The following is a 144,179-nucleotide window of genomic DNA, read 5'->3' on the forward strand; positions in this document are numbered from 1 at the left end:
CCCCATTTTGGTTGTGCTTTCCAGTCAACATATCAGTCTCTCGAGAACAACTGTAAACATCATCTTGCAGAGTTCTATCATGCTCAGGAGCTATTCTTACATTATGGGATCAGCTTGGTTGCTTTCCAGCACTTTATATATTCTTACGTTAATGGACTAGGGTGGGATGGAGCCACTGGGGAGTGGCAACTCTACCACTTCTCAAATGTAAGAATCAGCACTCAGTCACTAGAACTTGGCCTCTGCAGTCTCATGGCCTAGGCTTTTACTTGTTTTGCTAGCTGGATAATAGTAGTTGCTAACTAGGATATTTTTTGCCCTCCATCATTTTGGTTTTGTTTGGAATTCTGACTTTTGCCTCCCTGCTTTGACATCCCTTCATATCAGTCTTGTGTCCCTAACCTGCGGAGTCCCACCTCCTGTTGAAGCACCCAGTTTGCTTTTGCTGGTGTTTCTCTAGCCAAGAAGGCTTCACAACCTAATGAGCCATTTATGTCTCTCCAACACCTTCTTCAGGCCCTCTGTCCTTCTAGGCCTCCTAGAAATCAGCTCCTTCCCATTTTCTTCACAATCATATGCACTACACTCCATTTATTTCCTACCCAAATCAACTGTTAGGCCAAGTATGCTATAGGGTGGGGCTTTAACTAGTTTGGCCCCTGGTACAGTGAAACCTCCTTGGTGTGGAGAGAATAACTCTCTTTAAGGATACATTATTTGGGCTCTAACTTAGGTGATCACATGCGGCATATGAGCATGCCTGATCACTACAGTACACATGGGCAGAGTGTTGCACTCTGCCCTGGCTCCCAGCTGCCCCTGATGTCTGATTATGGCCGGCAAGGACTAGGCAGTGCTCAGAGGTGCTTTCCTCCTTGTTTCACAAGACTGTTTCACGGGGAAAAGATAGTTGCCATTTTACAATCAAATGCACACCTGGGACTGACATGCCCCATCTGCAGAGGATTCAACTAATGTAGTCGAGTTCTTCTTTGTGGTCTCTGTGCATCACACATATGGGGCTCTGCACCTGCAGAGCCTGAATTTGGCAAACTTCTATAGCTGAGGAGTTTGGGGCAGGAACCTTCCCCTCACCATCTTGGTGTTCATGTCCCCAGTGGGTTCACACCTATTCTGTTCTTTTGAGATGTAGAAATTGTTTTAACAAAAGGAGTTGCTAAACATAAACCAGCCCTTGTAGTTGGTGCTTTTGTAGGAATTCACAGCATGGCCTTGCAAGTCTGTGCTCCAAGGCTTCTGAAGAAGTTTGGGCGATTTTTAATGGAGGTTACAGGTTGTACAGAGATTAGTTTCCAGAAAGTTCCAAATTTTCTGCTTCCTCCAGCTGTTTCACCCTCCCCATAGGGAGACCCATGGACAAGGCTACACCTCGCTATTGGATAGGATGAACAAAAATCCCTCACAGCTGTAGCAGGTGAAGCTCAGTTCTCTCTGCTGTTTATGTGAGGCTTTTAAGGGGCAGAACATCTGTGCTAAATTCACACCCAGCTCACAGAAAAGCAGGGCTGTAGCAGGATCTCGCCTTTATTTGCCTATCAAAGCTCAGTGCCAGTTCATAGGTTACCAAATTCCATTATGCGGTTCCTGTGTCAATTCTGCATGTGTAAATGATTGCACGTGCATTCGGCAGTACATTCATCCTACTCGTATAGGATCTCCACCAAAAACAAATATGGCCGGGTCCTGTGTCTGAAGCAGTGAAAAAATTATAGTGCATTCCTATGCGTGTTTATGCAGAACCGCCAAGCCCTATTGAGTTCAGTGGGGTGTACTCCCGGGTATATAGGATTGCAGACTGAGTTTATTTTTTCCATGCCCCTTTTTCTAAATTGTAGAAACCTTTTCTTCCTTCTGAAGGGGTGAGGATAATTGTCCATGCATGAACTTTGGACAGATAAGCAAGGAGCATGATATAGAAAGAATCAATATTTTATATAGACAGCATTTCCCTGTAGTAATTGTGTTTTGTATACACAATATGCATCTTACAGCCTATGTTTTGAAAGGGCAGTTGTGTTAGCACATCTTTAAATATCTACATGGCACCCTGCCTTTAAAGCACACCTTTGTTTTGATATATAGCCAGGCCTTGACTGGGCATTTTCTGTATCCAGTAATGCATACAAATGATCTGCATATGAAGAGTTAATTTGTTCTGTTTCGTTTGAAATGCAAATCATTGATTCAAATTCACAGTAGACACGAAATTAATGAATAGGTAAGCAAATTCACAACTCCCCCTTCCTTTTATTACCACACTTTCTATCCAATAGAGAAGGTCAGTGTCCATTATTCACAACAGGGAAATTACACATTTATTTCCCTCTGTCTTGGATCAATACTGGTCAATGTTTTACAGTAACACAGCTGGTAAAAGAACATTAGTAAGTCCACTGACACCCAGAACGGAGTGCAAGAGCCAGTCTCTGGATGTTAGCCGGGTGAAAGAGGATGGGCTGAATCCAGATTTAAGCTGGATCAGCTGTGTTGGTGGAAGCAGACTTCCCTGCCACCTACTTCCCATTGCAGCCCCTCCAGCCCCCTGAAAATGCTACACAGAGAGTAAGGGGACCCTGCTGAATGGGGTGAGCCTTGGTATATGGGATGGAGGGGATCTCCCCCCCAATCAATCAGAGGGGCCTACTGCAAGCAAAGCCCTTCCTCTTGTGAAATGTCCCTTCTGGAAGACAAGTCCTGGATCCAACCTTTTATGACCAGGGTGCTAAGACTATTTACATGGCACATTGGCTCCTGTTGTAGAAGGTGTTGCAGCAGCTGATATAATTAGTCTTTGTCCTTTGCACCGATGGCCATTCAACGACCCCGTGCCCTTGAGAACAGGCTGGCCGCCTCCATCTTTTCAGATTTCAGCTTCCCTCATTTCACTTGCATTTGCTCCTTGCGCACCAAAAAAATGGGGAGCCAGTCCACTCCGATAGATGTGACAGAACAGCATGCAGTCAGTCTATCGGACAGCTTATGCGTATCTGTCGGCATACCTGTAGGATCACCATTCCTATTCTGCACACAGAAGCATGATGATTGTGTAAACAGGCTTAGATTGAACTGGCTCAGGGGTAAGAAAAAAGGGGAAAGCGAAAACCTAAATGGCTTCAGCATGCTGATTTTTGCCCACTGGCTTTGTTAAACACGTTGAACCTGAAGGGAGGCTGAGATGTAACCTCAAGGACATCCCCAAGGAAGATTCCTAGCAGGGGAGTAATCGTTCATTGCTGCCCTCCAAAAGCTTTGTTGCAACATAGACACACCTGATAGACACATCTATAAGAAGCATGTGTAAATGGTACATCACCCACCTGAACCGCCACCACCAAAAGAGAGAGCTGCAACACCACGCCTGGGGTCAGGATGACAAAACTGGTACTTGAACACGGACCGGGCCAACTATAGATTGAGCACCATCAGGCTTTCCCCAAGGTGGACACTGGTAGGGTTCGAATGATCATGGCGGTCAAAGAAGTGATTGTGGCTTCTCCCCCGAATGTGCTGCATGCAGTGCTGCCATTTGCATAGCTACCCGCAATGCAGCATGAGTTGCCGTATTGTCCAAACCTGGAGCACAGCATGGTGGCTGTGGCTTCTTGCCCACCCTGCAACCCACGACTTGCAGTAGGGGTTGTAGGGTGGGTATGAAGCCAGCCCAGCCATGCTATGCGTTAGGTTCATATGATAGGGCAACCCACACTGCATCACAGGTAACTATGCAAATAGTAGCCATGCACTCGTCACATGCATGGGGGGGGGGAGCCACGATGGCTTCTTTTACTCCCCTGATTGTTTGAACCCCTTCACTGACAGGCTCAACTAGCAAGAGTCGTGGCATTTTCCAGTTGGTCTTCCAGCACTGGGGGAAGATCCAACTTACAGTCAGGGCCAGAAATATTGGAACAAGGATAACTGTTTTGGCAGTTGGCCTCTGTACACCATCACATTGAAGTTGAAAGGAAACACACCCAGATGGGAGCAAAGTCAGACTTTCAGCTGTAATTCAAGGCATGTGACAAAAGTGGGGCACTAACCATTCAGGAAGTACAGCCAGTGGCATACACACACACCCATCGTTGGGGGCTCATAAGTAATGGAACAAACCGACATCATTTCAAATTTAAGGGTCGCCTTTAATACCTGGATGAAAATCCTTTGCAGAAAATGACTGCCTGAAGTCTGGAACCCATGGACATGACCAAATGCTGAGTTTCCTCCCTCGAGATGCTTTGCCAGGCCTTCACTGCAGCTGCCTTCAGCTGCTGCTTGTTTGTGGGCCTTTCTGCCTTCAGTCTTGTCTTCAGTAAGTGAAATGCATGCTCTATTGGGTTGAGACCAGGTGACTGGCTTGGCCATTGAAGAACATCCCACTTCTTTGCCTTGAGAAACTCTGGGGTAGCTTTTGCTGTATGTTTTGGGTCATTATCCATCTGCCATATGAAGCGGTGTCCTATCAGTTTGGCAGCATTTGGCTGAATCTGAGCAGAAAGTATAGCCCTATACACTTCAGAATTCATCCTGCTGCTTTTATCAGCAGTCAAGTCATCAATAAACACCAGTAACCCAGTTCCATTGGCAGCCATACATGCCCATGCCATAACACTGCCTCCACCATGTTTGACAGATGATGTGGTATGCTTTGGATCATGAGCTGTTCCTTTCCTTCTCCATACTTTTCTCTTCCCATCATTCTGGTACAAGTTAATCTTGGTTTCATCAGTCCAAAGAATCTTATTCCAGAACTGGGCAGGCTTTTTTAGGTGTTTGCTGACAAAGGCTAATCTGGCCTTTCTGTTCTTGAGCGTTACCAGTGGTTTGCACCTTGTTGTGAAGCCTGTGTATTTACATTCATAAAGCCGTCTCTTGACTGTAGATGTTGACAATGACATGCCTACCTCCGCAAGAGCGTTCTTGACCTGGCTATATGTTGTGAAAGGGTTCCTCTTCACCATAAGCAGAATTCTGCCGTCATCCTCTTTAGTTGTCTTTCATGGTCTGCCAGGCCTTTTGCTGTTGCTGAGCTTGCCAGTTAATTCCTTCTTTTTCAGGATGTTCCAAACTGTTGTATTGGCCACTCCCACTGTTTTTGCTATCTCTCTGATGGGTTTATTTTGTTTCCTCAGCCCTAAGGATGGCCTCCTTCACTCGCATGGACACCTCTTTGGACCTTATGTTGGGAGTTCCAGTGAACAGCTACCAAATGCAAATGTAACACTCAGAACCACCTCCAGGCCTTTCATCTGCTTGATTGGTCATGGGGCACCCAGGAAACAGGCCACATCTGGCCATGCAGCTGCTTGTCAGCCATTCGTGCCATTACTTATGAGCCCCCAATGATGGGGGTGTGTGTATGCCACTGGCTGTCCTTCCTGAATGGTTAGTGCCCCACTTTTCTCAAACCCCTTGAATTACAGCTGACAGTCCTGACCTCGCTCCCATCTGAGTGTGTTTCCTTTCAACTTCAATGTGGTGTACAGAGGCCAACTGCCAAAACAGTTATCCTTGTTCCAGTATTTCTGGCCCTGACTATATAACTGATTGGATGCAAGCCTTCCCCATTCCATGTCGGATGTAATGGTGGATAGCAGATGGAACTGATGATCATAGCAAGGCAAGGCTGAACCTTCCTTATCCCAACAAGGTCTCTCCAGCTACGCTACTGGTTTTATGGGGCAAACCTATCACAACAGCTGGAGTAAAGATAAACTCAAGACCCTTCATTCATATACTTAATGAAATTTGAAGCAACTTGCTTACAGTAGAACTCGCCAAGCATCACCACTGTGTCCCCTCCGTTAATTTAAGTAGCTTGTTATATGTGTTCCTGTGCAGATGCTACTGAAATGAATGCAAATTGCATAATAGCAATGTGCTGGCAATTGGACTACTTAACATTCAGGATGTTATGCAAAATACAGGTTTCTTCACTGCTGAAGCAAGAATATAAATGTTCAGCTGAGCCCAGTTCATCAATAGCCCAGATTGGTCGGAATAACATTATTTCACTGAAAATGTAAAATTCTGCTCAGAAATTCAGACTCAAAAGGTTAAGAGAATTATTAATAATAATAATAATAATAATAATAATAATAATAATAATAATATAGTGCAGAATTTATACCAGCTGCATGTTTACATCCCATTACTGGGATGAAATATAATGTCTGCAAAAGCTGCAACCAAATGTATGAATGTGTCCCACAGGCTGAATCCAGCACCACATTACCACAAGCAGAGGCCACTGCTTGCAGAATGGGGCTTCCATGTCCTCTCCTCCTTCCTGCACTCTCCAAATCTCCCCTGGAGGATCTCCCAGAGGTCCCCGGCCCTTTGGAGTAGACTTGGAGGGTGCACAGAGGGGCTGCAGTGAGAATACACTGAAGCCCCATTGTTCAAGCAGCCTCCTCCACGTCCAAGACTGTGATACTGGATCCAAGCCTTGCTGCATGTTTTCCTGTGTAACAAAGCAGCTAGGATGCAGGTGCAGATTTAGATGATGCAGGGCTCCCAGTGCTACAGCCCTGATTGGTCACACACACACCCAGTCTGCTTTCAGAAATCTAGTTATGTCCTCAGGTGATAGTTAAACTAGGTGAAAGAAACATCTACCTGATGTCCATGTTTTACATTTTCAAATTCAGCATCAGGTGCAGGGGCATTGTTATAGAAGGGCCTACCTGGGTACAGGCCCTGGATCTTTTGAGCTGTTCCCCAGATTTTTGAGCTGTCCTAATTGCCATTTTTTTTTTAACTTTTCCCCATTTACTTGCATTGTAAAACAGAAATGGCCATAACTTTTTTCCTTTATAAGATGAATGCATGACATTTGGAGACCTGGTAGCCCCTATGGAGCTGATTGAAGCTGCCCATTTTCAGGCTGTTAGGTCCAGTGGCTTTTGTGCTAGTCACAGGTAAAATTTGCTATTTTCAAGAAAATCTGTCAAAGCAAAGAGCTATATTTTTTTGTCTGCTTCCACATAAGTGCATAAAGTTTGGGGAGCTGGCAGACCCCATATAGATGACTGAACCTGCCAAATTTCAGGCAGTTGGGTCCAGTGGCTTTTGTTCTAGCCACAGGTAAAATTTGATTTTTTCAAGGAAATATCTCAAAGCAAAGAGCTATAATTTTTTTTGTTCTTCCACATAAGTGCATGGAATTTGAGAATCTGACAGCTCCCATGGAGCTGATTGAACCTGCCCATTTTCAGGAAGTTAGGTGAAGTGGCTTTTATGCTAGTCTCTCAGGTAAAATTTGCTATTTTCAAGAAAATCTGTCAAAGTAAAGAGCTATTTTTGTGTGTGTGCTTCTACATACATGCATGGAATTTGAGGACCTGGCAGCCCCTATGGAGCTGACTGAACCTGCCAAATTTCAGACAGTTAGGTCCAGTGGCTTTTGTGCTAGCCATGTGTAAAGTTTCCTTTTCTCAAAGACTAAAAAAATAAAAACTGCCAAGCTACACAGGGAATTAGAAATCCTAATCAGAAGGAATTTAAGGTGACCACTAGCAGGCCACTATCCCTAATCTCTGGTGTAGGTTTTTTTGACGTGCAAAAAACCGCTCTCCCCCTACTTTTCTGCTCTTACATGCCCACTGTTGGGAGCTTGCTTGCAATTAAATTTTGAAGAGGGAGAAGGAAGGGAAGAAAGAGCTTCATGTGAAATACTGGTATTTCGCACAGCACCTGATTTTACTGCCCCAAAGTGGAAACTTTGGATTCTGCAGAAGTTTAGTAGCTTCAGTACAGCAAAGGATCCAATCAGCCTCCACAAACTTGTTTCTTCCCCTCCACTTTAATTTCTCCTAAATAGCTGTAGGACTCAAATAATCCCAAAGGGAGGGTTAGGACTACGTGGCATCATGATCAAGGAACTGCTAAGGCTTTTAAACAGGTTCTACAGTTTAAAAAAAGCTAGAAAATGCCCTCAGCCACCTCACCTCATAAAGTTAAGTATGTGCAATCCTTACAAATCCTGCACAGCCTCCAGAATTCCTCTGAAGTACTACCTCTCTGGAAGGAGCCACTTGGTTTAGGGAATTCTCTCTACCCCCCCCCTTGCATTTCGAGTCACCATTCTTCTTTTATTCTTCCCTCCCCTCCCCTATCCTGTTCTTTGTCTTCTTTATTCCACCCAGAACGTATCTTGGGGAATTCTTAGAGAGTTTCCTTCGGTGGGCAAGAGAAGTTCTGAACTGTATTTGACTTTATACAAACAGACAAGAGGGTTGGTCTTTCTCCTTCTCACTCAAGCTTTGAAAAAAGTGGGTTCACATGGTTGCAGAGAAACAAAACTGGGGCTGTTCTGTTTGTCAGTTGCCATTATCCAGCAATAGGAAGGGCTGTAGCTCAGTGTCAGAGCTCGTGCTTAGCATGCAGAAGGTCCCAGGTTCAATCCCCAGCATCTCCAGGTAGGGCTAGGAAAGAATCCTGCCTGAAATACTGGAGAGCAGCTCCTGCCAGTCAGTGTCAACGATGCTACGCTAGATGGACTCTTACTCAGTATAAGTCAGCTTCCTATGAACAGAAAGCTTTAATAAAAATAGGAGTTTTTGGTTTGTTTTTTAAGTGGAGAGATAAATACTGCTAATTTATACAAGCCTATGTATGCCTACTCAGAAGCCCTATTATGTTTAATGAGGCTTACCTTCAGGAAAGTGTGCAAAGGATTCCAGCATGAGTTACTTTTGCAGGGACGTTTGCACTTTGATGTTCTGGGTGTTTACTCAGAAATGAATCCTGAGTTGTGAGCATGGTATTACAGGCTTAATACAGTGCCTACCCAATTCCACCTAATGAATTGACTAACCTTTCAGCTCAGTCCTATACATTTTTTCTCATTTGTGAGTTTTGTTTTTGCATGAACTCTTAACTTCAGTGGTGACGGAAAGGCACTTAGTACATGCTCAGAATTTCTCCATAACTTAGCCCTAGTTTTGAAAACAGATTCATTGGCTGAATCCTGGTGAAGTCTTGGCACAAGTGAAGTTATGGGGAGGAAGATACAATGAGAGCTTGTGCATAACAACGAGGACGTAGAGAGGAGTTGCACAAAAGAAGACATCTGTTTTTATGAAGATTTGCTGGAAGATGGTAGGATGAGGAGGGATGGCTGCATGGAGGGGAATAGAACTGGTAGGAGAATGCAAGTGCTTAGTGGTGAAAGAAAAGCATTCTGCACATGCTCAGAGGCACTCTCTATTTAAGAACATAAGAGCCATGCTGCATCAGACCAAGGTCCATCTAGTCCAGCATTCTGTTCACACAGTGGCCAATCGGATGCCCATTGGAAACCCACAAGCAGGACATGAGTGCAATAGCACCTCCCCACCCATGTTCCCCTGCTGCTAACATTGGTGAAATGTAAATAAATTCTAGTCATTCTAAATTTGCATGTATGTATATCCTTCAGAAACTTTGCAGGTTTCTTGCCTAGGAGACACCTCTAACGACCTATGCATTTTCATACAAATTTACCCAAAAAACTATTGGAGAAGGGGTGAAGGGAAAGCAAATCACTTCCTCCCCCAAACTGGAGAATTCCCCTTCTACATGAACTGCTGCACTTATCCTTCTGAAGCTTTGCTGGTTTCTTAGGGACAACTGTAGGCTGTCTGTAATTTTCAGAACAATGGTCCACAAGGAAAATAAGATTAGTATGTCCTCTTTTGGAGATCTCAAAATGTCAAGGCCACTCTTGCACAAAAATCCTTGTGGCTTATCATTCTGAAATTTGGAGACATGACCTCCTCCGATGGGACAATGAATCCTGAAATGTGTATCCAATTCTTCCAAGTAATAAAAATTTTATTGGCAGTTCCCTTTAAAAGAAAATCAAAATATAAACCCTGCACCTATTTTTCTGACATTAGGCAGGTGTAATTCCCTTCTAGGGGGCTACTATTCCTGAAATTATCATCTAGTTCTGACCAAGAGAAAAAAGATAGTTTTTTTTTTTTTTTTAATCCAATGGTGTTCAACAGGAAGCATAAAGACTCATTTTTCCAAACCTTGACTCAGGTTTGGTGCTGAGCTGAAATGATCAGACTACAAATTGGTCTGAGCAGAAGCAGGATGTTTTCCAAAATGCTGAATTGGGTCTGAGTTGAAGTGGGGTGGGGGGTCACTGCACACTTATGTATGTAATCTATACACACACCCAAGCACACCACATGCACACACCACACACACACACACATATATTAGAGGTGCACTTAGACTTGGCTATATTATAAAGATAGAGAGAGAGAGAGAGAGAGAGAGAGAGAGATGCAAATTTGTGTTAAGGGCCTGTGCCCCATATCTTTTAAGAACCTAGCAACACCCCGATCAGGTGTTTTGTCTTATTTGTAATAATCATGCCCTTATGGCATATTCAGAAGTGAGAGCAACAACAAGTTAGGAAAGCTTACAAACCTTCCAGCTTTGCAAAGCACTCCAGCTGGAGAGCGTGTATATGCATGAAACTTTGGCCATGTTAGATGTATCACCTTAATGGCTTTAGCTGAAATCCACAACAGACACTCATTCTAGAGCAGTTCCATTAACATGACATTATCTAGAATAAACTGGGAAATCGCAGTGTTTGCACACATACCACACAAAAAGCAAAGCCTTTGTTTCCTTTTTCATGAGACCAAAGGTCCGTTTAACCCGGTACACCAACATGGCTGGCCAGATGCCCCCAAGAGATTCACAGATAGCTTATGATGGTGATGACCACTCTAGGCTCCCACCCCATTTGATTCCAGGAGCTGGTAATGAGGCCTACAGGATCATTCTACCTTGCAACCCTTTCCAATGGATGGGATTTGAAGAGAGAGCTAAAAGTTAACTTCCATATATTACATGGCATAGAAAGACAAAAATCATACCACACCACTTCAACTATTTTTGTATTTTATTGTGGAATTGAGCTTGTTTCCTTTACATCAAATATCCTCAACGGAAGAGGGGATATTGCACACAAATATCATAAAAGCACTACATATTACTTTCACTGGAAACTAATTTTCTACGTTAGGTATGACTGGATAGAATAGAGGTGATGAAGGATTATAAGACATAAAACCATACACAGCTGCAGACCGACACAAACAAGACCATTCAGAACAAGAGAGAGGAGTGTGAGGTGCTTCTCAGCCAGCAACAAGACTTTCTCTCCATGGCTTGGAAGAATAAATGGCTGCATGCAAACATGTGAAAAGCATCCTGGAACTTCAGAATTGCGCTTTTACTGGTATGATTACAGCCCAGTCTTGTATGAATATAATGGTAGCTCTGGGCATCTGGAGCTCCTAAGCTAATTTAGTGCAGAGAAGCATTTTCCCCCCTTAAATGTTCAAGGTTTTGATGCTGCATTTTTGTTTTATTATTTTGTAAGATCACAACAAACAGATTTTTTTTAAAATAGCAAACATCTTTTAACAAGGCAAGCAATGCAATTGCAAATGCATTAAAGAACTGCTTGTACCTAGACTGATTTTCGTGGTTTGTTCAACTATTAAGTGAAATGATGAGCATTACAGTAATCTCTTTATTTTTTTTTAAGTGTAAACATAATATTTTCCCATTGCTAATAATGCCAGACCACAAAAATTACTATTTTCCTCTGAGCAAGAACTTCTGGTTACATATGGACAAAAGAAAGGCCTATGACATAGAACTTGAAAATGCAAATAACTCCTTGGAGCGGGAGTTCTTGGGGCAGTTTCCCTAAGCAAATTGGTCTTCTCAATTCCATGGCGCAAGGTTCCTAAACTGCTTAAGCTACTGAAGACAGCTAAACACATTCATATACACATTTGGATCCATTCACCACAGTATGTAAAAAAAAAATCATGAGAGAAAGAATGGAAGATGGGATTAAAAGGTAGGAATATTTGTAATTAGACCCACCATAGGTAAATGAAAAGGCATGCAAAAGAAGGTCAGTTTTAAGTTTGAAAATGGACTGTGTCTCGACTAAACCATCACTGAATTTCAATCAGTGGTATAGTACTATCATAAAGGCCATGATTAGGGGAATGTTACCAATGGGTAATACCATTTTCTAGAGTGCTCTTAACACCCAAATATTATACATTAAAATTAGACTAATCCGTATTGAACCATGCTTCTAGTAATCTGTGCTGAGCAACAGAGCTCAATATCAGTATCCATGGTACTTTCTGATTGACTGTCGCTAAGCTAATTGTGTATGGCTGTGACTAACACAATTCGGTTAGTTGCACAGGCAAGAAAGGCATTAATTTGGTCAAGAGGAGCTTCTTTTAAAAAAGAACACCAGAACTGACTGCCAGTCTAAACTCTCTCTATGTGTGTGTATGTGTGTCTCTATGTGTAAAATAAAAAGATGTTTGCAAATGTATACCCCACTTTTCCAGTCTTATTCAGAAATCTGAAGCAGATAACATAGGCTTGGAGCCAAAGATACTGCTGCACCAAGGGAGGGCACTCCACTCATGTGCAGGCCAGGTGTCAATTTCACCAGCACTGCATCTCCCTGTATCCTCAGAGAGTCATTCTGGAAAGTTCTCTGCTCCTCAGGAGCCAGTTTGCAGGAAATGCAGGAGGCTGCAGACAAGGGAGGGGAAAATCAGCCACGCTGCTTCTGCACAATGGGAACTTTGTGTCCACACCGTAGAGCAGCCTTCCCCAACCTGGTGCCCTCTAGATGCGTTGGAATGCAACTCCTATAATTCCCCAGCCAGCATGGCTATTGCTGGCTGGGAATTTATGGGAGTTGCATTCCAACGCATCTGGAGGGCACCAGGTTGGGGAAGGTTGTCACAGAGAATGCCACATTTTCATACAGGAAAAAGTTAGCTGGCATCCAAGAGCTGAATGGGGCTTTAAAGAAATCTGAAGAATTGGGGAAAAAAGTGCAGCTGACACAAGAACTTGATTACATTTTTGCTTCTACAATTAAATACATGTGAAGTGATAACAAATGTGCATAAAGTGAAGGAGTGTTAAGGCCAAATTTGAACCCCATTAAGGCTGCAATCCTACTCACATTTACTTGGGAATAAGTCCCATTGAACTCAATGGGGCTTGCTTCTGAGCAGATGTATACAAAATTGCACTGTTATGCTGATTTGAAATAATCTGGTTCAACAGGACTGCTGATATACTTGTGACTGGGGGGTGGGGTTCCACCTCTTACAGGGAGGACAGAGATGGCAATTTCTTTTTTGCACATATAAATGCATATACATTTAATATTGCTATTTAAGGCTGAACACTGCCCCCACTTTTTTTTTAAAGAAGCAGCTCGGTTGAAAACAGACTAGGTGGCAACCTCCACAATGCCCTTGCTCACTTTTAACTACATTCTCCATTTTTGGCAAAAGGTTTGTGACATATATTCCCACACTACAAAATGCTTTGGGTTGGATACAGACTTAGTCATACTTAGAGTAGACCCACTGAAATCAATGGGATTTAAGTCAGCCATGACTAAATTCCCAGTAGTTTCAACAACTATAGTCTGCCTAAGTAGGCCTAAATCTGGATCAAATCCTTTAAACTCTGCTTAATTACAAAGTACGGGGTGGTGGGAATACTAACACAAATCAATTCTGTAAAATTGGTTAATCAATGGAGTATTGCATTAGTAATTTGGTAGACTAAACAGCAATCCCCTGGACACCAACTTGGACACCTCAAACTCAGTAAGACTTGCTTCTAAGCAAGCATCCATAGTAGGAGATTATAAAAGACTCGTGGCAACTGTGTTAACAAAGCAAGCTCAGGATGAGATACAGTAACAAAAGGGCCCAGCACACCACCATAACAACATAATGCATTGTTGACAGCATTGTGCTGGCACATCCAGTGTGGATGAATGTGCTGTCAAGGTTGCACCACATCAGCAGATGCTGTGCTACAAAATGGCTACAGTTGAGCTAAGGATGTGGGCAGGCAGGAGTAATATCCACTTATGTAGCAGCATGTGGGCATTTCAGCTTCATGGTGCCAACAGCTTCAACATACAGGTAACAGAACAGTACAAACTTCCCCCACTTGCTTTGCCCAGGATTCTGTTATAGTTATACTGGGACAAACCACTCTCTGCTGTGGTGCAAACCCATCTTTAGTATCAAGATGTGAGCATTAGAAAAGAAATGCAGTATAGATTATTGTGAACTCAGCAATTTGCATTTTTCCACAAGATATTTCCCTTTGTCTTTCGTACCACTATCATATGGAATTTTTCAAGATTGTTTAAGACTATTAGTCTTCCACAAATATTGTTCCAATAAAATCAAAGGGACCGCAAGAACACAAGTGTTTGAAGGGCCAGGGTAAAATAATAAATAAAGCAGCACTGCTAGAGATGTTAAACAAAAATAAAATATTAGAATTTTTAAATGCACAAAACATTTAACAAACAATATTTCACAGCATTAACTGGGCTACACAGCCCAAATTAAAAGGGGTTGGAAGTAGTGTTAAAAATATAAAAAATTAGCAGTGCAAATGCACATCTATCAAATAAAACAAAAATAAACAATGTTAACAACTGAAATAAATTATACAACAAATAGAAAATGAAATGCTGCAATTGTCCACTGCTTAATGGAATCAAAGCCTTCTGCAAAAATGATTGGCATAGAACAATGCAAGTTCCTATTATAGAGGAAACGAGCTTATGTAAATTCTGTACAAAGCTGCAAAGTAAAACATAATGGATATCATTATATGTAGTGATAACATGCTGCCTGGTCCTCAAAGTATTCCACCAGTACCAGTAATATCTCTATGAGATCACAGGTTCTATAATTTTCCACCTCTTTGAGCCCATCTGTCTTAATATAGAAGGCTTTACTCAGGCTGTGTGTACTCTGTGGTCGTTGTTTAAAAAAAAAAAAAATCAAAATTCTGCTCCAGGGTAATCCAAATTTCATAACTTTAGCTGAATTCTGCAACTTACATAAATTATGCATATTTGCATGATTTCTCATTCTGCTTAATTTATTCTTCTACTGCTAGACTTGGAGCAGGCAAAAGGCTCTCCAAGGTACTTAAGTGCTACTCTCTGACTGCCAGAAATCCTGATGAGCAACTCCTCTGGTTTCTCTCTGTAACCTTATGAGTAAGAAACTTTTTTTTAAAAGAGAGTTGATATTCTCGGAATGCTGAATTCTGTGGCCAAGGCCACCTTCTACAGTTTCTCTGTGCTCTTGCAGAATTACAACTTATACACAGCCCTGGATTTACTTTTGGGAGGAATCTGTATGTACTGGGAAGACAAACTGCTTGACTTCCTTGAGCTAATGTTACTCAAGACAATACTAGGAGAAAGGAAACCTAGGTAGGGCTAGCCCAAGGCACTGGGTTGCCCCAACCTGCAGTGCTGGACAGTTTGAGAGGAGCATGGCAGGATTGCTTGCAATGTCACAGAAGATGCTGCGGTGCAACTCCCAATCGTAAGCTGCTTTCATTGGTACCATGAAAAATATTGCTGCCACAAGTGACTCATTGGGTTGCATGTGCCTTTGGGCCTGCCTAGAACCTAGGCTGCCTTCTGGTTAAAAAGGAAGCCAACTAGCCTTTCAGTCCTCAGTTCTTTGATCACTAACATATAACTATATTTGTTAGTGTGCTCCCTGCAAAAGAATTCTTGGCAGCTAACTGTGTTCAATAAATATGTTACTGCAATATCATACTTCATTCTTACCAGAACCTCAAAACAACATTATGCATTTGTCTTACAAAACTACTAAAAAATTTGCCTTCACCTGAATTTTTTTTCTTTGCAATTTCCTGTAAACGAAACTTCTGTTTAAAAATTCATCTATTAAAAGTTCACGCAGAGCTAAAAAAATTCTTCTGTACATTTGTTCCCATATTCACTCTTAAATTAAACAGTCAAAAGAATGTAAGACAAAGGAAGGCTCCAAAAGACTGTACAGACGTGCAGAGAACCTTTTTGCAGCATTCTGTATGTTTGCTAAGTTTTGCATTTCTGGTACTGGGCACCCTTTCTTTCATGCTTCCATAACGCAGAAAAAAGGAGAAAAAACAAACTTTCAAAAACGGCTTGCTGTTCAAGTGCCCCCAATTAAGTGTTCCACTTACATACATAATTCATAGCACCAAGCTGTTTGACCAATCAGAGAGGTTTCCAGTAGCACACATGCACACGCATACTTCTGTACTGGTGTAACTATAATCCTACACAGATGTTTATAAACTTGCAATCTTGCATTAAAAAATAAGTGCATCAAGTATCTTTGTACATTCAAGTCACTTTCTAAGGCAAATTGTCTACCATAGGTACTCCCAACTGCTTTGGTATTTTGCTTCAGTAAACTTGACTGTGACTTGAGTGTTTCAGCATGCAAGTTTGTCAAATTTGAGAGGACTAGGTGGATTTTCACTGGGAGCATGCCTTAGACCAACATGCTTGTATGTTAAACTGAATGAGGTTCAAACTACTAGCATATATTGCCTAAGAGAATTATGTTAAGTGAGTATGAAGCATTTAAAAGTGAAGTTGCTAACAGCAAGTGAGTGTTTTGGATCTCATGTCCCTTCAAAGCCACGCTCAGTTTTGCTTATTTTTCTAGCTAATTTGTCACTAAATTAAAAATGCCCGCTCTTGCAATAACTCAGACTGATGCAAACGTACGTCTTTCTTTTTATGTGATGGCAGACTGCAGGAAGCAATACACTGATTGCTTTGAGAGTAATGCAAAACTATTTATTTTATTCTCCTCTACCTCTCTCTCTCTCTCTCTCTTTCTCCCTGTGTTTCTCTCAAGGGAAAATACCCCATAACCTGGCAGAAGTCAGCAGTGTTTGCTAGTGCATGGTTTCCAAATGTTCAGCGGAGATGAACCTGGATCTGCAGTTTTTGCAGTAATTTGAACCCTGTGGTGGGAATACTGTTATTTCCCATAGCAATCAGCAAAGACTGGAAAAAAAAAAAAGATTAGTGACTTGCATCACTGTGATACAGTATAGCATTTGGCAGGTATATATAGTTCAGCAGCTGAATTAGATGGATTACATTTTTTAAAAAGGTGTTTTCAAATTGAAGAATTTCTGGAAACAAAGTTTAAAGTTGTGAAGCATTGCTTTTTTTTTTTTTTTTTACAGTTCAATCTTGCATGCAGGGAAAGATTCATCTTGCATAACAACAGTGCTGCTGCTTGCCAAAACCATGATGTTAAGGTCCTGTTGTTTCTCATGGGTCTCTTGATACCATTCCCTCATCACCTCTGAATCATGGGTTGGGATTAAGGTCACCTGCAATACAAGAACAGAGGGCACATTAAGATTAGACAGAACAAATTATCAAGTCTCATATATAACATGGACCCCCTTTTTTAAAAAACATGTCTTACATATCTGTGGGGAACAACCAAGTGCAAGAGGCAAGGCCAGCCTAGGAGATCTTCCTGTCTGACGCAAAGGAAGAGATGGCACCCTCCTCCATTCCATGCACAAAAGCCAAATGGACTGGCAGATGAATCTTGTTTCAACAGTTGTGATGAGACAGCATCCTCCACTGTAGGTTTAGGGGCTGCTGGCCTAGAGGGTGCTGATCACAGGACAGTATCTTCCAGACTAGCTTAGGCGGTGCACAGCAGGCTGCATGACATGCACAGCTTCGCCGTTCAACACATTGCCATCGCTCAACCCCAGCCCAGCCCTTGCTGCATCTGCTGCCCAGGGCAGCTGCCTCACTCTGCCTAGTAGGGCCAGCCCCGCCAAGAAAACACCTTATCAGAAGAAGCCATGGATCCTGAGAAGCTGAGAAATCTCTCAAGGCAGATAGTCCTTCCCTCAACCAGAGATGACTGAGAATACACTGCAAATCTGCAGCCTCCAGAAACCTACAGCTGCAATAAGGGATTCTCTGCTGTCTGATGCGACAAGCTTTCCATGTTGGAATTCTTCAAAATTCTAAATGTACATTTGTAACTACTGCTACATTTTTGTATAACTGAAGGGCTCTCTAAAGATTACCCTAGCTATGTCAGACCTGTTTTGCCATGACCGAACTCTGCCCATGCGGTTGAGGTTTTAAACCTCACCCCAAAGTGGCTTACAGTAAAGCGACACCCAAGCGTATAGGATAAAGAGCTTTTTATATAATATTCGAGACCTTGGATTTTAATCATGATATCATGAATGTGAATGACAGAATGGACACATAGAAGCAAAGAGTTGGCTGGATCTGAATCGGTTTCATCTCTCATGTCCTCTGGTTCTGAGGCACGGCGTTACTCTGAAGAGAACTTGGCTTCAGACGGGTCCCAGGTCATCCTGCTTCACCGTATTCTCTAACTTCCTGGCCAGAGGATGTTGCTCTCCCATCACCTGACTCTGAGGATGAATCCCCCCCCCGCCCCCGCTACAGCTTCTCCTGCCCCTCAGCCACACAGGTCCATGAGATTGTAGAAACAGAAACTGACTGCAGTCCTTTGCTACCAGTAGGTAGTGGACATAGGTTCCTTTTTTTGGTCTTGCTATGCCATTAATCCATAGCAGAAGTAGTAATAGTCCTTTTCTGGAACAACACCTCTCTATAGGGGAATACGCCAGCCAGCACTTCCAGCAGTGTGTTCCTAAATTGCCTGATGTGACCCACTGTGAACTCTGTGTTGTGTCCACTTCCCTCAGGCCTAGTCAGAACATCATCCATGTGAGGAAAAATTAACATGTAGGCTGTGCTAAGTCCTGGGGATCTGTTTAACTTATTTATTAAAAAAATATTATTTCCATGGCTGAAAACTTGCATTGGCTTAATCAACAGACCAATCCAAGGGCAGATCAATCCAAAGGTGGCAGAGGAAGGAGAACCCAGGGCAGAGGAACCATCAAATCAAAATCCTGCTGCGCTGGTGTCCTCTTCGCGCTCGCCCCCCACCATTTCTGGGGGAATGTCAAGGAAATGGGAAGACTTTGGATCTGGTGATTCCAAAGCCTTTCCTGATCCATGTCCAACAAACACCCTTTTTGCTCTTACTGTCATCAGAGTGGCAAGTGAAGTGGAGGTTTATTTTATTTATATAAATATTTTTATTTATACTAAAACCCATGGACCTCCCTCTCTGTGATTGGAGAGGGGGATCTGCTAAATCCTATGCCCTTGGGACACCCGTTCACCTAAAGCAAAGGTAGGCAACCTTTTTGGGACCATGGGTGTATTTGGCAATTTGAAACACTGCCCTGGGCACCACCACAAAATGGATGCGCTGCAAATGAAAGCACTAGCCTGCAGCCACCTACCATCTTCATTTCCTAAGAATGTCTCTGAGCTCCAAGTGTGGTCCAGAGGCATTCATGGGGAAAGAAGATGAGAGCCACTAGAGGCCCTTGCTTCGCCTTGAAGCAATCCCAGCTGCCTGTAAAAAACAAATTAAAAGTGGAAGTAGTAGGGCACTTCGGTGGGGGCCCAGAAAAGTGAGGGCACACTAGGGTTCACAGGCCCCATGTTGCCTGCATCTGACCTCAATTAATTATGGGAGGTTAATTTTTAATTAGCAAGGGCAAATTTTAATCAATGGAGCAGTAACAGTTGTTTCTTTTTTGAGGCTATTTTTGTATTTGCGTTAGTATAATGACAATATTAAAGACAGACTTCTTTTTAACAACAAATGGTACTTTTTAAAAATTAAGTCTGCAATCCTATACCTATTTTCCTGAACTCAATGGGTCTTACTTCTGAGCAGGCATGCATAGGAGGGCCCTGTAAGAGAGCAAGATAGAAACTGGGGTGCTATAGGAAGCTGTGGATCACCTCCTCTGTGCCCACAGACATGAGCTATGAGCACGGAATAGGAGATCTCTTCACGGATCTTCTCTCCTCCACCCTCTCACAGCCACTGCAAAAAGTTTTTCTTACAAGGTCACAACTCGGGAGAGAAAATGGAGAGAGAGAAAAGGGGGTGTGCTGGTGGAGAGGACATGATTCGCAATATCCTATGGGCTCTCCAGTTATCTTCCTACCGACCAAAAGGTAAGTCAGCTAGATGGGCTCAGAGACCCATCTAGCTGCTTTTTGCATTTTAAACAAAGGCGAAATCGCCTCTGTCCTCCTCTCGCCCTGCCTGGCTCTTGCTGGCAGGGCTTAGGATAGGTGGAGGGCTCTGAACTTGCAGCCTTCTGTCTACTAGGAGTTCAATCCATCGGATGGCACCCTAAGTTGTTAAAAGGTATCTTAGGGTGGAATGAGACCTGCAAAATGGAGGCATCCAGTAACAAGTGGGACAGGGGTTACTTCAAGTGGGAAAGCAACAAGTGGGAGGGATTTTTGAACTTGGGTTTATAATACATTTTGGAAGCCACCTTGACAGGGATTTTCCCCTCAAGGCAGCATATAAATATTTTAAATAATAATAAATAATAACCCTTCCTCCATCAATCATTCCCCCCACAACCACTTCACTAAAACATTTTTCCCTTGCCAGACTTATTTCCGGTCTCAGAGCCAACACAACATCAACCCCCCCCCCCCCGCCCCCGGTAGGGGCAGGGTTATTAAAGAAAAGGAATGGGTGGAGGAAGGGTTTAGCAAACCCTCCCACGGACTGACTCTCATCTTGAAATCATCCACTTGCCCTCCACTTTACAGCTGTTTGGTGGTGACTAGCAACAGAACAAAAGGGTCTGCCCCTTCAGGTCTAGTTCTCCTCTTACACTTCCTTCAATAACTCAAGAATCCTTGTAAATCCTCTTACAAGGATTTGGTAATACGCAAAACTACTTACATTTTAAATACTTAATCAGTTAAACATACATTTCATAAACTAAAAATTATGCAATCAGTCCTCCTTAATAAATAAACATCTGTGGGAAATTTAAGGAACTGTTCTCATCTGTTGCTTTTGAACAGATTAACCCATTAAGGCTACAATCCCATTTTCCTGGGAGTAAGCCCCATTAAACTCAAAGGGGCTTACTTTTGAGTAGATGTATATAGCAGTGTTTCCCAACCTGGTTCCATCCAGATGTTTTGGACTACAACTCCCAGAATTCCTGACCACTGGCCATGCAGATTGGGGCTGGTATGAGTTGAAATCCACAACAACTGGAGAAAACCAGGTTGGGGAAGGCTGATATATAGGATTGCACTGTAAATGCAGGGTAAAATCCAACCTAAGTCCTACTTAGAGTAGACCCATTGAAAGGAATGAGCCTTAAGTTATTCATGACTAATTTAAGTCATTTCAATGGGTCTACTCTAAGTAGGACTTAGGTTGGATTTTCCTCAGGAGTTTTTATTGATGTGGAGCAAAGATCATCAGCATATGATGAAACACTTTTTTTACTTTGCCTAAACAAAGGTTGAAGACAGACTGCTGTCAAATACCAGGCACCTCTTGAAATCTTAGTTTAATGGTTTTCCCCCAATTCCTTTCACCTATTTTACTTTCAGATCTTAATTCACAAATAACTGGGGAGCCTACCTGCATGTTGCTTCCCCACTGAGCCTTGCCCTCCAGCAGGGAGTCCAGGACAGCCCTGCTCGGTTCTTCAGCAGCAGGATCATTCCCACTCACCACGTAGTAGGATGACCTCACTCTCTTGAAAAACTCTACATCAACATTCTTGCTATTGCTGTGGTTGGGAATGTAGACCAGATCTAAATACACAGGAGGTCCCGGAGGGACAGCTATAGACTTTGTTGTTTTGACATTTCCAGGTCCTTAAAAAAAATTAAAGACAAGGGTTATTGATGATAAAATGTTAATGCATACTGCCTACTACTGTGACCTTAGAAGTGACAGACCTGTCTCATCACACTCTGGTTGTGATACGTAAACGCATTCCCTGATGAATTTGTGTTGTCATCCTACTGAGTCACTAAATGAGTCGCTAAAATATGATAACTGTATCTCCAAAGATGGCTTAGTGAGGAGAGCAAGAGAGAAATATAAACTTGATGGGTATTTCAATGCTATTAAAATATTATACCTGTGTGCGCACGCATGTGTGTATTACACACACCAGACTTGTTATTTAACATGATCTACCAGATGATGATGTTTATATATATATATATATATATATATATATATATATATATATATATAATTTTATATATATAATTAAATTCATGTTGAATAACAAGATTAGTTAATTCAAGAATTAAAATGCAGAAATTGTGATGATTGAGTTGCCATTCAATTTTTTTAAAGGATTCTTCAATAGAATTTACCATACAATCCTTAAGGAGGCCCTTCTATGCATGATTTGATATGCAGTTGCCAAACTGGAAGAAACAGGAAGAACAACTATCCCAAATGCCAGTTCAAAGGCAGACCCAGGGTTAGGAACAGGAGAAGACTGACAAAGGCCATTAGGAAGAGGACACCAAGCTAAACCATGTACAACAGCAGCATCTAACAGGACATATAACGTCAGTAATACAGCTGCTGTGGGGCAGTGAGAACAGCAGTCTCCAAAGGTAACAAAAAACATCTGGAAAAGCTGGCAGGGTCTTCCCAGGGCATCAGGGAGCAGTATCCAGTGCTGTTCTTGCACATGTTGCCAGTACCACCACTTCTGTTCTGCAAACGGCTTCCAGCACTTGCAGAACAGCGCTTCCAGAACAACCTGAAGCAAGCAGAAATGCTAGTTTCTGGAAAGGGTCATGTTGGCAGAACTCTCATAAGGGAGCATAAGGGAGCTCCGCCTCCTTCCAGAAACAAGCATTTCCACTCATTTGGGCTTGCCCCTGGAAGTGCTATACCATAGTTCTGCAAGCAGTAGGGTCCACTTGCGGAATGGAATTGGTGAGGCTGGCCCTGCGTGGACCAGGAATGGTGGTCAGCTCCACCAGCAAATGGGCAGCACTGGATTCTGCCCAGGAGATCAATTGCTTAGGTTCAAAAGATTGAGGGTGTGTTTACACCATCACCTTCTGGGTTTCAGTATCCACTCTCATCAACCTCAATGCAACATTATTTCATTGTTTATATGATTTCACTTTTGCTGCTGCTTAATGCTCCTTTGCACAAAGATGTCCTCAATTTTGTTTTAAAAAGAGGGTAATTGGTGATCAGTATATGGACATTCCACATATGAGGAAAGTGAAACATAAGGAGGTTCAGTAGCACAATAATGGATGCATGCTAAACAGAGACAAAATAGGGGAAGAGCAAAGAACAAGTAAAATGGGCCTTGCACTGGGTGGGATACTGTACTATACCACCATTGTACTTCTTCAAAGGAGGACCACAGATCTTGAAAAATGATCTGGAAATATAGAAGTAATAGAGACAGGATATGCAGTATGCTTACCTCAAGCTAACTGTCAAAGTACTGAATAAAGATAGGATTCTGCAAGCAATATGGGAATCTCATGAAGGTAGAAACTGCTTATAAAATTAGCAGCATCTGATGCCTATCTTTCTTTCAGACATCATGGCCTCAGACACCAGCGGAGGCCACAACGAACATTGATTGCATCTATTTGTAGTTTGTTATGCACCCAGCTCTTTGTTACTTCCATTATACTAGGGATTCATGAAAATTCTGAAAGACTTTCCCATAGATTTTCCCTGTAACAAGAGATGGCTCTTTCCCCACTTTGCACTATAGTTCCTCCAGCAACCAATAAAATATAGGACTCTTTGATGAACATTTCTGCACTTTTTGTCTCCAGTAGATGTGCTGCCTGGCTAAAGACTTGGAAATCCTTTTTTCCTGCTATGTGTAAACTGAGAAAAAATACTGATTGTTAAGCAAAAGGAACGCTGCTTGTGGCCAACATGACAGTCTCTTCTTAACTATTGGGTGGCTTATCATCTGCATGTGATTAGGGTTGTGGTCATCCAGTTTTTTCTTCCCAAAATAGCAACAATGTACATGAGAAACATGGCAGCTATGTCTCTTCCACTACTCTGAAACAAATTCCATGGCACATCATGAAACATAACAACAGCATATTTACTGCACCGAAAGTGTGGTCTTTAAACACAGATCTCTGGAAGTACTAAATTAGGCTTGAGATACCCAATATATATTCATAGAAGTTTAGAGATACTGGTATGTTGCCCACACTCTACATGTTTGCTGTGGGAAACAGTAGTGTAAGTTTGGTATATCCACAGCAATCATGTCTGCCATGTAAAGTGCAGAACCATCCTGAGTCATTGTTTGGAAATGTTCACATTCTTAATATTTGAATGAATGAATGAATGAATGGCCTAAATAAATCTTTAATCAAAATGCTGTTGAACTGATGGGTGACATCAAAATTATGAAAAGCAGAAGACTCTGGTATACTTGATTTAAGGTTGCATTAATGGTCCTCATGTACAATGATTGCTTTGATCAACCAGTTATAAGCAGAGGGTTAAATCCAACATCACGTAAGCCACAACATTTCCTTTTCCTCTCCTCCACACTGCAGCCCTCCCCCCCATCTGCTCTGGAGGGTTGGGGGTGCATGAGGTGCTGCAGGGGGAGGGGAAAGCCATTCCGCTAGTGGTTTCCATTCCACTGGCTGATGAGTGGGATTCCATTCTGCTTGGCGGACGGGTTGGATACAATGCATAGTACAAAAAGACAATAGAATTCATTATCATTGTTAATTCCCTTTAGGTTATTACTTCATATCATAGGCTGAATTTGCAGTTGAAGCAAACACCTCTATGGGGTTGACCTTGCAATTTCTTCTTACCTGCAGTTGCAGTCTTTGCTGACTTTGATGTTGTAGAATTGGCTGCATTTTTGGTTTCCTTATCTTTCTCCTCATTACGGGAAGATTTTATCTCTGGAGTAGAGACATTTTTGGCAGCTTTCTCCACAGATTCCTTCTTCTTTGGAGAAGCTGTTCTTGAAACTTTATCCAATGATTCCTTCAAGCCAGCAGGCTTTGGTGAAGCCACCTGTTTTGATTTGCTGTCACTCTTCTTGGCAGGAGAAGAAGACTTGGTCTTGGTGCCCTGCTTTTTTGTTTTTGTCTTTTCTTTCAGATCTTTCCTCAAAGGTTTGCCTAAATTCTGATCAATAGGCAGGGCTTCTGGGTCTACCATTGAGACATCAGGGTGCCTAGGCGAAGGGCTACGATCTTGCATTGGGACTGGCAGAGGGTCAATGTGTTCATATGTGATGGTTTTATCTGTTGGAATAGTTTCAGATTCATCTTCTGAATCAATGTTAGCATCTGCTGTAATAGAAGGGCACTCTTCTGTTTCAGGGGGCACATCTGAGTCGGTCTGTGATGGAGCAGATTCGCTTACGGAGGTTGGAGGAGTTTCACCACATAGGCGGGTTTGCTGTTTGCCTCCTGAAGGTGGTGGTGCTCCTCCAGAATGAGTTAACGGCTTCTCTTGTTCCCGAGATGTTTCTTCACTCGCAAACCATTCTAAGGGGTTAGGATTGATAAAGGAAGGTGAAAGTTCTGTTTTGGGATGCTTGTATTCACAGGAAGTAACAAGGCATAAATCAACATCCTGACGGGTCTCTGGTTTTTCTGATGCAAAGTATTTATCAGCCTCATAATGGTAGCTAGCAGTGTCAGGTGATCTGATGGCTTTTCCAGTCACCTCAAAAGAGTAACTGACAGTCTCAGGAGATTTGCTAGTTTTTCCAGTGGTCTCATAAGAGTAGCTAATAGTTTCAGGTGATCTGTTAGTTTTTCCAGTGGTCTCATAAGAGTAGCTAATAGTTTCAGGTGATCTGCTAGTTTTTTCAGTGGTCTCGTAAGAGTAGCTAATAGTCTCAGGTGATGTTTTTCCAGTGGTCTCATAAGAGTAGCTAATAGTCTCAGGTGACTTGGTAGTTTTTCCAGTAGTCTCATAAGAGTAGCTGGCAGACTCAGATGACCTGGTAGTTTTTTCACAGGAATAATCAAAGGCTTCTGGTGACTTGGTGGCTTTTTCTGTTGTTTCATAGGAATATCTTTCAGCCTCAGGTGATCTGGTGGTTTTCCCTGTTGCTACATAGGAATAATCAAGAGCTTCAGGGGATCCAGTGACTTTCTCTGTTGTTTCATAGGAATAGCTAACAACCCCAGGTGATCTGGTGGTTTTTCCAGTTCCATTATAAGAGTAATTAAGAGCTTCAGGTGATCTGGTTGTTTCCTCAATGAGTTCCTGTTCTGTACAGGCTGGGAGCTCTTGACTATGTTTTGTTAGAGCATCTTGAACTACTGAGGTATGATAGCCAAATGATTTCTCCGGAGACATGTGCAATGATAATGGAGGTGAGTGGCAAGCACCAGTTGTTTCTTTCATCACAGGAGGTGAATCTGAAAAACTAGGTGAGTATAAAGGAGAGGATTCCCGTGGTGTTAATGGAGATAAGTCAGATTTTGGTGAAAGTTTTTCTCCCAGGCTGTGCATTTTTTCTGATGGAAATACAGAATGTAATGGCATATCATTAGGCTGTGTAACACCTGATACAGTTTCTTCATGCAGTGGAGAACTTGCCTGTGATGGTGTGTGAGCAGAGGAGGAAGATGGTGAAGCTTCTATCTGAGATACTGAAATAACCTCTGAAATATCCTTTTCATGGCCATAACATGTTTGCTCCACTGGTGATATTTTATGTGGAAAAGAGTGTTCCTGCATGTCTGAAGGGCTATAATCAACTTCAGTTGGACCATTTTCAGATATATGATGCACAGCGGCACCTACAATGGGATGTTCAGGAGACTGTCTACTAAAGTCCATTGCCAAAGACTGCTCAGGTGAATCTTGTCCAAATTCTACTGACATAGTTGATTGTTCAGGAGACCTATGATCTTGAACAGGTGTCCTTGATTTTGCTGTTTTAGGGGAGAAATCTGGGGGAGAAATGGACATAGGTCTTGGGCACTCTTCTTTAGATGGAGACATTTCTGTTTCCTGAAATGTTGTTGGTGTTTGTACAACAGATACAGAAAGAGAATCGTCTACTTCAGTAGAGTGAGGAGATCCAACCTCAGCATGCAGTGAAGGAGATACATCATCAGTGGTTGGTTCTGGGAATGAACTAGTAGCAACAGATGCTGTGGAAACAGAAGCAACTCCTTCAATATGCGAGTAAGTGTCTTCTGCTACAACTTCATCAACAGGTGTTGCAGATTTATCAGAGACCGTGCCTTCAGAAATTGACATTTTAGTGTCTTCTTTGAAACAGCTAAAATGACTAATATCTACCTGTGTAGGAGAAACCTCTCCTAGCTTCCTTTCACCCAAAACCAATGCAGGCTGAGTTTCTGAAGTTTCTAAGTCATCCTTTTTCTTTTCCAAGACAAATTCTGATTTTGGTGATGTAAGCTGCATGTCTTTTTCAACTTGTTCTTGGAAAACGCTTGTAGAAGTCTCTTCAGAAACTGGGCTCTTCTGCAAGGGAGACCCATCTTTTTCACTTTTCTCTTCAAAGGGACTCTCAGCTTCTCTGACAAGAGACTTTACATCAGCACTCAAAAATGCATCATAGGAAGGCTCTGAACCTATCAATGGTGGGCTTCGTAAAGGTGAGAGCACTTTTTCAAAAGGTGATTCAGAGTCAGGCACTGGCTCATCCATTGGGCTTATTCTATGTTTTGCAATATTATCTTTGGCATCACTAACTTCAAAGCTGATTGGTGCTTCTGTTGCTTTTCCAGAAATCTCAGATGGAAGTTGACTTGATTTTTCATCTGTGGGAGACTGATAATAAGGTGTGTGCCCAGCACTACCAGCAGCTGATTGTGAAGGGGACACCACTTCTAATGTTTTATCGTCGGGGCTGGGACAGTGCTCTTCGTGAGCTTCATGATGTTTTTCGGACAGTGCTGTGAGAGCTGCAGGTTCGGATGTCGCTTTAATCTCATTGGGAGTCAGGGAAAAGTTCACACTACGTTCACTAAGAGGTGTTCTAGCAACTGGTGATAGAGGGGCTGGGCTTTCATCTGGACTCTTAGTTGGACTATGTTTCTCATCAAGAGCTTCTGAAATTTCTAATTTACTAGTACTTTTGACTTCATTTTCTCGTTGGCGGTACAGATCTTGGAAGGAAGATTTGCTGAATCTGTCTTCCTCTAAGGAAGAAGGTGGTGAAATGGTAGAAGCTGAAACATTATAGTCTTTGCCTTCAGTAGCATCTGTCTTGGATCCTTCAGATAACCCATTGAAAGCATCAGGAAGCGGTGCAATTTTAGGCTTAGTAAAATCTTGACAGTACAGTGCTGACTCATACTTAGTAATGTTAACATATTCTTGGGAAGGGGATTCACTTTCCTCATTATTAGTTTCATCACTCATCACATCTCTTGGAGTTGACATTTCATCCATTGGAGTTGGCTCACTGGATATTTCAATAGTAGACTGGGTGTAACCTGAAGTAGCAGTGAAGTCCTCAGGCTGGTCTTCTCTGTTTTCTTCATCTGAAACAGTTGCTTCACTTTCCGAACCACCAGGTAAAGTTTCATCATGGATTGAAGATGCTGGTTCCTTAGCTGGAGATTGAGATTCTGAGTGCTTTGTTGGAGTGGTTATATGCAAGCCATATTTATGATCAATCTCATCGGCTTCTGCTGCTTTGTCCACAACAGCCATAACATAGTCCTCTTCAACTTCTATTTTTTCAGTTTCCTCTTCTTCATCTTTGACATCCTCAGTTTTGTCTTCTTCCTCAGTCTCTTCTATTTCTGCCTTTTCAACTGTTTCATCTACATTTTCTTCATCTCGCTCTTCACCCTCTACTTTAAATTCTGCTTTTTCATCATACTTTAAACCTTTCATTTTCTCATACTCTGATATTGCAGTCATTTCTTTTTCAGTCTCCCCTGTTTCTACTGTATCCTTCATATCTTGCTTTTTGAGGCCTAGTGGTACCTCTTCTTCATCATTGTCACCTTGTTCTTCAGCTTCTTCTGTCTCAGCCTTTTCTTCATAATCACCTGCCTCAGAAGATTCTTCAAAACCTGTTCCTTCATCTTCAAACTTTTCATTGTCATCAACCCTGTCCTTTTCTACAGGCTCCAGCTCTTCAGGAGTTTGTTCACATTCTCCCTCAGGTTCAGTGGTGGTTATGCCTTCATCAGGAGAATCAGCAGGACCTTCCGTTTTTTCTTTCTGAACTTCAAAATCCTCCTTTTGTTCTATATCCGTTACCTTGCCTTCATTTTCTATTATATCTACCTGAGGCTTTCTTTCCTTTACCACTTCAACTTCTTCAGCTTTTAATTCTTCAAAGTCTTTTGTTAAGTCCTCTGGTGAAGACATGAGCGATCTCTCCACTTCAAGTTCTTTTCCAGTAGCCGCTATACCTGCAGCTGCTACCGTTGCTACCGTTGTAACAGCTCCCAAAGCAGTCGCTCCGGCTGGTGTTTCGGTGACCTTGATGTCTTTCTTCAGTGGCTTGCTTTTAACTTTTTCCTTTGGTTTCCCAAGAAGCCCACTTTCTTTTTTGACAGACTCTTCCTTCTTTTGTGGCTTAGGCTTTGTTGCAGTCTTTTTTGACTCAGGCAAAGAAGCAGATGTTTTCTTTGTTTCTTTAAGAAGCTTCTTGGGCTCTTTCTTTTCTTCCTTTTTAACTTCTTTTTTCTCTTCTTTTTTAGATTCTTTTAGAGGAGCATCTTTCTTTGATTCTTTTTTCACATCTTTCTTGGTATCTTCCTTTTTAGGCTTTTCCTCTTTCTTAGCTAGGATTTTTTCTTCTCTCTTAGGCACCTCTTTCTTTGGCTTTTCTTTCTCCTCTTGCTTTTCCTCAGATTTTACTTTCACTTCCTTTCTCACATGCTTCTCCTTTATTACTTTTGGTTTGACATCTGCTGCTTGTTTTTCAGTTGTTTCAGATTTCACAAGCTGCTGTTCCTTGGCTGTCAAATCTTTTTCTGTCACAGAAAGCCTAGTCTCAGCTTTTGCTGGTTTATCTTTTTTTACTGTGGGTTTTTCCTTACTTTCTACTTTTTGAGTCTTTTCAGGTGGACTAGATTTCCCTATGTCAGGTGCCTCCTCTTTTGATTCTTTTCTGACAGTCTTGCTAGATAGTGTTTTTGTGGCAGGTTTGAGACTTTCCTTACTGTCTGTTCGCTGTTTAAGTTTTGCTTGTTTTACTGCTGGACTCGCCATATTACCAGTTAGATCTTTCTGTGTAACTGTTGGTTGCTTAAGAAAGTCTAAATGTTTGAGTTTTTCTAGTCCATCTAGAATGCTATATTGGGAGCTGTTTCCTGGAAAAAGAACTCTGATTATTTTTTCAGCAGGGTTCGCAGGATGCCATACAATCAAAGATGAGATTGAAGTCAAGTAGGAAACTGGGATGTCCACCTCTTGACCATTTGGTAGTACCAGTTCAGCTTTATCTTTGTTTGTACCCGTCCACTGATGCATGAAATATTGCATCTCTTTGCTGTTTTTGACTGGGTTGAGCACATACATTTCAAGCTTTCCTACTCCCATTTTTTGAAAAAGGATAATGGGTTCAGCATTGTTTCCCACATTTCTAAAAAGTGGTTCTGGTTTCATAGACAGCTTATTTAAGTACTGCAGTGTAAAACAAGCCTCTTCTACACTTCTTTTTAACTGAAAATTGGGATCAGGGTTTCCTAGGCTTTCAGGGACATTAAGAAATACAACTCCTAAATCAGGTGATATTAGATTTTTCATCCAGTCACTGTTTGTAGTAGAGCCTTGAGATTGCTCCTCTTCTAATTCAGCTATTTTCCGCTGCAGCATGCTATTAATTCCTGGCAGGTTATCATCTCCAATGTGGGTGAGCAGAATTGAATCCACTCTGTCCAAATGTCGGATGAGTTTCCAGAAGCAAGATTTTCTCTCTGACCCTCCATTGATAAGCATGTTGAATCCATTAACGGCAAACAATGCAGAATCTCCTCTTCCACCTGGGAAAATGTAACAGCAAGGTTTAGAAAGCTTCAGAAAGCCTCCTGATGTTGGTGGCTCCAAGATATCAAAAGGTGATGGAACCTCCACTGATTCTGACAGGTACTCTGTGAATTCAGAGAGTCCTTCCATTTCAGGCAAGATAGAGGCAGAGTTGAGTTTAATGTTGATAAAATCTTGAAGGTTATGTCTTTCAAGGTTCGAATTCTTCCAGTCTCCTTCCTCAGGACAGAAAAGTGTCAAGCTGGCTTTATTGGCAGGGTGAGTAGTGCTCAATAATTCTCCAATCTGGAGTTGGAAAACACAAGGGGAAATATTATGTAGTAATTCACACTGAATCGAATTCACTTCCCATAAAATTAAAAGGCTGTTTTCAGGATCCCTGTAAGCCTGAAAGTCAAAAGGGTTCCTTCTTGTACTCTGTGACAGCAATAGAAAGAAATCCAATGTTCTGAGTTTTTTATGTACTGGCAAGTCTAGAAGAGGCCTGCACAACCTTTAACACACAAACCAAACACAACCCATTAGCCATGTGACAACCCCCCATCTCTGTTTTTGCAGTCCCAGGCAGACAGCAAAACACAGGGGAGTTACTGAGCCACTGATGAGCTGCCATAGGTTTGGTTTGGAGAGTCATAAGCTGCGAAGGCCTGTTTTTAAACTATAGTAGTCCTGGTACAAACACCTTCCCATATATCCTCCTGATCATCAAATATTCCTCCAGCTGGCGGACAAGCTGCTACCACAGGGGACATGAGTATGCTGTGTACTGTGATCCTAGGCAGGAATGAATGATTAGTTACCTATATGTAAGGCTTAGACCCCATGTTAGCAGTTATGGCCAGGTATGTTGCCCCACTCACAGTTAGGAAGACCAGCTAGGAAAAAGGGATGTAGGCATTTTCCCCAAATTATAATTGATTGATTGTATTTTTATCCTTCCTTTCTGAAGCCAACCAAGGTGGTTAACTAAATATTCAGATAAACAACTATAATCAGATAAAAACATAGTAAAACAGGGATCTGTGGGCACATTTGGAAATTGGAGAAACTGCTGTGAGCACCACCACAAAATGGCTCCCATTAAGGATGTGGCTAGTCACATAATGACTGACATGGGAGCCTGGCTAGACAAAAGTGAGCTAAAAGGGGCACGGGAGAGCAGCAGTGAAGCTAGAGGCTGGGAGGAGGAAATAGCAAGGCAAAAGGGTAAAGGGGAAAGAAAGTGCAACGCTAGGGGCTGGGAGAGGAGAAACAGCAAAGCAAAGAGGTGGGGAGAGAAACAGCGAGGCTAGAGGCTGGGTGGGAGGGGAAAACAGCAAGGCTACAAGGTAGAGAAAGAGCAAGGCTAGAGGCTAGGAGGGGGAGAAACAGCGAGTGAAAGAGGAGGGGAGAATAGCAAGGGTAGAGGCTGGGAGGGGGAAATAGCAAGGCTAAGAGGTAGAGGGGAGAGAAAGAGCAAGACTAGAGGCTGGTGGGAGGGGGAAACAGCAAGGCAAAGGGGTAGAGGAAGAGCAAGGCTAGAGGCTAGGAGGGGGACAAACAGTGAGCTAAAGAGGTGCAGAGAATAGCAAGGCTAGAGGCTGGGAGGGAGGGGAAAATAGCAAGGCTAAGGGATAGAGGGGAGAGAAAGAGCAAGGCTAGAGACTAGAAAGGGAGATAAAGATGACTGCCCAAACATTTTCCAAGGGTTTTCTTAAAACATTTTTTAAAGGGGACAGGGATGGGAGAGCTTGGTGGGTGTCCTGTGGGCACCATGAAGCCTGATGGCACCACACTGGGGGCCCCTGTAGTAAAACATTAAAAACAACCTTAAAAACCATAACAATAATTTAAAAAGCCAAATCAAGAAGATGTATCTTGACCTCCTTCCTGAAGAGAGAGTGGGGACCAGTCACAGCTCTGAAAGGGGTATGTTCCATAGTAGAATGCCTATGAGGATTTCCTCAACAAATGCATAGCTGTGCTGGGAGAGGCAGGATCATGCGAGGTGTTTTTTTAGTCATTTCTATCCATAGGCCGGGGGACCCCAATGTATACATGGAATTCTCCCCCAATGTATTCTCTGTTTATTTCAATGAAGGAGGCACTTGCACATGAATAGATATGCATACATAGCTGTTCTCTCCAATGAAATGAATGAGAAAACTTGCATACAGAGAGGTTGTGTATGCACACTGTAGTGCACATAGGACTCAGGATCCAAGTGACAGTTTAGAGAGGGCTACAGTTCATATGACTAGCAGGTAGGCATGAGAGATAGGGCCTTTTCCATGGCGTCACCCAGAATTTAGGAGGTTAGCCTGGCCCCATCACTGCTCACTTTTAGAGCTAACCTACTCTGAGGCTGTTCACACAACAAACTAACCCACACTCAGTGGCTGAGTGTGAGTTGTTACTGAACCGTGGTTTGTTTGTTGAACCATGGATTGGCATGTTGTCTGAGCCCAGGACGTTTTCCACAGGGTGGCTTGTTTATCATGCAGTGTGGCTTGTCAACCACCCTGAACAACCCAGTTCTCAAGGTAGCATATTCAAGAAAAATAAGCCACACTGCATGGTTAACAAGCCACCCTACAGAAAACACACTGCGTTCGGACAACACATTAACCCACAGCTCAACAAACAACCCACAGTTCAACAACTGACACTCAACCACTGAATGTGGGTTAGCGTGTTGTGCAAACTCAATCTCTGTGACCCAATTTTCATGATCGCAGAGAGGGAAATAAGCCATGGTGACTTATTTTCCCCAACAATTGTGGCAGTCAGACTTCCTTAATTACCCTCACTGGCCTGGCTTGCTATGTTGTCTAAACCCAGGTGGCGTGGCTTGTTTGAGGGGGCAAGCAACCCTCAAATAGTCCATGGGCTGTTGTTGGGTTATTTGAAGGTTGCTGCCCCACTAGCACCCAAACAAGCCAGCCACCCAGGTTTAGACAACACAGCAAGCCACACCAGCAAGTGTAATTAGGGAAATCCCACTGGCACACACGATGGGGGAAATAAGCTACTGTGGCCTATTCCCCTTGCTGCAGTTGTACCAACTGGCCCAATCACCTTAGCTGCACAGCTGTGGCCTGGAGTGCGGGATGTTCCATCCCACGCTACAAAGTAAAACAGAAACAAATGGGACATTTTTTGGCAATACAAATTGTAGGCACATGGGGGGGGATTTGGATCAAGACCATAGTAGGGGAGAAACTGGGGAACCTCATACTCGCAATTTGTGTGTGTAAACCCCCACAATCAAGACCCAAATTACACAGTTAATGTACAATTCAGCCCTTAGATGAACAGTGAAACTGGTATTGCTCCTGTCCAGTGGGTGCTTTCAGGATATTTCTCAATTAGCTTTTATTGTTGGTTGCCGTTTTTAATATTTTGTCATAAAACTGTGTTTTGCTCATTGTAATTGTTATTCCATTGCTGTTTGATTTTTGTTTTATGATTTGTAAGCCCCCACTGGTTATACTGTGTATAGAAAGGCAGGATAGAAATGCCATAAATAAATAAAAATAAAATAAAAATTCAGTACACTAAAACAGGGGTGGGCACAAGAAAGATCAGGATCTACTGGTAGACCTCCTGTTTTGCAATAGATTGGCAAGCAGGTCCAACTCCCAATTGTTAAACAATAGCAATCTTTAGGTCGAAACTACATTGTTAGAATCCCTGATCTGTAGTAACTCAGATGTGGATTTGTATTTGCAGATCATCCAGTGTGTGGCTCATGGGATGCAATAGAAAACTGGTTCTGTCCCCCAAGCCACCTTTTTTGCATTTGGCTCAAGTTGGTGGATCTTGGTGTTTCAGTGAAGGAGAAGGAGAAGAAGATCCTCTTAGCCTAAAGTCTGTCCTTCCCTGCACTAAAGAGATGGTTTAGGTCAGACTGCTAGTTGGTTAGACTGAGAAGCTTGATCCACAAACTTAATTAGCCAGAGAAATGGGAAAGGATGATAAACAAACATAAAATATACTCATTTGCTTCAGAGATCAAAGCACTTGTTTTTTTTCTTAAATATAGAACATGTTTACTTCCTTTGGAGATCCAAGTGCTTGCTGTTTCTTATGCATTTTAATATATAATATTTTTCATTATTTGTTTTGAAAGTAACAGTTAACAAAGTCACAGAAAACAACTGCAGATGTTTTGCCCCTGAGAAATAATCTACCCTGTGTGCATGTGTGTGTGTGTATAATGAGATAGTAAAAAAAAGAGAAAAAGTACTACAATAAAGATGACTGAAGAGCTGCACTGCGTTCATATGTCACTAAAACAGAGTAGATAACCCATCTTACAGACACATAAATAGATCCTGTCTAAATGTCAAGCAGAGCTTTAGCAGAGAAACCAAACCACTATTATTAAAAACAAATAAGAAAGGTAGTGAACAGGAAGAGTAAACACTCCAAGATATGAGAAAAATGCCAAGACAAGGTACCTGGTTTTCAAAAAGATTGTCAAATAGATACATTTATCAGAGATCGTGTACATTAAAAAAAATGTTTCTTTATGAAATGACTGGATGTGTCAGCTCTCGAATAACTCTGGCAATACTGCTGCCTTTCTCCTGTGAAGGCTGAATCCTGTGAAGGAGGCAAACAGCCATAATTGAAGCCAGCGGCCATTTTTTAGTGTGCAAGAATTGCGGTACCTCTAGACAACTTCTAGAATAACATTTCATTTTCAGTGTTGTCCCTCATGTTCCTAGAACAAATCTGTACATGTCTCCCACACATACACATGTTTCTTCTTTTTAGAATCGCAGTGCCAAGTGCGCCTCCCCACAGCCACACACTGTTAATAAAATACTACACTTGCTCAGTTGCATCTAAAATAAGGATGGACGGATCAGACTGTTTTTGGTCTGTTTTGCTTGTATTTATTCATAAGTCTGTCCCATCTTATTTCTGCATTAATATGCAGTGTTGGGGGGGGGGTGTCTGAAAGAAATCTGCACAGATTCCCCCACCCACTCTCGGTACTAAAATAAACATTTTTACATCCATTTTGGTATATTCAGCTTTTTAGCCAAAAACTGCATCACAGAATTTGGAGAAACGTGGAATCAGAAGGATAACTGCATTCTGAGCTGCACATGAGTTCAGGTTGTGCAGATCAGGTGAATTCGCTTCCAAATGTGGTCCAAACAAAATCCTTGAGCTTCTAAAGACCAATATAGGTTGCGCATCTAAACACCAATATAAATCTAAACACCAATACAGCTTCAGGTAACACTGTCAGCTGAAAAAGGGTAGCATGAACATCTTGAGACAGAATCATGATGTGGCCTAGCCCTAGGATTGTGAAATAGCCAGGTAAACTTAACATCTGATACAAGAAGTTGGCAGATTAAGGGCGCAATCCCATCAAGATAGCCACCAGCCTCCAAACTTGGAGGGTGGAGACTATCCAACGCAGGGCAGCTGGAGCACGGAGGGGGTCCTCTCCTCTGTGCTCCAGCCACCCTGAAGTTTTGGTTAGAGGTGCAATTTCACATGTCTAGAGGGGTCTTCAGAGCGGGAAGGGGGGAGGGTGTGCAGTGTATAGGAAACCTCATAAAGCAACTTCCACACAGTCTCCTCCCCTCACTTGGGACTGTGCTCTTTTTCGCCTTCTCCATGCTCTGTTTCCAAGCATGGAGAAGTAGCTGGCACAGAGAGAATCGCACTGGCTACAAGGTGGGGAGGGAAGGGAATGCAATTTCTGGGACTGAGCTCAGAGCCAAGGCTCCAACCTCAGTTCCCATAAACTGAAAAACCCTAAGGCCTTCTAGACAGTGTCTAGTGGCCATAGGATTGCTCCCTAAGTTAAGAATGCTCAGAAAATGGAGGAACAAGTCATAGCTAAGAAGAGGGATACTTTGGTCAACCCAATCACCAAAAGGCTTGTGCAACTTTAATAAGATACATGGGGGGGGGGCAGTAGAGTAAAATTCTAGTTAAGGGTGCAACCCCAACTATGCTGGCTGGGGAATGCTGGGAGCTGTAAGACTTTTTTCTGTATAAACATGGATAGGATTGTGCCCTAAATGGCAGCAGATTGCCCACAATGTTGACTGCATGAAAAAAGGCTAGTCTGAATGCACATGTACAGTTTGCAGAAAGCTGGGAGAGGAGGCAATCCCCAAGTTCACTGATTAGTTACAAACACTCTGGGAACCATTAGTAATGGAGAAACATAGCATGACTGTTCTTTGGAAAACTAAGTTTGCAATATACCTTACATAGAAATCAAGTAACAGTTACAAAGATATGTCTTCTGCAACCATACCAGAAAACTTAAGAGGATGCCTTACTTGGAGTGGCACAAGCATTTGCAAAATATCCCATAGAACTAGGCTTCCCACCCTATGGATTTAAATGGGGCTTAGGTCTGTTAAACTTTAACTGGAGCCACTCTATGTCTATCTATCTGTGTTATAAAAATACATGATTCAGCTTGACAGTCTGTTTACCATAGGTTTCTTGCCTTACAGGAATTTGCAGACACTATGCATTAATTTCAAGACAACATAATGTGTAGAGAAACTAACAAATGAAAAACTGTAGGCATAGATACTACTTAACAGGCAATCATTCTTTTTAGATAGTTGATATGCATGTTGCCATTTTGGGAATGTGGTTGATTTAAATGCTATGTAGCAAAAACGATGAGGTATTTAGTAAATGTGCCAACAGCAAATAATATATACTATTGTTTGTGGAACAAGATTAACAGTGATGTACAGTGGGCCAAAGCCCAGGCCATCACCCTATTGGTAGAAGCTGCTTTCATTTTAGAAGTATTTGCATCCCTCCTGGCTGTAGAGAAAAACTCTGGAAATGTCTGAGCTATGTCTGTTGAAATTCTGGAAACTTTGAGCCAATTCCACTTTATTTTTTAGACATGGGTACAGAACATACCTGGGTTTAAAGGGCAAAATAAACTTGCAATATAATTAGCTGTGAATGGTGCATATTAAGTGTTAAAAACTGTTTTCTTCACTACATATATAGAAGTGACAAGTGGGAAAGGAACCTGTTTCCATATCCCTTTCTTTAGTTTTGTTTCGAATTGCTTCCTTGAATGCAGAAAGAAAATAGCTTAAGGAAGGACCATTCTTTGTGGGTCTTAGGATCTGGTTTGAATGTATATTTGTAATATAACGGACTGAAATATAACCATGCTTTAGGAAAAACCCTAAAGTAGTGCAACCTGAGGCCCTGCACCAATCTTAATGCATCTGGGTCCTCCCTAGCTTGTTTGTTGCTCTGTATTTGCTACTATCAGGGAAAAATATGTGTTAGCAATTGCTAAATAGTATCATTTTAAATATAAACTATACCACTTATATGCATTGATTATACACATGGATTAAGTATATATTTGGTGGAGAATACAGCAGCCAGGGTCCTTACAGATCCTGGCCCTAGGAATAATATACCTATCCATTTAAAGTTGCATTGGTTTCCAGGTTGCTTTCAGACACAATTCAAGGTACTTGTTTTAACCTTTAAAACCACACAAAGTATGGCCACTGCTTACTGTGACGGAATGCATCTTCCTACATCTTCTTACTTGTATACTGATATCTTGTGAAGAGGCCTTTTCACAAATGTCCTTGCTTTCTGATGTGCAGCTGGTGCTATACAATCCAAGGCCTTCTTAGTGCTGGCACGCCACCTACAAATTTCCCTTGCCCAGAGAGAATGTACCTGATTATGTACTTCCCTTTCTACCCTCAACAACCTGGTGAAAACAATTCTGTCTTGCTGGAGCTTAATTAATTCACGATTAGGCAAATGTTTTCACCTGGAAAAAATACATTTTTTGGACTTAGTGACTGATTTATTATGCATTTTATAATATGATCTTAGTATCTTTGTTATTTTGTTGCCGACCTGTTTTTATTAAGTATATAAATCTACAAAATACATACGCAAATATCTAATGCTGATGAAGACAAAGACACTTAATGGAGCTTTGTCACATTAGGTGAGAGTAGCAAATGCTTAAAAGACAAACCTCTTGGTCTGTGAAGATCTCAATAAAATTCTGAAATGAGAAAGAGCCAGACTGAAGAATGAGTTCGCCTGTATTTTCAAAGCTCTGCCCAGTCAGTACCAGAAGCTTGTGTCTTGCAGCGTCTGTGATCATTAAACGCACCTGTGGTAAAAGGTAAAAACAATGCCTTTGAAACATTTCCTATACCTGATCCTTTCTGTACAGATAACTTCTACAAGACTCAAATCATCATGGATTCAAAGAATTTATACATGATTTGCTTTGCATTTTGTTTTTCCAATAACACTGAAACACTCGAGGAGCAGAGGCAGAGGGGGAAGGTTTGTAAATAAATAAATAAATATAAAGTATAAGCAAAGAGAGGGAGGTAATTATCTGTCTCTAACGAAAATGCATACCCTACCCCATCAGCTTACTTCTCAGGTCAGCTTCCACTCAAATACAAACCTTGATAACAAACGCAAAATAAACTATAACCCCAAACAGCGGAAGTAGCATAGTGGAGACAATGATGTTAAACCAATCGGGTTAGAAACTGCAAAAAAATAAACACAGCCAATAAAACCAAGTCAGTTAACATTTAAAAGACTTGGGAACACAAAAATCTTTGCTGGACAACTGAAAAGGCACAATAGTGGGCACAAGATGAGCTTCCCTGGGGGGAGAATTCCACAGGCGAGGTGATGTGACTAAGAAGGGCAAATTATCAAATCTGCACATTTGGTCATGATCCCAGTATATGTATTAATCATTACGGCCCTTACCACTGGAGTTGTACCTAGCATCTTAAAGCTAAGATAAACAGGGAAGAGTCAAAAAGCTTTGCTATCTGTGTTCTGCAATCCTAAACACACTTATTAGGGACACGGTAAGGTCGCATACAGTGGGACTAACTTGGGCATAAACATGCGTAATAGTGTTCTGTAAAAAAACTGATCTGGATACTATATAAACTGTGCATGATGTTTAGGACTGATATGTCAATCCAGACCTCTACCTACAAGAGTAATTTTTATCAGAGGCAGGTTTCCACATCACAGTGCTGCAATGGCAGGAGAAGCCTTTTTAATCAACTTTCCTGTTCATGCAACTTTTACAGCTACAGAGTTCAGAATTTGAACCTAGAAACCATAGAAATGCTGAAGGTATATAATTTGGCCGGTGATGAGAGTGGTAACTTCTTCAAACCAGTCACCAAAATAAACTTCCGTATATATCTAGAATTTAGGTGGATGTTCAAAGCAGAATGTTTAGCAACAGAATGGGTTTCTTGAGATTAAAAATGAACATGGACTATCAAAATTATGTTTTCTCAGTTGCTGCTTTTGCTACTTTCACAAGTCTCTATTCTCTGCCACCGCTTTTCAAATGCATCCAGCAGCAGACTTACTTGTCATAGGTGAATTATTGCTGTGGGATATATCAACTGAATTCGCTCAAAATAGTTTCTCAACAAGTCATGCCATGAAAAAGCAGTGCTCTGAATTCAAGGACACACCTTTTATAGTGAGTTCAAGGATATTCACTAAAAAGCTTGGAACAGCAGTAAACCACATAATCATAAGCAAATCCCATGCTAGTTTGACACTAATTGTGTTGGGATATAAAAATGTAGCATTATTCTTAATGGGTCAAGTCCATTTATTGTGTGTCTTTTTCAGAAAACACTGAGGACAGCATTCAACGGTCTGATGAATGTCACTTAAAACTCATGTAATTGCATCAAATCCATTAAAAACTGAATTCTCTTGCTTTATTGTTTCTTGTGTTTGGTGACAACACTCTGGGAAAGTTGCCAGCTTTTAGTACAAAGCCATTAGCTTTTCCAGCAAAAAAAATACTCCACCTTGTTGATATATTTAACACGATTGCTGCATTATATTCCTGAACCTAGTTTATTGATGGTTATAGAAGTCATGCAGACATAGACAATAGGTTAGAAGCAAAAACCCCCAAAAAACATATTGCTAAATGCTTACTCTGAGAATTGTATCTATTTATAAAGTCAACTGTTTATGTATGTTGCTATTAAAGCAAGAAGTCTTCTTTCAGAAGACAGAAATCTTGCCAAATGAGAACAAAAACAAGCAAACAAACTTTGGAAAAAGAAATTGATGCAGACAATAAGAGATAAAAAACAACAACAACTGAGAAGCATATTGCCAAAACCTTAAGACCAACAATTCCTTGGAGGGGAGGGGGTTGGATCCAGACTAAATTAGTCATACTTTAGTCCCATAAGAATTAATGTTAGTCATGACTATCATGTTTCAGTGATATCAAATGGGCCTTAAGAATGACTTACATCTGGATCCAGCCCTTTAAAAATCAGTGAGTTAAAAGTTCTGAAAGAGGATAAGCATAACGTAGAGAAGTTAAATGAATTATCTGCATCTGTCTTCATCTTGGAAGTTCTAGGGCAGATACCTATACCTGAACTGATTGTTCCCTAGGCTAAAGAACAGAGGCAAACTGTGGTGACAGGAGAGGCCTTATTGACAAATTAGAAATTGACAAATTCTTCTGGATAGTATCAAAGACTTCTAGGCTAGCAGGGGAATGCTGGGGGTTGTAGGCCTTTTCTCTGTCTAAACAAGCATAGGATTGTGCCCTTAAAGAACTAAAATGTAAAGTTGATGATTCTTCTAACAAAAATATCTAACGTAAGAGATGCTGGATCAGACCAAAGGTCTATCAAGTCCAGCATTCTGTTTGTACAATGGCCAATCAGATGTCCACAACACAACATGAATGCAGTAGCACCCTGCAGGTTTCTCCTGTTCCTCAGCAACTGGTATACAGCGGAATACTGCCTCTGTTACTGGACGTAATATATAGCTATCATGACTGGCAGCCACTTCTTTATTCTCCATGACTTTGTTCCCAAGACCAGTCTTCACACCAGAGGACTGGAAGCAGCCAATATAATGCCAATTTTTAAAATGGGATCCAGAGGGATTCCAGGAAATTACAAGCTAGTTGTTCTGGGTAAATTAGTGGAAAGCAAGATTTAAGATAAAAGTATTAAGCATATAGAAGAGCACGTCTTACTGAAGAATAACCAACATGTCTTCTGCAAAGTTAAGCCCCCTCTTACTAACATTTTAGACTTGAGAGTGTCAACCAGCATGTGGATAGGAGTGATCTGGCAGACATGTTGTACTTGAACCTATAAAACATTTTTGTCTAAATTCTTCACCAAAGGCTCTTGAGTAAATTTAACACTCATGGTATAAGAAGAAAGGTCATCTTATAGATACATTAACTGGTTAAAGAACAGAAAGCAAAGAGTAGGAATAAATGGACAGTTCTCACAATGGAGGGATATAAGAAGTGGTTTCCCCCATGGATCTGTATTGGGACTGGGGCTTTTTAACTTGTTCATAAACCATCTGGAGTTAGGGCTGAGCAGTGAGGTAGGCAAGTCTGCTGACAAATTATTTAGGGTGGTTAATACAAAAAGGGACAGTGAAGAGATCCAAAAAAGGTTTCTCCAAACTAGGGGAATAAGCATTAAAATGGCAAATGTAAGCAAGTGTAAAATGATACACACTGGGATGAAAGAAAAACGTCAGATATACTGATGGGATCTGACCTGTCAGTGACTGACCAGGAAAGAGATCTTGGGGTGATGGTGGACAGTTTAATAAAGAACAGTCATGGTGATGATCACCAACATATAGCTTTATAATGGGATTATACAAATTCATAGAAGATGAAGATATCAATGTCTCCTAGTCATGATGGCTAGATCCTACCTCCAGGACCAGAGCCAGAATGCCTCTGAATACCAGTTAATTAAGAACATGAGTGGGAAAAGGCTATTCCCCATCTGTACTGCTTGTGAGCTTCCCATAGGCTTCTGCTTGGCCTCTGTAATACCGCCTTTTGATCTAGCAGGGGTCTTAGGTTCAGATCACCTACTTTCTCTTCATAAATTAAAAGGGAGATGCAGATTGCCACCTAAGAAAGCACAGGGAATAGGAAACAAAGGACCACTCACTCACAGATTCTTATATTTATTTTTCAGGTTAAGCTTAAAAAAAAGACTTCACTGGGCCATTAAAAATCTAGGACAATTAATAAAATATGGATATTGCTGTCCTAGCTCCTTTGAAGTGAAGTTATTGTATGGCTATTGTATACAATACTTGCAATATATTATACAATGTTGATGACTTTACCTCAGTGCTGACTGCTTCATCTGAAGGGTTAATCAGGACTACAGTTTCTAAGACATCACTTCTGTGGTGAAGGATTTTCTGACCTGCAATTATGGAAGGAACAAAAAATGAATTGTTTGGCTTGCAATTCAGTGAATTTATTTACTGCTTTAAGACAGTCTCACCAGGAAGAGTAGTTTCTGCAACCAGTTCACATGGCTTTTCTCTCATTAAAAAAAATCCATTATTTTAGTGTTTTCAAGTAAGAGTGAAAAGATGATAACATGAAGTCCCTGAAAATCCTGTGTGATTGTGTTCCACATCAGAGACAGTTGGTGTAAATACTCAATCGTTAGCATGTATCTGTTTTTCAATGTAATGTTCATCAGCCTTGAAACCACTGCCCACCACTAGCTTCTGATTCCCCCCTCCCCTTCTTTTTCTGGCATTTGGCATAATTCTTTTTGAGCTCCTCTCTCTGAGAACAGCAGTGAGATTAATTAGCACTTGTATTGTGGTTGTGAAGGGAATGTCATCCAGACACCCTGACTGGCAATTAGTCCAACACCCAGAAAAGAAGCTTGGCACATTTTTTTTAAAGGAATTAATGAATTAATTAACCTTGACAAAAACGGGGGCAGAGAGCAAACAGCTCATTTGCCAAGTCTGAAATACTACTGTTTTGAAAACAATATACATACTTTAAAAAACCCTCTTGAAATGGAAATACTGATCCATTTTAGGTGTTTTAGGAATTCTTCCTTTCCTCCAAGGTTTTTTTTAAATGCAGCACAACAATATTGCAAACGTTTTTCTTGCTGATGTTCAGATTGATTGGTGTAACAATTCTAGTATTTTCAGGGCAGCTATGACCTTGGGGGGAGGGGGAATCCAAGCAGGGACTTTCCCCCCTCCACCCCCAACCTCTTCCAGCCACTGCGCTGCAGCTTCCTCACCTGAGCGCCGACCACAGGTAATGATGTAAATGAGGAAGAAGAGCATGTGCCACTGGATGGGGGGAGGGAGGCACCATGGGTCTGCAGGATCCACCCACCTCCCAGCTCCCATCCCAGCCCTGGCAGTGGAACTCAACTTAAAAGGCTGTCTAGCGGAAAATCATCTGAAAGAAGAACGGAGATGCAAAATTCACCCCCGGCACTCCTGCCACTCTACAGGCAGAGCATAGGATACTGGGAACCCGCTAATCTCAGAGGCTTCTGTCTCTTAGCTTTCTGAAAGGTAGGATTGCTCTCTTAATTGATGAATTGACTGACAGTGTAATCATATGCATGCCTACTCTGAAGCAAGCCCTGTTAAATTCAGTGGGACTTACATCCAGGTAAGCATGCATAGATTTGCAGCATAAGATTAGTTTTATAGGGTGACATTCATAAAAATGTATCTTACATAGACCTTCAGACCGGATTTCTAATACATCAGACTGCTCCAGTGCTGTGCGATTCCAGCAAAAAGAAACTAGACTGGATAGTTTTATGAAAATACATTTTGCTTACTTACAATTGCTTACCAGAGACAAGGGTGGGTTCACAAAAAAACTGTAGAGCAATTGTTTCCTATATGATATTTATAGGGCCCCTCCTTTTTTTTAGCCCAGTGTCATTTTGAAAGGTGATACAATATGCTATATCCAACTATTCCAACTCTGGAGCAGTGGTAAAATGCAAAACCTGATGTGACCAAATATTTCTACCAACACATTATTCTGCTGACACGTAGCCCCCAGTTAAAGATGCCAAGGATCAGCTGAACTAGCCCTTCTGCTTAGAGAGTTAATTTCCACTGGTCTGATTTTGACACATTAGTTAGGCAGCCAAGTGACCCTATTGATTTTATGTTGTCTATGCTCTATGGATCATTTATTTTGTAGACAAGGTCATCCATTTTGTGTAAAGTTTACATACTGGAATCATAAATAAAAGGCATTGGTAAGGGAACAAAGTATAGTTCTGACCCTTTTTCCACACTGATAGTTTCTGATATCTAAATTGCTGCATCTTCCATCACAGATCACTGACATATTCAACAGACTAATCAAATGAGGTGTCACTTTTAGCTTTCAGGGACACTAATTCTCTCAGATCTCCTTCCTAATTAAAGTGTTTAAGAAGCATCTATGGAATTTTTTGTAGAAAGCAAACAAAACACACACAGCTGGTGTCAAAGGTAGGCATCACAGAGCATCTGCCAAGGCCCTCACCCCTGCAGGGGGCCGACTGCCAACCCTCAGAGCCTCCTCCTCCTCCCTGTCTGTGCTTGTTCACCTGCCCTCTACAAGCATGCAAGCAATGACCAGCATGAGAAGACAGAACAGTATCCTTCATTTGCTTTGTTCTCTCCCTCCAGGCAGTTGTACAAATTGGATCCAGAAGGAGAAGAGAAGCAAATAAGCAGTGAAGATGGACCTGCTCAGGTAGGGGGCCCATTAAGGGCACCTTGCCCATGGGTCCCCCAAAGTGAATGGTGCAAATTATATGTTCACTGCAGTCATTTCTGATGGCACAAATTATATGTTTACTGCAGACACTGCACCACAAAGGGCTTAACAGATGTCAGAGTCGGCAAAGCTCTCTAATGAATCTTCTGCTCAAAACAAGTGAATAATAAAATGAATTGTCAGCAGATTGGAAGTCCTCTATGTACTTTCAAATTATCTTTGATGCATATAGACCCCTATGTCTTCTTGCCTTCTGGAAATGTTTATCTAATGTTGTACAGAGGCAAAAACGCTTTGAAAATATGCAAGAGTCTCACTTTCAAGGTTGCAGTCCATTCTCAGATGTTTTAAAAAGGTGAAAATAATAATGTAGGAGGAGTGTAAGGGGGAGAAGGAAGAGAATACACTTTGAAATAAATACTTTGTACAACAAAGAGCAGTTTGAATTTCTAGTTTTAACGTTTTTAGGCATACAGGAAAAGTGGCCTTGAATAGGTGTTGGTGTTACTGAGGGCTAACAAAAGTCCTATTTATGGATTATATACAACACCAGATGGATCTGGTATTTATTTTTCAGACTGTATTAATGAAAGCTTTGATCACTTCTACATTTTCACAGGACTTGGAAAGCCTTAGATCCACTGTATGAAATTGAAATTGCAGAGCTCAATTTGCAGCAGGAAAAAAAGAAGTTCTAACTCTGATGTCAGTAGAATCAGAATGCTTATGGAATATTACTTGTCATTTAAACTGGTTATGGATGGCTGATCTGTGGACAACCACAGAGTGGTTTTAGACAGTGAACAAAGCATTTTTTCCTGGTGTCCCCATGGTGCAGCTTCACAGCCTTCAGCTAAAGAATTAACTGGGGAAATCACTTATAAGTGACAGGAAGCACTCCCACCCTCTTAACCTCCCCCCACCTGCCACCACCTGGGTCCAAACTAACAGGCTTTTCAATACTTCAGTCCTCCAATGAATAAGAACGGAAAGTATCTATCTCACAGAAAGCCCAGTTCTTAATGCAGGCCAAAACAAGACAACCCAAGGAAAGCACTTAGGGAGCATATGAAAGGAAAAATAATACAATGCATTGATAAGCATAATGAGAACTAACTACCGTACTGCACCAATGAGCCATGCAGAACAGTTGCCTGTTTCCAATAGCAGCCACCATTATTCAGGATACATAACAGAATAGCCTGATTTATGAAGGGCGTACAATTTACAAGGTGAGCAGTGACTGAAGTGCTACTTCCAGGGCAATGGTTCATATTGGTTCACTACTTTTTTCCATTAGTAAATACATACATACGTACATGTTGGCCAAGGGAAAGCAATGAATCATTAAATTTCAGCCCAAACCACAAGCCAAGTAAAATAAAATATCTGAGATTTATGGAAGAGAAAATACTTGGGCTTAGTTCCAGAACTGACATTCCACCAGCAGAATGACACAACCAGTGGAATGGGACTTCCACATCCTCTCCTCCCTGCTGCAGCCCCCACATGCTCTTCAAATCTGCTCCAGAGGGTTGGGGGACCCGCCAGAGGAGAGGGCATGGAAGACCCATTTTGCCAGTGGTATCCTTCCACTGGCAGAACAACAATTACGGATTCAACCCTTGAAATGTAATTGGTGTGCAGCCTAATCTTATGCATAGTTTCTCAGAAGTAAGTTCAATATGGTTTATTATTCCCAAGTAAGTGTACATAGCAGTACAACTTTCATGCCCCTGAACCATGTGGGGATCTTTACATTATCCTAGTTGCAAGGGAGCCATGTGTCTCCAACGCAGTTGGGGTAATATTTAAAGGACTCAACTACTTGAGCAGTAACCAAATCTATGCGTCCTGATCACTGAATTGGCACCTTATCAGAGGGAAAGTTCTGATTCCATGGGAAAGATCCACATGACTGGCATTACATGCATAGTTGGGTCACTTAAATGCTGCACAGCCGCATGGGAACCAGTCACGGAAAAGCCACTCCCAGTTCAATAGGGTAATATTTACAAGATCCTCAAATTAGCCAAAATCCATTTGCCCAGACCCAACGTCATCGACAATTGAGCTACTTCCATCAGAAACCATTGTCTGTTTTCCTGTAAGTCTTTATAGTTTAACTTGTGCATAATCTGGAATAGTTTATTATGATTTTCATCATTGAGCTGTTTCTGTTTGTCCCTGTTTTATAGATAAGTAGTGGCATGTTAACTTCTGTACAAATATGGTAGTAACAAGGCTATTGTTCTTTATTTATTTACATTATTTCTATCCTGCCTTTCTATATTGTGTATTCAGGGCAACTTTCAAGTTACACAATATTGTGATATGTCGTATGCTATTCCATCACTTCACTGATGTAATATTTTCCTCTAATACTGCTCTGGCCTAGTATATATCAATATTGCCTTACATCAATAGCTATAAAAACAATCCTCTGGCATCATGGTTTTTCTTGGAGCATAATTAGAAAATAAAGTAGAAAGCATGGGTTAAATCCAATGTACTGCTAGTGGAAGTCTCCTAGTGCAATGGGACTTTCTCTCTCCCACCTCCCTTTTGCAGCCCCCTGCACCACCTGCAAATCTGCTCTGGAGGGCTAGGAAGCAGAATTTGAGGGCGTGGGGGCTGTGGGGGGATTGCCCTCTCCCAGTTCTGTTGATGGAAGCAGTTCATCAGCAGAATGGCACTATTTTAGCAATATGCCAGTAAAGGAAGAGTCCTTGCTGAATTGTTGAACTGGAAGGCATAAGGGCACAAAAAAATGAATCAAGATAAAGGAAAAGTATCAGCAAAAAACCCCAAAACAACTTATTGGACTATGTACGGCCTAATTAATTTGCAAAAGGCATTTACCCATCTGTATGGAAAAACATCTACCTACATAGAATCACTTTGAGCTTTAAGGAAAAACGTAATAAAAGACAGGGAAGAAAATAACAGATAAACCTCCCCTAGGCTAGGCTGGCAAAATGCCAGGTGTATACTTCCTAAAGTTCCTTAACAAATGTAATACTGGCTAGCAACTAAATATGTGTTTCTAGCATCTTTGAATTTGAAATATGTTTCCAGCTCAGCCTTTATTTTATTTATTTAATGTCTTAATCGCCAATCTGGCTGGTCACCCAGCCACTCAGCCACTCTGGGAGATGTACAACAGTACAATTTAAAACAGTAAAATTACACATTAAAACATTGTTTAAAAATACTGTAACCCACCCCAAATGCCTGCCTGAACAACCAAGTTTTCAATGCATGGCGGAAGCTCATTAAAGAGGGAGCATGGTGGAGTTCCCTAGGGAGGGAATTCTACAGAGTGGGGGCCACCACAGAGAAGGCCCTCTCCCTCGTCCCCACCAGTCTAGCTGTCCTGGCTGATAGGACAGAGAGAAGGCCATTCGAGGCCAATTTTGTTGAGCGGCCTGTCTGGTGTTGCCGGAGGCACTCCTTGAGATAGGATGGGCCAGAACCATATAGGGTTTTAAAGGTCAAAACCAACACCTTGAATTTGGCCCAGAAAACAACTGGTAACCAGTGCAACTCCTTCAGCACTGGAGTGATGTGATCACACCGGTGGCTGCCTTTAATCAGGCGAGCTGCCACATTTTGCACCAGCTGCAGCTTCCGAACTGTCTTCAGGGGTAACCCCACATAGAGCGCATTACAGTAGTACCTGAATGAAGCACTAAATGAAACAATGTTGTGCAGTGCGCTCCCAAGCACCTTTACTCAGAAATAAGACCCTCAATGGAGCTTACTCTCTAGTCTACCTTCCCCAACCTGGTGCCCTCCAGATAATGTGGACTTCAATTCCCATCATCCCCATCCAGGAATCCCAGAAATTGTAGTCCAAAACATCTGGAGGTTACTAGTTTGGGGAAGGCTGCTCTAGTAAGTGTGTTTAGGATTGCAGGCTACAAGATTGTTTCTTTGTAAAATCCAGAAATGAAAACTGTGACCATTTTTTTCAGGATAGTTTATTCCATTGAACTAAGGCCAAACTTAGGAATAATTTGAGAAGTTGTTTTCCCCTTCAAGTACTTTGCAGCGTAATTTAAAAACAAAACAAAACAAACATTGATTGTGCTTTGCACCTCTGCGCTGGCACCTTATTAGTACAATTCGAGATTTGGTTTCTCACTTATTACAGATGGTGAATAAAAGGCTTGGGAACATCTATCTGGAATGAAGACACCGATGAACTGTGAACAATGACTATGACGGCCAGTCCTGTATAGGATGACTGTGTGTCATGCTAAATTAAACTGGCCTTTATCTGAACTTTAAGAAAGAGGCGAGAGTACTGCTAAATTTGCTGCTAAATTTTAATATGTGGACGGCTGCCATCTACTCTCAACTTTCAACAGGGGCATCTGCTGGGGATTGTTTTAATTATTGCCTATCCACTTGAATACTTTGGGGTATCTTTTGAACATTCAAAGCATTTTCCGCAAAAAGCTCTGTAGCAAACTACATGCCTTAAATCAAGTTGTGTGCACCTAATGGTGTCGATTGCCAGAATAATTGTATCAGCTTTTCTCACTAACTATTGATTTGTTGTACCATTTGCCAACTTTATGTGACATTTAATTTGCTGTCAAACTACTGCCATTAATCAACTACAGACAAACAGCTGACCTTTTACCCCCATTAGTTACCATAGGGGACAAACTTTTCCCGACAACTGTCATATATATCACAGCCTGAAACTTTCCTCCTGTTTCATTTTTAATAATGGTGGAAGACCAAGACTAAAACAGCACCCACTTCAACAAAAGCCTCAGAACAAAATCAAAAGAAAAAAGAAATCAAGATATCCAGTACACTGCTTTTCCACGGATGCTTAAAGAAAGCATGGATACAATCTAGATGACATTAAGCACTTGATTTCAATGGGGACTTAAAAGTACTTAATTTTTGCTGGATTGTGCCCACCCTGAGAACAGTAATATATAATTAGCTACTTGGCTTAGTTTCACAATCACAGATACACGGTAAGGCAATATCTTTATTAGTATGAATATCTTTAATACAATTTAATACAACTTTGTTCCTAAGGAAGATTTGTCTTAATATCATGACTAGATAAACCATTGGACTAAGGGGGCTGCTAATGTCCCCAACCTGGTGACCTCCAGGTGTTCTGGACTTCAGCTCCCATAGGGGAACTAACTGGGATGGTCACTGAGCAGACACTTCTGGGCCAGGAGGGCCCAAAATGGAAACTGGTCCCAGTTCAACTGATACAGATGGCTTTGCTATCTTCTCCTGAGATGTGGTGTTAATGGCTGGTAATTAATGGATTATCAATTCCTTATTAGAAACTATTGTTTAACATAGCCTCAATAATTGCCAATCGATATAGATTTAAGGTCTGCTCTAAGATACAATTAAAGGTGTAATGCAGTTAATGCTTCTTTTATTCATATGTTTTGGAAATGCGCAATAGTTGCCTCCTTTTGGGAGGAAGTTATCATGTGGATAAACTTTGTATTGGAAAGCTCTTTAATATTTACTGATGTACATGTTCTCCTAAACTATTTACCTGCTTTTGGGAATGTAACACAAAGTCAGCGTAAATAGGTTTTTCATGCCCTCCTGGCTGCTAAAAGATTGATACTACAATACTGGAAGTATAAAAGCTCACCGCCCATAGTGCAATGGACTGAAGACTTAACAACACTAACAATATTTGAAAGAGTGGTATATAGGCGTCAACACTAACAATATTTGAAAGAGTGGTATATAGGCGTCACTTGCGAATGGACTTAAATTTGGGTATTTGGTCTGCATTTACTGAAGCTTATGCGCAATCTATTCTTTTTTTCCTTTTGTCTAGAATGTTGTAATATTTGAAACTGAGGACTTTAAATCATGTTGTTATAACTTCACTTTTTTGTTTTGTTTTTGTTTGTTTTGTTGAAACTAACAATAAAAAATTGATTAAAAATATACAATTATAGGCAGGCCAAGATAGCAGTTTCTTGTTTAATCCATTACAGCAAATTGTGTGAAAACGTGGCACATTATGTGTTCTCTCAGCATTTCTATTCCATCTCTTTAAATACATATGATTAGTAAGGACAGAAATCTTGTGCTACACTTTCCCTAAGGGGTTTCTCCATGATAATAGAAGGAGAAGCGAATGGAGGGTTACCCAGATTTTTTCAAGGGATCGGTTTTGGTGCGCTTCTTTCTGTGCAGAGCTCAACAAGTGAGGGCATCGCACCAGTATAAATCTCTTCACAGAAGATACTTCCGGGTTGGGGCAGGCGGGTTGGAGTGAACGTCATCTGACTGACAGGGGCTGCTCAACCAATAAGAAAGGCTTCCCCCCTTCTAGGCTCTCACCCCTTTCTCCTTTGATAAAACCCTGGGAGGTTTCCTCCAGTGTCTTGCTAAAAATCTCTCTCTCCCTCTCTCTCTCTCTCTCTCCCCCTCCCCCACATTAAGTACTTACTTAAACCAACAACCATCACAGGAACACAGCATTCTGAAGCTGCCAAGCTGTGAACAATCTCCTTCTCTCTTTCTCTCTCCCCACCCACTGCATTATTTACTTCCTTAAATAAACAATCATTATAGGAACACAGTGTTCTCGCTGAACACAGTGTTCTCACTGCCCTACTGCGATCAATCAAAGCTTTGAAGCTTTGACATTAAGGTTCTCTAAACATGTTATTTTGATTCATGGGAATCAACTGCATTAGCCTTTTTTAAGCTGCATCACACTGCTGATTCACGTTCAGCTTGTGATCAACAATCCCAAGATCCTTTTCACATGTACTGCTGCCAAGCCGAGTATTGCCCATCCTATACTAGTAGATTTGATTCCCCCCTCAAATACAGAACATTGGATTACAGCCAGTGGTGTAATGTTGTTCTGCCAGTGGAAGGGAACAGCTTTCCTTCCTGCAGCCCTACATATGACCCCCAAATCTGCTCGAGGTTTGAGGGACCCTCCGGAGCAGATTTGAGGCACACATGGCTGGAGCGGGAGGAGAAGATGGGGGAAGTCCTATTGTGCAAGTGGAAGTCCTGCTCACGCAAGGACTGGATCCAATCCTTTACATGTATTTCTGTTGAATTTCATTTCAGCCCAGTCTTCCATTCTGTCAAGACCATTATGATTTGTATTCCTGTCTTCTGAGGCATTTACTATCCCTCCCATGTTTCCACAAATAACGATTCCTATGTTCCTTTATTTAAATCAGTGATTAAAATGTTGAAGAGTACTGGGCCCAGGTCAGAGCCCTGAGAAAACCCATTTGAAATCTCTCTCCATTTTGATAAAGAACCACTGGTGAGCACTCTTTGACTAAGGTTTTCCAACCAGTTCTGAATCCACCAGACTGTATTATCATCTCGCTCACATTTCACTAGGTTCCTAACCAAAATATCATGGAGAGCTTTGTCAAATACTTGGCTGAAATCAGGACGCATGAGGTCTACAGAATTCCCACAATCTACTAAGCTATTAACTGGATACCAAAAGAGAGAGAGAGATAAGATTAGCCTGGCAGGATTTATACTTGACAGTTCAAATCTGGCTTCTACTAATGAATGCGGCTATCAAGATGCTTACAAATCAAATTCTTTATTATCTATTCTAGCATCTTCCCTAGTACTGAAGTTAGACTGACCAGTCTGTAGCTTCCTGGGCCCTCCTTTCTCCCTTTTTTGAAGACTGGGATATTTTCCTGTCTCCAGACTTGTAAGACCTCACCCATCCTCTAGGATTTCATCCAACAGAGGTTCTGGGAGTGCATCAGCAAGTTCCTTTAGTGCCCTGGGGTGCAATTCATTTGGCCCTGAAGACTCCAATTTGCTTAATGTAACTTGGTATTTCCTGAACAACACCTTTTCATTCTTAACAGCATGCAATCCTGACCTCTCATACAACTTAAGTGAGGTTGCACACAGTTCTTTTGGGAGAAGACAGAAGCAAAATAGGAGTTGAGCAGTTCTGCCTTCTCTTTGTTACTATGAACATTTCACCACCTTACAAGCACCAGGCTTACAATTTCCTCCCTTTTCCTCCTGCTTTGAACATATCTGAAAAAATGTCTTTTTGTTGCTCTTAATATCCCTTGCCAGTCTCAGCTCATTTAGCTGGGTTTAGCTTTCCGGACACTGTCCCTACAAAGCTAGGCTACTTATCTGTACTCGTCCTTGGTGACTTGTGCCTTCCATTTCTTGTACATGTCCTGTATTATTTTCAGCTTATCACTAAGCTTTTTGTGCAGCAACTTTAGTTTTTTAAAACATCTCCCATTTTTCTTTACCATTGGAATTGGTTGTGATTACACCTTTAGTAACTCCTTCAGGGACTCCTACCATCTCGGACTGCTTTTCCCTTTAGTATATCTTGTTATGGAATCCTACCTACCATTTCTCTGAGTTTATTAAAATAAACTTTCCTGAAATCCAAGGTACATGTTGGACCACACTCACCATTAGTGTTGCATAATATCAAGAATTCCAGTATTACATCGTCACTTTTCATCAAGGCTCCCACTATTTAATCTCATTGACCAACTCCTCCCTATTAGTTAGGATCACATTGAGGATAGTCAATCCCCTTGTTCCTTCCTCCACCTTTCGAAAGAGGAAGTTGTCAGCATATCATATCAGGAATTTGTTGGGAGATTCCATGTTTAGCGGAATTTACCTCTAAGCAGGTATCAGAGCAATTGAAGTCCCCCATAGAAGTAATGGGGGACTTCAATTGCTCTGATACCTGCTTAGAGGCAAATTCTGCTAAACATGGAATCTCCCAACAAATTCCTGATATGATATGCCGACAACTTCCTCTTTCAAAAGGTGGAGGAAGGAACAAGGGGATTGACTATTCCTGGCATATGGAAGGGGAAGAAATGGAAGCAGTGACAGATTTTATTTTCTTGGGCTCCAAGATCACCACAGATGGTGACTGTAGCCATGAAATTAAAAGACGCTTGCTCCTTGGGAGGAAAGCTATGGCAAACCTAGATAGCATAGTAAGAAGTAGAGACATCACCTTGCCGACAAAGGTCCGTCTAATCAAAGCTATGGTTTTCCCAGTAGTAACGTATGGCTGTGAGAGCTGGACTATAAGGAAGGCTGAGCGCTGAAGAATTGATGCTTTCAAACTGTGGTGCTGGAGAAGACTCTTTACAAGTCTCCTGGACTGCAAGGAGGTCAAATCCGTCAATCCTAAAGGAAATCAACCCTGAGTGCTCATTGGAAGGACAGATACTGAAGCTGAAGCTCAAATATTTTGGCCACCTAATGTGAAGAGAAAACTCTCTGGGAAAGACCCTGATGCTGGGAAAGACTGAAGGCAAAAGGAGAAGGGGATGGCAGAGGATGAGATGGCTAGATAGCATCACTGATGCAATGAATATGGACTTGAGCACACTCTGGGAGAGAGCGCAGGACAGGAAGGCCTGGCGTGCTATGGTCCATGGGGTCACGAAGAGTCAGACACGACTGAACGACAACAACCATTACTTCTATGAAACATCAGTGAAACCACGAAAGCATCATCCATGTCCTCTCCTTGGGATGGTGATTTGTAGTAGACTCTGACCACATTGCTGCTTTTATTTCTGTCTCCGTTCATTTTACCCAGATGCTCTCTACTCTGTTTTCTTACTTGAATTTCTGTTTAGGTATACACATTTTTGACATATAATGCTACTCTCCCTTCCTTTCTGTTGCATCTTTCCATTTAGAACAAGTCATATCCTTCAGTTCCTATATTCCAATCATGGGAGTAATTCCATCAAGTCTCAGTTATATCTACTGAGTCATATTTACCTTCCTGTACTAGGAGTTCAAACTCACCTTGTTTAAGTCACATACTCTGCATGTTAGTGTATATAGACATTGAAAGCTTTGGATATTCTGCTCCAATGTCTCTCCTGCTGTTTTAGTGTCTGCCTTGAAGAGTTTATAGAAACTGTGGTATTGGGGGAGGAATGTGAAGAAAAAGAGAGTGGGGATGAAATCATGCAAGTGTTCTTGGAGGGGTGTGTAAGATATGCAAGGAAGAGTGAGCAGAGTTGTTTAATAAAATAGGAAACTATTGAGGGTGGTAGACATTTTTGGAAATAATAGGTACATGTCACCATGCTAATTAAAGAGAATAAGGATAATAAATTGGTATCCTATATTGGGCAAAGTCCCATTAGTGTAGGAGAATGACAGCTTTTGAGTTAAACTAAAACTAAATGTTGTTAAGCTTTCCATTCTGATGATGAAGAGCTTGCACAGTGCAACCACTTGAAAAATCATATGCTTAAAAACAATGGAGCAATCAAATATATCGTCTTATTTAGGGAGAAAAGCTATGGCCAGTAGACAGTGGCTAGACAGCCACAGGATATCTGGTTTTCTGGGAACCAACCTTCACCCGCTTCTGTGCTGCCTCGGAGGCGGTGCGGAACAGCCCCATCCTCCACGCTCGCGAGAGGAGTGTGGAGCGGCCGAAAAGGGGCATTCCAGGGCGGGGAGGGTGGAAATGCCTGTACATCCAATGTGTCATACAGCAGCCTCCTCCCCCACTCAGCCCTCCCACTGCTAGACAGCCGCAATCGGCTGTCTAGCTGAAAATGCAGGGCAGGAGGAGCATGGAGGGAATGATCCCCTCCATGCTTCTCCTGTCCTGCATTGGATAGGTGGCCGCCTCCGAGTTCGGAGGCGGCCGCCTATCTGAATAGGGATGCGCCCTTAGTTTATGTAAATAAGTAAAGTTACACAGTATGTGTCAATGCAAGCATATTACAGATGTCTGGTGGACAACAGACTAGCAGTACTTGAAATCACCACTTGCAGCCACCAACAAATATCAGACAAGGTTGCAGTGTTAGGAAATCTTGATTTTTATAAATTCACATACAAAGTTAATAAACTTTATTATCTGTATAATAAATCTGTATCTCTCTGAAGTGGGGAAAATATTATCCTAAAGTTTGCAAAATCAAAACCTGATTTCCTTGGATCTTCTTCTGAACAAATACTGTATTTAAAATTCCTTAGTTTTTCATATCAATGGCAATCCTATCTTTAAAATTCAGTTTCATATACCTCTTTGTTGCTGTCTCTTATTGAACCACTTGGTTTTAATGCAGTATAAATAATATATTATACAGCTCTAGAAGGTTTCCCGTCATTTTAATATATTTATAAAGGTTCCCCCTGTCAGTCTTCACAGAGTATTATAAATTGATTTTCTGAGGTGCTTGTGGGTACCAAGGATCACTTATTTGCATTTTGCAGTATTTGGTTTCAGCCAAACAGCTCACAGAAGCAATTTATAATACTAAAAAAAAAAAGAGAGAGGCTATCAATGGAGGCTTTTAAAAAATTAGAAGCCCCAGTAATCTTTGTCTGTTTAAGTTGTACATGTAGCCAGTATCTGAAAAAATACGTTCCAGAATCTAATACTGTAATATTATAGATAGGCTTTAAAGCATTAACTTAAAACAGTCCTGGAGAAATCACAAGGTGTTTTTCTACACCAGATTTTGCATTAGCTAGAGGCTTTTCAGCATTTGAATCATTCAGAAAATCCACATTTGAGTTTTGAACACAGCTCTTACTATCTGCGTTAATCACCTTCTAGACTTTGAATTTCATATTTAACCCTTCTTTCACTGTCCACAAGGATATTTACCCATTGACACATCTTTTGTAAAATCCTGAAATATCTGTTAATTATGACAAGTATCCAATAGTGTCCCAGTGCTAGCCCAAATGGCATTCCACTAGCATAAACCAACACTTGCACAACTTAACACAATGGGGAAAAGCTGCCCCTAATTTCTCAGACTTCTGCGAAGCTGGGAAGATGCAGGTTCTGTTGCCCTGAGAAAGTAGCCTGTGCCAAGTCCTCATCAGAATCCTCTACTACACACAGGAAGGTCTGAGGGTCATGACATTTACATTTTACCCAGTTAGGTTCCTTGCATGACTATATGGCTCCTATCACCCTCCTATCTCATTATTAGATATCAGTCCCCCTCCTTCACCGTCCTTCCAAAACATCCACCCATTGTTCCTCTCTCCCTCTCTCTCATTCTCCCTCCCCTTCTCTCCCTCCCTCTTGTCCCCAACCTTCTCTATAGATTTAGCCAAAAAAATGCTGGTCGCATCTGAATGCTGTTCATGTTAAAGGCATTAAACTTGGCAAACTTCTTCATTGCCAAGTTTTTGATGTGGATTCGAATAAACAGTGCATCCTGGGGTGGAGGATAGTGAAAAATGTATACTACTGTCTTAATGTTCTTGTACTTAAATCTAACAATATCCCGTAAGTGAAAAAGGTTTCAGTGCTGTAGCTACAACTATGTGAGCTGTCAGAAGCATGATTGATGTGAGGGTACCATGAGGTGGAGTCCTAACCCAAGCCCAAACTGTGCATATTAATATGTGGCTTTGATTATAGATTTTATGGTTCAGAGAGCCTGCAGTGACACCTCCTGGCCTGCAGGGACTTCTGCCATCCTCACAATGCCTATTAAGGATCACCTGCCTGCTCCTTTCAACAATGTTTCGCTTGGCATCCCCTCCTTGCGAGGGTGGACAAAAATCGAGGCCTTTTTTAAAAATCAGATTTTAAAATTTAAATCAGTTTTTTTTTTTTTTTAAGAATGTAATTGAACATTCTGGGCTTTCAGTTTCTCCGACTAAAATCACATGTACAAAGACACTGGCTAGATAGGTTTGTTGTTCTGTCCTGTGGTGGAGTTGGGCTAAGGAAAGCTTAGTTCTTCCTGTTGCACATCCCAGCTCTATTCACTCTTATATTCCAAAACTTTCCTCAGAGGTGTTGTTTTTATGCATGGAAGGTATATATGCCACCGCATAATTTACTACTCCCAGAAAGTGCTGAACATCTTTCTTTGGCTGGGGCCATCATTTCAATAGCCTGCACTTTCTTTTCCTCAACCTTAACTCTTCCAGTGAAGATTATAACCTCCCAGAAACAATTCAGCCTAGTAAACTCAAATACATATACTGTCTGTTCAGTTTTATATTTCCCTGATGTCTGTGCTCATGCCATTCTTTGGTACAGTCTCACATAATAAATTACAGAAGGATAACCAGGTTAGGCAGCTGTAGCAAAAACAACAAAAACAACAAAGAGTCTTTCGGTATCTTAAAAATTAAGTTATAGCGGAAGAAGCTTTAGAGAACCACAGTCCATCTTCTCACATCCATACAGTGATCATCTAAGTAGGTTGGTATATATTCTCAAAAGTGGTTTTCAATAATTAGAAATTAATACAACCAATAGCCTTAAAACAAAAATACCACAATAAAAAATTTCAACAGCATAAAAAATAACTCAGCAATATAAACTAAAACAGGAAAGAGCTAATCCATACTAAAAAGCAAAAGCTGAACAGCATAGGTTTTACAACAAATTGATTGGGTTCGCTCAACAAGCTAACCCACACTGAGGCTGGGATCACCCAACATGCTAACACACACTCAGTAGTTGAGTGTGGGTTGTTTTGAACCTTGGGTTGTTTGTTGAACAGTGAGTTAGCGTGTTGCCTGAAGGACATTTTCCACAGGGTGGCTTATTAACCATGCAGTGTGGCTTGTTAACAACCATGGATTTTCAAGGTGGCTTGTTCGAGAAAAATAAGCCACACTACATGGTTAACAAGCCACCCTGCAGAAAACGTCCTGGGATCAGAGTGTGGGTTAGCTTGTTGGATGAACCCAGCCACAGTGGTTGAGTATGGGTTGTTGTTGAACCATGGGGTTGTTTGTTGAACTATGGGTTACCATGTTGTCTAACTCAGGGCATTTTCAACAGGGTGGATTGTTAATCATGTAGTGTGGTTTATTTTTCTTGAACAAGCCACTTTGAAAACCCATGGTTTGTTGGTGGGTTGTTCAGGATTGTTAACAAGCCACCATGCAGAAAATGTCCTAGGTTCAGACAATACCCACAGTTCAACAAACAAGCAAGCCATGGTTCAACAACGACCCACATTCAACTACTGAGTGTGGGTTAGCGTGCTGTGTGAACAGCCCCACTGAAATGCTTGGGGGTGGGGGGAATTGCAGGAAATTCCATTATCTGGGTGCTGCAGCCAATAAGGTAAGACCTTGCCATAGCTAGCCATCACCTGTACCTCTGACATGTAGCAGAACCATCACTCAGTGGTCAGGCAGATCATGTGGAAGGAGACAGTCCTTTAAAAATTCTGGCTCCAAACCATTTAGGGCTTTAAAGTGAATAACCAACATTTTTAATTGGCTTGGGAAACAAACCAGGACCCTGTGCAAATTTGAAGTCACATGCACTGAATAAGCCTCTGTCAGCATTCTGACTACAGCTGTATCAGCTGCAGTTTCAGACCAGTATAAACTGGAACAAGCATCAGACCTACACACTTCTCACTCAGCCCTAATTTCGTCCACTCACTTTAGCTCAGAGATCCTGGTTTGCTTAAACCAGAGTTCTCTATTACTTGCAAAAGCTGGTGCTTGAAAAGAAGAGGGGAGAGGAAGAAGCACATGGACCCAAAGCTTGTTCTTGACTCCATGAACTGTGGTTTGTTGTTGTTCAGTTGTGTCCAACTCTTCGTGACCCCATGGACCATAGCACGCCAGGCCTTCCTGTCCTGCGCTCTCTCCCGGAGCGTGCTCAAGTTCATATTCATTGCATCCGTGATGCTATCTAGCCATCTCATCCTCTCTGCCGTCCCCTTCAGTCTTTCCCAGCATCGGGGTCTTTTCCAGAGAGTTTTCTCATCACATTAGGTGGCCAAAATATTTGAGTTTCAGCTTCAGTATCTGTCCTTCCAATGAGCACTCAGGGTTGATTTCCTTTAGGATGGACTGATTTTACCTCCTTGCAGTCCAGAGGACTTGTAAGAGTCTTCTCCAGCACCACAGTTCGAAAGCATCAGTTCTTCGGCGCTCAGCCTTCCTTATAGTCCAGCTCTCACAGCCATACATTACTACTGGGAAAGAACTGTGGTTTAGGAAGCCAGAAATGTTATATCCAAACCAGTCCTGTAAGTACTGGCCACTGCCAAATTGGGCCATGATTTCTTCTCTGGCTGGTGATTTGAAATGTGTGTTGTTGTTGTTTACAGCTCTGTTGACATCCTTTGGATCTAAACATATATTAAATTGACCTTTAATTTTATCCACAATGACCAGAGAGTGCACCCACTGTTGGTATTTTAATTATCTGTGTAACTTGTAAAGCTTTCATCTTTGCAAGCTCTGCCTTGAAATTGTCAGGGAGGGCAAATAGCACATTTCTACAGAGATGAATAACTAGCAGTACTTGCTAATTTATCTAGATTGTATGTTCACCTGAAAAACTGGGTTCCTTTAACAAATCCTGATATTCCATAGTGCAAGAACTTGTCTGACAGGAATAAGGTTTTACAAATGCCCAGACACAAACTTGGCGTTACTTTCTTCAGCACAATTATGAATGGAAATTTGCATAACTTGTCATTATACTCTGTGATGCAATTTTCCATTAACTGGTATATTTGCTCTTGAATAACCCTTTTGTTGCCTGGTAACAGTTTTCGGCTCTAGTTTCCAATTTGCATGCAAATATTGATCCATCCATTTACTCCCAATTCTACTTGATTTCACTGAGCGTTTACATTTTTAATCATTTTCACTGCAGATGTATATTTGAATAGCTAAGGAGGCTGTTCCCAAGAACAAGCTATGGCTTAGATCCTGAGATCACGTGAATAGATGGCAATTTTTGCTGATTCTCCCTTTCCCCTGTAGTGCTCTATGCCTCCCAATACTTTGCTCAAAGAGAGGTCTTAAAATATTATAAGTTACATAAAACAAGAACAACCTATTTTAAAATTCAATATACTTAAAAGAACAGAGTATCCTGATGCTCTAATAATGAGATATTTTCTGCTCCTGAAATTAATCTTTATCTTTATTGTGCTACAAAATACATGTCCTCGTTGAGTATAGCATGAGTAATACATCTTCTTCTTTGCAACCTACAATTTTTTTTCAGATGACCATGAGTTAATTTTAGCTTTCTTATTTCAGTAAAGAGCGGACAAGCCAGTAAGCAGCGATCCAGTGATCAAGGTCTCCAATGAATTACACTATAAGTTGACTTTGTGTGTTTTTTTTATTATATTATTACTTTTTTTTTTTACTGCCTAAAAGGATCTAGATGCTATTTAAAATTTCACAAGCTTACAGTATTATTTTAATAACCAATCTGCCATTCAGAAACACCATCTTTAGGGTATAAATCATACAAATATGGGCTCTAGACCAAAAAACAGTTTACCTATACTGAAAAGGGAAGCTGTTGTAATAGCTATTGTAACATTAATGGTGCCCACGTCACCAAATCTTTCATTTATTTCAGTCATAAAATGATGGGGGGGGAAAATAACATCAAAACTAACAATTAAAACCAGATAACACCATATACACAACATTAGCAAATAAAGTTCTGACCTGATTATATGCCAAGGTAAACAAAGAAATCTTTAGGGCCCACTTGAAGGCCTGTAATGATGACCAAGTAATGATTCAGCATGACCAAGAGACTGAAGTGGAAAACTGTGATCAGTACAGTCGTAAGATATGATCGCTCCCAACCGTCCTTGACCCGGTCGTAGAACCATGTCAGCTCCTTGGTATTCTGAGGAGCTGAGGGCGATGAAATGACTGTGTCAATGATTAGAGTGCAAATGGCAGAGGACTCAGAATAAATACGACTGAACACAGATAAGAATCCACGTGTGATCTTATTCTGTGGCGGTGATGGTGGCAAATAAATCCTACTTCTCTGTCACCATTGCATCTGCTCAGTGTCGTCCAGCTGAGCTCTTTCATGTGATTAAAAGCCTCTTGGGTGTAGGCCTTGGAACATAAGAACTCGACCCCTCAAAGGCCTGCTGTGAACAATTTGCCAGACACTTTGCAGATGAAATTGTTCATATTTATGCTGACTTGGATGCCATTGTTTTGACAGAGTCTGATATGGATGGGGCTGGTGCACCATCTAGTCATGTTATGGATATCTTTTGGCTTGTGCAACCTGAGGATGTGGATAAACTGCTTGGAGGTCTAAGGCCTACTACTTGACCTTTAGATTCTTGCCTATCCTGGTTTGTGAAATCTGCCAGAGCTGGGCGGGATATCTGGACCTCTGAGATGGTAAATGCCTCCTTGAGGGATGGTGAGGTCCCCACAGCTTTGAACGCTTGCTGAAGAAACCAAGTGTAGTTTTTATGGTTCCAGATAATTACCATCCTGTGTCAAATTTGCCATTCTTGGGCAAGGTGCTGGAGTGTGTGGTGGTCTCACAACTCCAAGCCGTTTTGGATTAAACTGATTATTTAGATCCATTCCAATCAGGTTTCAGGCCTGGTTATGGGATGGAAACAGCCTTGGTCACCCTGGTTGATGACTTACACCAGGGAATGGACAGGGGAGTGGAACCCTGTTGGTTCTTCTAGACCTCTCAGCGGCTTTTGATACTATCAACCATGGTATCCTTCTGGATCGTTTATCTGGATTGGGCTTGGGAGGCACAGTTTTAAAGTGGTTCTGGTCCTTTCTGGAGGAGCACTCTCAGAATGTCCTGCTGGGGGATTTTGGTTCCACCCCATGGCCATTAGCCTGTGGGGTGCCACAAGGTTCTAACATGAAACCGCTGGGGGACGTCATCTGGGGATTTGGGCTGAAATGTTATCGGTATGCAGATGATACTCAGCTCTACCTCTCGTTTCCAGCTGCACATCCCAGGGAGGCTGTGGAACTCCTGAACCAGTGTCTGTAGGCTGTATTGGGATGGATGAGGGTGAACAAGCTGAAACTTAATCAAGAGAAGACAGAGGTACCATGGGATGGGAAACTAACTACTTTGGATGGAAGTTTACAACTGGTTTTAGATGGGATTGCAATCCCCCTGAAAGACCAAGTGCACAGTCTGGGAGTCCTCCTGGACTCTGAGGTAACTGGGGAAGCCCAGGTGGCTGCAGTGTCTAGGAGTGCTTTTTACGAGCTTAGGCTGGTACGCCAACTGCAGCCCTATCTGGAGAGGACGGACCTTGCCTCAGTTATCCATGCACTAGTCACGTCCAGGCTGGACTACTGTAATGCGCTATACATGGGGCTGCCTTTGAAGATGGTTCAGAAACTCCAGCTTATGCAGAATGCAGCCACCCAAGTACTGGCGGGGGCAAAGCGCTTCGATCACATGACACCTACACTGAGCCAGGTGCACTGGTTACCGGTGCATTTCCAAGCCCAATTCAAAGTGCTGGTTTTGACCTTTAAAACCTTAAATGGTTTGGGACCAAGTTCCTTGAAGGACTGCCTTCACCCATATCAGCCTGCCCACACTTTAAGATCAGAAAGAGAGGCCCTTCTCATTTGCCCACCCATGAAAGCAGCCAGGTGGGTGACCACAAGTGAGAGGGCCTTCTCTGCAGTGACCACACACCTTTGGAACAAGCTGCCATCAGAGGTCCACCATGCTCCTTCATTGCAGACTTTTAAGAAGGCCTTGAAAACGTATTATTTTACCTTGGCCTTCACGTGATATGACTGCTGTTATTGCTAGTACTGCTGTTAACATTGTTTGCTGGTTTTATTGTTGGCTTTTATTATTTTTATGTTTTTATCACTTTTAATATTTTAACTGTTTTTATGTATTTTATTGTTGTAAGCCACATTGGTAGGGCTTCTGCTCTGAAAGGCAGCAAAAAATGTTTTAAATAAATAATAATAAAAATAAGAGTATTCAAGAGCAATCCTATGGCCATTAGACACTGTCTAGATGGCCATAGGATTTTTCATTTCTGGGAACCAAGGTTGTCCAACCTTGGTTCCCAGAAACTGCACTCCCCTCCCTATCACAGCTGGCATGGTTCTTTCCACACTGCCACTGTCTCCGCACTCATAAACGGAGTGTGGAAAGAGTGAAAACATGGTGTTTCCAGGGGTGGGGAGGGGAGGAGGCCATGGAAGCTGTTTTAGCTTCCTATCTGATCTCGAAGTCCCTTCCCTCCCTTTCCCCAATGCCACAGGTAGATGCGTATTCACAAATGCAGGGCAGGCGAGGCGCAGAGGAGAGGATCTCCTCTGTCCTCTGTGCACTGGATAGTCAGTAGCCTCCGATTTCGGAGGCTACCGATTATCTCAGTAGGATTACACCCTTAAGTATCAGTGTGATTAGTACAGTCTTAAGACTGTCAAGGTTATTGTCAAGGATGGTCTTTGAGTTCTTTTAAAGAAATCTAATATAATCCAGCTTGGTTTGCCTTTTCTTACCCTTAGAAAGTAAAACATGACAGTATTTAAAGGAAGATTTCAGCTCCAAATTGTATAAACCAGTCTTTTATTTAACTACTCACTATGTCGCCATTGACAGGTGAGTTCAGGGAATTCCGTCCATGCAAGTGAGCAGACTGGTTGAATGGGAGCCCGGGCAATCTGTTGCTTGGATGCCATGCCGGCTTCAAAGTGAAGTGAAGCCCCTTCCTCTGCAGCCAGTATGGAAATGCAGTGGGCTGGTGAACACAACTAGGACATAATTTTATTAATGTTTAGACAGAAAAAAGTCCTACAACTTCCATGCTGGCTGGGGAATGCTAAGAGTTGTAGTGCTTTTTTCTGTCTAAACATGCATTGGATTGCACCCCTAGTATCTAAAAAGTGGTGTCAGAGCTTTTGTATGTTGCAGGAGGAACACTTGCCACATTTTTCCCTGCTACAACCCGCTGGTTCTTTCCAAACTGTAGTTACAATCAGTGTTCAGTCATGCAGATTGGAAAGCCTTTCTAGTACAACTTAATCTTATTTGTTCTACTCTGCCACACAGAGATTCTACCCTCTGTGCTTTGCTACCCTTAAGGAAATCACCCTCCTTGAATACTGGGGGGAAGGAATGCAATTCTAGCAAGTTATTCTGTAGAACTATGTTGCACTAACTACAGGCCAAGTAAAATTTGAAGTAACTGTATTTGGTCTACCCACTGCAACCTCATTACATGCACAATGTAAAGTAGCAATAAATAGATAAAAATGAGCAAGCAAATAAGAAAACAAGTACTTTGTTAATCAAAGGGAAAATTAAGATAGATAGTACAGATAGGAAGAGACTTACCCACACAACAGATCAATGGCAAGCCCATAATACAATGTCAAGATTAACTGGATCCAAATATTGTGCTCATTCTGCTACATAATATGATACAATAGGAAAGAACTGAAACTCTTTCTTATGCAAAAAGAAATACAGAGCTCTTCAATTTATCTCTCATAAGAAACATATTGGCTAAATGGTGAAATGTATACTATAGCATGCTAATCTCTGAGAATTTGAACAAAATTCATTATGGGTAACTATCTTCTGAGCTACTGTATATGCATCCATGGCAGCCTAGGCAAATACATGTTAAAGTAAGATTGTAATCCTAAAACCTTTTAAATTATATACCATGCAGTTTTTCACAAGACATGTACATTAGCTTTATACAAATATGCGGCTGGCATGCAAGACAACTCCTGGCTCTGAGATGGGGATGAGCCCAAAGACCTAAATGGTAGACCAATTATCATTCTCCGTATCAGGGGTAGGCAATCACAAAACCAACCAAATTCTTCCAGGAAATCCAGATGCAATAAAACATCATTTTGTTTGTCTTTTCTGCAGGTTCCTGCTTTATAATATCTTTTTTGAGATGGGGTAACCAGAAACATACACTGTATTCCAAATGCGGCCACACCACAGATTTATCTAAAAGCATTACAATACTGACAGTTTTATTTTCAATCCCTTTTGTAATAATCCTCAGCATGGGATTTGCTTTTTGCACCAGCCCTGAACACTGATTTGGCATTTGCGATGATTATCTACCATGACCCAAAGATCTCTTTCCAAGTTAGTCATCATCATTTCAGACTCTATCAATGTAGATGTGAGGTTAGGATTCCTTTTTGCCCCAGTGTACAATCATTTACACCTCATTTGCCATTTTCTACCCTATTCACTCAGTTTGGGAAGATCCTATTGGTGCTCTTTGCAGTTGTCCTGGGGCAGGTATTTCTGCCACATCTCTACATCAGCTGTGATTGGATTATTCAGTCAATTTTACCACAGAACTAGCAACCCACATAAGAAGCTAGGCTTCCTTCCTTCCACTTAGATATCATTGCCGGAACAGTGGCTCATTCAGAAACATAGTTTGGAGCTCTTCTGAAGGTGGGTAATTCTTACTTATGAATCACGGTTGTATGCATGTTTACCCAGATGTAAGTCTCAGAGTATTCAGCAGAATGTTCATAGGACTACAGCCTTCTTCATTTGAGCAGCACAATCCTATGCATGTTTACTCATAAGTAAGTCCAACTGTACTCAGAGGGACCCACACCCTAGTAAATATGTTTAGGACTGCAGCCTAAAATTAAGTTGTAAGTGGAATGCATCTCCAATTTAATTGAGAAAAAAGTGTTTTGTAGCTGATTAAAGGCAGCCACCAGCAAGATCATATCACTCCAGTGCTGAAGGAGTTGCACTGGTTACCAGTTGTTTCTCAGGCCAAATTCAAGGTGTTGGTTTTGACCTTTAAAACCCTATATGGTTCCAGCCCAGCTTAAGGAGAACCTCCAGCAACACCAGACAGGCCGCTTAACAAGATCAGCCTCGGATGGCCTTCTCTCTGTCCCATCAGCCAGGTCAGCTAGACTGGTGGGGACGAAGGAGAGGGCCTTCTCTGTGGTGGCCCCCACTCTGTGGAGCTCCCTCCCTAGGGAACTCCACCATGCCCCCTCTTTAATGAGCTTCCGCCACGGATTAAAAATGTGGTCCTTCAGGCAGGCATTTGGAGTGGGTTAGGGTATTTTAGGAAATGTTTTTACTGTAGAATTTTATTGTTTTAAACTAGGCCCTCTCTGGCTGCCTACACTGAGGGAAGCTCGGAAGACAGCGACAAGGAAGAGGGCCTTTTTGGTGGTAGCCCCCAAATTATGGAATGATCTCCCCAATGAGGTCTGCCTGGTGCCAACATTGTTATCCTTTTGGTGCCAGGTTATCAAACACTTATCATATGCTGCCAAATGCCTGGGAGAAGAGAACATTTCTCTTCTCCCAGGCATTTGGCAGCATATGATAAGTGTTTAATCGATCCTAGAATGTCTTATGGTTATGGTTGTTTGTTTTTGAGATTGTTTGTTTGAAGTTGTTTTAGATATATGTTTCTTCTGTGTATATTGTGTTCATGTGTTTTTTATGTAAATGGTTTTTAATCTCTGTATATTGTATTCTAATGTTTTTAATCTTTGTAAACCGCCCAGAGAGCTCCAGCTCTTGGGCGGTATAGAAATGCTAATGATGATGATGCAATTTCTTTGATGAGCTGTCATGTGAAAAACTCTGTATATTTCAAGCTAGCATATTAGGGACACAGCAAGGTTAGCACCTTCTTTGTAACATGTTAATTTTGTATATTAATGGAGTTTGGGGGCTTGCTTTTTACTTAGTTTTTTACATGAAAGAGCATGATCTATCACTTTCCCTCTGAAGTGGTACAGTCCAGTCAACATCTCTGGTCATGCAGATCTCATTCTCTGGGGGCAGTGTGTCATTTCTGGTGCAACTGTTCACGTGGGCAGGTGCTGAGCCAATTTCTGGCCTGGATCAGATCTGGCCACCATCAATTTATGGTTTGGGGCTAGCAGGAGAAATTATACACAAAATCCAATGACCCACTATGCCAGAAGAGTGGTATACAGCTGTGGGTCTCTAAAATATGTGCATATATAATCACACATCATACGCACGCTGTATATTAAAGGGGTATGGGAGTGCCCCTTTAGTTAAGGTGAGTCACAAAAAACACAAGTTCCATCACTGTAAGCATCAAATTTCTACTGCTTATAAAAATGACATCTGTTGAGCTAATAAGCTGAAACTTGGCGTACATAATCCACCTTACAGGTTCTACAATTGTGCCAAATTTCAAACCAATGCAGTATGTATTCTCACAGATACAGCAAGTTAAAAAGTGGTGAAATTAACACATTTATACTTTTTACTTCCAAGCTGCGGCTCAGCATATCATATATTTCTTTAAAATTCTGGGGGAACCTACTGGTGTACCTTAGTCAGGGTTGTCAAGGAGGTGTGCCTTTCATGAGTCCAGTGCAATTTTGAGAAGTGGTTTAAAAATTATCAAGGTTTTTCTGCCCCATGAAAGCCTACGGCAGCAACTGCTGGCAAAGTTATGTTGGGCAGGCTCAGTTTCACTCTGAAGCTAGAATGCTGCCAGTACTCCAGCGTTTTGAAAGTAATTCCAATGTTCCTGTCAACATTCTGTCATTAGGGCAGGGATAGCAGGAAACTGTCAACTGAGATAAGTGAGCTAATTTTGAAGGTTGAGGGAATCACTTTCACAGACTGATAGATCACTGTTGAAGAAGGGGAGGAAAAGGAACAAGTTATACTGGAATCCTGTGAAGACGTACTCAGAAGTAAGCTGTTCTGAACATATCTATTCATCTGTACACATCTACTCAATTAATGATTTTTTGTGTTTTAGTTTTTTTCAGTACACTGTAATAATAAATTTCCTTTTAAAAACCAGGCAAGTCCAATGATTTAAAAAATCTGCCAGTTTAAGACAAGAGCTAAGGCTATCATATTGGCTCAAGCTTCACAAGGCCAGAAAATTGTAAGTTCAGGCCGATGCCTTAATTCATGTGCCCCATGATCAGTAATAATGTTGTGCAATGTCACAAATTCTGCTTGCTTTCAAGCAACAAGCAGGCATGGGTCAACTCACAGGAGGGTTCCTCTAGCAATATAGTAAGGCTCAGTTGCTTCATAAAGCAATACAGGACCAAAAAAATGTGGGGCATCTTTGCTGGTCCCAGGCACTCCAACCTCCCCATCTGGATTTGGCTCTGAAAGGCCTAGGAAAATGTAGGTGCATGGAGGATAAGTTGTAAGCAAGCACAATTTATGGCACTGCACAACATTATTACTGATCATGGGGCACATGTATTAAAGCATCAGTCTGAGCTACCAATTCCCTGGCTTTTTGCAGAGCTTGAGCCAACATCTTGTCTTAAACGGGCAGATTTTTTTAGAATTGAATATATAGATACACACACATATACAGGCACACACACACAATGTGAATGCACACATGTCCTTTATGCTTGCAGAGTAAAACTAGGCTTCCTGCTACCACATATCTCATAAGCAGTCTCAGTTCTCAGGATGCAATCCACAAATCAGTTAAATTATCATGCTTGGATTTTAACTGCATTTTATGTATGTTGTGATAAAGTCTGCTCCCATCCATTTCAAGGAAGCATTTTGGGTTGCAATAGCATTGTCTATTCGGTGCACAGCACTTTTTTACTATCATCCCACATCCTTTTGACAGTTCTGTGAGCTGTGGCTGAGTACAATACCTTCTTTAACAGAAGCACTACATGTTATAAACACTGAATTCTCAGCCTCCCTTTCTGCCTCATAATGCTAATACAGTGTTCTGCCTCTGTCACAGTGAGAGCTCAGCATCGTTGGGCATTGATGAGACCCAGGTTACAGAGTGTCCACCGTAGATTGGGTTTTCACCAAGGTCTTGGACAAGTCAGGTTTCCCAGGGAAGAAGGAATGAGAGTAGGAGAGCACCACAGAAAACTCCAAATGGTGCTGGGCCTGGAAGCCACACAAGCTTGTCTGTTGGTTGCTGCAAAAAAAGCAGCAGATATTTACTGAGCCTTAAGTAGGGGTGGGGTTTCTTTAGGCTGTTTAGCCACACCTCCACACTGACTAAGGCCTTTTTTCTTAAAGGGGTGTAGTCTGTTTAGCAGCCTCAGGCTGTGACAACACCGGTGGCTGTGGCATGCTGGTGTATTCATGGCTGGAGTTCTCAGGAGTCTAAGGATGGCAATGTGACCTCCTCTGGACTCAGGGGGGCAGATCCCGGGGGTCATCCTGGGCCACTGGGTGCTGAAGAGGTGGAAGCATCATGACACCTTGCTGCAACAGAGTCCTCTCCCTGAACTGTTAACTCAGGAGCCTCCCCTGAAGAGGAGGGGTCAGGATCCTGGCCCATGATATACAGTGGCAAACATTATTGAGGGAGAATGGACGGGCAGGAGGGAGTGCTTAGCCCTTTCCCAGTCCATTCGCCCCTGAAAGTGTCCCCTGTCCTATTTTAGGTTAATTTCTTCCCTACTAGGTTCTGAGATGAGAAATAAGCCCAGCTGAGGGAGACAGGCTTCAAGGAACTATTTGCAAGGCAGGATTCCCTGCCCTTACATTCACATTACATCAGCAATTTAAGTTTGGGAACATACATTTGTGCAATTCTGCACTGAGGGTATATAGTTGCCATTTGCCACAAGTCTTCTGGTGCACAGCCCTATGCAGTCACCTACCCTGGGAGATCCATTTAGCCCCCAAAAGGGAAAGCAATCCTGCGAAGGCAGGTGAGGAAGAATCAGTAGTAGAGGACCCATCAAATCCAAAGCTGCACTGGGCTCCCCCTACCGGCATGTAACCATTTTGTTTGCCATCCCTTGCCACTCTGTCCTTTTAAGTTTCCCCACCACATCTAATGGGAGGGGAGGAATACACCAACTCCAGGGCTGGAGTATTTTTTCCTTGCTCCTGGGGCATGTTCAGGGAAGGAGGGGGGTTTGAATCTGGTGGATCCAAAACCTTCCCCAATCTGCCTCCAGAACACCCGCTTTTGTCGTCTCAACTGTTGAAGCACCAACAGCAGATGAGCAGCAGCAGCGGATCTTTCTGCCACCACTACTGAGAGGCCCTTCTGCTATATCCTATGGCCCCTGGGGTGCCCTTCTAGGGACCATAGGATTGCAGCCTAAGGGTGCAATCCTATGCATGTTTAGACAGAGAAACAGCCTGCAACTCCTAGCATTCCCCAGCCAGCCATGGGGAAGCCATGCATAGGATTGTGCCCCTATTATGTTTTTACTACAGACTATAGGATAGTCTACAGGAGTCCTAAGTGTGTTTAGGATTTCATTCTAAAATGTCTATAGCCTAATTATTTTTACTGCAAGTATCAGCTCTTTTCAGATCAGGTTTCTAATTATTTGCTGCAAAGTTTTATCTTTTAAAGGAAACAGTATTCTTAGCTCAGCAAAACAGGTTAGAATGCACACGGATACCTGTTTGTTTAGGCAGGTGTTTACTTGGTTAGCTCATTATTTTTTATCATTGCTAAAGTATTTTTCAGCCACCTTTGCCTTTTTTTAATTACTTGTTTTGATTATGATCTATTGTTTAATGTATTGGATTGTTTTAATTTCTTTTTGTTTTTCACCTTTGGTGCTATACAGTGGAAATGAAGAAATAAGTTTCCTTATAAATAGGTAATTTTATACACACCCTGTCCTAGCAGCAACATTTTCCATACTTCAGGTGTGGAGAAAGTTTAGCAAATGGTGTATGTACATTTTCAGGAAACATGGAAATAATGATAAAGAAATAATCAAGTCTCCTTCCTATTCTGGGTATTTTACTGAGGAAAGTGAAGATTTAAATGCACAGATGTCCTGACTGGGCTTGATGCTCAGGAAAAGGAGCCTATAGCATGAGCCACTCATAGATGGTTTAGTGTCAGGTATAGAAGAGTCAAGTCCAAAAAAGCAGAGTCATGTCCAGTAAACCAGGGGTCCCCAACCCCCGGGCCATGGACCGATACTGGTCTGTGGCCTGTTAGGAACCAGGCTGTACAGCAGGAGGCGAGTGTAGGGGTGTGCGAAAACCCCTTACCTTGGGTCTGTGGGGGTCTGCGGGGGGGAGGTGATCTGTCCTTCCCCCCCGGAATCCTTGCTGGCCCCGGCCGGCTCCGCTCTGTGGCAAGTCCACGGAGCTGCTAGCTGGCTCTAGCTGCTGGCAGACTTCTGGCCGCTGGGATGCAAATGGCGTCCGCATAGCGGACGCCATTTGCGTCCCTGTTCTTCAAGTAATAGGCCACATAAATCTTTACGTAGCCTATTACTGCAAAGTAATAAATGTAATGTGCTTGAATCATCCCGAAACCATCCCCCCTGGTCTGTGGAAAAATTGTCTTCCATGAAACCGGTCCCTGGTGCCAAAAAGGTTGGAGACTGCTGCAGTAAACCACAGTCAGGTCCAGGAGGTCAGGGCCAATGCAAGGTAAAGAACTGTCAGGACCTTGGACAGCATACTGCAGGGGGTGCTCACTGGAGTACTTCCCTACAGGGAGAAGTTGTTGTCCCAGCAAGGCACTTCAGGCAACTGAGCCTTTAAGAAGGGTGGCAGGTGAAGAGCTTTCAGAGGTTCCACCCCCACTGGATGCTAGCTGTAGTCCTTAAAGGGCCCACAGTTATTTATGTAGTCTCATGCTCCTGCATGGCTGAGGGAGGGACAAGAGAAGCTGTGGGGGAGACATCCTTAGAGTCTGAGGTTGAGGGGAGGGCTACATCCTCAGCTCTGAAAGTATCTGAGTGGGTACTGAGAGTTCTCCCTGAAGTGGGGGAAACCAGTGACTCATCGGACTCATGAGTTCTCCTCAGGGTGCTGAGCCCAAGACAACAGGTAAAATTCACAACTGCCACAAGCCAAGTGTATTCTGCACTTAGGTTTATGTACCAGAGTAGTCCATAGAAGTCCTAAGTGTGTTTATGATTTTATTCTAAAAATGTCTATAGCATAATAATTTTTAGGGCAAGTATCAGCTCTTTTCAGAAAAGGTTTCTAGGTATTTCCTGCAATGCTTTCTCTTTTAAAGGAAACAGTATCCTTAGCTCAACAAAAGCTTATCAAAACAGGTTAGAATGCACCCAGATACCCGATATAGCCATAATAAAATTTTCTGACAGCATTTTGGGGTTTAAAAATGTATTTTCCATTGGGTTCCTAGATAATCTTGTACTAGAAAAGCTTCTGAGAACATCAAATGTCTGTGGTATTATTGTCAAAGCGGTAGTGCAGCCACTGCATAACGTTGTTGTTGTTTTTTACTTGTAGCAATTCTAGGATTTGAAGATATAATTGAAGAAGTGTCAGAACTCTCTGTCATGATGCATTTATCAAGCAGAATTTCCTCAATTATGAGAAACAGAAATACTAGTAGCTGCATTTTCTTTTTAAAAAATGCACTTTGACAAGGGCTTGGACCCAGGATCTGCCTTCTGCGAGAGGAAGAGTTTTGCTTGCAGAAGGTCCCTCTGCCTCATTTTGGGGGATCTCCCACCCCACCACACCTTGCCCCATTCAGCAGGGTCTCCTGACTCTCTGTGTAGCATTTTCAAGGAGCTGGAGGGGTTGGTGTGGGAAGGAGGGGGCAGGGAAGCCCACTTCTACCAGCAATGTTAATCCAGATTAAATTTGGATCCGACCCAATACATTTTGCTTTCTTTTTTAATAAGTGTTCATTACAAGTCATGTTTCAAAACCAGTATCCTGCATCTCCCCTTCCCCCTGCCCCAGTGCACCAACATTCATCCCACTGCTTTTTGGTGTTAATGATAATTGAAAATATTTGTGTATAATGAAAGTAATGTTTTATTCTCCAAAATATGTGAAGATGTTGCTAGCCACAGAAAGCTGTATCTAGTAATAGAACAGGCAATTGCTGCCTCATGTGTGTGTGGGGGGGGGATTATAATATGAGTGGCATATTTCCCTTGGGTGGTTTTATAAAGAAATAGAAGGGTCTCTTTCCCCCAAGGGAAAGGGGTTGCAAGATATATCCAGCCTTCCCATGCAGGATGACTCATGTGAAATAGGTACAAAGTTGGCATATCCAGGAAAAAGTGAGGGTGGGGGAGGAGGAGGAGGAGGAGGAGGAGAAGAAGGAGAAGGAGAAGGAGAAGGAGAAGGAGGAGAAGGAGAAGGAGAAGGAGAAGGCGGCGGCCATGGAACAGATGTCCACAGAAGCTTCTCTAATTCCTTAGTTCCCTGTGGCTCTGTCATCTATTTTCCTATCAATTAAGGCTGCCAGCTAATCTCTCTAAAGGATGGATGGCTAGGTGATGAGATTTCTTGGACTTTATGATTAGGAATCTCTTATTTTCATCATTATCCAGCAGCTACTTAGGAGAAGATGAGGGACCCAACTGCTACAATTTAGAGTACAAATATTATTTGAGCTGTTTGGTTCTCTTTTCTCCCATTTCACCTCTAAGGAAAAATGAGCCATTAGTTTGAAGCACACCAAACGGCTCTGAGATATTCCCCTTAGAATGTTTGTCAACTGAGGAAAAAGCTTGCATCAAGATATCACAGAAATCTCTGTTCATATTTATTCCAGCCCCAGGAGAACAATTAACACACAAGGCCAACAATATGGGTGGTATCCAAGACTATGTCCCTGAGGACTGAAGAATTTGAAAGCACCCTACTGAAATCAAGGCTGCTGAGCTGGTTATGGGGTTTTATGTGGCTCCTCTTGATCCAGAAGCCAGAGAGGTTCATGGTTTCCTAAATATTGCTTCATTTCAGATCTCGTATATCTGGACTTAAGTGTAGGGAAATTATGCACATTATCATGTTTTGCCAGTAAGATATATCAAATATAGTGCTGTGATTTTTGAAAGCACTCGGTCTTGAGTTATCCTGCTGAAGCCAATGGAATGAGTATGAAGCTGCTAGTATGAGGATTATAACTCCCAAGCCAACTCAAAAAACCTATTTATTCAGAGCATTTGAATATAAGCTTACATGATGTTTGCTTTCACAGAAACATGTTTAAGATCAAGATTTTAATTATTTAATAATTTTAAAATTTAAAATTTTAGCATTTTAGCTTTCTAAATTTTTCTCTTTGTTGTTTTAAATCTGTATTTTAAACTCCTGCACTGCTGCTAGTTTTTATTGTGGTTGTATTGTTATATTGTGGTTTTAATGTTCTATATATTTTAAATTGTTTTATTGTGTGTTGTTTGGTTTTAATTTTTGTGAACCGCCCAGAGAGCTTCGGCTATTGGGCGGTATAGAAATGAAATAAATAAATAAATGTTTATCTTGATTTCAGAGCCCAATTCAAGGGCACAACAAATGAGCAAAGCACAAAATCCTGACACAGTACAGCTGCAATCCTATGCACACTTTCTGGTAAGTAACCTCCATTAAATTCAATGGGGCATATTTACTGGATCATGCTGCAACACCACTAGTTGAAAAAATACAATTTTAAAGGCTGAATCACACAAACCTTTTGACATACTCCTCTTACACTTGTTGTTGTTGTTCAGTCGTTAAGTCGTGTCCAGCTCTTCGTGACCCCATGGACCATAGCACACCAGGCCTTCCTGTCCTCTGCTCTCTCCCGGAGTGTGCTCAAATTCATATTCATTGCATCGGTGATGCTATCTAGCCATCTCATCCTCTGCCGTCCCCTTCTCCTTTTGCCTTCAATCTTTCCCAGCATCAGGGTCTTTTCCAGGGAGTTTTCTCTTCGCATTAGGTGGCCAAAATATTTGAGCTTCAGCTTCAGTATCTGTCCTTCCAATGAGCACTCAGGGTTGATTTCCTTTAGGATTGACTGATTTTACCTCCTTGCAGTCCAGGGGACTCGTAAGAGTCTTCTCCAACACCACAGTTCGAAAGCATCGATTCTTTGACGCTCAGCCTTCCTTATAGTCCAGCTCGCACAGCCATACGTTACTACTGGGAAAACCATAGCTTTGATTAGACGGACCTTTGTCGGCAAGGTGATGTCTCTGCTTCTTACTATGCTGTCTAGGTTTGCCATACCTTTCCTCCCAAGGAGCAAGCGTCTCTTAATTTCATGGCTACACTCACCGTCTGCGGTGATCTTGGAGCTCAAGAAAATACAATCTGTCACTGCTGCCATTTCTTCCCTTTCTATATGCCAGGAAGTGATGGGGCCAAGATGCCACGATCTTTGTTTTTTTAATGTTGAGTTTCAGACCAGCTTTTGCACTCTTCTCTTTCACCCTCAACAAGAGGCTCTTGAGATCCTCTTCGCTTTCTGCCATTAGGGTGGTATCATCTGCGTATCTGAGGCTGTTGATAATTCTCCCGGCAATCTTAATTCCAACCTGTGATTCATCCAACCCCGCGATTCTCATGATGTACTCTGCATATAAGTTAAATACGCAGAACAATATACAGCCTTGTCGTACTCCTTTCCCAATTTTGAACCAATTGGTTGTTCCATGTCCGGTTCTTACTGTTGCTTCTTGACCCTCGTACAGGTTTCTCAGGAAACAGGTAAGGTGGTCTGGTACTCCCCATCTCTTTCAGAATTTGCCACAGTTTATTGTGATCCACACAATCAAAGGCTTTAGTGTAGTCAATGAAGCAGAAATAGACGTTTTTCTGGAATTCTCTTGCTTTCTCCGTGATCCAGCAAATGTTGGCGATTTCATCTCCAGTTCCTCTGCCTCTTCGAAACCCAGCGTGTACTTCCGGAAGTTCTCAGTTCGCATACTGCTGAAGCCTAGCTTGTAGGATTATGAGCATCACCTTGCCGGCATGTGAAATGAGCGCAATTGTGCGGTAGTTTGAACACTCTTTGGCGTTGCCCTTCTTTGGAATTGGAATGTAAACTGACCATTTCCAGTCTTGCTGCCATTGTTGAGTGTTCCAAATTTGTTGGCATATTGAATGCAGCACTTTAACAGCATCATCTTTTAGGATTTTAAATAGCTCAGCTGGAATACTGTCAACTCTGCTAGCTTTGTTGTTACTAATGCTTCCTAAGGCCCACTTGACTTCACTCTCTAGGATGTCCGGCTCAAGTTCAGTGACCACACTATCATGGCTATCAGGGACATTCAGATCTTTCCTGTATAGTTCTTCTGTGTATTCTTTCCACCCCTTCTTAATCTCATCTGCTTCTGTTAGGTCCCTGCCTTCTTTGTCCGTTATCATGCCTGTCTTGGCACAAAACGTTCCCTTGAGATCTCCAATTTTCTTGAAAAGATCTCTAGTTTTTCCCATTCTATTGTTTTCCTCCATTTCTTTGCATTGTTCATTTAAGATGGCCTTCTTGCCTCTCCTTGCTATTCTCGGGAACTCAGTTGCATTCAGTTGCATATATCTTCCCCTTTCTTCCTTGCTGTTCGCTTCCCTTCTTTCCTCAGCTACTTGTAAAGCCTCATCAGACAGCCACTTGGCTTTCTTGCATTTCTTTTTCTTTGGGATGGATTTTGTTGCTGCCTCCTGAACAATGTTACGGACCTCTGTCCATAGTTCCTCAGGCACTCTGTCTATCAGGTCTAATCCCTGAAATCTATTCCTCACCTCCACTGTGTATTCATAAGGGATATGATTTAGGTCATACCTGAACGGTTTAGTGGTTTTCCCTACATTCTTCAATTTAAGCTGAAATTTTGCAATAAGAAGCTCATGATCTGAGCCACAGTCAGCTCCAGGTCTTGTTTTTACTGACTGCATAGAGCTTCTCCATCTTTGGCTGCAAAGGACATAATCAATCTGATTTCAATATTGACCATCTGGTGATGTCCATGTGTAGAGTCGCCTCTTGTGCTGTTGGAAAAGAGTGTTTGCTATGATCAGCGTGTTCTCTTGGCAAAACTCTATTAGCCTTTGTCCTGCTTCATTTTGTACACCAAGGCCATGCTTGCCTGTTATCCTGGTGATTTCTTGACTTCCTACCTTGGCATTCCAATCCCCTATGATGAAGAGGACATCTTTTTTTGGTATTAGTTCTAGAAGGTGTTGTAGGTCTTCACAGAACCGATCAACCTCAGCTTCTTCGGCATCAGTGGTTGAGGCATAGACTTGAATTACTGTGATGTTGAATGGTTTGCCTTGGATTCGTACTGAGATCATTCTATCATTTTTGAGATTGTACCCCAGCACTGCTTTTCCCACCCTTTTGTTGACTATGAGTGCTACTCCATTTCTTCTAAGGGATTCTTGCCCACAATAGTAGATATGATGGTCACCTGAATTAAATTCGCCCATGCCTATCCATTTGAGTTCGCTGATTCCCAAGATGTCGATGTTCAATCTTGCCATCTCATGTTTGACCACCTCCAGCTTACCTTGATTCATTGATCTGACATTCCAGGTTCCTAAACAATATTGTTCTTTACAGCATCGGATTTTCTTTTCACCACCAGACACATCCACAGCTGAGTGTTCTTTCAGCTTTGGCCCAGCCGCTTCACTCTTTCTGGCGCTACTTGGAAATTCCCTCTGCTCTTCCCCAGTAGTATATTGGACACCTTCCGACCTGAGGGGCTCATCCTCTGGCGTCATCTCTTTTAGCCTTGTGATACGTTCCATGGGGTTTTCTTGGCAAGAATACTGGAGTGGGTTGCCATTTCCTTCTCCAGTGGACCACATTTTGTCAGAACTCTCTGCCATGACCTGTCCGTCTTGGGTGGCCCTGCATGGCATAGCTTATGGCTTCACTGAATTACGCAAGCCCCTTCACCACAAGACTATTCCCTTCCTCCGTTTCGTTAGTACAATGAATCTACACCCATTTCAGAAATAGGGCTAGCACCATTTCAATGCAGAAAAGAACTCACTCTCACTCAGAAAGATTGTGTGTAGTACATACACAGTAATCTGTATATATATATGTATGTATATATATCCAGCAGTATTTAAGAAAACCAGTAATCCACAATCCCTGGAGATGGAAGTACATGCCAGGAACTATGATCCGAAATAGAGGCAGTGGACAAACAAGGGGCAAATCAAACGATAGCAAAGCACTCAAAATGTTTTGCATTATACTGTATCTTATTCTTTTAAATATTTGTAGTGTATTTTATATTTTTAACTGTCCTATGGCATTTTAGTTTTGTAACTGTTTGTAACCTGCCCAGAGAACATTAGTTATTGGGCAGATTAGAAATGTAATAACTTAATGAATTAATTGAATGTTAAGAACCACAATAAAAGATCTCCTTTTAGGATACAGCCTAATTCTTAGGTTTTAATAATTATAATGTGCTGAGACTTGTGTTTTAAATAAAACTAACTTTGCTTTTAAGGTTAAGATAAGAAGCGGACAGAATTGTATTTTTTCATTTCAGGGCTGGAAAAAAATATCACTTTTGAGATCATTTCATCATTTCTGCAATGCTCCTTGTTATATGAAAACTTTCAGGATCTGAACAGTGACAACTGCTTTCATTTCCCACACACAAAGAGCTGAAAAGGAAAAAAAGATTTGTTACAAAATGGCAAGACATATTTTAGCTGCTTTTTAAAATCTGAAACCACACATTACATTTCAAATACCTTTCAGGAACTTTTTGAAGTCTGACACAGAAAATATGAGAGTTGCTGTGGGTTTCAAATTATCATTATTAGTTTATTTTAATGGGGAAAAGCAATCTTTCAAAAGGAGATGAGCTGCATTAATCTGAATTTTAGCCCTTGGGCATTATTCAAATTCATGGTCCTAAGTGACATGCTGAGGTAAAATAAATGTATTCAAATAATATAATAAGTACCTGCTACCCCTGTAGCATAATACTAGGACTTGCAAAGTGGTTTGGCTGAACAGGGATTGTCTTCAAAATCACAAGTTTAATATAGAAAGATTAACAGTGGCTTCTTCTACATCTGTAGCACAGACTGCATTTAATAATATTCCTCTTATTCTAGTCGAAAAATGTCTCTCCTCTTCATTCTGATGACACACAAACACTCTTGCCCTCTGTTAACCACTGTTAACTGTATTTATGATATGCACTGGCAACTACATAGAATGGTTGGATCCAGATTTATGTTGGATCAACTTGCTGGCAGACGTGGTCTTCCCCAACCCCTCCTTCCCATGGCTGCCTTTCCAGCCCCTGCAAAATTTTACACAGGGACCCAGTTCACATGATCAAACATCCCATGGTTCCCACCCATTTGCCTGCTTCTGCTTTCCTAAACAACCCAGGAATGCACCCAATTCAACGAAGGCAGAAGGAGGGGAAGCATGTGTGGGCAAAAAGCCAAGGTAGGTAGCCAAGGAGGATCAAATGACATTTTTCTCCAGTCACATGAAAAGCAACATCTTTCAAAATAACATTCTATACAGTGGACTATAGTCCATGAAAGCTTATTATGCTATAGTAAATTTGTGCCACAAGGCACTAAGGTGCCACAAGGCACTGTGGCTTTTGAACACAAAACAAGAAGCCCCTACCCTCCTCCCACATGTAATCACCTTTCTCCAGTCCAGTGCAAACCCCTGATGCCAATGAAGACCATGCACCCACCAGAATCTGGCAACCTGGATCATGCAAAAAAGGAGGTGCATTCCAGAAAGATGATTGCAGAGCCAAGGAGCTCCAGACACACTTAAGCAAACCACCAAGCCATGGCAAGCCATACACTCATACATTACCTTGCCCCAAATTCAGACATTGCTGCTCATGCAAACACTTTTTGCAAGCTGAACTGAGTTCAGAAGAAAGAAGCAGTCTTGTGTTAAGGCAAATGATAGCAATTGGGGCAGCTCTAAAGATCTGGGGCACAGCTCAGAAGACCCACGGCCCATGCCCAGGTACACTCTTCATACACTTCCCATACCTGAAACCCTATCCTACATGAAGTGAAATCTTGAAGGGCCTGCTGGTTGGCATTATCTGGCCAAAATGAGCATCTAAATATTAGACAACAAGTGTGGTGCAGTGGTTAAGAGTCTTGGACTTGAGAGACCCAGTTTTGATTCCCCACTTGGCTATGAAACTCACTGGATGACTGGGCCAATCACTGACTCTCAGCCTAACCTACCTCACAAGACTGTTGTGAGGATAAAATGGAAATGGGAAGGATTATGTACACCACCTGGCCTCCTTGGTAGAAAGGTGAGATATAAATATAGCAAATACATAAATACATAAATAAATGTGCTCCAGCTGTTATTATCCAGTTGTGGGAGTCATTCCATCAAGTCTCAGGTGCACCCATCAAGTCATATTTACCTTTCTTTACTAAATGTAACAGATAATACATAAATAAATAGAGCGCAAGTACATGATCTCTTTTAAACTGATTGTAATTTGTGCTGTTGCCTTTTATTTTTATGTAAGTGTAGATTTCTTTTTAGCACAAAGACAATTACAGTGCAATCCTATACATGTCTACTCAGAAGTCATTGTTATTGAGTGGATTAAAAATATAACAAATAAATATAACAAATAAAAATATAACAAACAAATAAATAAATAAAATAAGTCCCATTGAGTTCAATGGGGCTTACCTCCAAATTAAGGTGTATCGGATTGCAGCCTTAAATCAATTCTATAAATATTCCATTAACATGATTAGAAACAGATTTATAACCGACCTTTCTTCAGCTTTCATCACTTTTGCCCCAAGAAAACAGAAAGACTCAGCTGCTTCTTGGGATAAAGGTTTTTCATCTTCCTGGGAAATGTCAGGCTTGATTAGATTACAGCATGGATAAAGTGCTATTTTAGATGTCTAACCTTACTTTTGCCAGTTTATACATACACTCTGTAATTAGTTTCATAAATTGTGCCCCATCAAAATGACAAGGTGTCAGCACTGGCAAGACTTTAACCTACGGGGGGATATTCAGTAAGCCTTTAAGATCACCATCAGTCAAAAATAGCACACATAAATAAATGACAGGTGAATGCTAATTTTACCAAGAAACTCTTATGTTCTTTCAAAAGAGTAAGGCTGCGCTTCAGGTTATGCTGTTGTTGCTGTCATCCAGTAGGCCTTCTTTGACTGTGTGGTTTCCCCCAAACAAAGTAATAAATACAACTGTCGGGACATTTCCAGTATTTTCACTGGGACCTTCTCCAGAGAAGAAACTACAGCCACTTCATTTTATTCTAAAACTAATGAATATTCAGAGTGTGTGTGTGGAAATGGTGTGTGACATAAGTGGTTTTGTTTACAGGCAGCCATGGCATATCAGAAAAGTGCTGAGAGTGACATCATTGGCAAAATTATGTGGATCAGCGCAGGCAAATGAATTAAACTGCAGTGTGCACAAACAAGGCCGACAACAGAGGGAAGATGGCACAAAGAAGAACAACAGCAAAACAACACGAATGTGTTCAAACTAAGCATCAAGGTTGGCAGAGACAGGAGGCACTTTTGAAGACTCAAAAAGTTTAAAACATATCTGAAACAAAGCCATGCAGAGGCACTATTAACAATATGCAATTCTGCTCCTATTTCACCAAGCATGGGTCCCATACTATCCCAACTCATTGCAATGTGGCTAAAACAAGATAAGCATTTGACGAGGCCTGATTAGTTGTACTGTATATCAGGATATGCCATCCTGATTTAGAGCCCCATCTGTATTGTGATGCATTCAGGGAGCAGACATCAACTGTTTACTTCAATGGAGAGAGTGGATCTGTGCATATGTCAGTCTGGAGCTCCAGCTTTGGGAGAAGGGAAGCAGCTGTATGGTGCTGCAGAGGGGAAGCAGCAGGCGGTGGAAGGACTTCCCACTCCCCACTCCTAGCCTGCAAACTGCTTCCTCCTATTGCTGCTTTGCAGCAGCTGGGAATCTGGAAACACAAATTTATTTATTTGAAATAATTTTTAAGCTGGCTTTAAGGGTAGAACCCACAGGTTGGCTATCGATTTATGTTTACATATGGCTTAAATTAAGCCCTTACCATGGATATAGGCACATGTATGAAGTCATTTCCAGAAGTACATGTGGAAAATAAAGCAACTATGAAGCTGTTTGCACAAGCAAATCCTGTTAACAGGATTGTGTGCAATATCCTTCAGGCTTCTAGATGTTGGCTGTAACATTTTGTTTGTTTTGTTTCCTACATTTATATCCCGCCTTTTCTCCAAGGAGCCCGAGGTGGCATACACAATCCCCCTCCTCCTCTCCATTTTATCCTCACAACAACCCTGTGAGGTAAGTTAGGCTGAAAGTCAGCAACTGACCCAAAGCCACTCAGTGAGCTTCATGGCCAAGTGGGGACTAGAACCCGCATCTCCCAAGTCCCAGCCCTACTCTAATGTAATTTAATGTTGTGGTTTTAAAAACCACCACCATCAGCAGGAACAGACATAAGCTAAATAAAAATTATGCTTCAAGTACTGAATGCATGTTTATTACTGAAGCGAAATGTCCTTCATTTTCTTAACATTCTGAAATTTTCACATTAGTTATTAGTTCAATAAAACTAATGACATGTAGTCCCTGTAAATACAGCACTACTTTTATCAAAGCTTAAATATTACACTAAAACAGCATGATACAAAAATATAATGGAACCCAAAAGGACAATCTAATCCATCAAAGTAAATCTTTTCTAATACTGGCTGTTTGACAAATAACATTTAATTGTTAGGGATAAGCAAACTTTAGCCTTTTTGAGAAATGAGAAACCCTATTTAGCAGGTCATATATTTTACTTGAAAGAACCTCTGCAATAAATACTGATTTATCTTATCTTGTCTGTTAGAAATATGGTACTCTTGGTTGCTTAATTAAATTGTGCTAATATGATGGTGCGGGCCAGCTCTATAAGGCACAGCAGACCTGCCAGATTGTGATGTGCCTTCAAATCACATGTCATTTGAAAGATATGTACGGGAACCCGTCTGCATACTAATGTACCTGGCTACTTCATAATCCACACAGATGGAATTTAAATCAACCTCCACAAGTTCAGCTTCAAAGTGTTCTAATTATCCCTCAGCCATAAGATATGCAACAATGCTGCGTGGGGGGTGGCAAATTAGAGGCGACAAAAATCAAATGCTAGTCAATCCCATCAGCCCCAGGCACTGAAGGTGAGCCCAGGCACTAATCCGAATTCTGAGGTTTAATCCACCTATTTTGTCTCTGCATGGGCCTAACTTTTGCCCTGTAAACACTTCTAGGGTTTTTTTTAGGACTGGCAAATAGATTCCAGAAACAACAAAAACCACATACTTCCAGAGAAACATGGCCGTGGTTAAAAGCATACATTTCCTTGTGAAGTGAAACTTGAGTAGACAGCAACCCATATTTCATCGTGGGTTTTGCTTTGCACAAACATTTCAGATTTTTAGAAAGGAGTATCTGCATGGCAAAGCCTCTTACTGACTGCCAAGACTACTAAAGCCAGAAAGAAGGGGTGGAGGAAGGAAAACAAACATATATTTGTGACTTTTTTTCCTTGGCGTATCAGCTTAGTAACTTGCTATCACTGCAGAATAAGTTGCATTTATTCGGGTTAGAAACAAATGAATAATAATTTTTTAAAATTCCAGAACTGAAATCAAGCCTCAAAATTGCCCATATATGGAACTGGTGGTACACTGAAGTTCTTCAAACTGTGGGCTCGGCTCCATTTTCAAACTACTGTGAATGCAAAGCCTTGTGACCAGGGATCGGAGGGGGGGCAGCACCTGTGAGTTCACATTCAGCCAATTCTGAAACATCTGCACAGGCTACCATTAGTTTCTGCCACAATTCAAGATGCCAGCTACTAATGTAGATATTTTACAATTTATTAAAAGATGTATAGATTGCCTTTCAGGGCAAAATCCTCCCAAGGCTGCATCCAGCATTTTTAAAAATTTCATAAAACAATTTAAAGACATAACAATCCTACTGCAAACTAAAAACAGACCAAAAAAAAAGCAGTTAAAAACGTAGCATTGCAACACACCTCAATAAAACACGGACTGAACCAAGACAGATTCCAATGTACATTTAAATTCCAATACACATACCTCCCTAGGAAGCAAGTTTCAAAGGTAGGGGACCACCACTGAAAAAGCCCTGTCTCTGGTACCCATCAGTCTGGCAAGCCAGAAAGCAGAACCTCTGTGGCCAATCTTAAGGCCTGGGCAGGTTCATATGGGTTCAGGCAGCCCTTCAAATAGGTAAATGACCATTTCTAACATTCCACCACACTAGTGTGATTAAGGAACAGAAGCCAGGTAGGGGCTATGCATATAGGAATAAGCTTGATTTTCAATGGACCTAAAAGAGGCAAAGAAGAATTTTGCTCCCACTATAGTGGCATCTTCAAATGCAACCCTTTGCTTTCACTCACATTAACTGCATAGTTACCATTCATTTCTAGGTTGAACAGTAGAGCGCTCCACATGAAGACACTGTTGCGGTGAGATTAAAACTGGCACTCTGTCCATGTCAGTATGGACTAGGCCACTCTGTCAGGAATCTTGTGTGTATCCAAATCTACCCCTCCACCAGTGGAGGCTAGTGGCTCCAATGCCAGTGGGGTGGTGAATCCGCTCTGGGTTTCAGTCAGAACTCTAAAGCAGCTATCCAAAGTTTGAAGCACCTTGGATAGCTCCTTTAGAGTTCTGACTGGTTCTGACTGAAATCTGGAGCGGATTTACCACCACACTGACATCACAGCCACCAACCTCCACTGCCCTCCACTAGGGATGTACAGACTGTGTAAAATCCACTCCGTCTGAGTTTCACGGATTGTCAGTCACCTTTTGTTCCATCATCTGCTCACAAACGGATGCGAATATTTTTTTTTCGTCATGCAGGAAAGTACACAAATAATTACGTAATTATTTACGCAAGTATTCACATAAGTATTTACATAATTTGCCTTAGTACGCAACACTTAAGAGTATTGTCCCCCATTCCATGTAATGTTTCCTCAGCAGAAACTTACATATTTTTCTACGAATTTATATGAGTAAATTTCGGGAAAGTAAAAAAAAATCATCTGAAAATCCACGGACTCCATGCAGCCTGAGGGGGTCGCTCTGAAGCGGATTCCGCAGGTCGGATTCTTAAAAATCCAAGCTCATTTTAGTCTGTCTTGAATTTCTCCAGCACATCCCCAACCTATCATAATGAGTATCTGGCTACTCAGGCCCATAACATCCCCTTGGCCTTGCTAGGTTTCTAGGATGGTGTGTCCTCCTTTCCTGCAGAGCAGGGGTGGGCAATCTCAGGCCCAGGGGACCAATGTGGTCCCCATGGGGGCCCAATCCAGCCCTCCAGGGTTCCCCAGATGGCAACACCCCCTCCCCTGGCCCCACCCCTTTCTTCAACTACCATTTAGTAGTTTCCTGGATTCTGTGCAGTTTTTTCCACATTATAAAAGGCTGAAATGCCTCTCCTAAGACTCAGGTACTGGCAGTGAGAGCTTTAAGCTAAAATATACTGATATTTTTGGTATTTTGGACCTTTTGCCTTTGGCCACACCCACCACTGGAATGTGGCCCCCCAACAATTCCCCAAAACTGAATTCAGCCCTTGGGCTGAAAGAGGCTCCCCAACCCTGCTGCAGAGGATGCACATGCATCATTGTAACAAGTAAATGTTACAGAGGACATGAAAGTGGAAAGGCAAAAGGGTTTGTGTACTAAGTGCATTGGCCTGTCTCCCCTGCCCTGTCCTGCCCTGCCGGACCCCTCACAATTCTCAACCACCATCTCCCCCCCCCCCGAAGTACAGGGCTCCAGTGCGGACAACTGCGGAGGCTGCAATTTTGCCTACACCTCAACTCTACTCTCCATTGCAGCAGCTGCTTTACTTTCTCCCATAGAAACAATGGAAGCCATTCACTTTTGTAGGGGACAACCCATCCTACTACTGGGCACTTCACTAGTTACCTTGAAGTTGCCTAAATACTTTTAGTCCTGTGTACTTCAAGCCAGCCTTCCCCAACCTGGTGTCCTCCAAATGTTTTGGACTGCAGGTCCCATCACTGCCAGCCAGCATGGCTAAAGGAATATAGCTTACTTAGAAAAATGCAGTTATTTGGAAAAATATGTTTATATCCGAGCGTAAGTTGGGTGTTTTAGTTTTAGCTCATGTGGGCTGAAATCCAAACTTGTGCAACTGGAAAGTTTGTGCAACGTATCTTTCCTTTCTCATCTTCCCCCCTGCAGCCCCCTGTACGCCTTAAAAAGCATCTCTAGGGAACAGGGGGCTACAGAACGCTGTGAAGTGTGTATTTATCAGGCTGCAGTGGATGGGGGAAATCACCTGAAATTAGGTGGAGGGATTCTCCTCTTCCACTACAGCCTGGTAAGACACATTTTAGAATGTTCTGTAGGTCACACCAACACTCCGGAGGTTTTAGAGGGGTACAGGGGGAGGACGGGGGCAATATCCTCTGTGCAAGCTAGCCTTCTCCTCATACACTGTTGGATTTCATTCACAAATTATACTGATAATAATTCTAGTATTTTAGAATCTGTCATTTTTGGACAATACTTAATGACTGAAAGTTTTGTGCTTAGGTGACTTATCATAAGCCATATTCTAAGAAATTAGGGATGGTAGAAATTGTTAATATGTAAAATATTTCATGTATTCCGTGGAAGTAGTCAGAATTTGCAGTGGTATAACTAGGAATACATATTTATTAGAGAATATTAGTGCATAAAGTTTTTTTCCCCATGCCATCTACTGGTTAAAAAGCAGAAGTAATTGTATTGTACATTGCTTTGGGCATTTATTCCAGTTGTGATAAACAGAAAAATGTTTGACTCATTCCCATTTTTAACTTGTCTCTTCATTTTTAGTCAGCCATTAAGAAATGAAACCTCAGAGCATACATATTATCCTAAACATCACACATAAACATGAACTGTGCCCTCTAACCATTGTGGAAGTTTAATTCAGTATTTAAAATGCGGAAATGGAACGAAGTAATTAATATGCTACCCAACGAAGTGGGACAATAAGCATTATGGAGTTTCCCCCAGCAACAAACAGTAACACCTGCAGATTGAGATCTACCAGGGATAGCCAAATTGAGCCTAATCATCCCAAGTGAACTACAGCTTTTGAGCATCAGTACAAGGAATAAGCAAAATGTCTATGTGGTAGAGATGTAAGTGTGACATGCCTTTGTTCCATCCCTTGGGACTAAAGGTCTGAAAGTCCAGTAGAGAAGACAATGGTAGTGGTGGCAAGAATGGCTGGGGACTGTCATGGTGGAGAAAGAAAGAAGCAGTAATTATGCAGGGGCAGAGGGATGGCTTTTGGAAAGGAAGAAGCAGCCTTAAATCGAATTTGTTGACCACTTAAAAGATTTGTAGTATTGGCCTCGTAGACAGGGGGAGAAAACTTTTTAAAGCCTAATTTCATCATTTGTTAGACCCTTACAACATTTGCAAGCCTCATTTCAGATTCTATTCAGTCACTCATCTTGAAGGTGGGAGATAAATGTGGCCACTAACATTAAGCATTAGTTGGCAGTTCTCTTTGCACCTTGGAGTGTAACAGCTGAAACACTGGTACTCCTATCTATTGAACTAATGATTTTATAGAAATACTTTTGTGTTTCTTGTCTTATTTCTAATTGCTGGTAAAGGGTTATTATCTACATACTCCTATTCACTTACCCAGTAAATGGCTATACTCCTCTGAATAATTATGAGAAGAAGAAAATCAGATTCTCCTGTTTAACATAAAATGACAGTGTCGGCAATGTCTCCTTCCACTTGATAATCCCCAACTTGACATGCAATGACATTATCCCACTGAAGCCAAAGACAAATTATAATTCTTGATGTAATTACAGGTTTAATGGGGAGGGGGAGTTGTTAGGGGCAAAGCAACCATTCCCACAAGAGTCTCTTTATGAATACAAATGGAGCAGCCACAAACCCTATATGTGATTTCGGGACCATGCTGTGACTCAGCCCCAAAGAGACAAATCATAGTTACTGAACAATACACAAATAACCAAACTCGTTTTAGTTTTTCTGAATTAGTTTTATAAGATTTTTTCTTGTGTTAACTGCTTTGTTTCTCAAGAAAAAACACAGAAAGACAGATGGACAGACATAGATATATATAAAAAAATTGAAGACTAAAAGGATGACAATTTTGAACTCTTAGAAAGTCTTAAATTTGAAGAATCCTTATTACCTATTGAAGAATATTTAAATCTTCTTAAGTCTAATGAACTTCCCCGAATCTGAGTTCTGCAGTTTACAATTGATAATGAAGACTTTAAAAATTCAATAGACTAGGACAAATGACTATGACTAATATTAAATTAGCAGATTGCTAAATCCTGTCTTCAGACATATTAGAGCAAATGGGCTTTTATGACTCTCTAATATATATTTCAGACAACTAAAATATTTAAAATGCATCCAACAGAAAATCTTCAAATATTAATGATGAAAGATATTTACCCACAAAGTCTGATATCAATTCTACAGAGAGGGAGAGAGCACTAAAAGAAGCTTCCAAGTCCCACGAGCAACTAAAGGAGGAGAACTGCCATTGTTCTTTTGGGTGGTGAGATTTAAGGCAAGAGTCACCACAGTACTGTCCAGAGACAAGGTTTATTTCTTGTGAAGACTTTGTGGTGGTTTATGCTACATCTCTTTCTGCCATTTCTGGATTGCAGTCAAGGAGCAGGGATGATGACTAAAGGTTAAGCATCTCCATATGTTGTGAGAAGATCCTGTGCGGCATGTAAAGCAGCCTTTCCCAACCTGGTACCCTCCAGATGTTTTAGACTGCAACTTTCATCAGCTCAAGCCAGCATGGCTGATGGCCATGGATGATGGGAGTTAACGTCCAAAACATCTGGAGAGCAACAGTTTGGGAAAGGCTGATGTAGAGGTGACCCATTTTAATACAGCAGCAGGGCAGTACAACAGACACCACTGCACTGGCTCTATTATTATAAAATAGAGCTTGGAATCTGGTAATCACATGCAAGACAGTGGAAAGGAAGGTGTAGAAATGTCAGAAAACTAGAGAAGGACCATGAGATGTGAAGGTTTTATGATAGTGTCATTGCTATCCAAGATGTACACTGTCCATTTTTGTCCTTCTGTAGTACTACAAGGACATTTGCAAAAATGTGCAAAACCAGAGAAGACAGACGCACACACAGAATGGTTGCACACAGTGGTCAATCAACTTTAGTACCAAAACAGAAGTTACTTTAAAGACAGAGCTGCTAGCTACATCTTTATTTCATTTTTACTCTATAGTAGGTGCAGGGTCCCCACTCTGGATTGGGGCCCTAGCTTGTGAGTCGAGTGGGCTTTCCACCTTGCTATCAGCCTGATCTGGGTCCCCATGCCTGCAGTTTCTCTTGCAAAATAGTGATCCATTTGCTTTATTGCAGGCACCAGGGGAGGGGGAGATCAGGATTGGGCCCATAGTCGGAAAGAAGCACCTCTACCCCCCCTACCCCCTATGCTAACATCCCAATCTGGAAACAGGGACCCTGCATCTACTCTAGAGTAAAAATAAAACTTTATCTCTAAATTAATATGCTTTGTGACCCTCAGTCTTAGACCTAAAGCGGCCAACAGCTGGGATGAGATGCTATCCCCTTCAAGCATGAATTGCATGAAGGGGGGATCACGTGAATACTGGGAGCTGGCCCCACCCCCCAGACATCCACGTGTTGTGCAGTTTGCCTGCTTAGGGAAAGCCTACGTGTGAACCGCTGCTCATGCATAGGAGTTCCCTATGCTGACTGTCCATGCCATAAATGCTTAATATAAGGCACTCCAGCACCCATATCAACCCACTGATGTTGCACCAGTATCACAGCATAGCAGCAGAACAGTTTAGGGTGAAGGCAGTGCTGGTTCCAGTTTTTGTGGGAGGACCTGAGCAAGATGTTCTCACTGAGCTCCTCTCTTAAGAGTGGGCCCATCCCCTCCTTGCTCTTTCATGTTCATTTGCCTCTCTCTCTGGTCCAATCTACACCACCTCCCAGAGGGGGAGGGCAGGTGAACAGAAAACAACAGCAGATGCCCAACGGTTGAGACCCCTGATGCCAGCCCTGAGTGAAGGCCTTTCTGTAACATAAAGCATTTTAAAATAAGACTTTAAAATGCCACTAGGCCAGAAGCTTATCTTCAGTATGTGTCAGTGTTTCAAATCAGAATTTTATTTCTGGGTAGAGTTTTTAAAAAATGTATTTTAACATGAATGACTTTCCCAAAACAATCCGCATATTAGTTCAACATGAAAGCTGCTTCAGACTTTACATGGTTCCTGCACAGAAATTACTATGTGGATTTCCAGTGAAATAGACATCTTTGTGATCATCCTATGGTTTTCATACTTTTTCCTACATGGAACAGCATTCAATACTGAAACTATACCCATGTTTGCAGGAGCCCCAAGCCAACAGATTAAAACAATATATTTTTCATCATCATTTTCGGCAGTGAATATTTCTGCTCATGTATACAAAAAGCATTTTATTTTAAAGGCCTGGACTATGGTCTGAAGACACATGATACAGGAAGCTTGCTAAAGATAAAATACATTTTACTTTGCCTCTTACTGATACATTCAGTTCTAAACATAATTATACTTGGTGAAATCGTAAGTTCTGTGTTTTTTCCCCTACACAGTGAAAACAATCCATGAACATCTGTATTCCCAACCTCATTGTTACTGTGCAGCAAGACAGTGATGCTATGGCACAGTTGCTAACAGCAACGCCTCCATGGGGGAAAACAAAGCAAGGATCCATCAGCATGAGTCAGCTAAATTAATCTAACCTCTGTCTCTTTGTCTCCATTTTCTTTCTCACCAAGAACAGCAAATACAAAAATTTATTTTGAAGACTGCAGTCAACTGAGGGGGTGGGGGTGTTAATCCAGAAATCTGCCAAGCTATTATGATTAACTCCTAGAGTTATTCGAGGAATAACACTTTCTGCTTCATTCAGAGATTTTAGATTACTTTCCCTGAGTTTAATAAAGTAACTGCATGACTACTTCTTCATGAGAAATGCCGGGTTGGATGAATCAGAGGTCGGAATTAAGATTGCTGGGAGAATTATCAACAACCTCCGATATGCAGACGATACCACCCTAATGGCAGAAAGCGAAGAGGATCTAAAGAGCCTCTTGTTGAGGGTGGAAGAGGAGAGTGCAAAAGCTGGTTTGAAACTCAACATTAAAAAAACGAAGATCATGGCATCTGGCCCCATCACTTCCTGGCATATAGAAAGGGAAGAAATGGAAGCAGTGACAGATTGTACTTTCTTGGGCTCCAAGATCACCGCAGACGGTGACTGTAGCCATGAAATTAAAAGACGCTTGCTCCTTGGGAGGAAAGCTATGGCCAACCTAGACAGCATAGTAAGAAGCAGAGACATCACCTTGCCAACAAAGGTCCGTCTAATCAAAGCTATGGTTTTCCCAGTAGTAATGTATGGCTGTGAGAGCTGGACTATAAGGAAGGCTGAGCGCCGAAGAATTGATGCTTTCGAACTGTGGTGCTGGAGAAGACTCTTACGAGTGCCCTGGACTGCAAGGAGGTCAAATCAGTCCATCCTAAAGGAAATCAACCCTGAGTGCTCATTGGAAGGACAGATAATGAAGCTGAAGCTCAAATATTTTGGCCACCTAATGCGAAGAGAAAACTCCCTGGAAAAGACCCTGATGCTGGGAAAGACTGAAGGCAAAAGGAGAAGGGGACGGCAGAGGATGAGATGGCTAGATAGCATCACCGATGCAATGAATATGAACTTGAGCACGCTCCGGAAGAGAGCGCAGGACAGGAAGGCCTGGCGTGCTATGGTCCATGGGGTCACGAAGAGTCGGACACGACTGAACGACTGAACAACAACAATGACTACTTCTATGTTGAAACCGTACAATATTTTCCCAAGTTTTTCAAAACTGCTATGCAATGGAGTACTGAATTTTCTTCACATTACTATACAGGTGTGAAATTTGTAGTAGCTTGATCTGATATTAGTCTATCTATCTATAACCTATCAGCACTGTCAAGAACCTCTAAAGTAGCTTGCACCTAAATGATATTTATATGCTGCCCCATAATAAAACAAAATAAATACAAAATATAACGTAAACCATACAAACAAGAGCAGCATAAAATACAAAAACAAAACAAAACTGAACCAATGCCTCTACAAGATACATTCACTTAAAGCAGGCTTTTCAGTGTAAATGAAAAACCAATTTGACTATTTCTCATAATATGAATATTTACCCTCTACCTAGTACCTACCAAATATAGGCATTTCATTTTCACCTGATGAAAATAAACTGCTGCCCAGTAACTATCAGACCTTAGTTCTGCTGATCAGTCATGGACATTCTATTGTTTGCTATTTTATTTCTGTGAGGGTGGGGTTGGGCCAAGGCAGAGTGAAACAGAATGGATAAAGATGGTAAAGAAGAGGGAAAAACAAAATGATCATATATTGCTATAGTGAGGGTGCAAACCTATGGTGACAGTCGGCCGCCTCCAAACTCGGAGGCGACCGACTATCCAATGCAGGGTGGCCAGAGTGCAGAGGGGATCTTTTCCTCTGTGCTCCGGCTGCCCTACATCTGCAGCTAGACGGCTGATTTTGGCTGTCTAGCCGGGGCACCTTGGAGTGTGGGGGGAGGCCAGACGATGCATAGGAAGCATTGTAATGGTGCTTCCGCTGGCCCCTCCTCTCCCTGCCCAGGAATGCTCCCTTTCTCCCCACTCCGCGCTGCTCTTATGAGCACAGAGCCAGGGATGCACTGCGCTGCCTACAAGGCGGTAGTGGAGGGGGCAGGGAAGAGGTTTTCTGGGAACCGACCTTAGAGCACTGTCTCGGAGCTCAGTTCCCAGAACACAAAAAATCTTATGGCCATCTAGTCACTGTCTAGCAGCCATAGGATTGCACCCTTACCCTCCCAAACTCTCATGGATGCTGACTGAAAGGAAGACCCTATGTGGCAATACAGAAATCCACTCTATAGGTTGGATAGATAGACAGACAGACAGACAGACAGATGCAAGATATATACAATGCAAAAAACAGATGCAAGGCCTGGTTGTAAGACTGAAAGAGCAGTGTAAATAATACTATTATTTAACTGTAAATTAACATGGCTTAGTGATCAGATTTGCACCACTGTTTAGGAATTATATGAAGTAGTATCACTGGGAAACTTGATTTAAATAGATTATTTAAATCCACCTTTTTGCTCAATTATTTAATTCAGAACTTTTCTTTGTTGATTTAAATCACCTTGATTTAAATGAATCCACCCTGCAGTCAAACACTTAGCTAGGATGCCACCCTTTTCAGTGGAGAAGTGGCACTTAATAGTTAAGATTTGGCAGTGAACATACAATTCCAACTGCTACTTATGTTTATGCAGTTTCCATGCTCAATTGGTTTATCATTTCATATCATATTAGAATTAGAGGGCAAGCATACAGAGCATTTTTAATTTTAAAATGGTAATTTTTCTTAACACAACTAATAACTGTTCTTTGAAACACAGTGCCTTAGAATAAAGACAAAGCAGTATAAAAAATATTAACCAGAAAGTTAACATTGGAATAATAATTGCTTTAACGTATAGTCTACTGCACACTCCAGTTAAAACAGATTATGTGGATTTAAACTAGTTTAGTGCCAATCACTTCAATGGAAGAAATGGGTTTAAACTGAAACACTTCAATATGTGTTTAAACTGAAACACTTCTTATTCAATATGCAGCCCAATACTATACATATATTCCTGCATTGAGCAGGGGGTTGGACTCGATGGCCTTGTAGGCCTCTTCCAACCCTACTATTCTATGATTCTATGTTTATTTTAAGCCACTACTGAGTATTTTAAGAGCAGAAGAGTGGTGTATAAATATATTAAATAAAATATAGTCGCTCTAAACTTACTCCCAAGTATATGTGCATATATCTATGATTCGCCCAAGGCATCTTGAAGCATACTAGTAAACATATGGGCATTTTTTTCATTGAAATTCATCATCATTTCCCCCACCCCACCCCACCCCACCCCCATATCCTGCTGTTAGACACTTTTAAGAACAGAATATTTGGCATGGGTTTGACCAGGTAAAGTTGTACTTCTTGTGCAAGACATTCTGTTGGGCCTTCTGCTGTAGATACAGAATCATAATGGCTCCACGCCCCTTAAACAAGCTGCTTGCCACTGCATTACAACATTTGAAAAGATGTTCTTTGTTGTCATAACAACCATTAATTAGATTTCTCATTTCTTTAACATAAATACGTGATGACAACATCAGTGCAAGGTTTGTCATTTAACTTCAGGACTTATATAGCAAGGACATTCTAATCTAGTCAAGTGCAAGTCTGTTTTACATATCATGACACTTAGGTGCTTCTATCTTAAAGCATTTCCCTTTCTATTATATGACTAAGGTCACAACAGCATCCTTTGCATGGCATTGTAAGGAATGTCAGAACAAAAGTTCATACAGGCCACAATGACAAGACACAAGGGAATGTGCAGGTATACAAGCAAAATCATGTTTCTAACTGCGCAACCAGACCAAAAAAAAAAGTTATAGTATTTAATGCTATCACAGCACTAGAGCTAATGATGTTGCATTCAGCATAAACCAACGCTAGCACAATGTCATCAGCACTTGCTAGGCAAAAGAAAAAAGCAAGGATTTGCCACCAAATTTCAGCAGCAGCTTGACACCAAATTTCAGCAGCAAACCACAGCTTTTCCCCTTCGCCTAGCAAGTGCTAATGAAGTTGCACTAGCATAGATTTATGTTAGCACTCTGACAACACTAGATACTGCCCACTGTCAAGTTGAGTATGAACCTCATTTTATGAATTTCTTAGGAATTTTCCGGTTTAAGACAGCTTCCTTTCAATGCCTTAAACATTTATTGTTTTCCAGTGATTGTTCAAAGACTGGAGTACTGGAAACATATCCATAACTGACACCGTAAAGGTAGTGATGAATTGCAATTAAAGTATAATCCTGCTTGATGACAGATTAAGCATACAAATGTAGCATACAAAAAAAAGCTGAAAATACTTTTCTTAGAAAATATTTCCTAGAGTACTTTAAATTGTATCATTCAGAAATATGATGCATATAATCTTACTGTATTCATTTGAACAGAAGCAGAGGTTTTACATTATTTTAGTTCTTTTATAATGCTGTCAAACACACTGCCCAAGCAAGAGACTTAGCAGCCTTTGATTAAAGTCAGAAATTTGCTGCAGTGATTCTTATAAATTCATGTCCAATACAGTGACTCCAGTGCACACATCTGAAGCCTTAAAAGTATTCACAGAGCTCTGCATCTGAGGAAGCTTTCCTGGTCTTCTCTTAAGAACATAAGAAGAGCCATGCTGGATCAGACCAAGGGTCCATCTAGTCCAGCATTCTGTTCACACAGTGGCCAACCAGCTGTCAACCAGGAACCCACAAGCAGGGCATGAGCGCAACAGCACCTCTCACCCATGTTCCCCAGCAACTGGTGTACACAGGCTCACTGCCTCTGGTACTGGAGGTAGCACATAGTGATCAAGACCAGTAGCCATTGATAGCCTTTTTCTCCAGGAATTTGTCCAACCCCTCTTTAAAGCCATCCAAATTGGTGGCCATCACTACATCCTGTAGCAGCAAGTTCCATGGTTTAACTATGGGCTGTGTGAAGAAGTACTTACTTTTATCTGTTCTGAATCTCCCATCACTCAGCTTCATAGGATAACCCTGGGTTCTAGTATTTTGAGAGAGGGAGAAAAAAGTCTCCCTATCCACATTCTCCACACCATGCATAATTTCATACACCTCTATCATGTCTCCCCTTACCCTCCTTTTTCCCCCCAAGCTAAACAATCCCAGCTGTTGTAACCTTCTCTCATAGGGGAGTTGCTCCAGCCCCTTGATCATTTTAGTTGCCCTTTTCTACACTTTTTCCAGCTCTACAATATCTTTTGTCAAGTGTGGTGACCAGAACTGTACACGGTATTCCAAGTGTGGCTGCACCATAGATTTGTATAGGGGCAGTATGATATTGCCAGTTTTATTCTCAATTCTTTTTCTAATTATGCCTAACATGGCGTTTGCCTTTTTTACAGCAGCCATACACTGGGTTGACATCTTCATTGAGTTGTCCACCACAACCCCAAGATCTCTTTCCTGGTCTGTCACAGCTAGCTCAGATCCCATCAGGCTATACTTGAAGTAGGGATTTTTTGCCCCAGCGTGCATCACTTTACACTTGCTACACTGAACCACATTTGCCATTTAGATGCCCATTCTCCCAGTTTGGAGAGATCCTTTTCGAGCTCTTCACAATCCCTTTTTGTTTTAACCACCCTAAATAATTTCATGTCATCCACAAACTTGGCCACTTGCTCACTGCTAATTCCAGATCATTCATGAACAGGTTGAAAAGCATTGGTCCTAATAGAGATCCCTGTGGGACCCCACTATTTACTTCCCTCCATTGGGAGAATTTACCATTTATTCCTACTCTCTGCTTTCTGATCTTTATCCAGTTACTGATCCATAAGAGGACCTCTCCTCTTATTCCATGACTGCTAACTTTGCTAAGGAGTGTTTGGTGAGGGACTTTGTCAAAAGCCTTTTGGAAGTCCAAGTAAACAATGTCTACCAGATCACCCCTGTCTACATGTTTATTGACACTCTCAAAGAACTCTAAAAGGTTAGAGAGGATTTACCTTTGCGGAAACTGTGTTGATTCTTTTTCAATAGGGCTTGTCCTTCAATATGCTTACTAACTTTATCTTTAATAATGCCTTCAACCAATTTACCCAGAACAGATGTTGAGCTAGCCATGACAGAGAAGGCTCTGTACAACTAACATGGAATCTACAAAAAGGCAGCACACTGTACAGAGAGATCCTCAGAGCTTTGGATCAAGCCCATGGTGTTTCTTATGGCCTAATCCTAAAATCTACTCTGCCACCACATACATTCTTATGATGGAATATGCCAAGAGCTATGCTAATACAGTATCACAAAACAGAACTGTGCCAGAATTAAATAAAATAATGTTAATTATTTAAATAGTGCACAATAGTGCTACAAGTACTGAAGTTGTACAAATGGTTAGTACGTGCAAACATATACATTAGTAAATTATTACATCAGATTTAATAGGAGTAAATTCCATTATTCCTTAGAAATAATTTCTTGCCTAGACTCCCTCATCTGTGTACTCTCACTACAGAAAAAAGAATGAATCTATGGCCAAACCAAGGTGAGGCTGGCTCATAAATAACTCTGTATAATACACATTGTGCCTAATATTATAAATATTCTTTGGAACCTGTGGAACCATTTGTGGAACCTGTGGAACAGCCATTTGGATGATGCTGCATATGCATGTTTGTTTCACTCTTTTAAAAATTCAGGACGCATAAACAAAACACGTTCATTTTTCTAGATTCGGAAGACAGTGGGCTGTATCCAAAGTCCATTGGTGGACACTGTCCTGTCTGCCAATGGGACTGACACCGCTGACAGATCTAATACTCCCTCCTCACTGGAGAACTCCATGCACCCCACCCCCACAGAGCTGTTCCCAGGGGCTTTGAAAGCAATCTGAGGTTTCAATGCTATACATATCTACTCAGATGTTAGCCTCATTATGTTAAATGACACTTATTCCCAGGTAACCGTGTATAGTAGGGGTACTGAACCTCAAGCCCACAGGCCAAACCTGCCTCAGCTGGAATTCCAGTCTGGCCCTCCAGTTTCCCAGATGGCCATGTCTGCTTTTTCTGGCCTCACTACCTCTCCTCTGAGCACTGATCATTTGGTGGTTTCTTGTCTTTTGCACAGTTTTTCCCCATTCTAAATGTTTGAAATGCCTCTTGTAAGGCTTAGTTACTGGTAGCAAAAGCTTTAAGCTAAAATATGCTGGTATTTTAAATATTTTGCTCACTCCTCTTTTGTCTTCAGTCCTGCCCTCCCCTGAAATGCAGTTCCCAAGAGCTTTTCTGAAATTGAATTTGGCCCTCAAGCTGAAAGAGGTTCAACACCCCTGGTGTACAGGACTGCAGCCTAAAAGGAACCGTTAACTCAATCTGATGTCACCAAAATCATAGTTGTCTCTAAAGGTACTGCATGTTTTTCAAATTTGTATGCCCAACTACAACGAAGTTATGCCAAACCACGTATCCTAATTACTTCAGCTTTAGCTGATATGTAGTTACAATGCCAAAATTGTTAACTCTTAACAGTGTTATTTTATTGCAAAAAAAGAACATATAGGGAAGACACAGAACTGTACAAACAAGTTATTCTGAAAACTGAACCCTATTTGCAGGGTACAATGTGCAGCTTGGTTATTTACTAGGGCTTACAGTCCAACTAAGCATATTTCCTGGGAATTGATTCCCACTGAGCTCAGTGAGGCTTACTTCCTAGTATGCCTGTTTAGAATTACAGCTTTTGGCTGTGATCCTAGGTTTCTATACTTTATTTATTTTCTACTGGCCTCTACAGGGCTTTCTTTGAAACCAATATATTTACAGTTCTGTTATTAATCACAAATGATTCTCTATATAACATTCAATCATACATGCAAATACATTGACAAAATGTGTTATCCCAAACGCTTATTTGTACTTGGGGGGGGGGGACAATTCAGGGAGCAATCCTATGTCAGGGCTCTGAGCTCAGTTCCCAGAAACCACGGTCCCTGCCACCCTCCCCCACTGCCTTGTAGGCGGCACAGTTCTCACTGGTCTCCGCACTTGGAAATTGAGCATGGAGAGGCCGAAAAGGGGGCATTCCCAGGGGCAGGGAGGGGACTGTGGAAGCCTCTTTACAAGGCTTCCTATGCACCGCACAGCCTCCCACTCCGATGTGCACCAGCTAGATAGCCAAAATTGAACATCTACCAAGAAATGCAAGGCACCTGGAGCAAGGAAGAGAAGATTCCCTCTGTGCTCTGGCTGCTCTGCGTTGGATAGGTGTCAGCCTCTGAGTTCAGAGGCTGACACCTATCCAACGCAGGGCAGCCAGAGCACAGAGGGAATCTTCTCTTCCTTGCTCCAGGTGCCTTGCATTTCTTAGTAGATGTTCAATTTTGGCTATCTAGCTGGTGCACGTCGGAGTGGAGGCTATCCTGATAGAACTGCGACCTCAGTGTACTAAACTGAAACTAAGTTTCATCATGCACATAGCTGTTTATCCATGTTATGTACAGGAAAAGACAGAAAGGCAAGCCTCACCTCGCACATCCGGAGAGAATCGAGCTGAATGGCGAGACACAAAAAGTTTGAGTTCTTGATCCAAGTTGCATTCAATTAGATTTGTGTCCCATGATCGGATTCCTAAAAATCAAGGCAAAATACATTAACATGTAATTACTGGATAAGAATAGAATGCATGTTTCTCGATTTTCTTTAATAAAATCTAAATGTATATCTATCTCTGTCTGTCTGTCTATCTAAACCCTGTCTGTAGACTCTCTGCTCTTAAAAGCATGAAGTTTTTAATATTTAATACACACACACCTATTCTCATTCTCTATGTCCTAATCCTTCAACGGCAGAGGATGAGATGGCTAGATAGCATCACTAATGCAATGAATATGGACTTGAGCACGCTCCGGGAGAGATCGCAGGACAGGAAGGCCTGGCGTGCTATGGTCCATGGGGTCACGAAGAGTCGGACACGACTGAACGACTGAACAACAACAACCCTTCAACATGCTGAGCATTCTCCAATACTTTGGAGTACAGTTATTAACAGAATTTCAGCTTCAGCCTTTGCAAGCACAAATGTTTTACTAACTTTATTATTATTATTATGTAGCAGGATTCTGGAATACCAACCAATATGTATTCTCAAACCACTTTGTAACATAGTTGTTTTTTTAAACAGCCTACTTGTTCAGTGGTATATACCAATAAAATCTGCCCAGGAACGTCTTAGACAAATTTTATTTTTAGAAGATAAAATAAAATATGTCTGTTTTGCCTATGCATCTGAATGTAAATATGAAATATTAACCTACCCGTTTAAAAAACATTGGACTATTGCAGATAAAATTCAACAGACAACTAGGTTGTTTTGATTTACTTTGAAAGCATATGTTGGACTGTCTGAAGCAAGACTACCACCACATATCTCTGCTCACAATCACCAGCTTGAATTAGCAGCAGCAGTATAGGCTACTGACCAAGTGTTTAACAATTTACAGTGCAATCCTATGCCTGTCTACTCAAAAGTAAGTCCCACTGAATTCAATTGGGGTTTACTCCCAGGTGAGTGGGTATAGGATTGCAATGTAATTTTGGGGATATGGTTCAGCACTTTGGATAGCTCTTTAGAGTTCTGACTGGTTCTGACTGAAACCCAGAGCAGACTCACTGCCCCACTGACATAGGAGCCACCAGCCTCCACTGAATTAGAATCTCTGCTTCTTTGCATATAAGTGTGCAATCCTATGGGGACAGGCGGTCGCCTCCGAACTTGGAGGCAACTGCCTATCCAATGCAGGGCAGGAGAAGCACGGAGGGGATCTTCCCTCCACGCTTCTCCTGCCCTGCATTTGCTGCTAGACAGCCGATTTCAGTTGTCTAGATGTGGGAAGGCGGAGGGGGGGGGGAGGCTGCCGGATGACACACTGGATGTGTCGTATCAGTATTTCTGCCTTCCCCTCTCCTGAACGCCCCATTTTGGCCACTCCGCGCTCTTCTTCTGAGTGCGGCGCACAGGGCTGTTCCGCACTGCCTGCGAGGTAGCGTAGAGGGAGGGGAAGGTTGGTTCCCAGAAAACCACATATCGTATGGCTGTCTAGCCTTCCTCCATATGTTGGAAGAATGAAAACCCAAACAAACATTGACCAATCTTCAACCATAGGTGAAATGGTCACTCAAGTATATAAAGTGGTGACTGCTCTTGATTAAGAACATTTAGCCGGTCTCTTTCACATTTTCATTTATGATACCCATGGCTCAAGATCCTAATCCTTAGACCACAGAGCTCTTATAGGAAGAGCCTTTATTATTTAACTCTTCCGCAAAAGACACAATTGTACAACATGGACAGTTCTATTAGCCACTTTGCCGTCACACAGAAAGGCATACACCATAATGCTATAAATATTATTATATTTTAAAAGATTCTGCTTTCCCCCTCCCTACAGAGGTAGTCAAAGTTATTTTCAAAGTCCATTAGTCAGAATTAAAATAACAATAATTCACATCATCATAAAAATTACCACCATGATAACTATAAACAATGTAAGAAAGAAAAAATGTAGAAATCCAGGCAATAGATAATACTAAACAATTTAAACGATGACTGAGTTAAAAGCTTGCTGAAACAGAAGAGTCTTCAAGCACCAGAGTAACACCAGTAAAGACTAAGAACATGTACATTCTTGGGGTAGGGAGTTCAACATATGGGGCCCTGCCACAGAAAAGGCCTTATGTGTTGCAACCTACCGTATCTCAAAAGGCCTCGGTACATGCAAGATGGCCCTTAAGAAACGGGCAAATTGACATAAATAGTAGTGTTATAGCAAGTACACCAATATGCCAAAATAGCCTTTCATATCAGGATTTCATTTGATCTGAAGTATTTCATTATAAGGAGCTTTTGTTCCACAAAGTTGTGTTTGATCAAGGGCCTTCAGCTGACTTGCTCTAAATAGATATAAAGTGCCAAATAGAGTTCTCAAACTTAGGTCTCTGGCAGAAAGCCTTTGGTAACTTGTCTCCAGAATCACTAGTGTTCTGTGCCTTGAATCAGTCAGCAAAACCAGACTCCACAGAACAGCCTTCCCCAACCCGATGCTCTCCAAATATTTTGGACTACCCAGAGTTTCTGACCACTGGCCATGCTGGCTGGGGGTGATGAGAGTTCAAGTCCAAAATACCTAGAGGGCACCAGGTTTGGGAAAGTTGCCATAGAACAAGAGTGCCCTCTGGCCTGCAAGAACTGTTTTGAATGCTGTTAATCGACCGCACAGACTGAATGTGGTCAGCTGGCCTTGCAGCTTGAAAGAGAGCCACCAGCTCTATAAAACCATCCCTTGTAGGCTGGTCTTGTAGTCTGAGCAAGTCATCCCATTGGGTAGCAAAAACTTTCTCTTGCCTGCCTCACTTCATCTATCCAATCTAGTATTTGATCTTCAGCCTGTCCATGACTATATTTCCTGTTCTGGCTCTTGGTTCCCATTTGTTTAACTGGCTACCTGACCCTCAGTCCTCCAGCCATGCTGTCTGCCTATAGTACCTTCTGTAGTACCCTGTCACAAGCCCCATGCCTGGCAGTTTTTAATAAGGCAATCCATCAATGGACATTAGTCTTTGTTTGTGAATAGGATCCATGCATTAACTCTTTTTCTAGTGAAGAAATCACAACATTTGCCCTTTGTTGCCCTTCACAGTCTCCAACAAATACCAATATTGGGTGGCTTTCCTGACTATTAAGTCATATGAGACAACTGTGGGGTTCAAGTCCACAACCGGCAGCCCCCACCTTGGGGGGAGCTAAATATGGGAGTACAACCAAGTGGGGAATATTATACTTGATGTTGCCTTTTTAAAAATCCTGGATCTGAATAGCTTACATTTCCATTTATTTATTTATTTATTTATTTTAAAAAACACAGATTAATGTGCCACATTGGCATCTTTTAAACCAAGGCATCCTATTTTTAAATAAATTTTACTGTTTGTTTTGGAAAGGCTTCTCTATGGTACAAAAGTGTACAGGACACAAATACTAAATGTTAAATGCACATAATCATAATAAGACAGTTTAAGGGTTGTATTTTTGAAACAAAAAAGCCTGCAAGCAACTGTTCTATATGGCAGAATAAATGTAGATATTTTGAAAACAAGTCTAAACTAGTTGCCATATCATATTTCAAAAGGTCACCTGCCATTTTTCAGATGGCAGAAGTTTAAACAAAACCAAAAACATATATTTAAAAGGCTAAAGAAATCTAACAATGCAATCCTAGAGTTCAATGGGGCTTACTTCAAGGTTTGCAATCTATAGGATTCTAGTGTAAATGGCCAAAATGTTTGCTTGATGTAAAAGAGAAAGCAGAGCTTACAAGACCAGGCTAATTCTTCCGCAAATATGTAGGGCAGGGTGTGTGTGTGTGTGTGTGTGTGTGTATATACATATATACATATATATTCAAACTCTGTATTTTGAAAGCAGGAAGTGACTAACCAAAGGGGGAGGAGCCACTCCCAACTACAACAGCACATTAATACCAGCAGGAGTTCCTACTTAATTGCAACGTTACTTCCTTCACACCATCCTTAACAAAATATACTCCACACCTTAGGGTTGAGATTTTATTATGGTTTATTCTTAAAAGAACCATGTTGTGGCTAAGAAGTTAGCTCAGGGGGCCTAGAAAACCATACAGAACTGTTAAAAGTGCTGTATGAACAATATTAAATTCAAGCATTTACTGGTTAGAACACAGTCTGGTTTGTAACAGTAATGAAATCTCATTAGAAAAAATATGAAGTTGTTTCCCTCTTAACAGCGTGATTCTTGGTGTAATGGTTATTTTAATTTGCAGTCAAATTCAATGTCTCCAATGTTTTTGCACCACCAATGTCATTCACACTAGCTTGCTCCCTCTGTAGCACATGAACTTGGATTTCTTTGTCTAAAACAATTTTTCATATGGTCACTTGTTACATAGTTTTAATCCAATCAAGTTTGTCAGACAGATGAAATATGTCTGCCAATTTATTACAAGAGAAATAGTAATGTGTATGTCAACCATTAGCAATTCATTTTTGCATTAGTTGTGAATGTAAGTTCTAATTATTATTATTATTTTTAAATAAACCAATCTTAGAAAAAGTTAAGTATGCAGCAATGTACTAACCAGTGATGTGGGATGAAACCTTTCCCATGGTAAAATGGTTAAATTTTGCCACGGGAAAAAAACTATTTCTAAAATGCATTGTTTCATAAAATTAACACTATAATGAATTGATACAATATCAAACTGAACTTGCCCAGAGTTGTAATTAACCTTTTGAGGTTCTCCTAGGAAGCACATGTACATGACAAACATTTCCCCAAATTAGCACAGCAATATGGGCATGCTAAAATTAGCATGTGAACAGTCTTCAGTGTTGCAAGTATTCCAATAAAAATAAAAGAATTTTCTAAATAAAGATTTGAATGTATTTGAATATAAGTGTGCTTTACTGAACTTTTTTCCCAATTCTATATATCATAGAAAATTAACATGGCATGCTTTTTTTTAAGAAAAAAAAATAGAAAATTTTCAAGAAAACCCACATCATTGTATTAAATGAATTAGAATGGACTTTCATTCCTGCTCTTCATGGAAGCCTCTGAGATTTAGTAATGGCCAAATGTGTCAGAGTCCAAAAAAAGGAAAAAGGCTGATTCATCCTTCATTTTTTTAAGCACTTGACTTATGACATCATTACTGATTCTCAGCCAAATTCTTAAACTGTTTCCATTGAGAAGTATTGTGTTTGAATTGACACAAGGCAATAATTTGCCTGTGACTAGGACCATAGGAAGCTATCTTATGTTAAGTCAGATATTACTGTTTACTCAGACCAGCAGCAGTTTTCATGCAGAGGTCTTTCTCATCACCTGGTCCACAAACCTTTTTAAAATGGCGATGCCAGGGACTGAATCTGAGACCTTCTCCATGCAAAGCTTGTGGTCTGCCACTGACCAATAGTCCCTCCCCTGACAATTGCTATGCTGGCTGGGGTTTATGGGTTTTGTAGTCTGAAATATTTGGAGGGCACCAGGTTTCCTTGCCCTAAATTAGGGATAGGCAACTTGTGGCCTTTGAGATGCTGTAGCCTACAACTCTCATGATCCCTCACTATTAGCTATGCTGGCTATGGCTGATCTGTGTAATCTATCTAAAATTATTTCTAGGCCACCTTTAAAGGTGGAGTTGTAGGCAAAATATGTGGAGGGCCACAAGTTGCTTGCCCCTGCCCTAGACCAATAAACTTGAGCTTGCCAATAATCTATGGTGACTAATTTCACACACCCAAGTCACCACTTAATGCTACAGTCAATAAATGATGAACATGTATCTGTGAATCATCCATTATACAAGGGGAACCTGTGGCCAGCTTGTCCAATGATCAGAGATGATGAGACTTGAGTCCAGCAACATCAGGCAGCACAAGTTCCCCACCCCTGTATTACACAAATACTTAGAGGTTAGAATAAGGCTGCAACCCTATACAATTATGCATATGCCCCATCAAAATCAGTAGGTTGGATGAAATCCTTCACATGGTTACTCTCAGTTATATAGTTGTCAAGGACAAAAGCTGTGTACTAGCCTTTCCCAACATGTTGCCCTCCAGATGTCTTGGACTACAACTCCAATAATCCCCCAGCCAGATGTCTAGGGAGTATGGGAGTTGTAGTCCAAGACATCTAGAGGGTGACAAGTTTGGAAAGGCTGCTGTATAGAGTCAGAGATTCAAAATGAATAAAAGATTAGATTACTTCTTAAGTGTGCAACCCTATGCATGTTTAGATAGAAAAATGTCCTACAACCCCCAGCATGTCCCAGCTCTAAATGTCTGGCTGGGACATGCTGGGAGTTGTGGGATTTTTTTCCATTTAAGTATGCCTGGATAGCACTCTAGCAGTTCTCTCCTACACATTATAGAGCAAAGTGCCAAAGAAATACTGTTGTGACCCAGTACAGCTGCTTATGTTAACGTAACATACTGGCTGGGTGTTCGTTTTGAAACTCATCTTCATTTTCTAGCACCTTTATACTGTCATCCATAGAATATATTGAGAGTTTGTTAAATGCAACAGAATGATGAGCATATTTATTTTATGAAAATATTTTATCACATGGTGCAATTCAGATGTGTGACTGTGTCTATGCATGAATGATGAAACAAGCCACTTGGAGAAGGACTGTCAGGTTTAAAGGCATTTGGTAGCCAAATTCAGCAATTTGCTAGATGCCTTCTTCTGCAAGAATTTTTTTTCTTTTAATTCACCCATATATCATTTTTTGCCGAATAGCATGCAGACCTCTTGAGGCAAATGGGGACTTTTGCTGTGGATACAAGCCAGACCATGACTTTAAAATAAAACATGGTAACATGTTAACAATCCATTGTCAGTCAGTTCCACAATACAGCCCTGTAATTCAGTGGTTCTGACAGAAACACAACACAGAATTCATTAATAGTGGGCGGAAGTCCTTACATTTGTTGCTTTGTTGTGAGTGATCAAGGAAAGTCCAATTGAGCTAGGACTGTTTGTTTCCTTCTGTAAGAAGCAAAGCAGATCTGGCAATAGGCCCGCCATTAGTAACCTGGGCACACCCACAAATCTTGAGTTTGTACAGATCCAAGAGGTTCAAGTACTGAAAATCCAGATCCAAGTACTGAAAAAAGGATGACCAGACCATTAAAATAAATAGCTTAGTGGAAATTCTTAAATCATGCTGGATAAAAACAGGGTCAGCCCTGGTTAGTACTTGGATGGGAGACCGCCTGGGAATCAGGCTTCCTGCACTGAGCAGGAGGTTGGACTCGATGGTCTTGTAGGCCCCTTCCAACCCTATGATTCTATAGCTATATCTAATAAGACTGTGAACTCTAGGCCCCTCTTGACAATGTTTAAGATAAAATAAAAATCTTCATCTGCCAGATTGTTCAGGATAACCCTTTAGTAAGCCATCAGTACATGATGTCTTCTCAAATTTCTCTGCAGTGATTCACATTAATCCAGCATCTTCAAGGGTGGCACCCAAGGGGCAATACTGAGAGCACAAATAAGATACCTGAAATTTTGAAGGCCTTGTTGCAAATGCATAGCTCATGTGACAAGCTACCAGTGACAGTTTATTAAGATTTTCCAAAGAAAAGTGTTTTAATCAAGCCATGCAGGCTCTACAGAAAGAAATGGACAGGCTTTGATCAGACAAGGTTCAGAATCAAATGAATGATGCGTGCAGTCCTGAATTTCTAAAGTTATCATCACTCCCAGTTTCTAATCCAGTATTTAAGATGGAAGCTACAACCAAAATGTGCAGCAAGAAAAAAAATATACCAGTATTGAAACTTCAATGCTAAACATTATTTCTTCTTGGGGGGCAAGTATTGACATCAGAAGCCTTGGGGGCATAATGCACATCCATTTATTATATTAAATTATTGATAACTTTAAGTAAAATGCAGCTAGTTCTGGCTTGACTTTAGGTAAAATTAGAAACAAAATAACCAGAGGAGTATAAAACAAAGATCAGCCCCAGCAGGTTTCTGTCACTATACAATGGGAGGATAAAACAGGTGTCTTATAAAAATAGCTACCGATACAGGTGGCCCTGTCTTCATGAAAGTATAGGTTTAAGAAGAAATGCCCAAAGCAGTTTTGAATTAGGGCCACTTGTAGGGAGTGAAGCAACAATAGAAAGATCCAAATGATGTCCTCCATCTGCTGAACCACACCTATATAGCAAGAAGGTACTCAAGGCACTGCCTAAGGGTTGCCTGACAATGGCAGATGCTTGAAATCCCTTGTCCTCCTCTCCCAAATAAAGCCACAACCAATTAATCAGCTCAAAAAATCGATTTTAACAAGTATTTGTATACAACCTATGAATATTTAAAAGTTTTAATTCTCAATATATGTAGCATTTATCCTATTTGAACTGCATAATTGCATTCCTCAGATTCATACAATGGACACAGCATTATATTTAAGAGCATCACTACAAGAAATCCACTTGTTTCCACCTATATTCCTATTTATTGTGACTTTCATAAAATAAAAGCTAAATAAAAGTTCACAACAGCAATTGTCTGTAGCTGGACAATGGCAAGATTTAACAGATAATGTGCTCAATATGTTACAACAACCATTTCTGTTCTTTATTGTTTCTGCTGCTTCTCTTGAAAAATCTCTCCAAAGTCTGTTTTGTTCAAATGTCCCTGAAAACAAACCCAAGCCACTTATGACCGAAAGTTAGAAACAAAGGAAGCGGCTGCATCTTTTATCAGGAGCTGCACATACTGCAACACAAGAGCTCTCCAGATCTTTTGTACTTAAATTTTCCGGAAGCAAAGGCAGGCTGTTCACAAATTGGTATTTAATGTAATTTTCTTTTTTCTCCTTGACTGTGTGAACACCCTTTGTCCGCTATGGGCTGCCATAGGGACCGCACTGCGGACTGCACCACGCCCACAAGCCGGTATCTCTGGGCAGACTCCCCAGCAGCAGCAGCAAGAGGTGAAACGGAGAAAGCGAAGGAGGCACTGTTGCTGGCTCTGCAAAAGACTCCAACGACCTCTGCTCTGAGCTAATTGGGGGGGGTCTGGGGGGTGTATAATGACAACAGGGCACGGAAAGGAGGAATGACTCACAAAAGGAAGAAGTGTAGCAAACTCAAGATCAACTGCATGAGAGGATGTGTCTCCACCTTCCTGGTGCCTCTTGGTGCAGCAAAATGCCAAAGCCAACTGCAGATCTTTGTGTGATGCCTGTCTCCTCCCTCCTCTGTTGATGCTGCAGGAGCTCAAGCCATGTAAATCTCCAGACACTGCATCTAATGTACTAGAGAGATTAGAAACTGCCTTGGACCCCTCATCCCACCCTGCCCCCCAAAAGAAATCCCACTTGGTTCCTGCAATTTCCCCTTCTCCTACATGCTTGGTAATACGGGGGGGGGGCACCAACTTTGCTCTGTATCTCGGGGTCGTCGTCGTTGTTTTTAAGCCAGCTATGGTTAAAAACAAAGCCATTAATTATAAGGGTGCCATTTCGCCCATCTCCTCACGAAGAGCTGCAGCCTGCCAGTGAAGAAAACACACCCTTCAGTGAATCCAGCTGCAGCGTCTCTTTTATTCCATGCACAATGCAACTCCAAGAAGAAGTGAGAATCTTTTCTAAAAGGGATGCAGCAGAAGATGCTGGAAGGTGGCCTGGGGGCGGAGGGGGGTAGCCGGGCTGAGTAGATATTGCTGCCAACTTGAAGTACTGCAATTCTAGACAGGATCCTCGCCCCCTCCCAGCACACGCATACACATGCATACAGAGCGGGGGGGGGGGGAGAGAGAGAGAGAAAGAGAGGGAGTGGTTGCATCAGATTTTCCCTTTTTCGGACCTTCTCTGTGTGGCTGGACTATGAAGTCAGCGCAGCTGTTTCCATACGAATTTCAGGCTAATAAGACAACGAGGAGAAGACGTGATCGGGAAGAGGGAGGCTGTGCCAAGGTTATGCAGCAGAGTCCCTCTGACTAGGGTTGCGGAGAAACAGCCTCTCGCCCCCGCAGGAGATGGCGGGAGCATCAAGGACTTTTGTGCAACCTGTAGGTCGCCTCCAGGGCCTTCCTCCCCGCCCCCGTTTCCACAGCCAGCGTTGGAAGAGGGGAGACGAAGGAACTCTTCTCCGGGATCCTGAAAGGGGGGGGGGGGAGCAACGAGTGCAGCCACCGCCTTACCTCGCTCTATGTTGGCGATAGCTCTCCTCAGATGCTCCTCGGTGACAAGCTCGCCTATAACGACCAGGAGATAAAACTTGCTGTCGAGAAAGCGGTGCGACAAGCTCGGCGAGGGGGGCACCGCGTTGGGGAGGCTACAAGACGGCTCCGACTCCGATTCCAGCACCACCGCCGCCATCCTAGCAAGCCCCTCTCCTCCTCCTCGGCGCCTTCCTTGCTCTTCTCCCCTCGGGCGGCGGCCGCGAAAAAGAAGGGAGGGGAAGAAAAGGGTTAGTTCCAAAGGCGCCTCCCTCGGCAGGGGGGGGAAGCAAACCCCCGCGAGCTGAGAGGCACCGCCGCGCTCCAGGCTGCTGGGCGAGTGAGGGAGGGCGGGGAGGCGGCGGCGTTTTTATACCGAGACAGCGCGGGGCTGGGACCTGGCGAGAAGGAGGGGGCGGCGGCGGAGGAGAAGGGCGGAGGAGGCGGCGGAGGGGGCCCGGCGCAGCCACGCGGGCTGCTGCTGCTTTGCCAGCATCCACCACAGGCAGCTGATGTCATCTGCAGCAAATCATTCCCATCGCTGCCTCCGGAAGCAGAAAGGACGAGGTGGGCCAACAGTGCTCAGGAAGGCACACCGAGGCGCAAGGAGAAGCCCGCTGCGGGACCAGCCCGCGAGCTTCCGGGGCCAAACTGGAGCCGCCTCTGTAAATAAACGCGCACACGGCCCAACTTGATGCATGTTTGTTTCGAAGTCCTCCTGAGTCCCACGGGGCTTGTTCCCAGGGAAGGAAGAGTGTCTAGGATTGCAGCCACACAGAGGATATTTACACACTCGCAGCGGAGGGAGGGGAAGTCCAAGAAAACATTGGCCCTTTCTCCTTAGCAGGCACTGAAGGGAAAGACTGGGGAAAGGAGTTCCTCCCACTCTTTCACGAGCTGCATTTGATCAGCCATGTTGTTTTGGATGTGATGGATTGGCCCGATGGCAGGGCTGTTTTGACCCGAGGATGTAGAATAGGTTTATGCAATTTTGCATGGGGTCGAGAAAGTGGAAAGAAGTCTTTCTCCATCTTTCCTAATCCTAGACCTCAGGAGTCAACCTATGAAACATATCGGCAGGAGATTCAGCACAGACAAAAACCGAGTAAGGGGAGACGCCTTCAGAGGTGCACAAAATTAGGCACGGTGCAGAGAAGGTGGAAAAGGAGACATTTTTCTCCCTCTCTGATAATACTCAAACTTGGGGTCATCCCATGAAGCTGATTTGTGGGAGATTCAGGACAGATAAAAGGATGTACTTCTTCACACAGCGCATAGCTAAATTACAGAATTCACTACTGCAAGTTGTATTGATGGCCACCGACTTGGCTGGCTTTAAAGGGGATCAGACAATTAATGGAGGACAGGGCTATATCAATTGCTACTAGTCACAATGGCAATATGCTACCACCAGGATCAGAGGCAATATGCCTCTGCATACCAGTTGCTGGGGAACATGAGCAGGAGGGTGCTATTGCACCTATGTCCTACTTGTGGGTTTCCTAGAGGCAGAATGCTAGACTAGGTGGATTCTTGGCCTGATACAGCATGGCTCTTCTTAAGTTCTTCCTCACATGGTATCTAGGTAAACTATGGAATTGTACCCTGGACTGTCTCTGTGGGTTAGGACTGGGTGGGTGCCACTGAGAAGCAGTGGTTCTTTTCTTACCCACAGGGTCAGTTTCAGAAGGGGGACTTCTGCTCCACCCCATGGCATTTGAGCTGTGAAGTCCTGCAAGGTTCCATCTTGTTCCCCACCATGCTTTTCATAGCTAGATGACGGTGGTGGTTAAGGTCATCCAAGAATCTGGAGTAAGGTACAATTAGTATGCTGATGATTCCCAGCTCGATTTCTCCGTATCATCTGAATCAGATGAGGGGGTGGAGATGCTGAACCATTGTCTGGACTCGGCAATGGGATGGATGAGGGCCAATAAACTGAAGATGAAACTTGACCAGACAGATGCATTGTGGGTGGGTGATTTCTGGGTCTGGGAAGTTGGTGTTCAATCTGTTCTTGATGGAGCTGTACTTCCTCTGAAGGAGCAAGTGTGCAGCGTAGGGGGCGCTCTTTAATCCAACATGGTCACTGGAGACCCAAGTCGCCCCAGTGGTTCGGAGCACCTCTTAGCAGCTTCAGCCGCTTTGCCAGCTACTGAATTTCCTGGATAGAGATAGGCTTGCTTCCGTGACCCATGCTCTGATAACTTTCAGATTGGACTACTGTAATGCATAATATATGGGGCTGCCCTCGAAAATGGGTTGGAAGCACAAAGAATGTGGTTGCTAGGTTTACCTAGGTGGAGCTATCTTACAGTGATCCTCAAGGAATTACATTGGCTCCCTATTCACTATCAAGCCCAATTCAAGGTGCTGGTTATCACCTTTAAAGTCCTAAATGGCCTGGGGTTCAAATATCTGAAGGAACACTTCATCACATATCATCCTGTCCAGGCCATAAGATCTTCAGAGGAAGCATTATGCAGTTACAAAAGAGAAGGCCTTCTCTCTGGTGGTGCCCAGCTCCGAAATGCCCTCCCAAGCAGAGATGCATTTGGCAACAACTTTTTTTTCCAGCACCAAATCAAAATGTTCCTGTTTGCCCAGGCATTTTAACATGTTACATTTATGTTCGGTCTAAACTGATTTTAGATGGTTTGTTGTTTGCTGGTTGAATACTTTGTATCTCTTATTGTTGTAATTGTTATTTATTTATTTATTCATTCATTTCATTTCTATACCACCCAATAGCCGAAGCTCTCTGGGCAGTTCACAAAAATTAAAACCAAACAGCACACAATAAAACAATTTAAAATATATAGAACATTAAAACCACAATATAACAATACAACCACAATAAAACCTAGCAGCAGTGGAGGAGTTTAAAATACAGATTTAAAACAGCAAAGATAAAAGTCTAGAAAGCTAAAATGCCTGGGAAAATAAAAAGGTTGTCACCTGGCGCCGAAAGGAATACAATGTAGGTGCCAGGCGAACCTCACTAGGGAGCTCATTCCAGAGCCAGGGTGCCACAGCAGAAAAAGCCCTCCTCCTAGTAGCCACCTGCCTCACTTCCTTTGGCAGGGGCTCACAGAGAAAGGCTACTGACTATGATCTTAAGGTCTGGGCAGGCACATATGGCACATTATTCTTATTTTATTGTACTTGTTTTTATAATTTTATGTACATTGCCCTGGGTTCCTCTGCAGATGAAGGAGTGGTTTAGAAATTTAAAATACATAAATAAATATGATGTGGAATTTGCTACCACAAGATGTGGTGATGTCCAGGGCCAACCCAAGACATTTTGCTGCCTGAGATGGAGCAAGAAATGCTCCCCAAGTCAGCCTGAGGCACAAAAATAATAACCCCAAGTATAATGCTTCTCTCTCTCCCTGGCAGTAAAAATACAATAATACTAAAATAAATAAGTAATGATTTGTTGCCCTTTCATGCCACCCAAAATCCACTCTGCCTAATGGTTGGGCCAGCACCCAGTTTGGCCACTAATTTAGATTGCTTTAAAAGGGATTAGACATAGTAATGGCGGAGGGTATGTCTTTCAATGGCTACTAGCTGTGATGTCTATATGTAACCTCCAGATATTGAGGCAGTAGGCCTTTGAATACCAGTTTCTGGGGAACAGCAGCAGGAGAGGGCTATTGCCTCGAAGTTCTGCCTGTGGACTTCTGGTTTGCCACTGTGAGAAGCTCGATGATGGACTAGATGAACCTTTGGCTCCATTAATCCAGCAAGCCTTTTCTTATGTTCTTAGTTATTTCTTTTACTAGACCTTGTGTAGCTGAGCACAAGGGAGGGCCTTTTCTAGTTCTCATGGAACAGCCTCCCAGAAAGGAGGCCATTTTTATGGTCTTTTCAGCACAGATGAAGACCTTTTTATTCATCCAGGCTTTTTAAATCATTCTTCTTTCTTTTTTTCTTTTTAGTCTGGGCCTCTCAATTTAAAATTCCATGTTTTTCATTGTGTTTTCACTATTTTATGTGAAAAAAATTAATTATCTGGTACTATATTTTAATGTTGTAATTGTTTGTGAGCTGCCTGAGAACTTCTGTTATGGAGTAACTATATAAATACAGTACTAAATAAATAAAAAATAAAATAAAATTTGCAAGAGGTTTTCAAGAGACATACTATTTTCCCCAGAGTGCATTACGGCCATTTTCATGCTGCTCTTATCAGTCCCACTACAGCTTATGTTGAAGAACTGGTTCCTTACTGGGACTGGCCCAAAAGAATTTGCCACCCTGAACAAACATCCCAAGCATAATCTGAGAAGCACACTCCAGTGTCCTTTGTTATGGAGAATACTAGAGATAGGGCTCTCAGGAGATCCCTGTGTGTGACCTGACAATTGCTGCCCAGCATCCTCTGTGATATTCCAAGGGAGTCTTTTGACTGCTACAGGGTGCCGTAGGGGCCTCAATGTGGAGTGCATCATTCCCAGTGGGCCACATCTGTCAGGAAAGAGATGATGTATGACAACACTGAGTAAGTCCAAGTGGCAGCTTCCTGAACTCATAAGAACACAAACAACATATAACTAAAAACAACACTTAACTATCAGTCACAACTAAAGACACATCTTTAAAACCTATTAAAACTCGTCATGTGCTGCCAATGCCTGGGAAAAGAAATAGGCCTTAACCTGGTGTCGAAAATATAATAATGTTGGTGCCAGGCAGACCTCATCGGGGAGCTTGTTCCACAGATGGGGGGCCACCACTGAGAAGGCCCTCCCCTTCGTTGCTGCCTTCCAAACTTCCATTGGAGAAGGCACTTGGAGGAGAACCATAGATGCTGAACATATGTACGGGTAGGTTCATTTCAGGAGATTGGGCTAAGAGAGGCAACTTCAGAAGAATATGTGCTCACCAGGGCAACAGCCATAGGAGGGGCCATAGCTCAGTGCAATAGAGCACATGCTTTGTATGCAGAAGGCCCCAGATGTGATCCCTGGCATCTCCAGGTAGAATCCTGCCTGAAACCCTGGAGAGCTGCTACCAGTCACTGTCGACAATAATGGGCAAGATGGACCAATGATCTGACTCAGGAATATAGGACACTGGCTTATGCTATCAGCTGATGCTTACAGAGACAAGCCACACCTATCTGAGAATCAATCAAGGTGTGTGTTTGACCAAGATACATGGTATACAATATCTCCCAACTTGTTTCAAAAGACTGATGGAATAAAAAAGTTTTAGCATGCTTCCCAAAAGATTGAAGGGAAGAAGCCGCATGGATATTTTGAGGAAAAGCATTCTAAGTGGGAGTGTGCAATGACCAAAAAGACCCTGCTTCTAAGGCTCACCGATCTGAGCTGCTAAAGAGGAATCCTGAAGTATAGCCACTGGAAGATCTTCAAATACAGGAGGCTCATATTGGAGGAGGCACTTTCCAATGTATTTTTGTTTATTCATTTCATACTCTTATGAATTGCTGCTCTGCCTAATAGGTGCTCAAGGTGATATACATCAAATTACACAGCAATCAAACTCAAAACTATCCAGGTCCATAGCGATTAGGGCTTTAAAGGTCAATATCACCATCTTGAATCTTGTTTGGAAGCTAACTAGTGACCAATGAAATGCTATCAGCATTGATACGTTGAGGTTTTGAGTGGAGGTAGAATTTATGAGTGGCATACCCCAGACAGCAATCATGCTGCTGCATTTTGAAGCCAGCTGCGATTCCTAAACCTCTTCAAGGTTAGGCTCCAGATAGAGTGTATTACAATAATCTAATCTAAGTCACTAGACACTGCTTTATATGACAATGGCATATGGGTACTCAGCTTCCAGAAAAGAACACAGCTGATTAGACCTGAAATAATTTCATTATTTTTTAATTCAAACACTTACAGTTTGAGTTGTGAATATGCAGTTTTGCTATGAAGCCAGAAAGCTAAAATGCATGTGAAAGAAACACAGGTTCTGGATAACTAAAGGAAATGGTTAAATGAAGTTTTAGAGATCCCTAAACAGACTACTTCTTGCTGGGAAGATACTCAAGGGCTTGAAATAGGGTGATTAACAACACCATATTACAAGACATAATTTTATATTAGGAGTGCATATAAACTAGGGTAAATGTTTCCATTTGGGTTATGAGTCAGCATATTCCTGCTGCTAAAATCTTAGAAGTTCATATCAGTTGCCACATTTTCCTTAGTATTCAAGTACTCACAAAGGAAAAATGAAATCAAAATTTAGCTGTATGCTAGAAAGTCTGATGAACACCATACTTGCTTATTCTCAAATACATCATTAAAAACTCCAAGAATTAAACTTATTATTAAACCCAAATAGATATTCATTCCTGCTTCAGCCTTAAACAAAAGTACATGTATAACACATGGGTTTTCTGTACATGAGCAGAATGCAATTCCCCTTTATACCCCCCCCCCAATATGCAATCTCAGTGATTTATTATTTAAGGGCTTCTTTAAAAGTTAAGAGTGATTTTAAAAATACTTGACATAGTAATTGGCACCTATAAAACCTGTCAAAAGCTATGAGCCATGTTATTTAAAGGGAGACTCTCTCTGGGAGTAAGAATTGGTATCCCAGTGGGGGTGGCAGCTCATCTAGCAAAAAGTGGAGTATTTATTTGGTCATTTTAGTTGCATATAAGGATATAACATGCTTAAGGATATCATATGCTTGGCCTTGTTTGGTCAACTGCAGATGCTAGGGGTAGATTATTTTTCATAGTTTTATATTTTCCTCTTTTGCTGCTAGTTTGATTTGGGCTAGGCATTTTGTTGCTACATCTTCTAATATGAACTGAACAAATGGCTTAATATGGATATAATGTTGGTTTTATTGATATTGGCTATTGTTGATTGACCTTTTGGTATGTTTCATACTTATTTAAACTTTTGATGTGCTTTCAATGAATGGTTAATTCTTGCAGTGGTGTTATATTTTGTATTATGCATTATATCCATTGTACAATGATTGTATTGAAATTGTCTGTTTTTTGTGAACCGCTTTGAGCATAAGGTATTTGTGGAAAATATGGCATTCTGAATAGTGGATGCTGGAGACAAACAAGGACAGTCCCTCATTTACATGGCCTCTTTGTGAATGCTTAGAGCAGCCTTCCTCAACCTGGTGCCCTCCAGATGGGTTGGATTAAACTCCCATCATCCACAGCTAGTATGCTGGAGTAAACAGACCTAACTCGTTCTAGTAAGGTTATCCTTATGTTATAAGTAAAAAAATGGAACGCTGCAGAATACATCACTGAAAGATCCATGCCTTCAGGCAATACCCATGTTAGTCTGCCTCTATTAATGAATACAGAGACTGCAGCATCTTAACAATAACTATTTTATTAACTACAAATTAGAGACCTGTTCTACTAACAAACTCACTACTGCAGGATTCTCTTTCTTGTGCTTCAGTCCTTCTACCTTTAGTTTCACTTTTCCATATAAGGCATTGACTTGGTTTGCATGACACAACAACCCACGGTGGGTTGTCACCCTTGTTTGTTTCAATTGGCTTGTCTTGATGTCCAAACCTGGCACAGTTTCCTCAGCATGATTTATTAACCATGGACAAGCCAACCTGGCTTGTTGTTGGGTTGTTCAGGATGACTCATTTTCAGAGTGGCTTGTCTTGATGTGCGAACCCAGAATGGCATATGCATGGCTTGTCAAAAATGGCTACAGAGCCTGCTGGGAAGAGTGGAAAAAACCCAGTCAGTCCTTACTATCTCGCCAGAGCCACGTCCCATGGCCATCCGCCCTCCTCTGACACGTGCCAATTTACTCCTCCACTTCGGTGCCTCCCTAGACAGTGACACCCTTTTTTTCACCTTTTGGAAGATTTGCCCAAATTTAACCTTATTTTCTTCACCTTCAGGTAGATTTGCACAAATTTAATGTTTTTTTTTCACCTTTGGGGAGATTTGCACAAATGTAGCATTATTTTCTTTACCCTTGGGGAGATTTGCATAAATTTAACGTCTTTTAAAAAAAACTTCCAGGGAGATTTGTGCAAATTCACAGTAACTACTGTGCTTAGTCACAGTAACTATGGCAATTTAGCAAATTCATGTAAATCTCCCTGAAAGTTTTTTAAAAATCTTAAATTTGTGAAAAACTCCCCAAAGTGAATATATATATATACACACACACACAAATCCTCTACTCCACTAATGAGTGAATTTGTATTCATTATCGGAGTAGGCTGCTGAGATTGTGCCACAAAGGCCCATGGGATACGTACCGGGAGTGGGTGATAGGACTACGGGTAGGCTGACCATATGTCCCATTTTTTTCATATTTCGTGAGCGTCCCGTCGTTTTAATATAAGTGTCAATTTTGTCCTGTTTTTAATTTTTTGTTAAACACTGAATGCATTTATCATAAGGCTTTATGCTAATCAATGCGTGCAGCAAAACTACTAGTGTGACGAAAGAGGAAGTTCCGTTTACTTTACCCAGTCAGGGCCAGGCTTCTTGAGCTAGCGACGATCAGACACCGCCCACTTGCTTGTCTGCAGTGGCGGGGAATTCAAGGGGTCGCTAAGCCCCATTCAGCATGTGGGAGCCAGGAGGGCGAGTCTTACTGTCATTTCTACCATCATTCCGCCCATAGAGATTCTTTCTCTAATAAAACTTTTGTTATCATCTTACTTTTTCATGAAGACGGAATATTACATAACCCCGTCCCGTTTTTGTCATCCCAATATCCCGTTTTTGTCTCAAGGAAATATGATCAGCCTAACTAGGGGGGAAAACAAGTCATGGCAAGCTGAAGAGCACCTTATTAGCCTTTGGGAGTAATATGGGTTAGTGATCAAATGAACAACCTACCATGGCTTATTTTCAGTGTGGCTTATCATGACATGCAAACTGGCCCATTGTCTCTTTGTCTCTATTGAATATGACATTTCTCTACCGGCTCATTAAAAGGACAAGGCAGTGTTGCAGTAAATTAGGCTCAGTCCATACCTTACTAATAGGCAGCATGTGTCAGAAGTGGACATCCCTGGGATCTGGCTCCACATCGGCTTGGTAGCATTGGAAGCTTTTAATATAAGAGAAGCCATAATCACATTGTTACTTACAGCACCAATGCAGCCCAGCTCGCAGAGGTGGAGACACTGGATTTAACAAAGATGATCAGGGATTCCATTGTGAGCAGAGCTTCCAAACATTGTTATGGTGACATGAGATTAGACCATTGGGAAGGTTTTTGGTGGCTAAACACCACCTCTGTAATTTATTAATATGTTGTATAATGCGCAAACATTTATAAGCAAATGCAACAGCAGCAGCAGCAGCAACAACAACTTTTCATACAGAAAAGCTTAGTCTGTGCATTGTTTATACATTTATTTTTTTAAAAAAAATCTATTTACCACTTCTTTGCATCTATTTCATGATATCACAACTGATTATTATCTTTTCATAAGAGACACCTGTCCATCTGCAAAAGTCACCATGACCACTTGCAGGTATTAGGGACAGATTGTGTCACCATTACAGAGATATACGTCCACCATAACAATGGGGAATGGCTAGCAGATGTGCTCCAGAAAGAGCATGCTCATTCTCTCATTGGTCTCAGTTGACCAAACAAGCACATCAAGCAAAAGTAAATCCACCTTCCAGCTGGGCCGTCAATCAGATTTTAAATCAGTTTCCAGGGTGTAATATTCTGCATTGCAATAGCTCACAAGTGCACACAACTGCTATGAGAGAAGCTAGAAGGCATTCTTAGTGCCACTTGTAAAATGTCCTCTAAGGGTGTGTTTACGTGGCACCCCATGCTTTTGCTCAGCTGGAGTATCAAAGGAGCAGAAGCAACACTTATCCAAGCTCTGGCAACCTCTTGTTTGGATTACTGCAATGTAATCCAAATGTGTTACACATGTGGAATGCCCTCCACAGAGGGGTTTGCCGAGCACCTACATTGTGGTCTTTTCAGTGCCAGGTGAAGTCCTTTTAATTCTACCAGGCTTTGTAGTCTTTCAGTTAAAAAAATGTGTTATTTTGTTTTCGCACCTTGACATTGCTGCTGGCTTTTACTCTGGTTATATTCTAAAGCTTTAAAGGTCTTTATATTGTGTTTTATTATATTGTATTTTATGGTTTTAAGTTTGGTGTACCTCCCAGAGAGCTTCTGCTATTGAAATGGTATAGAAATGGTACAGAAATGTAATAAACAAGAAACATAGGAGGTGGTTATGAATCTTGGCAAAAGGAAGAGTTTTTATAGGTGGATTTTAGATTTGGGAACTTCTCAGTATCCCTAGAAGGCCAAATGTAACAATGAAAATACTCCCATACTGTACATATGGACAGAAGAGGAAGCAGATGTATAGAAAGGGTAGAAGTGGAAGGATTGTGAAAATTAGGTACGCATGCTGATTTACAACCCTAGACAAAAGGAGAACATAAGGAGATCTGGGTTGTACTAATGCCCATGGACATCAGCAGCGGAGGTCAGATTGTACAGGTGACACCCCCTGAAACTACATTCTGGGGACCCACATTTCTGTGTTTCTTTGCATGAGTGTGCATGTCTATTCCTTTGACTCTTTGTATCTCCCTTTGCAATGATAATTTAGGTCTGGATCTCTATACAAGGGCCAGTTCGTAGTTACATGTTCCAGACATAGGGTGTGCTGTGTATTAAAAAAAAAAAAAAAGTGCAAATGCATTGTACTTGTCACTGGCTGTTTGTGTAATCCTTCAGACAATACAGTTGCATCTACTTTCAATCCAGGAAAATCCTATAGTGCTTTTCCTGTGCCTGGAAAATAGAACTATGGATTGGCCCTTGTTAGAGTTTCTTCACACGTTTCATGTGAGCAGCAGATTGCTGGAGAAGTCACCTCCAGGTAGGGATGTAGGAGAGATGTGTGAAGTCCAGATCTTTGTATGAACTTATCAAATTCAGATCTACCAAACCTATAAGTGAACCAGAAGACCCTTGTATGGTGAAATCCACACTTTTCAGAATTTTTGCAATCCAGTTCACATTTCAAAAAATGCACACAAAAATGTGTATATTAGGGGAAATCACACACAAACCCACATTATATTAGGGGGGAAATGCTTGCAAAAAGTGGACACACTAGGAAAAAGTGTGCACAAAATGCATTATTAGTAAAAACACACACACAAACTTTTATGAGAATGTTCTTTCAACAAAATTTGTTTTGTTCACAAACTGATACAAATGCAGGCCAAAATGAACTTGCAGTCAGAGAATTGAGACATTTGGTGAAACTGAAACTTGTAGATTTGTCCATCCCTGACTCTAGGATACTAAGAAGAAATGTGGGTTAGTTGCTGCAGCTCCCATGTGAGTAAATTGCAAGTGCGTAAAGTTGGCCTTTGCCCATTTGTTTGTCACCCTATGGAGAAAGGTAACAAATGTCCATACAAGTAGTTTTCTAATGTACAAGATAAAATATTAAGGATGTAATTCCTAAACATACTTATAAGAAGAAAGTCCCACTAAACTCAATAGTTGTTATTTCCAACTATATGTGCCTAAAATTAGGCTTAGTCTTGGACTCATAGAATCATAGAATCATAGAATAGTAGGGTTGGAAGGGGCCTACAAGGCCATCGAGTCCAACCCCCTGCTCAATGCAGGAATCCAAGTCAGAGCATCCCTGACAAATGGCTGTCCAGCCTCATCTTGAAGGCCTCCAGTGTGGGAGAGCCCACCACCTCCCCCGGTAATTGGTTCCATTGTATTGCTCTTACAGTCAGGAAGTTTTTCCTGATGTTCAGCCAGAATCTGGCTTCCTGTAACTTGAGCCCATTATTCCGTGTCCTGCACTCTGGGATGATCAAGAAGAGATCCTGGCCTTCTTCTCTGTGACAACCTTTCAAGTACTTGAAGAGTGCTATCATATCTCCCCTCAGTCTTCTCTTCTCAAGGCTAAACATGCCCAGTTCTTTCAGTCTCTCTTCATAGGGCTTTGTTTCCAGTCCCCTGATCATCTTTGTTGCCCTCCTCTGAACCCTCTCCAGTTTGTCTGCATCCTTCTTAAAGTGTGGTGCCCAGAACTGGACACAGTACTCCAGATGAGGACTAACCAGTGCTGAGTAGAGGGGAACTAGTACTTCCCGGGATTAGGAAGCGATGCTTCTATGAATGCAGCCCAAAAGAGCATTTGCCTTTTTTGCAGCCACATCACATTGTTGGCTCATATTCAGCTTGTGATCGACAACAATTCCAACATCCTTCTCGCTTGTAGTGTGGTTGAGCCACGTATCCCCCATCTTGTAACTGTGCATTTGGTTTCTTTTTCCTAGGTGCAGAACTTGGCATTTGTCCCTATTCAATGTCATTCTGTTGTTTTCTGCCCAGCACTCCAGTCTATCCAGATCACTTTGAATTTTGTTTCTGTCTTCCAAAGTATTAGCTATCCCTCCCAATTTTGTGTCATCTGCAAATTTGATCAGCATTCCCTGCGCCTCCTCCTCCAAGTCATTAATAAAAATGTTGAAGAGCACTGGGCCCAGGACTGAGCCATGCGGTACCCCACTTGTTACCTCTCCCCAGTTTGAGAAGGTCCCATTGATAAGCACTCTTTGAGTCCGATTCTGTAGCCAACTGTGGATCCACCAGATCGTTGTTTCATCTAGCCCACTTTGAGCTAGTTTGCTCATCAGGATATCATGGGGCGCTTTGTCGAAAGCTTTGCTGAAGTCGAGGTATATGATGTCTACAGCATTCCCACGGTCTACAAGGGAGGTTACTTGATCAAAAAATGTGATCAGATTTGTCTGGCAGGACTTGTTTTTGACAAATCCATGTTGGCTTCGAGTAATCACGGCATTGTTGTCAAGGTGCTTCCAGATGGATTGCTTTATAATCTGCTCCAGAATTTTCCCAGGGATTGATGTCAGACTGACTGGTCTGTAGTTCCCAGGTTCCTCCTTTTTACCCTTTTTGAAGATAGGGACAACGTTAGCCCTCCTCCAGTCATCTGGCACTTCCCCCGTCCTCCATGATTTCTCAAAGAGAATAGACAGCGGTTCTGAGAGTTCTTCTGCCAGTTCCTTTATGACTCTAGGATGCAGTTATATAGTTATATAAGACTCTGCTTCTTGCATATATGGATATTATACAACTTTCAATAATGTGTGTGCATTTGATTTAGCTTCATTTGCTTCCTGCCAGATCTGTTAATTGGTTTCTGGAACTGGATTATCAGGATGTCAGGACTGCTTTTCATATTACCTTTTCTTGTTTTTACTTATATTCCTTTATTTTAGTCACTGGTTTCCACTAATTTTTCTTTTTCTTTTTGCTTTGCTTTAGTTAATTTGATATTTTGCTTATTTGGTGTCAAACTGTGGCATTTGGCAACAACGGGAACATGTGAATTACACTTGCAGTGAAGAGAGAATTATCTAGTAGAGAAAATGGGAAGCTGTCAGCGTCAGAAATTATGTTGTTGCCAGACCACCCTATACACTGCTGTAGAAGATCTCAGAACTGCCCAAACAGCACAATTACACAATTTATCAGACGTAGCCTTTTTATTTTGTTTGCCTTCAGAAAAAGCCTGAGATCTGTCAAGTACTCACTAAAATTTAAACCTTATGGCAGGGGTAGGCAACCTTTTGGGGCCATGAGCACTTTTGGCAAATGGAGAAACTGTCCTGGGTGGCAGCACAAAATGGCTGCCATGGGAGACATGGCAAAGGACAAGTAACCTGCCCAAGGACTGAGTACAAGGCAGAGGTGGGGTCTGAGCCCCAATACAGTAAACAACTCCTTTGAACTCAAGAGTTTTCAGCACTAACAAAAACCTATTTCACAGCAATCCCAGCCTCTGGTAAGAAAATGTGTTGCTTAAAAAAAAAAAGTGGAACAGCAGAGCACCTTGGTGAGTGCCAAGAAAGATATGGAGGGGTACATTAGTGCCCACAGACACCACATTTCCTACCCCTGTCTTACCGTGCTCCAGGCACCCCTGCCTTCAGTATATAGGCAGGTGGCTCTGAGAACCTGTAATTCAACACTGTAATCCAATGGAGCTCTTAAGACATCTTTTTTATTTTATCTCAAGAACAATTCCCAACCAATTTTAAACTTGTCATTTTCTCATCCCTGAGAACATCTGATCTGATTAGTCAACCTATTGGTTCTAAAAGTTACTCTACCAGTTAATATTTGATGGTTTTACTGGACCTTTCCAACATCTTGTTATTACAGTTCTTGCAGTTATGAGATATTTATAAGTTGAGGGACTTATTTGACAAAGGTCAATCCATATGTAAGGGATGGTCAGCTGTGGGATTCTAGGGGCCATTTTTGCCCCTAGGACACACACAAGCTGTGCTCTGAAATTTTAAAAAATATCACCAGTTTGCCACCAAAATTCATCAGCAAACAACTCTGTAGCCCTACTGAGCACCGAAAGGGTTAAATATAGCTTGTTTGCAAGCCAAATTTAACCCTTATATCCTTCCGCAGTGGATACAGAGTGTTTAAAGGGTCCAATGTAGCTTGCAAACAAGCTAAACTGGACCCTTTTAGTGCTCGTTATTGCTAAATCCACCGTTTTTTGTTTTGTTGTTGGTAGGCTTTTTGGTAAAAACTGAAAATCACCACTGCTGCCAGCACTGTATGTGGCCTCCAGACCACCTGTTCACATCTGCCATATGTGAAGCCAAAATTCACACCTTAATTAAAGCAGTTGGCTGGAGGGGCTTCAAATAGGGGGGAATCTCCACAGCAACAGTTTTAGTTTGCTCTCCATTTTGCTGCAGTTATTACTGGAGTTGAATCTGCTCCGTCTGGGAAACAGGGCCAAAAACCCAGATTATCCCAAAGCTAGCCTGGGGCTCTCAGCAGGTCACACAGCAGTTTACTGTGAATTGTTTGGGTGGCTACTGGGTTTATCCATGTCATCTTTTATTTATCCAGTTTACTGTTCCCACCTTTCCACTCTTGCATTGTTCTGCCCCTTCACAGTAACGATCTTGCCTTCTCATTGTGATCAGGGGAAAGGGGAAATGGAGAAAGAAGGGGTGGAAGTAGCGGGCAGAATTGCACACTTGGGGAAAAATGGGGTGGGGACTGGGGAGCAGTAGGTCTGCAGCAGATTGCTGGGATGTGGCAAAATTGGGGTGGGGAGGACCTAGAAATGGGGAACATTGCAACCCTGTGCATCTCTACTCAGAAGTAAACCCATTGAAACCAATGGGGCTTCCTCTCCTGTAAGTGGGTTTAGAATTTCTGCCAACATCTCCCAGAGGAGTTCTGAATAATAATAATGAGGAGGAGGAGGAGGAGGAGAATCCCTTCCAAAATGGGCAAGAGGAAATCTGAATTTGAAGATTTCTTTGTGAACCCAGTCCTCCAGAGCTCCCCCACCCCAATTTCACCACATCCCAGCAATCTGCTTCAAATTTAGTCTTCACATTCAGATTTCAGCTTGCCCATTTTGGAAGGGATCGTCGTCGTCGTCGTCGTCGTCGTCATCATCATCATTAAATGATCCTCTTTTTGTTTCTCAGAACCCTTCTGGGAGATGTAGGCTGCAATTCTAAACCCACTTACAGGGGAGGAAGCCCCATTGAACCCAATCGGTCTTACTTCATAGGATTGCAATGTTCCCCATTCCTAGCTTCCCCACCCCGCCCCAATTTCACCGCATCCGAGCAATCTGCTGCGGAGTTACTGCTCCCAACCCCATTTTTCCCTATGTGTGCACTTTTGCCCACTGCTACTACACACATACTCTTTCACCCTTTTTCCTCCCCCCTGCTTGCAATGAGAAGGCAAGAAGATCATCACTGTGATAAAGCAGAGAAGGGACTTTACATAACAACAAACTACAGAACATCAAAGAAGCACAACCTCTAAAAGAGCAAGGGAGAAGTGAAAGAGTGCTTTAGGGCAAGTTACTACGGTTAGCTTTTAACCCTTTCACTGCAGGGGAGTGAGATTTATTTCTTACTTCTGAATAAATATGCACAGAAGGGGGAATGTTAAAGATTGAAAGCAGGCTAACTAAAGTGATTGGGTGTCCCCGCTACTGCAGTAATATGAGGATTTCTTTGATGTTCTCTGGTTTCTCAGTTATTATGTAAAATCCCATCTCAGCTTTATCGCAGTAACATTCTTTCTGGTTTCCAGGAGCATTCATAATGTAGTAGCAGCAGGAAGCCTGGACGGGGAGGGAAACAAGCCTCACTTATTGGTCTCCCCACCTTTTTTTTTACTCTATGTCTACCCACCCCATACCCCACTTGTAAATAACTCCCCTCCCCCACAGCCGGCTGTGGTTGGTGAAACTGGAGCACTTACTTCAGGTTCATGATGGAGCGGCAATGCGCTATTTCGACGTTGCACTTTTAAGAGGATTTTTTAAATGATAGAGGCTGCCAAGTAGAGCACACCTATACTTTCGAGGGGGATAGCTGCCAGAGGTTACTGGTAGGCAAGGTGAAGTAAATACCATGAGGTAGCTCAGAACTCCTGAATGGCCAGTTTCAAAATGGCTGAAACATTGGGGAAACACAGAGAGGGGAAACATTGGGGAAACACCCTTTTACCAGGGTCAGTGAGGTCATGGCCAGGTGAAAGTCACACCTCTGGGCAGGGCTATCATGCTGATGTAAATGCGGAGGGTTGGTGCACACCGCAACAGAAGAGCAAACAAGCTGTATTAAGGAAAACAATTGGACTAAAAGTAGTCTCAGAAAAACGTTTTTTCCACAAAAATCTCTGGGACGCCTGCGAGATGGCCACAATGTCATGTGCCCTGAATGACCTCCAAAGACAGCCAACTCACAGTAAATCACTTGTTGAGACCCTAGGTAGTTTTGCATCCAAACTGCTGAATCTGGGAGAGGTGCGGAGGTCATTAACTTTATTTGAAAGCTTCTGTGTAGAGCAACCTTATAAAACTAAGGACCTCCTGTCATTTATAACCTTTTCATAATGAAAAGAAATTAATATAAACATTTATGACATAAATAAAAATGAACACTTTACAGCAGACTAATAAGGGGCATGGTAAAGCTGGAGTTACTTTCTGTAATATCAATAAAGCTGCCCCCTATCGCCACCCCATTTTGTCTCCCTGATACTTATACTTCCTTTTGGAAAGATTCCCTCATGTGTTCAAAGCCATCTTCATGTTCTTAGAATCATATAAGGCAATTAACACTTATCTGTATTGTCAACCTGGAATTAGATAAATATATAATCACAGGAACCAACCAACATGCAATGTACATGTTACATCACCTTTTATTGTGTTTGTGCATGTTATTGTTATAATGTTTGTTAAAATTCAGTTTAACATGTTTGTTGTTGTTGTTGTTCAGTCGTTCAGTCGTGTCCGACTCTTCGTGACCCCATGGGCCATAGCACGCCAGGCCTTCCTGTCCTGCGCTCACAATTGTGTTATTTGATATTTCTGCAGTAATCCCTTATGTTCTTCTGTGTACATTTTCAATATCGCCAATTCATGTTATGTTTGGCACTGGGCTAAAACTATATTTTTTCTTAAACTCTTCCCGCAGAATTGAACTTTTCTTGGGTCCAGTTCATGATATTTTTGGTACAGGGTTAAAACTATCAAGGTCATCCAACCCTTTGATGGCAAATAATATAGATCTACTTATTATTTCAACCACTGTCTAAAGCCACTTTTCTGATATTCTGGGTTTTAGATTGTATTGAATGTTAAGCTGGTTTTAATGACTATTTGTATTGTTTAAAATTAATTGTAACCCACTTCTCCTTAATGAAACAGGAGGTAGTTTGTTTGTTTTTAATACACGCATACATGGAAATAATTACGGTTGCACTCCTATGGACATTTTCTTGAGAGTAAAGTTAACTATGCTGGAATTACTTCTGACGAACCATGCATATGACTGGGCTGTAAATTGCCCAAAGCCATGCCATGAGTCATGGAAGATGTGAGATTTGAAACCAAGTCTAGATCTACACTAGTGCTTTTTATCCATATTGAAGTGCACTGATAACTGTTGGGGCACATTACGTCTTCTGTATACCACTTATCTAGCATTATTTCCTGCTTTTTATTCCATATTATCCAAAATACTGCAACAAATGTCATTGTGTGTGCTACAAGGTAGAAACGTGCAAGAGTGATATAGCGTCACCATTATGTGATTGTATTGATGTGACACAAGGTGTCAATCTGGCCCATGTCTTCAAGTTCCATGTTCAGTTGCATCCAAAACCATTAGACCACACTGGGTCTCAACCAATCTACATCTCATGGTTTCTGAAGCAATAGGAAATGGAAGAAAGGGTGAAGCAACTGGAAATGGAAGAAAGGGTTTATATTTTATTTATGTGTCTGTTTCAGTTTTCTGTTTAACAGGGCTGGCCTAAGATATTTTACCAAAGGACAAGATGCCCCCAAATTCCACATACAGAATGCCACTGGATGGCAGTTGAATCTTACTTCAACACTGGTGACACCTCCCCTACATAGGGCAGCAGGTTAACTTAGGCAGTACAGGGCAGGCCACATGGCAAATACAACTCTGTTCTCCAATGGAGGGGAATGACCGGTGGCTCAGGAAGTATAGTAGCAGGATCTATTACTGCTGCTCCCCACACCCAACATCTGCCACCTCAGGCAACCACTTCACTCGGCCTAATGGTAAGGGTGGTTCTGTAGTGTAAGTATGCAACTTTGTTGTTCAGTCGTTCAATCGTGTTTGACTCTTTGTGACCCCATGGACCATAGCACGCCTGGCCTTCCTGTCCTGTGCTCTCTCCCGGAGTGTGCTCAAGTCCATATTCATTGCATCAGTGATGCTATCTAGCCATCTCATCCTCTGCCGTCCCCTTCTCCTTTTGCCTTCAGTTTTTCCCAGCATCAGGGACTTTTCCAGACAGTTTTCTCTTCGCATTAGGTGGCCAAAATATTTGAGCTTCAGCTTCAGTATCTGTCCTTCCAATGAGCACTCAGGGTTGATTTCCTTTAAGATTGACGGATTTGACCTCCTTGCAGTCCAGGGGACTCGTAAGAGTCTTCTCCAACACCACAGTTCGAAAGCATCAATTCTTCAGCATTCAGCCTTCCTTATAGTCCAGCTCTCACAGCCATACGTTACTACTGGGAAAACCATAGCTTTGATTAGACAGACCTTTGTTGGCAAGGTGATGTCTCTGCTTCTTACTATGCTGTCTAGGTTTGCCATAGCTTTCCTCCCAAGGAGCAAGCGTCTCTTAATTTCATGGCTACAATCACCGTCTGCGGTGATCTTGGAGCCCAAGAAAATACAATCTGTCACTGTTTCCATTTCTTCCCCTTCTATATGCCAGGAAGTGATGGGGCCAGATGCCATGATCTTCATTTTTTTAATGTTGAGTTTCAAACCAGCTTTTGCCCTCTCCACTTTCACCCTCAACAAGAGGCTCTTGAGATCCTCTTCGCTTTCTGCCATTAGGGTGGTATCATCTGCATATCTGAGGTTGTTGCTAATTCTTCCAGCAATCTTAATTCCGACCTGTGATTCATCCAACCCGGCGTTTCTCATGATATACTCTGCATATAAGTTAAATAAGCAGGGCAACAATATGCAGCCTTGTCGTACACCTTTCCCAATTTTGAACCAATTGGTTGTTCCATGTCTGGTTCTTACTGTTGCTTCTTGACCCTCGTACAGGTTTCTCAGGAGACAGGTAAGGTGGTCTGGTACCCCCATCTCTTTCAGAATTTGCCACAGTTTGTTGTGATCCATACAATCAAAGGCTTTAGCGTAGTCAATGAAGCAGAAATAGACATTTTTCTGGAATTCTCTTGCTTTCTCCATGATCCAGCGAAAGTTGGCGATTTGATCTCTAGTTCCTCTGCTTCTTCGAAACCCAGCTTGTACTTCCAGTAGTTCTCGGTTCGCATACTGCTGAAGCCTAGCTTGTAGGATTTTGAGCATCACCTTGCTGGCATGTGAAATGAGCGCAATTGTGCGGTAGTTTGAACACTCTTTGGCGTTGCCCTTCTTTGGAATTGGAATGTAAACTGACCTTTTCCAGTCTCGTGGCCACTGCTGAGTGTTCCAAATGTGTTGGCATATTGAGTGCAGCACTTTAACAGCACCATCTTTTAGGATTTTAAATAGCTCAGCTGGAATACTGTCATCTCTGCTAGCTTTGTTGTTAGTAATGCTTCTTAAGGCCCACTTGACTTCAGTCTCGAGGATGTCCGGCTCAAATTCAGTGACCGCACTATCATGGCTATAAGGGACATGAAGATCTTTCCTGTATAGTTCTCCTGTGTATTCTTGCCACCTCTTCTTAATCTCATCTGCTTAATCTGTTAGGTCCCTGCCTTCTTTGTCCTTTATCATGCCCATCTTTTCACAAAACGTTCCCTTGAGATCTCCGATTTTCTTGAAGAGATCTCTAGTCTTTCCCATTCTGTTGTTTTCCTCGATTTCTTTGCATTATTCATTTAAGAAGGCCTTCTTGTCTTTCCTTGCTATTCTCTGGAACTCTGCATTCAGTTGGATATATCTTCCCCTTTCTCCCTTGCTTTTTGCTTCCCTTCTTTCCTTAGCTACTTGTAAAGCCTCATCAGTCAGCCACTTTGCTTTCTTGCATTTCTTTTTCTTTGGAATGGATTTCGTTGCTGCCTCCTGAACAATGTTACGGACCTCTGTCCATAGTTCCTCAGGCACTCTGTCTATCAGGTCTAATCCCTGAAATCTATTCCTCACCTCCACTGTATATTCATAAGGGATATGATTTAGGTCATACCTGAATGCTTTAGTGGTTTTCCCTATGTTCTTCAATTTCAGCCGAAATTTTGCAACAAGAAGCTCATGATCTGAGCCACAGTCAGCTCCGGGTCTTGTTTTTACTGAATGTATAGAGCTTCTCCATCTTTGGCTGCAAAGGACATAATCAATCTGATTTCGATATTGACCATCTGGTGATATCCATGCGTAGAGTCACCTCTTGTGCTGTTGGAAAAGAGTGTTTGCTATAATCAGCGTGTTCTCTTGCCAAAACTCTATTAGCCTTTGTCCTGCTTCATTTTGTACACCAAGGCCATGCTTGCCTGTTATCCCGGTGATTTCTTGACTTCCTACTTTACCATTCCAATCCCCTATGATGAAAAGGACATCTTTTTTTGGTGTTAGTTGTAGAAGGTGTTGTAGGTCTTCATAGAACCAATCAACCTCAGCTTCTTCAGCCTCAGTGGTTGGGGCATAGACTGGAATTACTGTGATGTTGAATGGTTTGCCTTGGATTCATACTGAGATCATTCTATCATTTTTAAGATTGTACCCCAGTACTGCTTTTCCCACCCTTTTGTTGACTATGAGTGCTACTCCATTTCTTCTAAGGGATTCTTGCCCACAGTAGTAGATATGATGGTCACCTGAATTAAATTCGCCCATGCTTGTCCATTTTAGTTTGCTGATTCCCAAGATGTCGATGTTCAATCTTGCCATCTCATGTTTGACCACCTCCAGCTTACCTTGATTCATTGATCTTACATTCCAGGTTGCTAAACAATATTGTTCTTTACAGCATCGGATTTTCTTTTCACCACCAGACACATCCACAGCTGAGTGTCCTTTCGGCTTTGGCCCAGCCGCTTCACTCTTTCTGGCAATACTTGGAAATTCCCTCTGCTCTTCCCCAGTAGTATATTGGACACCTTCCGACCTGAGGGGCTCATCTTCCGGCATCATATCTTTTAGCCTTGTGATATGTTCCATGGGGTTTTCTTGGCAAGAATACTGGAGTGGGTTGCCATTTCCTTCTCCAGTGGACCACATTTTGTCAGAACTCTCCGCCATGACCTGTCCATCTTGGGTGGCCCTGCACAGCATAGCTTATGGCTTCACTGAGTTACGCAAGCCCCTTCGCCACAACAAGGCAGTGATCCATGAAAGTATGCAACTAGATGTTTATAATTGAGTATTATAATAAGAAACAATATTTCTCAATATTTTTGGAATCCTCCCTCCATCGAATCTTACCTTACCTTCTGGAATGAGGGCAACCCAGCACAAATCGTCTGTTTCACAGATGTGTGTAGAAATCCTTGAATGCATTCTTGTGCATAGAGGCTGTGGCTGCATGTGTGGATCTGTGGATGTGGGATAGTGGCATTAGAAGAAATAGAAGAGGACCTCATTGACTCCCTTCTAGGCCATGCATAAAGAAACATAGGAATTAAGTGGCAGCTCTTTTTTAACTCCCTTCTTCTCAAATCACATTGGATCATGGGACAGTACGAATGGATTCATCCCCACAAATCTAATATGGAAGGGTTCCCCACCAGGGGGAATACAATCTACCCAATGATGTTTTGGCTGGTGGGACATAAAATTCCATTTTCTTCAGGATTCCAGCATACCAACTTTTCCCCCTTCTTCTGCCAGGTCCCCTGTGTCTCTACAAGGACATGTCCTGCTCCAGAGCAGGACAACCACTGATAAGTTTAAAACAAGGAACATGCGACATTAATGGTTAATTTTCTCTCAGTTATTGTGTAATACTTTTAAACAGTCTTTGAAAAATAGTGTTTGAAGCCCATTGCTTTTCCACCTTGACACTTCTCACTTCCTCTCCACAACACTGGCGGCTTGAAATACCTGTAGAGAGTGGGAGGAAAACATACTCTTAACACTGGTCTCCAAGTGACATCATTCCTCACTCAAGGTCCCAAACAATATACAAAATATTTTCCACCTCTTCCACTGCTTCAGGTGGACACATTGCAACTAGTTGCATGCCTGAGGGTTTGAAATCTCACCTCGTTCTACAGCCTCAAGTGGGTTCTCGAATAAGTAAATTCCTTCTGCAACTTAACCAGAATTCTCAGGACTTGTCTGCACTGGTTGCAAAAATTAAAAATAAAATAAAAATTTGTGTGGTTTCTGCTGCAAATAAACAAATATTGCTGCAGTGCAAAGGATCTTACCTCTTTCTACAGCAGTGATGTGGCAGTTTTGCATTTCCATTAGGTACCTTGGGAACATGATTATGTTGGAGGTACAGGATATAAATGGGACAGACAGACAGATGTGGGCAGGATTTAGCTGCATTTTAAATATTATTTTGCATGTCAGCAGACCTGCTTGTTCTTGGAACTAGAATAATTTATTTGTATAGGTGGACTGAAGTCTGTCCCCAGGCTACAACACTGCTTTTATTTGCTTCCTCACTTCCTTTCTGTATACATGACCAGGGTTATTCCCTCAGGTTTTGCTATCATAACAACCCCTGGCTCCTGCCTCAGACACTCAGTGTTTTTTCTTCCCAGAAATCAGTCAGTCCTCAGCACTAAAAGTTTACCAGCCATCCCATAATTATAGTCCTGAATGGAATTCTTTATGTGAGAAAGATATCTCAGCCGAATTGTACCACAGAGAGCTGCATAAATTCACTGCTCCAGAACATCTTCCTCCGGAGCTCAAACATGTCAGTCAGAGTCTGTCTCTGAAAATCACTGCAGTTGTTGCTATCAGAGAGGGTTTCCAGGATCAGGTACACTGTGATCAAAAGTGGACTCCAGTTCCTTGAGGAAGGACTTCTGAAGGTCACGTACTAGAGCAGGAATTCTGAAAGAGCGGCCAGCCATATTGGACGTGACTGCTTGTCCATCTGAGAACATGGATGCCACCCTTCACAGGGCAACAGTGAATCTCCCAAAAAATGTCTGACTTCAGCATGACTTCTTGTTTGACCTTAAGCAGATCAATCAAAGTGAAGCTTCCCTCTTTAAAATGGGATTCTTTGTTCCTTCCAAGTAACTACCAAATTAACTCACCTCCATTAAACAAACAAAAACAAACAAACAAACAAAAACCTCTCCCCACCCCAAACCGTAAGTGCCAGGTCTAACCAATTTGCCCAAGTCTCTGAAAAAGCCTGACAGATTCTGTGTGATTCAGAAGTAAAAAAGAATAACATCTCCAAAATTAGAACTGCTCATGTTTCCAGGGCTGGCATCAACGGTAAGCATGGTTGGGCACCTGCTGAGGGCCCACACCCCAGCAGGGGCCCACTGATAAGAGCCCTTGGACTTGCTCCTTCTCTTCACCATTGCAACCTGCTTGTTCACCTGCCTTTTGCTTTGGCCCAGACAATGGTGGTGGTGAGAAGGAGGATCAGCAGATGCCACTTGCTCACTGTCTCTCTGCCTGTCAAGCAAGCAAGGGGTAGCAATGATGAGAAAGAGGAGGAGCAAGAGTAGCTGGTGACAATGGTAGTGAATAGGCTGACTCACCAAGGGAGGAGGCCCATTGAAGTCTTGCTCAAGGGCCCTCAAAAACCTATAGCCAGTACTGCATGTTTCAGTCACGACAATCCAAGAATCCGGAGAGGCTCCTGATCACAGTCAGTGTGTTCACTAGACAGACAGACAGACAGACAGAGAGACAGACAGACATTCACCTAGGTTCAGCTCACAGCACTACTGGCTATTTTGCGGGTTGATAATAGAAAGTGTGCATCTGTTTTAAAGCAACTCTTTGCATCCTCATTTGGAATGAATGCCCTGTTGCCCTGTCTGTCTAGTGACATCATCTGTGTCCAACACCATCTTCTATTGATTCTTGCATTGGGATTAAAAGAATCTGTGGTGCTATATGCTAATGGTAGATGGATATTTTGGTTTTATAGGAGAAACTGAATCACCTCCAAATGTCTTGAATTATAAAAGTAATGTCTTAAAGGCCCATTTAGAGTGGTGATGGATAGGGATGTACAGATTTCGTACAATCTGTTCCACCTACATTTCACGGATTGCCAGGTGCCTTCAATTATGTCATCGGCTCATTGACGGAATCAGATTTTAATTTCTCGCATTTGCGCAAATGCACAAATCCCTCCAAAATGTGCAAATGCCCCCCCAAAATGCACAAATGCCCCCCCCCCCAAATGTGCATGTTCATGAGTTAACCTAGGGGAAAATGTGCATTTTTTATTTTACGTATTTTTCTATGACTAAATTTGAATACAATACCAGAAAGTAAAACAACAACAACAACCAGTCCACAAATCCACGAAATCCGTGTGACTTGGGAAAAGCTAGTCAGCTGAAGAATCTGTGGGTTGGATTAATAGAAATCTGAACTCATTTGATTCTCTTGCAGATATCTCTGACATCCCTAGTGACAGATGACCGCTACCATTTTGTGCTTAAGATTATTATTATTATTATCATCATCATCATCATCATCATCATCATCATCATCTAGGGAATCTCTGAGGGTTCAAAGCTAGGAGGTTAGTAAAAAAAAAAAATCCCTGTGAGGTCTCTGCCACAGCTTCACTTATGGTGGCTTGTTCATTTTTGTTTGTTTCAGCACCCTTTTTAATGGGGTGTCATGGCCAGTCCCTTACTTTTACAAACATTCTCTATTGTTGCTGCTTTAATGTATTGTATGATTTTAAAATATTGTTTTAATAATGGGGGGTTAAATTGAATACAATACCTTCAGTATTCGGTAGAAAGGTGATTGCTATAGGAATGGTAATAGGAATAATAATAGATTATCTGAACTTCAATAATCTGTCACTGCTACATAGAAAAATGGACTGAAGTCCCCCATTATACTTGGATCAATGTAACTTCCATATAAATAGCACCATCATTTTCTGACTGTGTTGTGCAATGGATTTGCACCACATTTGGTGCTTAGGAAAACAGATTGCATTAATACTTCTTTTACTCCATACACCACATGATGGTCTGATATTTAGGACATGGTGCGAACCCATTATTGTATAGTTGCATCATATTTTGAGTTAACTCGCTTTCTGAAAGCTGCTAACAATACTTATTAATAGATAACTTTTAAAAAAAAATCAAAGTCAAGATTCAAGGCCTGATTTTGTCCCAGAGCTAATTTCTGCAAACCAACCATTCACTACATAAATGGATCAAAGAGAACAACCTAATTTTCTTTGAAGCTCCATATTACAGTTTCCATTTTCTAGCCACTTTGCCTGGTACTCATCTGCTTAATGATGGAACTGGTATTGATCTAGAGAATAATGATCAAGGGTAAGATGGTGGATTAATGATGGGCTGGGAGGAGTTGATGGCCATAAGCAGAGCCAAAGGCAATTAACCTCATCTGGCCGTTAGTCCCCAGGTACTGCTGTGCACTGACCTACTTATTGTTATTATAAGGAAGTAAAGCAAACTACAACTTAATGGTTTGTGATGTGGTGTGAGAGCAGAAACTAAGGTGAGGCTAGACAAAACATACAGCACATTTTTGCCAAACTGGATTTCTATTGCATTCAGGGAATGACTAAGGTAGTCCGTCCAGTTGGAAAAATCTCCTTGACTAATATCTGGATCACTCTGAGTGCAAAGCTCCAAGGCTGGATCTACATTACCGCCTTTTTTTTGCTTCCAATGAGGTTTCACTAGGGATGTTAGAGAATTCCGCCACGGAGCCCAGGGAGGCCAAATTCCAGTGAATTCGGTCCCCCAGAATCCGTGGCAGAACGGAGCCCCCCACCCCACCACCATGCGAAAGCCCCGCAAAATGGAGCCTACCTGGCTGCGGCTCCGGCGGCAGCTCCATTGCTGCCAGGCTGCTGCGGCCGCAAATGGCGGCCGTCGTAGCGGCCGCAATTTGCATCCCTATGCCGGCCCATGATAGGCTACGTATATATTTACGTAGCCTATCATGGCTAAAGCAGGGATGCAAATGGCATCCCCTACGCTATTTGCGTTCCCACTTTAGCTATGATAGGCTACATAAATATTTACGTAGCCTATCACGGGCTTGTGTAGGGACACAAATGGCGTCCCCTATGCAGGACACCATTTGCGTCCGCAGCAGCCCGGCAGTGGCTGGAGGCCCCACTGCGGGTTGGCCCGGCTGGCGGCTCCATGGCCTGGCCGTGGAGCGGAGCCGGGTGGGCAGGATTCCGGGGGGGGAACAGATCACTTCCCCCCCCCGCTGTTGAGGATTCTGGGGGGAGGAACAGATTGCCTCCCCCCCCCGTGCGGAACCCAACAGAGCCAGGTAAGCGGGGTTTCATACACCCCTAGGTTTCACCGCCCGCCTTTCACACTACGTAGTAGCCGCGTCGAATTGGAACCGGAATTTCCCACTTCTATGCTCCTGCTTTCAATTAGGCATGGCGGAGAATTCTGCCACGGATTTCAGTGAGGCCGAATGCACTGGCATTTGGCTCCCCGAAACCCATGGCGGAACGGCCTCCCACCCCCTGCCACCCCACGGAGTCCCCCCCAGGACGAAGCTTACCTGGGGCAGATGTTCTGGTGGCGGCAGCTCTAGCAGCGGCTCCGGTGGCGGCGGCGGCAACTGGTCTCTCGGCTGGCTGCTGCGGCTGCCATTTGCATCCTGCCAGGCTGCCGTGATAGGCTATATAAGTCCGGCTGTGGAAGGCCCTGGCCAGTGGCTCTGCAGAGCCGCTGTGGAGCAGAGCTGGCCCAGGGAGGATTCCAGGGGAGGGACGGAGTGCCTCCCCCCCACCGCAAATCAAAGCGGTGAAAAGGTAAGTGACTTTCGTACATACCTACTTTCAATACCCTAATATCCCGGTATTTACCCTTAATGTGCTCTGATTTTCCACCTTCGCTACCATATCTGGTCGTAGTCCCCTCCCCCACCTGTCCATATACGGCGGTGTTTGTATTTCCCTCCTGTCCAATCACAGCTCTCGACGGCCCCATGTCTTTTTCCGGCTACTGATCGCATAGCTTCCTCAGCAGCCCCCGCTTCCTCAGCAACAAGCAAAGGGCTGGATGTGTGTGCGCTTGTCTGATCTTGGATGCTAAGCGGGGTCAGCCTCGGTCAGTAGTTGGATGGGCGACCGCCTGGGAATCACGCTTCCTGCACTGAGCAGGGGGTTGTTCTATCCCTTCAAATAAGACTAAGTTTTACCCCCTCCTATCCCCCGCTCTGGAGGGGTTTTTTTACTTAAGGCATTATCCTTGCAGAATCGGGGCTTATCCGCGAAGTTTTTTTTCTAATTCAGGCATGATCTTTGGAGCTTCGAAGATCATGCCTGCATTAGAAAAAAAAACATCGTGGGGAAGCCCCAAATGAACTATTTTCATTCCTGTTTCGGATGTACATCTCCATTCTGCGACTATGTCTTGCATGCAACACTTTGTTGTATATGACTTCAGGTGGATTAGGGCCAATATTTACACAAGCCCAAATAGATGTGTCATAACATTCCACCTCCCAACACATGCAAACAGTACTTTACTCACATCTCTTAATCAGCCGGTGTGGGTAAGGCTACAATCCTAAACACATTTACTAAGGAGTAAGACCCATTGAACAAAGTGTCAGCTCCAGGTTTTGGAGGGCAATTTGCTTCTTAGTAGACATGTGAAGGATTGCATAGTGAATCATGTCAAAATTGCCCTTAACAGTTTCTGAATGTTTGCTGTAGTAATACTAACTGCAAACTTCATAATTTACTATGGACAGCTGGTATATGCTATAATGGCTGTTGCCATTATGGTTGCATTTTATTGCTGTGAGAAGAATGCAATGCTTGATTTGAATTTTTAATTGCAAAATGGTACTATTTTGTTGAAAGTATTATGTTAAAAAACAAAATAAAACTCAGATTTGGCACCATTGCATAAGATGCCTTTCAATACAAACCAATAAGTTTATATAGTACTAGTTTACATCAACCAGGGGCATTCTATTGATTGTGGATTTTTTTTTATCCAAAGCCTAGTAAGCTATAGGATGAACTTTATCCTTGGTTTATTTAGATTTTGTCTTTACTTGATATTAAAGTATTTACTTGATATTAAAGTATTAAATGTGTTTTAAAATAATGACATTGGATTTGATCCAGAAGGAATGAGTAGCATTTCATTCCCATTGAAATCAATGGGACTTAAATTGTGACTTTGTCCCATTGGTTTCAATGGAACCTAAGTTCAATTAACTTCATCTGGATCCAACCCCAAAATGGTATGTCACTGGGTGTTTGGATAATCAAGTAAGACCTGCAACAAAATGTGCTTTGGTTCAGGGTTCCAGCAAAACAGTCATGGCCTTTTCCAGAATACTCCATTCCATTCTCTGGCCCCTATTTTCTCCCAGCAGTCAGCTATTCAGCATTCTCTGGCCACTGAGCATGTTCAGTCCTCATTGGGCTGTTTCGGGTTACCCACTTTTATTTCTTGATATTTGGGGGGCTTCTGCAAACCTTGGGGATTCCTCAGGCCTGCTGATACCTTCCTCTTGTGCATGGATGGTGCCATTTTGGCTACATAAAGATTGTCACTTAGAGAATGAGTTTGCTTTTAGTATGTATTGGGGCTGTTCAACCTCAGGCCTGTGAGACAAATCTGGCCCACCTGGGGTCCCATTCTGGCCCTGGGGTTATCTTAGCCCTATGCTCCTTTCCCCAACTAATGCTAGTTTGGTGGTGTTTGAGCAGTTTTCCCCATTCTAAAAGGTTGAAATACCTCTCCTAAGGCATAGTTGCTAGCAGTTAGAGATTTAAGCTAAAATATGGTGGTATTTGGGGTATCTTTGGTATTTGCTGAGCTGGCCCTACCATTAGGCAGAGTGAGGCAGTTGTGTCAGGTAGCAGATTCGGGGAGGCAGCAGCCGGCTGTTGGAGGAGAGCACTCCGTACTCCGTGGCCTGCCCCATGACCCTAAGTCAGTCTGCTCCCTTCAAGTGTGGTGGAGGATACTTCCCCATTGCCAGTATTATTGAAAAAAGATTCAGCTGCCAGTCCACTCAGCAGCTTATGTACACGGAATGGGAGGGTGGCGCCATCTTGTATTTCACCTCAGGCAGCAAAAGGTCTTGGGCTAGCCCTGGGTATCTGGGCCATGTCTCTCTTGACTTTGACCCCACCTCATTTGCCTTTATCCCCACCCAACACTGAACTGTGGTCCCTGAGAACCTCTCTGAAATTGAATTCGGCCCATAAGTAGGGATGTCAGAGAATTTCACCACGAATCTCGGGGAGGCCGAATGCCAGCGCATTCGGCCCCCCGAAATCGGTGGCAAAACGGTCTGCCCCTTCCGCCCCCCCCCCCCCCGGGACGGGACTTACCTTGGGCGAACCCTCTTGGCGGTTCGGCGGCGGCAGCAGCTGTGGCGGCCGGTCTTCCAACCAGCTGCTGCCGCCGCCATTTCCAGTAAAAAAACAACAACAAAAACCGTGATAGGCTACGTAAAGATTTACGTAGCCTATCACGGCTAGATTTTTTTAAAATACCGTGATAGGCTACGTAAATGTTTACGTAGCCTATCACGGCTGAGTGGGGGGGGGGACCGCGCGTACGCAAATGGCGGCGCCCATGGGCGCCACCATTTGCGTACGCGCGGTTTTGGGTTTGGGGTTTTTTCACTCAGCCGTGATAGGCTACGTAAAGGTTTATGTAGCCTATCACGGCTGACTGCAGGGACGCAAACGGCGGCAGCTACAGCTGCTGCCATTTGCGGCCCAGCGGGCCAGGATTCGGGGGTGGAGGGACAGAGCGCCTCCCCCCCCAGCCAGAATTTCAGGGGGGAGGGACAGAGCACCTCCCCCTCCGGCCAGAATTTTGGGGGGAGGGATGGAGCATCTCTCCCCCACCGCGAATTAAATTTCGATGCAGGTAAGAGACTTTCATACATCCCTACGGCCACAAGATGAAATAGGGTTTGACACCCATGATATATAGCATAGAAGAATGACTAATACATCATCATCATCACCATCAATAATAATAATAATAATAATAATAATAATAATAATAATAATGATAAACCTTACCATTTTCTAACACAAAAACTACTCGAAAGCTCTTTTTACATTGGTAGTCTTCGTTCTATATAATCTGTCTCCTGCAGCCAAAGGATCTGCCTTCCAAATTGACAGAAGTAATTTAGGCTTTCTGCAAACCTAAGTTCCTACATATTAACAAATGTTTCTTCATACAGGATACACAGATTTTTGACAAGTTGGATTTACATGCAGTTTTAGATGCAGATAAAATGAGTTTCTATTAAGGGAAGTGATGTGGCGGTGTGGGGAAAGGGAGAGAGCTGCTTATCGTTCAGATATCTAATCACCTCCCTGTACAGTACTCAGTATAGCCCTAGGCACTAGGCTTTTCTCCAACCATGTATTTATATATTGCATTGACCTGCTTTTGTTCCTGTTCATTAAATATAGCTGATGTCAATGATCAAGAGAAAATGGACGGTCTGCGGCGGGCTAAAGGATTAGAGAAGCTGCAGTCATGCTGACTAGCTGCTTGAAACCAGTGATATTCATTGTGCAATCTATATGCCTTGCAATCGAAATCGCTTGAGTGAGTGAACACACTCTCAGCCCAATTGCCCATTGGGGTATATCAGGCCAAGAATAGCACACACACATACACCTTTATATTTGCACAATCCTTAATGTCAGTTAAATGCAAGGCTTTCCCACTGCCCAGTTAGAGGGTGGAGAGTGATTTCCTTGGGTTGAGCTCTCACCTCATATGTGTGTGTTTGTGCAGGGGGAGGGGAGGGCTGCAAAAGAAATCCATAAAATCCATAAAAAATAAAGGAGGATGGGTGTTTGTCCACCTGTCAGTGCCACAGCAACAAGACCATGAGACCTCAACACCTGAAACTTTTAAGGGGATCCTGGGGGCACGCACTGTGTGGTTATTGTGTTTTAAAAACACACTACGTAATTTTAATGAATTTAAATGTATCCATGTTGTTGAAGCCTGCAGTAACATCTTCAGCTACTAGGAGCAGACTTCTCTAACCAGTACATCACTTTGCAGTCCATACAGTTTGAAGCCAGGAGAGATTAGTAAGCCAAGGGGCTGTTATATGCCTTCCTACTACCCCCTGCTGTGGGGCAGCCTCCCCCCCCAATTGGGAAGACCCCTCCCTTAGGGGCTATAGAAATGCACCATGGCAGGGGCCATGCCTTGGACTGCCAGTGAACATGCCTTCACTCAGATGGGGTGGGCACAATGTCTCCAACTCTGACAGCTGTGTAAATACGCTTGAAGGTTTCACTGTATCCAACTAAGTGCTATTCCAACCCGTGCGAAGCCAGGTGCATTCACTAGTATAACATAAAAATGGGTCAAAACAGGTCAATGGAAAGGGACTGCATTCTCCTTCCCTTTCCTGCAGAGTGCCTGGGTGTTGATGGAGTCCAAGAGGAAAGTGGCCAGGAGACTAGGCGCTCCTTCTGGTTGATTAGGCAGGCTAACCCTCTTCCCATCACTGAACAAAAGTCTCCCCTTGAGGACTTCGTTCAAGGACTTTGGGTTCCCAAGTGTCCTGGCTGGACAGTCAAGTGCGTATCTCCTGACGTGCAACCCTTACATGTTCAAGGGATAATTTAATGTTGAACGCTACTGAAAAATGGGCACCTTAAGAGATAAAGGAGTCAGAGACTATAGACAGAGACCTTGAAAGTAATGCTTGTTTATTAAAAGGATTAAAGTCAGACTTTCAAAAGGACGTTAAATGCAGCAGCTATTTGCCAGTGTTAAATGACAACGAGCATTTATGGAGTCAAAATTAGTTATACAAGCAATAATTCAATGGCTACAGTGAGATGCATAGAAAGCTGATGTGCATACATAATTGATGAATGGGGGTGGTGGGTTGCTTGGGAGTAGGGGAGAGGGAGAGAAAAAGGCAGAAGCAGGGTCCAATAAGGAGGAGAGAGAGGAGTATTCCTTACAAATGTGAGGAAAGAAGAGTGGAATTCTGGAGCATGTTTAAGTGGGGCCCTTAGGGCACTTATCAAGCAAAGGTAATGTTGGAAAAGGGGTAGATTTAGTTCTGCTATATGGCTGAGCATGGGAGGGGCCATAGCTCAGTGTGATAGAGTGCATGCCTTGCACACAGAAGGTCCCAGGTTCAATCCCCGGCATCTCCAGGTAGAATCTTGCCTGAGACCTGGAGAGCCACTGCCCTTAGTTGGATACTAAGAGCCAGTGTAGTGTAGTGGTGAGAGTGACGGACTGGGAGCCGGGAGATCCGGGTTCTAGTCCCCACTTGGCCATGGAAGCTCACTGGGTGACTTTGGGCCAGTCACAGACTCTCAGCCCAACCTACCGCACAGGGTTGTTGTTGTGAGGATACAACGGTGAGGAGGAGGATAATGTAAGCCGCCTTGAGTTCCTTGCGAGAGGGAGAAAGGCGGGGTATAAATGCAATAAACAAACAAATAAATAAATAAATACTAGGCTAGATGGACCATTGGTCCGACTTGGTATAAAGCAGTTTCCTATTGGCTTCATACTGGTACGTAACCAATCCACATGATCACCAAATTAAGGGACAGTCAGATGCTGGCTCTGTGTTAATGTGCAATCTGTGACCCTAGACTGCATAGCTGAAGCCTGAATAAGATCTGGAACATTGTCTGCAAAGGGTGATCTCCATCTATACCATTTTTTTTTCCTGAGGTGCAGCAATGACCCTATGACCCCTTTCAGCATTCTCATGCCATATTAAAGCAACAGCAGCACACACAGCCTCAAGGCAAGAGAATATAAGTGCCAAGCTATAAAAGGATAATGGCCGGTGCTAACTAGATAGAGGAAGGCGACAA

The 144,179-nt window shown here is 42.1% G+C and overlaps 1 protein-coding gene across 1 annotated transcript; it reads right to left on the minus strand.

The window, feature by feature from the left end:
- Positions 1 to 14,373: 14,373 nt before the first annotated feature.
- On the minus strand, positions 14,374 to 111,313 carry MAP1B (microtubule associated protein 1B). The gene is made up of 7 exons (XM_084833509.1): positions 110,587 to 111,313; positions 100,348 to 100,449; positions 43,011 to 43,093; positions 38,827 to 38,967; positions 24,677 to 31,103; positions 21,456 to 21,694; positions 14,374 to 17,286 (listed from the first exon to the last, which is right to left on the minus strand). The coding sequence occupies exons 1-7, from the start codon at positions 110,762 to 110,764 to the stop codon at positions 17,131 to 17,133; spliced, it is 7,326 nt and encodes a 2,441-aa protein (XP_084689635.1). The 5' UTR covers positions 110,765 to 111,313; the 3' UTR covers positions 14,374 to 17,130.
- Between the last annotated feature and the right edge of the window lie 32,866 nt (positions 111,314 to 144,179).

The sequence above is a fragment of the Heloderma suspectum genome, chromosome 2 (assembly GCF_057233095.1).
Source record: "Heloderma suspectum isolate Gila_16-S chromosome 2, 16-S_ref, whole genome shotgun sequence".
In the NCBI taxonomy this organism is placed as follows: Eukaryota; Metazoa; Chordata; class Lepidosauria; order Squamata; family Helodermatidae; genus Heloderma; species Heloderma suspectum.

What these genes read in the sequence shown, in the direction of transcription:
- MAP1B (XM_084833509.1), bottom strand. Translation starts at nt 110,764, where the DNA reads ATGGCGGCGGTGGTGCTGGAATCGGAGTCGGAGCCGTCTTGTAGCCTC. An exon ending in ATGAAGCAGTCAGCACTGAG is followed by an intron (nt 38,968 to 43,010) that starts GTAAAGTCATCA and finishes CTTTTACCACAG; the next exon opens with GTGCGTTTAATGATCACAGA. An exon ending in AGATCTTCACAGACCAAGAG is followed by an intron (nt 31,104 to 38,826) that starts GTTTGTCTTTTA and finishes TTCCAACTCCAG; the next exon opens with ATTGGAGAATTATTGAGCAC.